General features: G+C 37.9%; 1 protein-coding gene across 1 annotated transcript; it reads left to right on the top strand.

The window, feature by feature from the left end:
* Nucleotides 1-37933: 37933 nt before the first annotated feature.
* Nucleotides 37934-135669, top strand: met.S (MET proto-oncogene, receptor tyrosine kinase S homeolog). The gene is made up of 21 exons (XM_041588539.1): nt 37934-38185; nt 69228-70421; nt 83136-83327; nt 86727-86861; nt 88016-88186; nt 97085-97245; nt 98517-98619; nt 98704-98840; nt 99576-99740; nt 103813-103912; nt 107649-107867; nt 112971-113117; nt 116436-116592; nt 116672-116812; nt 118641-118871; nt 119838-119918; nt 120655-120836; nt 121066-121175; nt 132389-132554; nt 133351-133487; nt 133892-135669. Exons 1-21 carry the CDS (start codon nt 38183-38185, stop codon nt 134100-134102), a joined length of 4143 nt encoding a protein of 1380 aa, XP_041444473.1. The 5' UTR covers nt 37934-38182; the 3' UTR covers nt 134103-135669.
* The last annotated feature ends 6770 nt before the right edge of the window (nt 135670-142439 follow it).

The raw sequence follows: 142439 nt of genomic DNA, 5'->3' as shown, positions 1-142439 counted from the left end.
GTATAATTAACTGTGAACAAGAACAATCTATACAGTCAGGGATAGGAAGGAGTCACCGTCACATAGCATTTAAAAATGGTAGAATCATAGAGTATAGAGCAATATGTGATTGATGTAGAGAGATTAGAAGATGAAACAATGAACAAGAGATTCGTTACGCATCAGTAATAAGGACCTTTAACTCCATGCAACAGCCTAAGACAATCAATAAAGGTTGCAGAAATTCCACTTACAGCTATATATCTACTTGCTAAGCAATATCTGAATGCCAAAAGCCTGGCTTTACTTAATAAAAGCTATTTAGGTACACCCGACATAAGGTTCAAAATGTCTAAATTTATTGTTAATAAGTGTATCACCCAATGGCTGCCATTTTTTTTTAGAAAGGAATGGCAGATAAATAGGTGAAAAGGACTAATATATTGTGTTCCTCATTCACCACTGGCTACAGAGGTTAATGTAAACCAAGTATCATTATGTGGGCATTGTGATAAATCTTCTGTGTGCAAAGGGTCACTATACCTAAAGATAAATTAGTAACACTTACATTAAAAAAAGAAATGAATCATTTCATGAGGGGACTTTAATTCTTTGGAGATTGCACTATACATCTGAGATGTAGTCTAAAATTACATTACATTACTTACTCATTTTACATTTAATCAGAAGCTACAGTATATTTTAATTGTACAGAGATTCATAGAAGAAAAAGTCATCAATATAAATTTAAAGGGGCCCTTTACACCATCACATGAAAATATCTTTTATGTATTTACAATTAAACTCACTTAATCTGCACTTTCCGAAGTTGGTCAAGAACATGGATTACGTAAGGCTTTGCAGAACACAGTTGGCTGAGAGGGGCATTGTTTACACTGATATATATTAGCTGTCTGCAAATCTATTGCAACTAATTCAGGACTTCTGCCACAAAGAAAATATTTTTACTTGTACTGTACACAGTAAAAAACTGGTCAGTCAGTTCAAATAAATTGTTTTCAGCTTTTGCTGTTACTGGTACCTCCAAAGCATTTATGTTGATGTGAATGACGCGACTGTCAGTTTAGTAAATGCACACAGATTGTGAATGGTGCTCTACAACATCCAACAGTTACTTACCTTTCTATAAACCCCAAGGCTAATGTCATACCCGATCTCATAAAAAAAATCAAACCCTTAGAATAAGCTGAACTCAAAATATAATTTTTGTACATGCAGCCAAATGTAACAGGAAGAACAACAGCAGATATCTAGAACATGCTACTGAATATACTCACAAGCTGCTTTGTCTTGTGAAGAAGATTAAAAAGGTTACACAGCAAAGTCAAAGAAAACATCCAAGATCATAAAAGCCTAAAGACGTATCTGTATTATTATACTCCATTAGTCATGAGTTTAAACATGATAGCATTGATAGGGAGAATATTAATCATCTGGAAGAGAATGTTACATATGTACTACAATGACAACAATGCTCAGTACTAATTAGTTCAGTGTCATAATTACTTGCCATCACTGGAGTGACATTATCCATTTAATTAGACTCATTCACTTAAGACAAATCTCATATGAGAAATATATTATGTGCTGTATTGCATAATGAAATGACTGGAACAGGTATTTGCTTTTACCCTAACCACCAGGCAGTGGTTTAAACGAGGGACTGGAATATGAAAAGAAGAAGGTATGAATAGAAAAATACATTTTTAAAAAAAGTAACAGTAACAACAAAATTGTAGCCTCACAGAGCAATAGATTTTTGCTGGGGTCAGTGACCCCGACCCCTCCGCCCATCCAACAGCTGGAAATCGGTAGAAGAAGACACTAACACAGGGGAAGGCACATTTATCAAGGGTGACATTTAGAATTTGTGTGAGTTTTTTAAAACTTCCATAAGCTCCCATGAACTCTAAATGTATTATTAAAATCACATTTTTTCAACTCGGGTGGATTAAATCAACGCAAAAACTCAAATTCGATTTGAGGTTTTTTTCTCCGAAAAAAATGTGAATGTCATTGAGGCTGCAAAGAACTCCAAATTTATCCCTGGACGTCTCCCTTTGATTTAAACAGCAATTTGGCAGGTTTAAGGTTGTAGATAGTCGAATTAGAGTTCTTAAAGGGCCAGAGTATGATAAATCAAGAAAATCGAATTCAATTTTTTTTGAACAACTTGAATGGCATTTGAATGTCGAATTTAACAGTTTTGATTATAATAAAAAAAATCAAAAATTTGAAATGATAAATCTGCGCCTAGTGTATGTGTGTGTATATATATATATATATAGTATATATATATATATATATATATATATATATATATACAGTATATATATATATATATATATATATAGTTTATGTGAGTGTATGGAGAAGTCTGTGTGTATGTATGGATGCTGGGTTTCATTTGGAGGGGTTAAACTTCATGGACTTTGGTCTTTTTTTAACTTGATCTAACTATGTAAGACTACTAACATAAACTATTTAAAAAAATTAACATTTTAACATTCTATAACATGCTCAAATTAGCAGGTGATCAACCCCTTTAAAAAAGATCTAAATTTATTGTGAGACGGTTGCATTAACTGCCACCCTATCCCTAAACATGGCATCTCCCAGGTTTTCATATTCATCTGATTCTGTCCTCTGTCTTTACTGATATGTTCATTAGAGGCACTCTTACCTGTTGTGCCAGCATAATTTATACTTATTTTTGAAATAAAGTTTGAGTTGCAACCTCATGAAACTAAAGCTGTTTTGGCTGCTAGAAAAATTATAAAACTAATAAGATAACTAAAGTTGGGGAATACAATAATCCCTTCACGTATTCAGAGAATGACAACATAAAAAGCGACTTTACACAGCCTTAGGGCAGACACATGGTCAGATTCGGGGAGATTAGTCACCTGGCAACAAACGTCCTCATTTTCGGGGCGACTAATCTCCCCGAACTGCCTTCCCCTGCCTTCCCGCCGGCTAGAATGAAAATCACCAGTGGGATGGCACACTAAGCAATCCGAGTGCCATCCCGCCGGCGCTTTTTCATTCTATCCGGTGGGAAGGCAGGGGAAGGCAGTTCGGGAGTTTAGTCATCCTGAATAGGTAGTCAAAGTACTGTCTCTTTAAGAAAAAACTTCGAGGAAGGTCCCCATAGGCTTAACTAGCTTTTTTTGGTCATAGAAAAATCGTTGATCGATGGATTAAAATCCTTTGAATCGAATGATTGAAGGATTTAATTGTTGGATCGAAAGTTTTTTCGTTCGATCGAACGAATAGCGCTAAATCCTTCGACTTCGATATTCGAAGTCGAAGGATTTAACTTCGACAGTCGAATATCAAGGGTTAATTAACCCTCGATATTCGACCTTAGGTAAATTTGCCCCTTAATGTTCCTTTGAATTTACCTTAAAGAAAATATGAGGCTACAGCTTAATATAAATTTTTCTGCACATGTTTGAGTCACCTATAGCATTTTATTTTCTGAAAGATTTTACGTTGAATATACATTAATGTTTATAATCATTATACAAGCAGCCAAACATAAGTGCAAATTGATTATCCTCACTCTTCAGCTAAACTTGTCTTGTGACCTGTAAAGGACATGTCCATTCTTGCTTTACATCTATAATAATTAAAGTACAAATAAAACCATGCACAGCAAAATGAAAACATTTATAACATGACTGGAAAAGAGATCTTTAAGCCATTCCCACATGTAATTCAGTATACTTTAAGTAATGTACGGCTGCTCTTATGTGTTAACTTTAATGCCACTGATTAAAAGAAATGAAACTGAATCATGGATTTTCCTTCAGGAATTAAGCGGATGCTAACAAAACTGCTAAAATGGCACAGGCAATTATAGGAACAATCATTTGTAGATGTCACCATGAGAATTTAGCCATTTAGAATTTCATTTAAATTTAGAAAGGTCTGATGGTAATATCTTCTTCTTAATGAGTGTAGAACGGCCAAGCTGCTAGAAAAAAGCAAAGAAAGTAACAGGCTTGAAGAATTATGATGTAGTGTTCCATATAAAGCAGTGTTCATTATTTTAATTTAATATGGTAATGATATCATTAAAGGGGTTGTTCACCTTCCAAAGACTTTTTTCAGTTAATTTGTTTTCAGATTGTTCGCCAGAAATAAATACTTTTTTCAATTGCTTTCTATTTTAAATTTTTTATCATGTTCTCAAAATGTAAGTTTGAAATTAAATGTTTGTGTCTCTGGTGTCAGCCTGGCAGGTCAAGTAATCCAGGTGCGGTTTCTGAACAGCTAGGTCCTGTAATTGTCTTTCTAGGAAAGAAAGTCAGATAGGGGCTACCTATATTGAGCAGCTTTTGGCTCCATCAAGGAATGATAGAAGGGATTAGATCCCAAGGGCATTGTTGCCTAGACATGGAACCAGAGACATGGCAATAGGGACTGAGATAGATACCTGTGGTTTTCCCAAATGAAGAAGAAAACAGAACCACTGGCGCCCATTCTTTATTATACCACTGAACCCTATGGGTTCTACCCTGCCTCCACAACTTTGCAAGTACGTACTCCCTGAGAATTAAGGTATCAGTTAAATTATCATTAAGGTGGTCCAATTCGCAGGTTGGAGTTCACTTTCCATGGGAATGCTGTCTGTGGAATAGTATTTAATCATATTTAAGTGTTAGGAAGGTCTCTCAGAGCAGGGCACAGAACATGAAGGTTACCTGTCTGTGTTAGAAACTCCCAAATGGGCTACCTGCCACTGCAAGGAACAGAGTTAACCAGGTAATTGAGATTAGGGTTGGCACCTCACCCCTGCATGGCTAATTAGCAATTCATTTAGATGCATGCTGCAGAATGAACTGATTTATGTGCAGCCATGCATCCTGCATCTAAATGAATTGTTAATTAGCCATGCAGGCTGTGGATTCCCTATGTAATCTGTTTTAAAGGGGTGAGGTAATTGAGATTGAGCCTAAAGTGATCGAGGTGCTGCCAGTAGGTGAGACAGGCCAGAAGCTGTGAATTTGTGTCCCATGAGAGTCAGCAGGGCTTAGTGATAAGCCTGTATATTCCAGATTGTGGAAGACACCCTGTATGATGAGAACCCCAGAATGGGGTAAAACGTTAAAAACTGTTAAAACACTAAGGAACTGTTTGCCCGAATAAACCAGTTTTTTTGCCTGAAGATGTTGTTTCCCTGTGTTTATGCTCCTGATTCTCTGCCTACTATAGTTAATTTCCCCCAAAATGATGTGTACAGGCAGCCAGCTTTCCACTCATCCTACATGAATAGATGTAAGTAAGGTTGAAAGCCTGATTTTTTTCTAACTGAGCCAGTGAACACACTAAAATGCATAATACTCGGTTATTTCAATTCTAAGTTCATAACTGAAGCCATGAAGCAAACCAGTATCAATATCATATTTTGTTATTCATTGGCTCTAGTTACACAACAAGAGCTCTTGTTAATAGCTTTTCCAGTGTTCTTGCTAAATCTGAAATTCAAACAGCATTATGTTCTTTTGAAAAATATATTGACTTATGGGGACCTCTGGGAAAGATACAATACAATTTCTCTTTTGGATTCTTCTTATTTGCCACGTCTTTTGCGCGACTATCTCCCCGAACTGCCTTAGCGTTTTTCCCCCATAGGCTACAGCGCAAAATCACCTACGCTAATGCGCACGGGGCGATGCGTTTTGAGGCAACTTTGGGCGACTATTGAAAACGCATCGCCACGTGTGCATTAGCGCAGGCGATTTTGCGCTGTAGCCTATGGGGAAAAAACGCTGAGGCAGTTCGGGGAGATAGTCGCGAAAAAGGCGTGGCGATTAGTCGCCAGGCGACAAAACCTCCCAGAATCTCCTCGTCTGGCCTTACCCTAACTGGTAACTGCAAAGCGTGTGTGCAGTCAATCAGCAGAAAAGAAGATGAGGAGCTACTGGGGCATCTTTGGAGACATTTACTGCTAAATGGCTATGGTTGCCTTGGGTTGGTACAGAAGCACAAAACATATTGTACAACATTTCTAGCCTACTTCTTTAGTTAAGCTTGGCTTCTCCTTTAAAGGTGTACTAAACCCTCAAAATTAACATGGCTAAAAATGCCATATTTTATATGCTAAACTTATTAGCCTGGGCTGGGCCACCAGACACTGTGGTCTGCACATCACACCTGATTTTTTTTTTATGGAAGTTGCAGAGCACAGCCAGACAGGGGAAGGGGGTAAGTTGCTGAATGAGCACAAAAGGGTGTGCTCTTGTGATCCTTAAAGGAACAGTGTTTTGAAGTAATGAAAATGTATGTGTGGGCAAACAGCACATTATAACTTTGTCCCCATGGATATACAACAGCTTGTTCATATAAAGAATAGTTGAGTTTGTGAAGCAAAGACACCAGTTTTACCAGTGCAGGGTAACACTATATTATATTGTCATTCCTTTAAAATGTTTTCATTTTTTTGGTGTTACTGTTCCTTTAGGGCTCCTGTATTTCAACCCACAGTCATTGTAAGCAACCCTACATTCTTTAATTTTATATTTAATTACAGAAACAATTCTAATTCTAAGATGGGGGTCCGATGAAGATACCTTTAGTGAGCGACAAGCCAATCATAAACATAATGGACCCGCACATCTCCATAGAAACTGACAGGATTCCACATCAACCAATTTATGTAGTCACATGACCAAAGCCCCCAGCAATTCCTAAACATTAGTTATGTGAGTCATAAGTTCCTTTGCTGGGTACTTACAGGTTTGTATAATCAAAGTTCATTGTTTCTACAGGGTAACTTCTTGTCCGTCCAAATATATTGTGCAATACATCATCTTATCTTAAGCTTGGGTCTACTTGCTGCATTTGTCAGAACACATATACATTGTATCACTGAACAGCATCATGCATAGATAGATCAATTTATCTATACATAGATGCCCTGGCCCCTAAGCATTACAGGGGCACCATGGGAAATCGGGAATATATATATATATATTTATTATACATATACAACGGGGATATCAAGCTTGTGAATTTCCAGCAGAGGCGCTGCAATTTCTCCCCCCAAGTTGACATTTTGGAGGCCAAATTGTACTTCATTAAGGGGGTTATTTGTTAAAGTCCGAATGCAAAAAACTCGAAGAATTCAAGTTTATTTTACTATAAAATCCGAATTTAAAAAATAGAATTTTTCGAGAATTTATTATACCCGAGGATGGAAAAAGTCTAAATCCGAAAGTCCATCTTAGACCTGCCAAAGTTGTATAAAAGTCGATGGGAGAGGTCCCTATCCTATTTGGATGTTTGTAGTCCAAATGTGATTGGATGAATCCCCATAGCCAATTATTGGGTTAATTATTACTGTGGAATCATTTACCATGGAGCTGTTGGCAATATGGTGTGCACCAAATGAAACCAGTGCTATGTCCATATAATGCCCATAACATGCAACTTGTAAAGAAATAAAAGGTTAAAAGAAAAAGTTTCCCACCCAATAATTGGCTATGGGGATTCATCCAATCACATTTGGACTACAAACATGGACCAATAAGCAGCATCTCAGGCAAGACTATGATACAATTCCCCCTAAGATGCAAGAATTCATGAATACCTATAAACATAAATGGAAAACAGCCACACTTGTATTAAACCATGTTAGCTACACTCACACTGTTTAAGCACTCTGATTGCTTTACAGCAACTAAGTAACACCGATTAGTATTTATAATATTAAATGGGATCAGTCTGCAAAAAGTTCACTAATTGATAAATACAATCACATGTATGAATAGAAGAGTGGCTGATTTATTCTGTTGTGGAATCTAACTTCAATGCAGTGGACGACATCAGGTCTTGGCCTTACATGTTTATCATTGTCAATGCTCAGGCTGAACCCATCTGAAACATCACTACCAATACCCATAATTTTCTATCAGTCATATTTAGTGCATTGTCTCCAATACAATACAATGTATAATGTAGTGGTTTGACATAGGCCAAAAACAAATACATCTCTCTATGAACCCCTATTTTAGTATAAAATGTTTATTTAAAGGCCATTTAAATGCAGAAAATAGAGAAGACATTTTTTAAAGGCTGGTACCAACTTCTGCAAGAAGGGATCCCAGAGTTAACTTTAACTGGCTTTGCAGTTTGAGAGACCCTGACGTGAAAAATTGCACTGTTAGATAGTGATACTAAAGCTCTACATTAACAATCATTTAATTTAACAACTCTCAAAGGTCTATATCGTCGAAACATATCCTCAAAAAGTCTTTTAATATCCCTTTCTCTCCAACGTTAATTAATTGAGCAAATAAGCACTATAAGGAGCCAGTAAGATTTATACACTTGTGGAAATGAATGCCAAGTACTACATTACAATAATTACATCTGAGAACGTGAAACTATTGACAAAAATGTGACAGGTGTTATTTACTTTTAGATTACCAGGAGATCAAGTTGTAGAAATGTATAAACAAGCCACCATTCCCAAGTATTGTGCAGTCGATGATGTGCCATAGAGTATTGTCGTCTGCACTTCACTTACAACATTTATTAATGACTGTCTTGTCACCTCAGTTCTGTTATTTTTATCAGTAGCATTAGGCTTACAAATAGCTAATTCCAAGGACCACAAGGTCATGTGTTGCTCTATTGATCCTTACTTAGGGGTCATTACAAGAGATAATAAATCTTGGTTTAGCACAGAAACATTCCAGACATTGGTATAAAATTAAGTAGATAATATACTGGAAATGTGATGCCTAATTTCTCAGGTTGCACTTTAAGGAGTGCAATGAGTCCCAAAGCAACTGTACCCTATACAGGAACTAACAAACTATAATTATATCATTCTCTTTACACCCCAGTGCATTTCCTCCTAAGGAAGCATCCATCGTATTCCAGACTAGCTTAGCTGTACTAGGGACACTATTGTGCTAACATTTCCTATTCTATAGCTACATGATACTTTGGCATCCATTTACTACAGTGCATTTAACATATCTATAAAAGTTCACATATTATCGCTTTGTTGCCAAAATATTCACTGTACTGTTGTTTACGCAATGGTGATATTTGGACAATGTTCTGACAATAATTACACTGAAGTACCTGTTGTCGTTCATGTTATTTCTAGAGAATGGCAATTTTTTCGTAGACAATTTAGGTTGATAAATATTTCTGCGATAAAATTGTCCTTTTAAATGGCATATGTAATGACAGTGATCAGCAGAAAAGAAGATGGAGCTGCTTGGGCATCTTTGAAGATAAAGATCTTCCCTGACAAAGGGCTGTGGTTGCTGGAACAGAAGCCCACAGCATAATGTATAACATTTCTAGCCTAATTCTTTAGTTAAGCTTTAGTTCTCCTTTAAGCTGAAACAAGGATTTGTATTTTAAATACAGAGAACTAAACTTAACTAAAGAAGTAGGTAAAGAACTAAAGCTTAACTAAAAAAGTAGGCTAGAAATTTTGTACATTATGTTTTGGGTTTCTGTACCAGTCCAAGGCAACCACAGCCCTTTATTAGTAAAGATATGTGTCTCTGAATATACCCCCAGTAGCTCCCATCTTCTTTTCTGCTGATTCACTGCACATGCTCTGTGCTGCTGTCACTTACTGATTTTAGGGACCAACTCAAAATATGCAGTACATAGAATATAAATGTCACAATATAAGGATGATAGTAATTAATAAAGATAATTACTACATGACAGCATAAAACTCTAGCATCAGAATTGAATAATCAGGTCTGTAACATCAGTTTATATTACAGGACAACTTAATTTTCTACTTGATAGTTTGTGATGACCTCTAAGCTTAGCTTCTCAACAGCTGCTCAGAGCCCACTGAGCATGTGAGTTTCGCAGACACTTTCCAAGATGGTGACCCCATGTAACAAGTTTGAAGTCCTGTATTATTGCTGCTACTAACAAGCTGAAACTTTAGGCTGGTGCATTGAGTTCAGTATATAAAATATGGCATTTTTAGCCACATTAATTTTTAGCGTTTAGTTCTCCTTTAAACATTGGTTCATTGAATAGGGCGTTTGCTGAGCATATGTTTTGAATATTCTTTTAATTTTGAGATATCTATGTTTTTTATTTCTTGCCCTAAACTCTATTGCAGTCATCCATGATTATAAACCAGGAGTTTTTCTCACTGAACTGAAACTGGCCCAATAAACTGTATACGTGGACATATACTCCATATGTTTATAAGGGTCCATGCAAGTCCTGAAATGTTGCAATTTGTGTCCAATAACGGATAGTGTTGTCCGTGAATACACTATGTGATAGGTGGAGAGGGACCTTTGACACCTGCATCAAACAATATTATTATTTATGGGAAAGGTGACTTCAGGTGCTAATTAATCTAATGATATAAATACAGTTTGTGAGTTAATATGGACAATTTACCTACTTTCTTCTACATTGTACTCAGAGTTCATTCTGAGAGACCAGGAGATAATTACTATTCCACCTCTTCAGCATCTGCATCTGATTTTAATTCATCAGCTTCACTTACGTCACACTGTCCTTCTTATAACCTCTCCATCATCACTACAGTTTAATTTAAATTTCATATTTAGCAGCTCTAGGATCTATCTGTCCCAACAGTGGAATTACTGTTTGATATCTTGTCCAATATAAATGTTTGGCTACCCCTTAAAACAAATATTACAAAATTAATGGAATGTAGAAAACTTGTATATTTCTTATTTGTGCCTCTGAACTAATACCTCAAGCACAATTTAATTATGAATTTGAATGTCACTCTATAATCCCCACAGTTGCCAATTCCCTTCCCATATATACAGTTCTACAGTTCTTCCTTCAATGATTTATGTAAAATAGGAAGCAATAAAAATGAACATTACAAGTGCACTGTTTCACCAGATCTTAGATCTTTATTACAATAAAAACATCCTTTAAAAACTCCGGGTAACAAAATAAATGATTTATTTTGATTTTGGCTGGCACATATTCTGGGGAAAAAATACTTTTCCTATCAATGTTAATTGTGGTAACATTATTATTAGTGGAGCTCGTAAAGTGGTAACTGTTGTTTCAAACACAAAAGTAACCATTTCCAAACACAAAAGTAAACATGCTAAATACACACACAGTTCATCTGCAGAAATTATTAAAGGTTAGCTTTACCCAAAAACACATTTTTGCATAATTAAATAAAATGTCATTGTAAGGAACTTTCAAATATACATTCATTATAAAATGTCTATCCTGATTGTTGGTTGTGCATTCTGGTCTTGACATGTTTTACAGATTGTGCTTTAATCTGTGACCAACCATGACAGTTTATCCACAGGCTTAATTATCATGAGATGCCGTAACAATTTTTAAACTCTATACCAGTGGTCCCCAACCAGTGGCTTGTGAGCAAAATGCTGCCCACCAACCCATTGGCCTCAAAGCAGGTGCTTATTTTTGAATTCCTGGCTTGAAAACAAGATTTAGCTGCATATAAACCATGTGTACGCCCAAAACACGCGTACTGTAGGCTGCCAGTGCAAATAGAGGCTACCAATAGCCAATCACAGTTCATATTTGGCACCCCTATGAACTTTTAATATGTTTTTGTTGTTCTCCAACTTATTTTACCTTTAAATGTGGCTCACAGGTAATAAAAGGTTGAAACCCCCTTTCTCTACACCATGGTCAATGGATGAGAATAGGAGTAACCTGTCGTCACAGACATTCTAACATACGCATGCTCATATTCCCCTATGCTCCAACCAAATTTTCCTTTCTGATATTCAGGCTGTGCCCTCTTGCCTTAAAGGAACAGTTCAGTGTGAAAATAAAAACTGGGTAAATAGATAGGCTGTGCAAAATAAAAAATGTTTCTAATATAGTTAGTTAGCCAAAAGTGTAATATATAAAGGCTGGAGTGACTGGATGTGTAATAAAACAGCCAGAATCCAACTTCCTGCTTTTCAGCTCTATAACTCTGAGTTAGTCAGCGACTTGAAGGGGGGCCACATGGTACATTTCTGTTCAGTGAGTTTGTAATTGATCCTCAGCATTCAGCTCAGATTCAAAAGCAACAGAAATGACCCATGTGGCCCCCCCTCAAGTCTCTGATTGGTTACTACCTGGTAGCCGGGGCAACCAGTCAGTGTAAACCAAGAGAGTTGAAAAGCAGGAAGTAGTGATCTGACTGACTTGTTATACATGAAATCACTCCAGCCTTTATACATTACATTTTTGGCTAACTAACTATATTAGAAACATTTTTTATATTGCACAGCCTATCTATTTACCCAGTTTTTATTTTTACACTGAACAATTCCTTTAATATGGTCAAATAGCGACTTTTACTACCCTATTGAACCAAGAAAGCTATAATAATTTTAAATACAAGTATGGGCCCTGTTATCTGGAATGCTTGGTACCTTGGGTTTTCTAGTAAGGGATCTTTCCCTCATTTGGATCTCCATACCATAACAATAAACATGGATTTAAACATTACATAACCCCAGTTGAATTGCTTTGGATTAATTAGATCAAGTACAAGGTACCGATTTATTATTACAGAGAAAAAGGAAACCATTTTTTTTTTGCATTACTTAATTAAATGAAAGTCTATGGGAGATGGTCTTTCAGTGATTTGGAGATTTCTGGATAATGGGTTTCTAGATAACAGGTCCTATAATTGTAAATTTTTATAACAGTGCTCAGGTATCGTTGGTATGAAGTATGCCATATTGCTCATGTGTATTAGAAATAAAGTACTTTCCAGATACAAGATCTCAGCCTGTAGTACTATGCTTTTATATGGTCCTATATTTTAAAAAATTGTGGCAGTTTCTTATAATTAATTGTATGAGTTACATATAAAACACATATTAATATAAAAACACCATGACACCGTGTCATTTATAAACAGTGGGCAAATTTGCACCTGGGCAGTAACCCATATCAACCAATCAGTAATTAGCTTTTTTTCAACCCGCTGCAGGTTGAACACTTTAAGCAATCATCTGATTGGTTGCCATGGGTTACTGCCCAGGTGCAAATTTGCCCACTGTTTATAAATGAGCCCCACTGTGTCTGTTACTTCCTAGCTTTGCAGGACTTCTGTGCCACTGCATCATATGAAACTCAAACATTATCCTAGAACAAGTTGAGCTTCACATATCTTATGTTATGTTAGGGTACACAGACTTAAATATTTAAAACTATATACATGCCATGCCCCTGTCCACAAGAGTAACATACACTAGTTAATTGCCAATCTGACAATAACCAAGATTTTATAAGAAAATGAGAATTGAATTAACAGCTCCACAGAGTAAGAAATTTGCAGAGAAACTGACCCAGAATACCTGCCATTTATATGAAAATGCATCATGGGTTTAACTTTTTTATAAATAACACAAAGGGCTTAATATGCATCCAGCACTCGTTTGCAAAATGTTACATTTGCACACACAGCACTCAGGTTTTTATGTTGGAATAGCTGTTTGGAAATATAAATCATACTGTTCAGCACATAAAATAGCGTTGAATCATCTCATGTGCAATACTTGTAAAATTATAAATCACAAATCTATTGAAGGCCAAATAAAATTAATTGAAATATTCTTGAAGCCAACTGCCATTTCAAGGATGTCTAAGTAGCCCTGGTTCATTACTGTTAGACAATACTAGGCAGCACAATAATAATCGATATTTGAAGCACACCAATAAAAGCAGATATAATATGTCTAAGGCCAACAGCTAGACAGGGTCACTGCCAAAATAACAACCAACCATACTCTAAAGGGGGTTATTTTCAGAAAGGCATTTTAAGTATTGTTTTCTGTTAGCTGTTAATATACAACACGGTAAATGTGTTAATACAGCTATTCTGTTTATCAGGATATATTGTTATAACAGTAGTTTTTGGTAATCCACAGCACTAGGGGCTAAAGTAATAACAATGAAAAGTAAACTAGTCTATGGGTATAATCACACCAGATATTTGTAAGACATCTGTAAAAACACTAGTTAAGACAATGCCTTTCAATGCCTTTATCTTGTCTTCATAGTATGGCAGTTCTGAGTGAGGACAGTAGTGGTGCAGAGGTTAGAGAATATAGCAGATGACAAAAATAATAAAAACACAGTTGATAACTGAGGTATTTCGACAGCCTTATGTGCATTAATAAATAGGTTCTTGTTATGTGTCAGTATCTGTGTCTGCTCCTTTTGTCCCCAAGTATTTGTCTTGATATTGCAGAATGAGCTAATGTTCAATTAATGCTAGCCACTTACAAAATCAAAAGTCCAGTCCTCAGATAGATGCCATACCTGAGAGTCAGAGACTTTTCTGATATATTTGTGAGACTGTAGGTTTGGGTCTTTGTAGCAAAACCCAACATGATTGTATCAGATGTTTGTGGTTCATGTAGTGCTCATTAACCATCTTTATAACAGTATTTTATCACAGTATTAGTATAGAAGGAGCGGATGTAGTTAACAGGCGCTGGCGTAACTTTGCTACTTTGTGACTAATAGTGACAGCAATTTTTCCCAGAATTATGCACATATTTATGAAAAACATCACACATAGGTAACTTATGATTGTGCAAAGAAACACTTACTATTGACTTCTATGGCATGAAAACAACAGGTGGTAACATATTGATTTTTGATTGTTTTTCTCTTATTACATTACAAGTTGTGACTTTCCACTATTTTTAGCAAAGCCATGAATGTTATCTTAAGGATTAGGGGTAAAGTTGCTGTGATTTTTTAATAAATGTTCCCCAACCAAGGTGTCAATAAGGCTTATAAGTCTGTACAAGCTGAACTCTGGAGCTGGCAACCTATTAGTAAACGCTACCATTGTTTGTGCTACAGCTCAGTCATGAACAGAGGTCAGAGGTCTGATTCACTGTACATTCAAATATAAACTGGATATTTCAAAAGGGGTATAATGGGATGATATTATGCCTTTGAATGTCCATCATATATATCTACTATCATTTCCCTCAACAGTTTAATATGGGTTAGATATTCTATATAGCTGATATTGGTAATTCATTTTTCAAGAAATAACTTTTACAGCTCCACCGGTACAAGATTAAACATTATAACATACTAATGCTTAATTTGGCTGCTGCTTTTAAATATATGAAACAGATTACTGAAAATCCAATCAGCAAAGCATGTATCTTTTACATGGGGCAATAAAGTAAACATACTGTAAATGAGTATGTAGTAATGACATTAAATATGTATTTAATCTCACATTTTTGTTAAGCTGTTTTAGTTCAGAACTGCTGTCTGTGCAGCTGGACCAGAGCCTGAACTATCAACAAACTGCCAAGGCCAAATACGACTTGTTTTTTTATCCATGTGGGCAGCCTTGTGTGAGTATCTGCAGGTGGCATGGGCCCCCCAGAGCACATGAGCAAATGGCCAGTTTACATCACCCCCTGCCCCTTCCCACATACAACAAACACAGCCCAATTACAGCCCTTGTAGCATCTACATGATACCCTTTCCCCTTCAATGTATATGCAAAGCCATCAATTCTTTGAGTGTCTCCTTTGATTTTTTATAATGAAATCTTCAGTATTGACACAAAGCTTTCAGTCACAAAATATATTTCATAATTAAGCAGAAGAATAAAAAATCAATTTTAAATCTATTGAAGGTTAGTGTTAGATGGCCAGCCCACTAAAATGAGAACTCTAATCTTGTTTTTGAAATGTAAACCCACTAGAGGCAGCCAAGATTTTTTTTTTTGTATCCTAGACAACGGTAGAGCAATCACTGCACATAAAATCTACCGTTAGGCATTGATTTAAAAAAACAATGTCATCTGAAGCTTTAGTTAATACCTAGGGTTATTTTTTTTCTAAACAACTGTATTCCAAAAAATGAGGAAAAAGCAATAAGAAATATATGATGTTCAATTCCAAAGCAGACACTACTTTTGCTTTCTTAGTATAAAATAACCTTATGTTTTGTTTCCTATATATTAGATTTTAATCTTGAAAATAATATAGTCCTATATTACAAAAACATCTGTGTCAAGAGTTCTGCCCCCCTACAGTGCTCAGGTACTAGAAATGGATTTTCTTGCTAAAAACAGGATACTCGATTTTTTTCTGGATTTTTCCTGTACAAACTGAAGTTTTCGGATTTTTGCCCAAAAAGTACAAAATGGTCAAATTTTTAGGCTAATTCATGCGCAGACCACAGAAAAGTCTAAATGGGATAGGGACCTCTCTCATCTGACTTATATACAACCTTGGCAGGTATGATATGCCGGATTTTTGGATTTTAGTCTTGAAAACAATATAGTCCTATATTACAAATACATCTATGTCAAGAGTTCTGCACAAGAGCTCTGCCTGGATTTTCTTGCTGAAAACAGGATACTCCCAAAGCGGCCTCAGAATAAGATTTAATGCAAACTTGAATTTTTTTGCAACATTATTTGAGATTTTTTTCTGTATTTTTCTCATACAACCTGAATTTTTCGGATTTTTGCCCAAAATAGTCAAATTTTTAAGATAATCCAAGCACAGACCACAGAAACTTCCAAATAGGTTAGGGACCTCTCCCACCTGACTTATATACAACCTTGGCAGGTCTGATATGCCGGATTTTCAGATTCAGACTTTTTCCATCCTCGGGGTATAATAAATCTCAATTGGAGAGAACTTTAATAAATTACCCCCTTAGAGTTGGAAATAGAGTGGAGCACAATATTACTTTCTGATGTCTTAATGTCCTTTACAGTATTAAGCCCAACACACTAATAGCTGTATAATACAAATATTTAGAATACATTATAAGCAAACTGTGCAAAGCAACAGGAGCATCACAACATGTGCAAACACACTTGCAACAGCCACAATTAAAGGTCAGTTAGTGCCAGTTTTACTAAAGCCCAGTCTTCATCTGAACTAAAGTGCTGTAGTTATTTTTAATGAATTGCAGATTACATACTGAGACACAAATGGCACCAGATTGTAGAAAAAGCAGGTGGGTGTGACACAGATAAGTCGGCATGCATCCAATTAATCATTTGGGTTTTATACTGTCTCAGAGATCTCTTTCTCATGTAGTGTGACTATTGTGACAACTATAATGATAGGTGCAAGGAGAAAATGTTATAATGGGTGAGCATAAGCCTAATATTCTGCCTCAGGTAGCCAGACCAGAGTGTTTACCCATGCATTCTAGCCATTCTGTTTACATCTGCAGCTTCAGTTCTAACTAGACCTCATTAGGAGCTCATTGACCATAAAATTGCATGTTTTCAATATACAATGTATATTCCTTTGTTAAATGTACCCAAGTGGGGGAAACTTAGTTACTAACCAGAAGGAATTTAACACGAATACGATGAGGGGGCTCCATTGTACCATAAATTAAGGGAGTCAGTTCAGCACATAAGGTGGCTCATTGTTTATGTCTCTTGAGAGCAGCCTCTTTAGTACTTAGCATAGCTCTGCCAAGTTCTTTCTATCTGCTATCTCTTACTCTAACTTCTGAGAAATGTTCCCTCTGTGTATTTAGCTCAGAACTCTTCAACATTAAACTGCCCTCCTTTTAAACATTCATGCACCAGTTCTACTTCACCAGTTCCCTTCAAGCACAGCATCAATACGTGAAGCACACTTGCAGCTAAAGAATCAGTCGCAGATGTCACTTGTGCGCCAAACACCAGAAATGATGCCAGACACACTTCTGCACAATTGGGTCCCATTTGAGACAAAATGTGCATACAATTTTGATAACTTTTCTGAATTTGCCATGATTGTGGTAGGTGGAGCACAATTGTGCCAATGCAATGTGGAATTCTAGGGAAAAAATTCTGCATTGTGGGAAAAAAAACATAGTGATTGTGCTCAAATTGCACTTTGCTCACTGCACTTGCAGACATAAATAAGTCCTATTATCATAAATGAGGCCTGTTATCATTCACAGTACACCATTTTACAAGTAGACTTTATTGCGGCTTAGTGCCACAAATGATAGAAATCTGTTATGTGTAATGGAACAACAGCAGTTTGAATGGTTTGCTGAAATGTAAGGGGGTTACTTATCAAAATTTTAAAAGTTCTCACTATTTTTTGAAAACTACTCCGACCAGACTTTCCCCCCTATTTATCAATACATGTCTCCGAAAATTTCTTGTGCGGGACATAAACTCGATAAACTCGTGAAAAACTGTACAATTTTTCAGATTTGTCGCTGAAAACTTTGATGAGATTTGATGCCTGAAAATGACAAAATCTTCAGATTATCAAACAAAACCCAGCGCAGATCAGAGAATCAACGGGACATATGCCATTGACTTCTACATGAACTCTGCAAATCTGAGTTGGAGTATTTTTTTATTTGGACTTTTAACACCATCAGACTTTAATAAATCCTAGAGTAGTCTAGTAGCCAGCTTAGCAGCCAAATTTAATGGCAATTTCTATCCCCAACCCAAAGAGTGGTATTCTTTGAAATAACACCACAATATAGAGGGTAAGAGGTGTATCAGTTGCTAACATAACCAGTGTGCAATATTGAACCTAAAAGAGGGAAGAATGATGTATGGTATGGGACCTGTTATTCAGAATGCTCGTGGCTTTCTAGATAATGGATCTTTTTGTAATATGGATCATCATACTATAAGTCTACTAAAAAATCATGTAAACATTTAGGGGCACATTTACTAAGGGTCAAATATCGAGGGTTAATTAACCCTCGATATTCGACCAGGAACTAAAATTGTTCGACTTCGAATATCGAAGTCGAACGATTTAGTGCAAATCCTGCGATCGAACGATCGAAGGATTATTCGTTCGATCGAACGATTAAATCCTTCGAATCAAACGATTCGAAGGATTTTAATCCAACGATCGAAGGAATATCCTTCGATCAAAAAAACGCAGGCAAGCCTATGGGGACCTTCCCCATAGGCTAACATTGAGTTCGGTAGCTTTTAGCTGCCGAACTAGGGGGTCGAAGTTTTTCTTAAAGAGACAGTACTTCGATTATCGAATGGTCGAATAGTCGAACGATTTTTAGTTCGAATCGTTCGAATCGTAGTCGAAGTCGTAGTCGAAGGTCGAAGTAGCCCATTCGATGGTCGAAGTAGCCAAAAAAACACTTCGAAATTCGAAGTTTTTTTAATTCGAATCCTTCACTCGAGCTTTGTAAATGTGCCCCTTAATAAAGCCAATAGGCTGGTTGTACCTACAATAATATTTTTTTTGGATCAAGTACAAGGTACTATTTTATTATTACAGAGAAAAAGGAAATGATTTTAAAAACTGGATTATTTGTCTAAAATGGAGTCTAAGGGAGGCTGCCTTTCCTTAATTCTGAGTTTTCTGGATAACATGTTTTCGGATAACCTATCCCATACCTGTATAAATGTATTTTTATTGAATTAACTAATAATATATAATTAAAGTAAGGGATACCTAATATTAATTAACCCAAATACATTGATATATTGCTAATCACTTTTCTAAGTATTTTGCAATAGTTTTATTTTGACACAATTTATAGCAAAAACTGTCATTTATGTGTAGGGACCGATAGGGTTAACGTGTCCCCTATTGCTTTAATTCCTTACACTTCCTCATTTCCATGTTGCTGGGCAGATGCCCATGTAACTAGATGTGATTTGCATAGTTGTGCTATTGGCCAGGAGGCGCTGTGACCACACCCTGTCACACTTGGTATAATGAGAGATAAGGGGTGGGTCATGGTTCTTTGGCTGCTGGATGCTAATCCAGCTGAGTGTACCCAGGGGGAACTGGGTACAGCAAGGCCCAGAAAAAAGCCATGTGCCCTAGAGGGACCAGTACCTATAGAAGGATAAGTCAGGGAGCAGGGACCCCTCTGCCAATGCCTCTGTACCATTGTAAGTAAACCAGTGGATCGTTTGTCTAAGGGTAAGGCCAGACGAGGAGATTCGGGGAGATTTTGTCGCCTGGCGACTTATCGCCACGTCTTTTGCGCGACTATCTCCCCGAACTGCCTCAGCGTCTTTTCCCCATAGGCTACAGCGCAAAATCGCCTGCGCTAATGCACACGCGGCGATGCGTTTTCAATAGTCGCCCAAAGTTGCCTCACTTTGATGAAGACGCTGAGGCAGTTCGGGGAGATAGTCGCGCAAAATACGTGGCGATAAGTCGCCAGGCGACAAAATCTCCCCGAATCTCCTCGTCTGGCCTTACCCTAAAGGTTATTTTATTTGACTGCAAGAATCTCCTGGAGCTCATTTGTGCTTGTGGGAGTTGTAGTTACACTATACCACAAAAAACATATAGCTAGCTACTACAAGACAAATTAGGCTCATGGCACTTTAGTAAACAAGGGCACTGCACAACATAAAGAAAACTGAAGGAAATTACAGCTTGTGATTTAAATAACTTCTTTGTCATGAAGGCAGGTAAAGGTAGTAGTGAAATCATTTTCTGATCCTATTAATCCAAAGTCCTTTGTATCCTTATCAGAGATGGGATTGTGTCCAGATAATCACTTAAATGTGTTTGTTTTTTCTCATTGAAGATTACAATTTCCAGAGACTTTTAACAAGACATATAAAATATAATTTTAAAAAGTGCTTTCGGATGTAATTTTTAAATGGAATCTGTTAGTAACCTAAGAAAATACTTCATCAATACCCCCAATTGTGATTTTACAGGGTAATGGGTAACATTCTATAAATACAAAAACCTTATATAAATTGTTTATACAATATAAAGTAATTTAAAGTAATAAAATGAAAAGTGTCAGCTCACTATTGGCCCTGCTGCAATGTAGCCTAAACCTTACACTCTCCTAAAATCCATTGCAATTTCAGCAGTGGTGTAACTACCGGGGGAGCAGGGGGTGCGAGCGGGCCAGGGCCCGCACCCCCTCAGGGCCCCCCGGCAGCTGAAATCCCCACTAAAATTCGGCCGTACGTAGGGGGCGGGGGTGCGTCATGCACCAGGGCCCACCCCCCTCTAGGAACGCTACTGAATTTCAGTGTCTAAACAGGCATGTTTATATTATAATAATCGTCTAACATAGGTGCAGTTGACCTAAGCTATATACTTAAAGGAGGACCTGCAATTGAATATAGTCAAGATGCATACAGCAAAGACTAAGCAGCAGAAGGTGAATTTAAAACATCACCTTCATTTTCCCTCCACTGAAAACCATATGGCCTGACTATTTTTGTGCAAAGATTGTTTTAGGACTTCTCTTTGCAAAGTTAAAGGAAACTCATCTGTATTTCACTACCTGCCAATCTTCAGTAGGTCAATGAAGTACAGTACCGTGGTGGTAATACAATTTTAACTATAAATTATGACAGCACTTTTTTTCTACCCTAGAACAGGGTCGGACTGGCTGGCAGGGCACCAGGCTCAATCCCCAGCAGGAACTGTCTGCAAGCGACCACAACCCCCAGTCGTGGCCACAAGGAGGGTACACACGGGATGGGGAGGTTGTTGGCAGTGAAAAAATTCACAAATGTATAGGGGGCCTGGTGTGGCAGCCCTGGTGGGTAAATTGGACACTCCAGTCTGACACTGCCTACTACACACACAAAAATGTATCACATCCTATACAGGATTTTGCACTTTGTACTGTAGTGGAGATGCTTGATGTATTTTAATTTATTTTTAGACTAAATATGTCCCTGACATTGATTCCCTTGGAAAATTTCTGCCTATCAAAACCCAGTATCAGCCCCAAAGACACCACTTCAACTTGATGCCTTTCCTACCATTTTATTCATTCTGATTTAATTGAAGAAATGGTTTGAGATCACTACAAAACGTTCTGTTAAAGAATATTGGGAGATAATTACATTTTCATAGATAAGATATATGAGATAGCGCTTTACTTGTGGCAAATTTGAAACAAGTTGAGAAGAATTACTGAAATGCAATACAGCTATATTGAACATGCTGAAACGCCATACACAGCCATTGCTAAAGGCTTCATAGAACAGTCCTTCTATTTATTTAATGTTTGACTGCAGCTATAATGTTTAATCACATGTACATGACCATCCTCTGCACGGTCCTGCTGAAAGAAATAAACAAGCGCAGGAGCCCTCAAGGCAACCTGTCAACTGAATAAATGTGACCTGGATTTCTGAAAACCTAAGGTAAATACTGTATTGTTACATTATTCAAAGTTAACAATGCTGTGGCGTAAGCCCTGTGTACACAGTTAGAAAGTCCCACTTTATAATAAAAAAAAGGCTACATGGTTCCTCTTGTCACTCATTTCTTTCCGCAGACCCCAGCTGGGATGTAGTATTTCAATAATCTATGCCCAAAACATCATTCATCTATAAATCTTTGGCTTTCTGCAAAGTTATTATTTCCCTAGTGGACCTGGCTGTATGTTGTATAGACACATGCAGCATCTGCACTAGAGTTAACACGGCAGGTTTTTACTTTTTTTGTGTTTCTAAACATTTTTATGGTGGCAGGGGCAGCGCTAGTACCGACAGAAGCACTAGCAGGACTCTATGTTCACTATATAGCCATAGCATTTACGTACTGGGCTTAACAGAAAATTGTATAGTTGGTAAAAAAAAAAATTAAATCTAACTCAAGAAAGGCTCAAGAAAAGAACATGAACCTCCTACACATTGCCTGCTTTTAGAAGATGTTTTTAGCATATAATCAATAAAAAATATCTTTTTATGAAAGTGATTAGGTGCTCAGCATTATTATATATATATATACAGTTAGGCCCATAAATATTTGGACAGACAACTTTTTTTTCTAATTTTGGTTCTGTACATTACCACAATGATTTTTAAATGAAACAACTCAGATGCAGCTTTAATTCAGTGGGTTGAACAAAAAGATTGCATAAAAATGTGAGGAACTAAAACCTTTTTTTAACACAATCACTTCATTTCAGGGGGTCAAAAGTAATTGGACAAATTAAAAAACTGAAAATAAAATGTTCATTTCTAATACTTGGTTGAAAACCCTTTGCTGGCAATGACAGCCTGACGTCTTAACTCATGGACATCACCCGATTCAGGGTTCGCTCCTTTTTAATGCTCTGCCAGGCCTTTACTGCAGCGGCTTTCAGTTGCTGTTTGTTTGTGGGCCTTTCTGTCCATAGTTTAGTCTTCAACAAGTGAAATACATGCTCAATTGGGTTCAGATCAGGTGACTGACTTGGCCATTCAAGAATATTCCACTTCTTTGCTTTAATAAACTCCTGGGTTGCTTTGGCTGTATGTTTTGGGTCATTGTCCATCTGTATTATGAAACGCCTCCCAACCAGTGGTATGCTTTGGATCTTGAGCTGTTCCATGCCTTCTCCATACTTTTTTCTTGCCAACATTCTGGTAGAGGTTGATCTTGGTTTCATCTGTCCAAAGAATGTTTTTCCAGAACTGTGCTGGCTTTTTCAGATATTTTTTTAGCAAAGTCCAATCTAGCCTTTCTATTCTTGATGCTTATGAGTGGCTTGCACCTTGCAGTGCACCCTCTGTATTTACTTTCATGCAGTCTTCTCTTTATGGTAGACTTGGAGAGTGTTGTTCACTTGTTTGGCTGTTGTGTTTCTCTTCACCATAGAAATTATTCTGCGATCGTTGACCACTGTTGTCTTCCGTGGACGTCCAGGTCTTTTTACGTTGCTGAGTTCACCAGTGCTTTCTTTCTTTCTTTCTTTCTAAGGATTTACCAAACTGTAGATTGTGCCACTCCTAATATTGTAGCAATTTCTCTGATGTTTTTTTTCTGTTTTTTCAGCTTAAGTTTCACCTGCATGGAGAGCACCTTTGACCGCATGTTGTCTGTTCACAGTAAAATCTTCCACATACAAGCCCCCCCCCCAAATCAACGGCAGGGCTTTTATCTGCTTCACATAGGAATTGTGCACAACTGCCCATGAAATAGCCTTTGAGTCAATTGTCCAATTACTTTTGAACCCCTGGTCCAATTACTTTTGAGCCCCTGAAATGAAGTGATTGTTTTAAAAAAAAAGGCTTTAATTCCTCACATTTTTATTCAATCTTTTTGTTCAACCCACTGAATTAAAGCTGAAAATCTGCAGTTCTACTGCATCTGAGTTGTTTAATTTAAAATTCATTGTGATTGTGAATGTACATATATATATATATATATATATATATATATATATATATATATATATATATATATATATATATATATATATATATATATATATATACACACACACATATATTTAATAAATTAAATAGATACTATACTATTGAACTTTTTACATTAAAAGATTTTTCTTGCTTAGAGTAAGAGATGATATGTAATTGATGATATATGCTTCCCTTCCTAGTGTACAATGAAGCTGCTGCAAGAATATAATGGCAACATTTACCAGGAATGCACTACTCTATAATCTTAAACCTACACCAAAGCCAAAAGCTATTTCTCAAAAACCATCATTAACATAATGACTGTGAGTATCAGTATGGAAGATTGAATTGGATAATACAGCCATTTAATTGTATCCAAGAAAGATGAAAAAAAACTAATCTACACCATAAAAGCAATTGATATTGATTGATTGCATAAAATTCACGAATACATCACTATAACCTAAAAATTCTACCATGTCCGTCTTATGAGATCAGAGTAACTTGCTGGACCAGAAAGGTATCTGTGTTTGGGTGTTGGCTGTATGAGGCTGCATAAGGCTTAACTATCATCAAAATTCATCAGCGGACAGGACGGATTTACTTCTCAGTGCCCTCCCAACACACGTAAATGGTTATGGTCATTCACCTTTACATTTCTAAGCTACCTATGGAATTAAGTGACACACTGAGTTCTCAAAGCCAACAAAACAAAAGAACAGCTATCGGATGACTTTAAATTGACATCACTTTAGTGAATTATCTACTAAAAGACTCAAGTATTACATCCCAATAAAGTAAGAGCACCGTTGTCTGGCTGTAACTCTATATTTGGACAGGTAAAGCCTGTAGGCATAGTTAAATTCTTTGCTGGATGATGGAAATATTCTAAGGCGTTTATAGTTGAAAGACCACCAGATTATGATCCCTGCTTACAAGTGTGAAAGATGGGTAGTTGGAACTTATCATTGGCCATTTACTTAAAAATTAACATGGTCCCCAAAGGAGAATTCAATCCCTAGGTGCAAAATCCCTCCCCCCTCAGCTGCGTAGGCCCCCCTCCCTCCTCCCCCAAGCCTACCTCCCCCCAGGCAAATGCCCCTAACTTGTTACTTACCCCTCCTTCTAGGTCCTCTCCAGTGGAGTTCACGGCAGCCGTCTTCTCCCGAGCGCTCTTCTTCCTGTATTCCCCGGTGTTTGGTGGCGCATGCATCCAAAAAAAGAAATCTGAAACTTCGTGACTTTCGGGCACATGCGCAGTAGCTCCGTTCCAGCAAATGCCTCCAACCGCGCATGTTCCTGAAATTCACTAAGTTTCTGATGCCTCCTACTGCGCATGCGCCACCAAACGCCGGGGAATACAGGAGAAGAGCGCTCGGGAGAAGATGGCTGCCATGAAATCCGCTGGAGAGGACCTAGAAGGAGGGGGTAAGTAACAAGTAAGGGGCATTTTCCCAGTGGGGGAGGTAGGCTGGGTGGGAGGAGGGAGGGGGCCTACGCAGGGGAGTGGGGAGGGATTTTTGAGCCTAGGGGGTTGAATTCTCCATTAAAAGGCCAGTAACACCAAATAATGAAAATGCTTTAAAGTAATGAAAATATCACTGGTAAAACTGATTTGTTTGCTTCAGGAACACTACTATAGTTCATATAAACAATCTTCTGAGTAGCAATGGTGGAAATTTAAAAAAGGCTATATGGCACAGGTTAAATAGTGGATAACAGATAACATTATGTTCTACAGATCTTATCTGCTGTGTAACTTGAGCCTTTTCTCCTTTGAATGGCTGCCCCCATTGCTACACAGCAGCTTATTTATATAAACAATAGTAGTGTTTCTGAAGAATACACAACAGTTTTACCAGTGCAGTATAACACTGCATTATATTTTTATTACTTTAAAACAATTTAATTTTTTGATGTTACTGGTCATTTAAGCTAAAAACAGCTAGGGGCAGATTTATCAAGGGTCGGATTGAAAAATCTAATTTTTAAATTAGAATTTCGAGCTAATTTTAGTGTACTTCGACAAGAGAATAGTCCAAATTCGATTTGAGTTTGAAAAAAATTGGAAAATTTGAATATCGAAACTGTCTGTTTAAAAATTCAACTTCGACTATTCTACATCTAAAAACTGCCAAATTGCTGTTTTCGTCTATAGGGGACCTCCTAGAACCTGTTTGGAGTCATTTGGTGGACTTGAAAAATCAAAGGTTTTTTTTGAAAATACTTCGAATCGAATTCAATCGAATGTGATCCGAATTCAATTCGAACGATCACATACAGCCTATTCACTCGAATTTAAAAAATAGATTTTTTAAATAAATTTCAGTTGGTCTTTTTTTATTCGAATTGCGAATTGATTGGAGTTTAAAGGAGAATGAAACCTGCGGGTGTGATAACTCACACCTTCCCTATTTATAGGCGCATGCATGCTGGCGTGTTGACGCCAGTGTGCAATGGTGTGAAATTCAAATGGATTTAAAGGGACATTTTGTATTTTATAGGGTAATTTTTAGTGATTTCCTGGTGCTTCTGAGCCTGAATTCTGTATGATATCTGATAACTGTTGTGACCCCTGCCTGTTTTGACGATCCTAACTTCTGCAATCCTGACCCTGGCTGGTAACTGACTCTTCTATATCCGCATCCCTTCTGATTGATCTCCTGGTTTGACTCTTGTCTGATTCTGCTTGTACTCTGCCTCAGCCTGATTTGACTACGCCTTCTGTTTATTCCTTGCACTGAGACCTTCTGCCCAAAAGACTTTGCTTACCGTTGTGCCCCTTTGCTCGTCCAGAACCTTTAGCTTGGCACCTCTCTTATTAAGACCTGGCACCATCCAATTAGCCAAGGGCTCCTCCCGAGGTGAAAGGCGGCTGTTAAAGGCAGAAGCAAGAGCCGTGAACATTGGATCTGGATTTAGGGTGCCGACCGTGACAGTGGGTAAAAAAACCCGTACCCCCCACCCAGGTACACCTCCCTACCTCCTCCCCCGAGGCTAACTGCACCCCAGGGGAAATTCCCCATACTTTATACTTACCCCTCGGCTCAGATTCTTCCAGCAGAGTTCCACGCATCCATCTTCTGGCTCCTCGTAAGCTGACTGGGAGATCGGCAATTTTCGTGTAATTCCGCGCATGCGCAGTTGCCGCAAACCGGTAAACTCCTCCAACTGCGCATGCGCAGAAATACCGATCTCCCAGTCATCTTACAGAAGAGCCTGAAGATGGATGCATGGAACTCCGCTGGAACAATCTGCACCGAGGGGTAATTATGAAGTATGGGGTATTTCTCTGGGGGGGACAGGTAGCCTGGGGGGAGGAGGGAGGGAGGTCTACCTGGTGTGGGGGGTACGGGTTTTTTTTCCCACAGTTTGAATTCTCCTTTAAAAAAACTCCCATCACTTCAAAATTCGACCCTTAATAAATCTGCATCAGGTGTCAAAATGTGTACAAGCAGCTAACTATTGTCTCTATTGCAGCAGCTCTAAATCAGGGGTGTTAAAATGTAAGCAATAGAAATAATTTGTAGCTGTATTATATGTCTTCACATATTAATTAATGTGTTAATTAACCCTCGATATTCGACTGTCGAAGTTAAATCCTTCGACTTCGAATATTGAAGTCGAATGATTTACCGCAATTAGTTTGATCGAACGATCGAAGGAAAATTCGTTAAATTCGTTAGATCGAACGATTTTAATCCATCGATCGAACGATTTTCCTTCGACCAAAAATTTGTTAGGAAGCCTATGGGGACCTTCCCCATAGACTAACATTGCACCTCGGTAGGTTTTACTTGGCGAAGTAGGGGGTCAAAGTTTTTTTTTTAAAGAGACAGTACTTCGACTATCGAATGGTTGAATAGTCGAACGTTTTTTAGTTCGAATCATTCGATTCTAAGTCGAAGGTCGAAGTAGCCAATTCGATGGTCGAAGTAACCCAAAAAACGTTCGAAATTCGAAGTATTTTTTTCTTCTATTCCTTCACTCGAGCTAAGTAAATGTGCCCCCAAAATTCTCTAAACCTGAGGGATAAGCTACTATTAATATCAGACAGGTAGTTTCAGCTTCCTGTATATACCCATGTACCTGACTACTTCTCTTTCCTTGTATGACCCAAAACAACCAAGTTGACTTATTTTTATAACAAATCTCAACAAGTCATCCTGGGGATCCATGGATCAATGCAACCATCCTTGGGGCATAGCAGATTAGAAAGTCCACTTATAACAAACTGGATAACAACAATATTAGAGCAATTATAGAGAGAAATTTGGTTAAAGGCTAAAATGGTGTGATAGCCTTTTATTTTGTATTGTAAGCCTGCATGTTTTATGAGAGACGTGAATTCAAACCTGTATCTGATTTCTGGAAATACATATCTTTATGGAAACCACCTGCATCCCACACAATTGTTTGTCTTTTAACACAGAGTAAAAAGAAAAATACATTATTGATTATCTTTGATTAGCCTTCCTTACCTCTTCCACATTTGACACATATACTGGTGAGTCTTCACCTTATTGCCTCTTTCTACCTTCTTTTTCAGGCCCTATAACAAGCAATTAAATAACTAAAGATGAAATGCATTTTGATTCTTTGTTATATTTCACAAGGTCATTATTGGTTCTATTTCTAATTTCATTTATCCAAAATATTTTCGGGTATTTTCGGAACAGAATTGATTTCTTGTATCCTTTTCACAATTATGTTAAGAATGGCTTGCTTTGTGCTATCCCAAGTTCTTTGTTTCCGAATTTAAAACCATATCTTTTGTTATAAATGTGTGGACTTACTGTATTATGAAAAGAAAGAACTGAGTCCGACAATTTACTGTATCTGTAAAGAGCATAGCATTTCCTTCTCCAAAAATGTAGAGTAGAATGACAGTCTACTAAGCTGGCTATTACATTTTGTGTTCTGGTATATCTAAAAAAAATGAGAATCATTTCAGATTATAAAATACCAGTATGAAAAAATATCTGTAGGAAAAGATAGAAATATACAAGGGAACAATACAGACCAGTACAAGTTTCACCATTCCATTCATGCACATGTACAGCAACAAAGCAAATTAGGTACCAAACTCACCTTTACCAATGAACATATATGGTCTTGTTTTCCCATAAAATAAGATATGACAAGAAAAACCTTTCAGTGGGTGAAAAACTCACCTCTCCCACCCACTGAAACATAAATGATAGAGGTGGGGCAGACAATTACTTTCACTTTCCATTCAGCACTTCCACAGCTCTCCACACATTCCCCCACTCTCTTCACCATTTAATTGTGAAGCCAGGGCATGGGGATGGACATCAGGTCCCCCATTCTGGTGCACAAACAAGATTCTGAGATGATGCAAGGCTTATCTTAATAACAGTGTCCACAAAATGGCTCCTGCCTGCTTGCTGTAATTATGAATTCCCAGACTGATGGAAACAAGATTCAAATAATTTATATAGTGTAATTGAAGTTCATTTTGCTTGACTAATGTGATAATATAGGATTTGGAATCATTTTTTTGGGTGACGCGTCCCCTTTAATGACATTTGTCTCACATCTAAAGGAATGAAAACAGCATGACTATAATTGCATGTAATTATTGAGATACAGCCATGGACTTTGCTGTAATAAGTACACCCTTTCCACACATGGGCATTTTCAGAAAAGCTATCATCATTTGTTAAGGGCTATTATAACTTTCATTAAATAGCATGCACACAAGTGATTTGACACTCCCTCGTGTAACCGTTCAAGAAGGTGCCCATTGTAGTAATATGAGACAACAATTAAACACCAGAGGAAAATTGCTCAACTGTGTCAAGTCTGAAGCTTGGTACACCTGTCATACCCGCCCATTGGATAAATGGATTGGCCACTGCAATCCCAGATCAGATTTTGACCAGTTGTTCAATAGGATTTCTCTCCTGATCAGAAATCTGCTATTCTTCACAGAAACCACACAAAGCCATGGTCCAAAATTGGCAAGATTTACCTAGACTTCTGTTTCCTACTACATAATACTCAATATCTTCTTTTATAGCAGTTAAAACTGCCTCATGGAAGTGTACAGAACTCACAGCTAATAACTGGTAAGTTACAATACACTAGTTCTTCCCCAGCCCTTTTTCTTTTATTAACTGAAGGTCCAGTCAGCTGAAATTAATTTTGAAAAAAAGATTCATCTCCAGATATCCAGCTGATCACAGTTCTGCTTTTTAATCTGCCTTTCAATATATCTTATAATTCCAGCAAACACTATGTCTCCTATAATGAATTACATTTAAACTGAATTCTTATTCCCAAATGTGTCAGATGTAATAATGCAAAAATGTAATAAACTTACAAACTTACTTGATAAATAAATATAAAGATTGGTAAAGGCAACCTTTACAAGGTAAACATGCCTGTATGAATTGCATTTTATTTCATTTGAACAGAAACATTCCTTTATTCATATTTTACTCACAATGTGGTGTAATGATAGAGAGAAGACTGATCCTGTGGCTGCAGGAAGGCCAGGAAAGGGGCTATTTTAGAGACCTAAAAAAACCAATGTTTTAAGCATTGGGTATGTTATGTGAGCTCATACCATATTTTTGGTGTATGAATTTTTTTTTCCAACAAAGCACATGACAGGAAAGTGTGGTCACTGGACAATTCCCAGCTCGCAGAGCAGTATAAATTTTCAAGTATACTATGCATTCCTGAGTCTAATAAAAACACAACAAGCAATGACCAACAATCATAAAAAAACAAATGTAAGAAAAAAGATTCTGGGATGCAGTCAAAATAAAGTCTATTGGATTTTTACATTTGCATTATGGTGGAAAAAATGGGGAAGCAAGAGATATGTATGGAGTTGTGGGAGTAAAAAATAATAATATTTAAGTGACTTAATGATGTATATTTCTATATACCATCCATCAGTTCCAGACCTTATTATACTGTTTCTGTGTCCATGTGCACCAGCTTGTGAGTTTCTCAGTATTAAAACCAATCTGGTTTTAACTAGTTGCATGTCCAACGTAGGGATTTTCCAAGCTTTTGCAATTGTTTGCTTCGCTGCCGAAAAGATGTGGTTGATTCATTTTCTGAGATATTTATTCCCTACAGTTATGTGCTTATTGAATGAGTTTCCTCTGGGTCCTTTTTAAATCATAGACCAGTAACATTAAAATATTAAAGCATATATTCATATACAGAAATTGGTAGCCTTTGGGCACTCCCAACACATGTGCAAAAAAAGATCCAAACTGACCACAGTTTCTCAAGCAAAGAGATGAAGAGGATGAATACCATGCTGCCAATGTCAATGGGACTAAGTACCATTGATGAAGAACTTTCTGTGAAATTTCCTGTATGGAAATGTTTAAAGAGCAATGGATTGAGTCTCTAATAATATCTGTCCAGGTATCAAGATCAAAGCAGACCAGCAGGTCTTGAACTTGAACAATTTCAGATGCTTTATTGGAAATAAATGAGCCATGTGGTCATAAAGGATCGATACTGAATGTCTCTGGAAGAAGACACAGCCATTTTTTCTTATTTGTAAAAATCTAAATATTTCCTGTTGATGGATATTGTACTAGTCATGTAATTTTTGCTAAGAAAGCAAGGATGTCTGTTTTGTGAGGGAATAAACAATGATTAAATTATTTTGCTCCCACCATTGAAATGTGCCAGGAGAAGACCCTGGGACAAAGTCTGCATTATTCAGCAAACTAGCAGCTGTTTGGATGGGGAGACCAACTTGAAAGCAAGTCCAGATTTATGCCATATCGAAGTCAATGTGTCAATATTGGGTTAGGCCATAATATATTTCATACATGCCCTCTATCCAAAGAATCCTGATCAATATTTACCCAGAGTGTGGCTTCATTGCCTCTATGCCATGCTATAAGTTGACTAATAATAATAATAATTGAGATTTGGTATGCCTAAACCCCCTTATGTCTGCTCCTAGAAGTAATAGGAAAGTTAAGGCAGGCTCTTTTGCTATTCCACACAAGACTTTTTGTAAATGTTCAAGCAAAACTTCTGGTGGAGTATCAGGAAGGGTTCTAGCTAATGCAAGATTTTTATGCAAGGAATATGGAAGGGGGGAACTGTGGGTCACAACCTGGGGGAACCCAGAACTTCAGGTAAAGCCCTCTCTTTCACTGCACTTTACTAAAATTATTTGTATTAGAGCTTCACTTTCTCTATACAATAAGATTTTTTGTAAAAAATATATTTGCATTAAAATATATTAATTATTATCATATGCTGTTCCCTACAATAGAGCTGATCTGGCCAGTATCATGAAGTCTGAAATTGTCAATTGTCTTAAACAGCTAATATTTTTTTTTTTTTTTACCAGACTGGGAGACAATTACTCTGTGTATGCAACAAAAATAGTACTCTTTTCCCCACCTGAATCTAACAGCCATGTTTAGTTATAAAAAGGGTAAGGAGAAAAAAATCTATTTGACCATTAAGAGAACTAAAGTACCAAAACAAAATTAGGCTAAAAATTATGTTGCAATCATTTGCATCAGTTCCTGCCCCTGTGTGTCTTTTAGTCTCACAATGCACTCACACTATGGTTAGTTTTATCAGGAGACAAGTCAACCTATATTACTAGTCCTGCAGCGCTGCAGTCCTATGACACTAACCACAATCTATGCATCTTTCTTTTCTTGGTAGGCCTCCTCCCAATTGTCATAGCACAAGCTCAGTGTGCTCTGGAGACCTGTACCTAAGCTTAGCTTAGGGTAACATTAGGGTAGCTTTATAGTAACATATTCAAACATTAGCAGAAACGAAGAATTCTGTGACATATAAACCGTTAAAGCTTAATAAGTCAAGGTAGAATGATTAGATTCTGTTTCTGTGTTACCATGAGCTGCCAGAAGATGTTCACACCACAACCAAAATAAAACAGTTACATTTTTCATACTAGGGCTAGTTTAACTTTTGTTTTACATGTTCAATACATGGCAGCATAAAAACCACTTTAGCCAGAAGTATAGATCAGCCCTGCAGCATATGGTATTATTATTGTTTGCTTGTAAATTGTTGGGCTACAAAAACAGGATTTTTCTGTTTGATCTGACTTTCAGATTAGACTAAGAGTGTCTGAACCTTTACTTATTTGACTAAATTAGATACAATTGATAGAGTTAACTGTCCAGCACGTTGTATCTTGTTGTGTCAATTGAGATATTGCATATATATATATACGCAATATACCAGAGTAGAGTGGGCATGAGTAGTGCTTAACACAAAACTAGATACCTATTGGAGATGTTATGGGTCTTTATTTCTGAATAGACATAAACCAGAAATAAAGATTTTTTTTTCAAACATTTTCTACTTGTGATCCTTTTCCTAATATTGAAGTTAAAGTTTCATTTTTCACCTTACAGTATAATGTCTTTCAAAAACAGCTCTGGGAGGGGGCCACAAACTCTTGGGACACAAATTCTGTAAACTGTACTACAATGATACATTTAGTTGATACATTTGTTATCCGTGTCCCTGCTGAGCAAAATTCCTGAGTTTCATTAAAGGCAATTGTTAGAACTGATAAAATATTTGCTAATGTCCCACAGATGGTGCTGAGAAATGTATCAACGAATGTATGAATTCAGAATCTGCACCCGGATTACTGAGCTGCCAGACTGAAACACCAGAGGGGGGGGGGCAATTGAACTTTAAACTTCAATTCAAAAGTAAAACATTGAAACGTTTTTATTTCTGATGAACAATGTGAAAGCTACTGAACTGAAAAAGTGTTTGTAAGGTGAACAGCCCCTTTAATAGTGACACTACATGAAACTATAAGGGTAAAATTAAAATATATCTTAATTCAGCAGTAATGGAAGGAGTAATATCAAAAACTACAACTGTTATTCTTTTAGTATGCAAAAGGAACCCTATACATATTTTCTTTCAAAGATTCATAGCAGACCGCCAGGACCAATAGTGTCCGTTTCACTTTAGCATCTTTTAGCCATTTATATTGTTATGAACTTACAAGAGGTCTTACCATCTTTGAAACTTTAACTGATACTGCCGCATTTTTACTAGGTTGGTTCATACCATACCAGTCTCCTTGGATGTCAAGGACCTCTTTATATCAAGGTGAGGGAATAGACTGTGTATGCACATAATTGCCCCATAAATGCCTGCCAAATTATAAGGCTTGTTAGAAAATGGTTCTAACCAAAATTTAAAAAATGAATTGCAGCAAGTTTGCACCATGGGTGTTAATATGACATCTGTATACACCAACATTTGTTTTCTCCAGTACAGAATTTTTTCCATTGATTCAAATGCATTTGTTGCTAATGGCAAGGCTTGTAAGACTATTGTATGGATGAAATATAAAGGAAATATTAAGGTTGACTCCAAGTTTAATCAATTTTGAACTTATCTCCATTGTGTTCTTATAGAAGAGGTAAAAGTGTAGAGGAACAGTATTCAGAGTCCTCAAACTCTAAGGCAGGGATCCCCAACCTTTACAACCCGTGAGCAACATTCTTAAGTAAAAGGAGTAGGGGAGCAACACTAGCATGAAAAATGTTCCCGGAGTTCCAAATAAGGGCTGTGATTGGTCATTTAGCAGCCCTTATGTGGATTGTCAACCTACATTGAGGCTCTGTTTGGCAGTACACCTGGTTTTAATGCAATAAAACTTGCCTCCAAGCCAGGAATTCAAAAATAAGCACCTGCTTTGAGGCCACTGGGAGCAACATCCAAGAGGTTGGAGAGCAACATGTTGCTCGCGAGCTACTGGTTGGGGATCACTGCTCTAAGGGTACCTATCCACGTAGGGACTGTGGCCAGTGCAGTGGTATAATTACTGGCAATGTAGTTGCACTAAACATGCAATCAACTTAATTAACTTAATTAATGGCACAAGCCAGTGACAAAATTATAGTGAAACAATACATAATGAAAGCTAAATAGGAAACTATGCTTGCCAAACATTTTTATGAGTTTTGCAGATCAGATGGCATGTACTAGTAAAAATTGTCACCTAAACATGGTAAAGGAAACAAAAACACACAGTGAGTGTTACCAACCAGATGTGGCTTTCCCAGTCTAAATACCCCAGAGGGCTAAACCTAAAAAAATAAGTGAATATAAAATGAATGAGTGTGCTAATCTAAGCACTTTTGCACATTCATCTTTTTTTTTTTTTTTAGATTCCAAGAAATTAAAGGATACATGTATTGTTAATATGAATGGATTTTGTTACAACAGCTCCACCTGCTGGTCATTTTCCGACCAGTAGTCAAGGAAGTTGAAAGAGGCTGATGTTCTTCTGCTTAGGAAAAACATTAGAAACCTTTCTCAAATCTTTCCTAAGCAGAAGAACATCAGAGCAGCCTCTTTCTTTTTCCTGACAACTTCCTTGACTACTTGAGTCACACTGGTCTGAAAATGACCAGCTGATGGTGCTGTTGTAACGAAATTCATTCATATTAACAGTATATATATCCCTTAATATCTTGGAATCTAAAAAAAAATAAATGTACATTGCAAAAGTGTTTAGTATAGCACCCTCCTTAACTTAATATTCACTTATTTTTAAGGTTTACTTATACTTTAATGAAGAGTTTAATATGTTGTGTTTTCTTTATATATTATTTAAGTGGCCAGCTAATTTGTTTTTTTCATTACAGATACAAAAAAACATGAAAATAAATAATAAATACACATCAGGGATAGGTATGTTCACCTTCCCTTTCATGTGGAGCAAGATCTTTAATATGTTTCTACCTATTGTTACTTTACACCGTAACATTATGTTTGTAACATTTTGCTTGTATCTTAGGCTGCTGTAAATTTGTAACCATTATATTACTTTTACACTGTTTGAATCATGATTTTAGGTATATACATGTGAATCATGTACATTTACCTTTTTTTTATTCAGTACATAGATTATGTGCATATTAGAAATTTGTATGGACTACTTTTAATTATATGTAATTCTACGGGGGTGTTGATTCCTTATTTTTTGTAATTATTAATTGTGCTAATTTTCGGTTTATTAATTATGCTAATTTCTGTTAATTTACCCTTATCCCTGATCGTGTGGTTGACAAAGGGGCATATCCCATGAAACACTGTGGGGGTTATTTATAAAAGTCCGAAAGCTAAAAACTTGAAAAATGTGACAGGGACAGATGAAAGGAAGAGACAATTTTAAAAAAAGACAAGGGGTAAAGGTAATAACAGGTACAAAGTATAGGCAGGTACAGTGTTGGACGGGGACGCCAGGGACCCACCAATGAATCTTAGACCAGGGGCCCACTCTCAGTATTATTGTTATTCCTTTCCTCACTCAACCTCTATTCTCTTAGTCTCTTTTATATATTATATAGTGGATAATGTACCCCCCTACTGTAATTTATAAAGATATTATGTCACCGAGGAGTTATGTGACCATATAAAAGCACGAGGCCGAAGGCCGAGTGCTTTTATACAGGTCACATAACTCTGAGGTGACTTCTGATATCTTTATAAATTTCAGTAGGGGCTACATTATGCATTAAAATCTACATTTTGTGTCAAATGTTGGGAGGGGGGGCGGCATCCAATTCTAGTTGCCGGTGTCCAAATTGGGTGCACCGGCGTCCACTTCTGGCGTGCCGGTGTTCAATTTGAATGCGGTGGCGTCAAATTCGTATACACGTCATGGTACTCCGAGGTGACTTCTAATATCCTCATATTTTGCAACTGGGGGTACTTTATTTATAATAATACACAAGTTTCAGTTAGTCATGTGACAGAAACGACATCAGAACTCACCGTTTATAACTGATGACATCAGAACTTACTGTTTATAAGGATATAATTTACAGGATATTCATGGCTCTTGTGTATTATAATACTATAATCTATTATTCCACTTTGTTCTCATAGAAATCAGACTAGAGGAAAAGAATGTAGGAGGTTCTTCACAGTGAGGACAGTGAGGTTGTGGAATGCACTGCCGGGTGATGTTGTGATGGCTGATTCAGTTAATGCCTTTAAGAATGGCTTGGATGATTTTTTGGACAGACATAATATCAAAGGCTATTGTGATACTAAGCTCTATAGTTAGTATAGGTATGGGTATATAGAATTTAATTAAAATAGAGAGGGGTGTGTTTATGGATGCTGGGTTTTCATTTGGAGGGGTTGAACTTGAAGGACACTGTCTCTTTTCAACCCAATTTAACTATGTAACTAGGGAATGGCCATTAAATAGGCCAAATGTGTAGCAGCATGTGGAACCACTGACACCTGGGCACACTGGGCAGGTATAAGAACCAGTCACCTCAACCTGTAGACACGCCCTCGCCATCCACGTGACCTTCACAGTAGCGTCAGTAGCACGCATGCTCCGTGGGTACAAACAGTATGTGCTTCATTTCTACCCTACTTTTTTTTAAAAAAAAAATCGTTCCCTAAGACATATTCGCCACAATAATTCCTTTTAATGGTTTCAAACCATGTCTTTAGCCCCAGTTTGCGCTAAAGTGCCCTTATTGCACGTCATGCACTCTCCTCTCATGATGTCATTAGCGCCACAGAGAGCTGCTCTAAGCATAGCTGGAATGAATCGGATGATAATTGCGAATAATGTTTTGCACAAGATAAGGCAGCTGTTGTCCCTCTCCAGCTTATCCTTGCCTCTCTGCTATCATACATGCTGTGCTGCCAACACTAATTTAAAATGGATTATGAGTTGAGCGAAACTTGTCAAAACTCCGCTACCGCTGCTGCTGCTGCTTACAGTGTGTCCATAGCAACCCTGTTGGCTCTCTTACGGTCAGTCCCGGATAAGGGGAGGAGCCACATGGCTAAATTGCTTTTTCTATTGGCTACACTGTATTCTCGCTCCTCCCTTTCTTTCTCCCAGTGTGAGTCAATGATCAGAATCCCATGTGGGCAGGAGGCACAGATATCGCTAGTTTTCCGACAGTGGGATTACCTGACGCTGCTTTGTAGCTGTGTGTCCTGGATTAAATGAGCATGCGAAGCCTTTTACTGTGAGCCCTTCCCTGCCAGTGATCCGCATTTCGGGCCATGGTGAGTCATTCATATATATCTATCTATTTATATATATATATATATATATATATATATATATATATATATATATATAGATATATAGATATAGATATATAGATATATAGATATATAGATATATAGATAGATATAGATATATAGATAGATATAGATATATAGATAGATAGATATATACTTTTATATATATATATACATATATATATATATATATAGATATATATATATATATATACATATATATATATATATATATATATATATAGATATATATAGATATAGATATATAGATATATATACTGCTGCTGCTAATAAAGTGCATATTCCTTATTACTATTGGGTAGAGCTGGCAAACCTTAACCCTCCAGTACTTGTTGGAGTAATTTCTCCCACTCGACTGACGAATGCTGAAAGTATTAGTTGCACTATAGTTTTATGGGCACGGCTTGGGCAGCTCTGGCAGAGAGATCAGTGGAGGATCAGTGGAGTTGTCTCGCACAGGAGGCTTCTTGTCTGTTAATGGGCAGCCCTGCCACACACCGGTTTATCAATCTCCAAAGGAATATTCCAAAATTGCATTATTCATCTAATTACAGCGATTTCCTTGCTTTGAGTAATGCCTCCAGGATTGGTGCCAAGGATACAGAGAAAGGGGCTCCCCTGCCGAGTGACTTGCTATTTATTAGGTTTAGCTCTTTTCCTAATACAATGAATACCGGTAACCCCACAGTTGGTGCTTTATTATTAATTGTGCTAGTATTAGAGTTCTTATTATTGTATTTTTTTTTGTTGTTGTTTATTCAACACCTTGTTATTTTTGTATTTGTCAAACACATCAGTCTTTTAGAACTGGTGCTTGATAATTGACATACACATGAAAATGTTATTACACACACACATATACAACATATAGGGGCACTAATGATCTTCCCCTATGATGCAGGCATGACTTTGAGTAAAACAGGAGAAGATAATCCATTAGGTGATGCCCGGACACCTTTGGCTAATTTGCAAATTCAGGGACAGTATGCAAATATATTTTAGGGCTTTCTGGCTGTGGTGTTGCCAACTGTAAACAATTCATTTTCTTATTCATTATTTATCTAATCAAAGATCTGAAAGGAAAGCATCTGAAATGTGAAAAATGTGCTGTTTAGAACAGAAAGCATATAAATGTGAAGATGATATATAGATGACAGATATGTTATATATTTATATAATTTCAATGATTTACCTATTCAATATAATTAGCCCTGTGATGCAGCAGCAAGTGTAGCACATATTCCCCATTTACATGTTAAGCCGACAGACTGGCACAAGGTGCTAATAAAGCCTGCCATATTAACACTTATTAACATTGTGCCTTGCTAAGCTTGTGGGACACAACGTCTCATCTAAATGGAAATTATGATAACAAAAAAAAACTTGCCTTTTTCAATCTGTCATGAGGAGGATGACGGGTAGCTGAAAAGCCACTTGCTTTACACTTTCTTTAACAACTAACAACTTCACAGATTTTTAAACCGCTGTGAATTATAAATATCTGCATGGGATTATTTTCATACTTGTAAATTATTTCTTTTTAGAGTGTTCCCTTTCTAGTCAGTAAGGCCACTGCTGTGTCTGAGTGCTGTGCCTTAGGCGTGCCATGCAAATTAGTGAAACCATAGGTGGCTAATTATGGGGGTGTTGGGCAGGCATGCACCTGATTTACACCTTGCAGGAAATGGGAATTGAAAACAGTAAATGCCCTGTCAAAAAAATACAGGGCTTAAAATAGAAAGGGACAACAAGATACTGAAAGAGACTAGCAGGTATAATAAATAACATTTAAACCAATGAACATTTGTAATTATTGTATCTTGGAAAGCTGATTACAATTACAGTTTTTTTTATTACACAAAATTCAAATTTGCCACAATGGGCAGATTTTATTTCTGAGGCCCCATTTAGCTCTTACAATTCTTTTTGGTGCCCTTAGAATATAAACTTGAACAGTTCAAAAATCCTGTTGTATGGTGTCTGTCCCTGTCTCAGATGAGCTACTGAGTTATTCACTGTGATATTCCATGGAGACATTTTATTGGATTCCCCTCATGTTGGCCTGTGGTGCAATGTGCACAAGTGCTTGATGTCATGTTTTCCTTTAATTTCTTATTGCCTTTACTTCATTTCCATGCACGTATAATTTTGCAAAAGTTCAACGCATTGCTACTTATGGGGCTGTGTCCACTCTTTACACCTAATTGGGCATTTCCACAGGGATTAAATGCCAATGTCAAGATATATTAAATTGCACCTGTGTAAGAAGTGCAGAAAGAATCTTCTTAGTGACACTTATTCATAGTGTTAAAGAGACTGCCTGCCAGTACAATGTGGTTTGGCGTTTATGGGCTAAGATGTCTTATTGTATCATTATGCAGTATGCTTCTCTCCTGCTTTGTTCAGCAACCAATAACAATGAACCTACTAAAGTTTGGCTGCTGGCCTGCCCAGTAGTTCACAGTATGTTTGAATTAAAATTTAAATGATGATATAATAAAAAAACATAAAAATAAAAACTAGAGCCAGGCCAATCACTGGAGCAGGAACATAGTCACAGTATAACATCCTCTGCTTCAGTTGTTCTGTTGTTCCGCTTATCCCAACCTAGTGGCAGCTCCATGTTTTTAGACTGGTTGTAGTCAGCCTTCAGAGCCATGTCCATGTGGTTTGTGTATGTCTATTTATTTAGTTGTTATAGTAGATATATGAGTCTAGCATCAGGTGTATTTCAATTGTATCTTAGTTTATCACTGCTTTACTGGCACATATGGGTTCAAGGTTTTGATTGATTCTGCTAGACAATTGTAAATTAGATCAGCTGTCACACAATATGTATCACCTGCACATTACATGTGACAAAGTGAATATCTTATTGGAATGTAGGGGTTTCATGTCCCATTTTAAATAATGTAGAATAAACATAGAACCAAGTTAACAAGAATGCCTCTGCAGATGTATCTGCTGTAAATAAAATGGAATAGTGTTGCAAACGTATGAAGACAGTAGTTCGAATTCTTGAAAATAGGAAACAAAAACGGTTCAGTTTCATAGCATTGTATATTTTCTTCATATATATCCACTACGCCTACCTGGGGCCCACCCTTTATTGGAGAATAAATGAATCATTGTGTTTTGTTACTCTGGCTTTATTCGCTTTGCTAATTGAATTTGAAAAATGTTTTTTTTGGATAACAATTTCCATACCTGTACTGTACACAAATAATACCACTGACAAAAAATGTAATTGGGTTAAGGAAATTATGTGATTTTGATGTCTGGCTTCTCATCAGAGTCAGAGTTAGTACCATTAGGCCACACAGGGGACTGGCCAGTAAACAGATTTAATTTATGCACAGCAACATTCCTAGCTGCAGCTCTTTAGTTAAACCAGCTGGTAATGGTTGAGAAAGGAGTCTTATTTAATAAAAAAAATGAGGTCAGACTAGCCTGCCAAAGACCCATGTAACACCTGTAAAATGTATCACTATCGATGTTTTATTGCTATGAAATTGGACACGTATTATCAGATTATCTGGAAGGCCCCAGGAGGCCCAGTCTTGCAATGAAAATTATATCATGTAATTATAACATGGACAATATGCAATTATAACAGGAACAGTAAATGTGCATATGCATTATAACATATGCTAGCAAATTAAACATTTACCTTCTCTCCCACAATCTGCAGAGACAATTAAACCCATGTTTGTGATTAGTAAGGGTTTAACAGGGCATGGCAGTCATTGCTTCAGTTAGTGTGCCTTCAGGATGTGGTGGCAAGATAGAGCACAGCTAGGAATGTTAAATAAATGGCAGTACATTTGAGTACAAAATATTCCAAAACTTGACATATCTTGGAATGTGAGTACGGGTAAGTATATTTTTGAGTGGCTGATCATACAGTTTAAGACAGTCTTCACCCTGGTGAGAAGATATTGTTGTGGTGATTGATGGCACCAAATATATATATATATATATATATATATATATATATATATATATATATATATATATATATATATATATATATATATATATCTATAATACACAAAAGCCATGAATATCTTGTAAAATATATCCTTATAAACGGTGAGTAGTGATGTCATCAGTTATAAACGGTGAGTAGTGATGTAATTTCTGTCACATGACTCACTAAAATTTGTGTATTATAATTAATAAAGTACCCCCAGTTGTAAAATATGAGGATATTATAAGTTACCTTGGAGTTCCATGACCTGTATAAAAACACTCGGCCTTCGGCCTCGTGTTTTTATATGGTCATGAAACTCCTCGGTAACTTATAATATCCTTATATTTTACAAGAGGGGGTACTTTATTCACTATATATATATAGCTGACCTTGATGATGCCTGACATTGCAAGCAAAATAAAAACAATTAGTAAGCCCTGAAATGAACAACACTTAAATGATTTATTTGCATTGGTTGTTCTCCTGTTTTTGAGAAGTGTTTTGAAAAATACCATATTATATTATTGTTGGATCAATGTGAAGGCACTGACAGGCTTCTCGTGTATGTATTTATGTGTACAGGTATGGGACCTGTTATCCAGAATGCTCGGCACCTGGGGTCTTTCCGTAGTTTGGATCAATCCACCTTAAGTCTACTAATTAATCATTTAGCCATTAAACGAGAACTAAAGTTTACATAAAGAAGTAGGCTAGAAATGTTGTTCATTATACCATTCCAAGGCAACCACAGCCCTTTAGTAGTAAAGATCTGTGCCTCCTGATTCACTGCACATGGTCTGTGCTGCTGTCACTTAATGGAGCTTAGGGACCGATACACAATATACTGAATGTAAATGTTACAATATTAGGATGATTCGAAAATAATTCAGATTATTGGTACATGGTAGCTCAAAAACCAGCACCCTTAATAATCAGCCCTGTAGCATCAGCTTACATGATTTTCTGCTTGATGATTTGTGACAACCCCTAAGCTTAGTTTCTCATCAGCTGCTCAGAGCCCACCGAGCATGTGCGTGTCACAGACACTCCAAACAAAATCCAAGATGGGAACCTCCTGTGACAACTTTGAAGGCCTGGATCATTACTACTATAGAGATGCTGATCCTTAAGGCTGGATCAATAAATTCAAAATATGCAATATGGCATTTCTATCCATATAAATTTTTAGGGGTTAGTATTCCTTTAAATAAACCCTTGTTTTTGCCTTCAGTATGAATTAATTGTATTTTAGCTGGGATCAAGTACAAAGTACATTTATATTATTACAGAAAAAAGGAAATCATTTATTTTTTTAAATGTGAAGTATTTGATTAAAATGGAGTCTGTAGGAGATGGCCTTCTAGTCGTTTGGAGCTTTCTGAATCCAGATAACAGATTCAATACCTGTATCTGAACACAAAATCCTCCTGAAAAAATTCCAAAAAAGTACCAAATCAAATCTTATTTGTATTCAAATGAAATATCAAAATATTGTGTGACGTGAACAAAACATGGTGGCATTTAGTTCTGCAGAGCTTTAAAGTAACATAACTTTATGGGTTTGGATTCAGGTTGGCTAAAAACTTGGAGTTAGATTTGTCAGTTTTTAACTTGATGGGGAAAAATGCCACCATGGGAAAAAAAGTTATATAACAAATGCAACGTTTAGTTGCTTCAAAGTCTTCAGATATATTTCCATTGTATTTTTTAAGCAGGACTATTTGATTTACACAAAATAGTCTCATGCATTCATATACAAATGGTGCTGGGATTTGGCCTAAACTAGATTAAGTGAGTGCCTTTTTTTTCTTTTCTTTTTTTTAAATATAGCCGTAATTGTATATAAAGTACTGTGCAAACTAGGTAGGTATAGAATCTATTATCCAGAAGACTTGGGACCTGGGGTTGTACAGATAAGGGAAGTAATTTGGATCGCCATACCTTAAGTCTGCTAAAAAAAATATTTTAACATTAAATAAACCCACAAGAATTGTTTTTCCACCAATATGGATTTATGCAGATGGAAAAAACATTTTTAAAAATAAGAAGTATTTGCTTAAAATTGACCCTATGGAAGAAGGCATTCCTGTTATTTGGAGCTTTGTGGATAACAGGTTTCTAGATACTAAAAACCATATGCAGTTATATCACAACCAGGAACAAACAATACCGTAAATAATAAATAATATCCCTCAGTTCCCCATCTTATATTTCAATCCCCTTCAATCCTCAAAGCTTAAATTGAGTAAAGCAATAAAATGAATGCAATTTAGTAAACTACACTCTAATTGAATAAAACTGTAGATGTAATGTAATCCAGAGAACAGTAAATTGTTTGCATGAGAGAGGCTGCAAAACCTTTCAGCAGCGACGGCTGTGTTATGAAAATAATTTTGCATATTCTATACCAATGCATATGACCTAAACTGCACTCATGTTCTCTACCTACAGATGTTGTCTCACTAATTAAAAACTGTAGCAATATTCTTTCTTAAACTAGAAATATCATATATCCCTATCTTAAAACATAAAGATATTAAAAGTCACTTAGTAGTACAGGTAAAGGATAAGGATGTTCCCCTAATTTTATTAATTATAAATAAACCGATTATGGTTCTTTTGTCCTTAATACAGATTCATGCAGCTTAGTTAAGGTCTAGTACAATGTACTGTTTTGTTATTATAAAGAAAAAGGAAATTAATTATTTGCTTATAATGGACACTATGCGAGATAGCCTTTCCGATATTCAGAATATTCTGGGTAATGAGTTTCCAAATAAGTTTCTTGTATTGGCCTGTGGTTGTTTTGTATGGAGATCTGTATGTACACTGTATATACTATGTATTTATTGTAAAGCTCTGCAGAATATTGGGGGGAATTTAATAAAAGTCGCAAAGAGGAAAACATTTTGCACAATTAAGAATAAAAATTTGCATTTCTCAATATAATACTCTTCCTTAAACTGTTATGGCACTGCAAATTTTAATTGTGCATTGCCCACTTTTAAGAAGTGCTTGAAGATGTCGTAATCTTTTGGAGCAAACATAACTACTTTTTCAGTAAGAAGTTTTATTACATTCACTGCACATTGGCGCAAACTGTAAAATTCACAAACCTTCATCCCCTGTCAGAAGTGGTTGCTAAACAGTTTCCGGGTTCACACAAGCTACATTAAATTCGCTCAAAGGCAAACATTTTGAATTGCGAATATTTTTCCATTACCGACTTTTATTACATTCCCCCGTGTGTTTTATAAATATGTGTTAATGATAAGGTCCAATACCTGTATTTATATTATTATTGTTATTATATTTATTACAATACTAAACAGTTGTACCTCCAATTGAAGAATATAGGAGTTCCATGTGTTTGTACAGGTCATAGAACTCCCTGATGCCTTCTCATATTTCCATGTTTTAAAAGTACTGATAGATTATTTCTTCTCATACAAAGTGTTAATGAGCCAGGCAAGAATAGTCCCATGCCTAATTATTGTTTATTAATGGTGTTGTTTCTTGTGTATTTTAAGATTATTAGAAGTCTTTAAAACTCTAAAAGAGCAGTTATCCTTGAGAATATATCATGCAAGATCGTGAAAGATATTAGAAGTCATCTGAGGTGGTTTCCAAAATTCGTATGTAGGGGCTACATGGTTTCTAAGAATACTCAGATTTTTTGAGCCATGTGGCACAAGTGCCAACACTGAGCATCAAATATAGCTGATATTGCAAAATGCTGTTTAAAAGCATAGATTTTACAGGTCATTCATGGCTTTTGTGTATTAAGCCTATGGTGCTCAGGGATTTTTGACTGCCACTGTGCTAAAATAGAAAACAATAGTCCCGGGTAGCCCATCTCCCATGTAGGGGAAATCCTCTGCCTATGGCAAAACTGACAGATTTACCATAGACTGATACACCTCTCTAGGGTTTTCAGAGCAATGATATTTTGAAACCCTTAACTGTTGTTATGTCTCATCTCTTATGTTATACTGTTGCTTCACTGATATGCTCTCTCACTCCACCTGTAATATACCCACCAACTATACTGGTCTTCTTTCTAATGACATCTGCACTCATTTTATATTTTTGTAAAGATATACTCTCAGAAATGTAATGTTCTTCCTTATACTGAAACAGTACAGATGTTCTGTCTGACACACTAAAGGGTTTAATGTTATGAGTAATGAGCCACTCTGGATTGTTTGTTTTCACTTGACATTGAAAAGCAACGCCCTTTAGGTTTACTTTTGGTTATTTAGTTAATTAATACATAACCTAGCCAAGTTGAACATGTCCATGCTTCACCAGTCTTCAGTCCTCAGTCATTTTCACAGCAGACGAGCTGTAACAGCAAGAACAGCACAAGCCAGTTCCAAACACCACTAATTAAACTGTGCAGTGCAGCAGAATTATTTTTATTTAGAAGTTCAGACTATGTCTACATAGAGCATATCAGCCACATTGCTAATGGCTGCACAAATGCTGCCAGTTACTATAGAATATATGCAGAAATCTTTAGTAGTAAATCCTTTACAACCACACATGTCATATAGTTGTATTTTTTCCAGTATCTAGTTACTCTTTTTTTTGTGTATGTGATTATAAGTTGTGTAACATTTGAAGGTCTGGTATTGAATTTAATGTCTTTTTTTTTCCATTGTACCATGGAAACTATATATTCTCTCCCTGTAATCAATTCTTATACACTTTTATTTAAAACAGCAGACAAATATATTACATATTTAAACATATTTATTTTAATATAATTGAAAAACTCAGTAGTAAAATAATTTACACATTTATCTGTTGGAACATGCCCTTTGATAATGAAGCAACATTTTTGCACTTTCAATTTTTCTCTATCTTACAGTACTGATAACCAAGTAAGTGAAAACAATATTATTTTGCTTTGGGCAAAAGAAATGGTGAACTTCCCCTAAGCAAACACTTCCATTAAAACCATTTAAACTTTACCTTGATATGAGGCCTAGTGTTTGGTTTTATTTGAGAGTTTGTGTTTGTAGGATACAGTAATTGCCATTTATGAAACAGCCCAGTGGATATCCAAATGCTAATGTCTGGTTTGAAGTACAGGTATGGAATCTATTATTTGGAAACCCATTACCCAGAAAACTTCAAAATATGGAATGCCTTCCATTTTAAGCAAGCAATTCTTAAATTTCTTTTAAATAATTTCTTTTTTCTCAATTATCATAAAATAACATCGTAACATAGTAAATTAGGTTGAAAAAAGACACAAATCCATCAAGTTCAACCTTTTTTAATTAATAGGTAGTAATTAAGAAAACATAAATCTATGTCGATGGCATAAAAATCCTGTTGTTTTTTTAATGTACACTGAGCCAAATTATGGAAAATACCACTTATCGAGAAATCCCCATATCCCATGTATTTGATAGATCTGATCCCTGTACTAATATGTAGTGCCTCTATTGTGCTACATACTGGTAAATTCTTACTGATATGAACTCCAAATACTGGCATATTCATGAGTCTGTCACTGCTGTGTCATGGGTACTCAATCATAACTTATCTCCTTCCTCTTAAATGAGAACTAAACTCTAAAAATGAATATGGCTAAAAATGCCATATTTTATATACTGAACTTATTGCACCAGCCTAAAGTTTCAGCTTCTCAATAGCAGCAATGATCCAGGACTTCAAGCTTGTCACAGGAGGTCACCAACTTGGAAAGTGTCTGCGACACTCACATGCTCAGTGGGCTCTGAGCAGCTGTTGAGAAGCTAAGCTTAGGGGTCGTGGAAAATTATCAAGCAGAAAATGAGGTTGTCCTGTAATAAAAAGCTGATGCTACAGGGTTGATTATTAAATGCTGGTGCTAATTGTGCTTGTTTCTGTGCTGCTATGTAGTAATTATCTGTATTAATTACTAATTAGCCTTATATTGTGACATTTATATTCTATGTGTACTGTATATTTGTACTGTATATTCGGTCCCTAAGCTCAGTAGTGACAGCAGCACAGAGCATGTGCAGTGAATCAGCAGAAAAGAAAATGGGGAGCTACTAGGGCATCTTCAGTGGCACTGATCTTTACTGCTAAAGGGCTGTGGTTGATTTGGTCTGGTACAGAAGCCCAAAACATAATGTACAACATTTCTAGCCTAATACTTTAGTTAAGCTTTAGTTCTTCTTTACAGGCCCCATTAGTAAATAACAGTGTTAGGCAGGGCTGGAATAACTGGCATAGCTTAGACTTGCATTTATATATTTTGCCTGAGAAACCCCTCCAATGATATCTACCCCTTACTGGGCTAATTATTTAGGATTTTGGTATTTATATGCTTGAATTGCTGTTCATATGCAGACCCCATTCTTCTTGTTACAGAGTGCCAGAATAAGGATTTTGGGAATGGAACTTAAAAACATATTTAGGGAAATCCGACTTTCACACTTACAGTATTTGTATGCATATTGTGGCTGTAATAAGCTAATTGACCTGCTCTACTTAGCTGCCATTGGATCATTAATACTCGGGGTCCATTTTATGCTTTTGTGTGAACGTATACCCTAACCATTAGTCACAGAATAATCAAAGATGATCACAGAAGAAAAATAGCTTCGGGCTCCTATAGCTGTATTTAATATCTCTCAGTAAGTTTATGATGCCCAATGTCTAATTTAGATTTAATACTGTTCTGCCTTTGTGTACAAAGTAAATATGTGTGTGTGTACAGGAAATACCACAGTATGGTGACCCTCTAAACTATGCGCTGGGGGCATGCACGCACAAGTTTTGACATCAGTACAGAGCAGTAGTTGGGTTCACTACTGTCCACTGCTGCTTTGTGTGTGCAAACAATTTCTTTGTGCCTACAAATCATAATTTTACAACATATCACAGCCTGCAAAGGTACAAGGTGACCCATTCTTGAGTGAGGACCTTTCGGTTAAGAACTTCTGATTTCCACATTGACAGTCAGAGAGCTCTTCCACATATCACTTATTGTAAAAGAAGAGCAGTGCTAGATTAGGTAAATATTCTGAGATACAATTCTGTATGTTCTTTATCAAAGGCTGCCTTGACCCTCCTGCTTCAGTGCCCTTAGTAGCGGAGGTATTTCAGTCCTGTTAACATGAGTCTGGTCTGAACTGGCAGCAGAAGTGCAGTGTATCCTTTTGTCAGAATATATTTGCTCACCTGTCTAAAGTGGGTTTTTAAAATAAAGTGACTAAGTGAGTTTCACATGTATTTTATAAATGCGGAGGAGCAGTATGACAGCACCACAAAAACAAAAAGCTAATTCAAGTTGCAGTGTAATTTTTATAGTTCAGAAATTCTATATGTTTAAATGAGATGCTGGAACACAATTAACTGTATTCTACTGTTTCATAGGATAAATGTTAAGGAGAGGTTGAATTGAGAACTATGGTAGAATCCAGCTGTTCATGATGTTGCATTCTGGTTATATATAATAATAAGTATACCAATTGATCTTCTACAAACAACAAAGTGCCCCGAATAGGGAAAACAGAATACCCATCTACTGAGCTATACATTTTGAATAGATACAGCAGGGAAAATAAGTATTGAACGGGTCAACGTTTTTCTCAGTAAATATATTTCTAATGGAGCTATTGACATGAAATTTACACCAGAGGGCAGATTTATCAAGGGTCGAATTTTGAAGTAGAAAAAGCTTCGAAATCCGACCATCGAATTGGAATACTTTGACTTCGAATATCTAAGTCGAAGTTTTTTTACATCGAATTTGGCCATTTGCGGTCGAAGATTTCATCCATCGGTCGAACGATTTTTCTTTGACTTCAAAAAACGTAGAAAATGTGCTAGAAGATCCCCATAGGCTAACATAGCACTTCGGCAGGTATAATTTGGCGAAGTATTGAAGAACTTCAATTATCAAATGGTCGAATAATCAAAGTATTTTTACTTCGGATCGAATTAGAAGTCAAAGTCGTAGTAGCCTATTCGATGGTTGAGGTATCCAAAAAATTACTTCAAATTTTGAATATTTTTACTTCGAAAATTCCCTCAAATTCACTGCGACCCTTGATAAATCTGCCCCCAGATGTATGTACATACAAATAACTCAAAACAAATACGTCCATAATTTAAGTTATATGTAGTAAAGTGGAATGACACAATGAATAAGTATTGAACATGCTTTCTCTGAAAGAAACTGAGCATTTCCTTGGCTGTGTGTTTGGAATCATCGTCTTGTTGAATTGTCCACCCTCATTTCATCTTCAGCATTCTGATAGATGGCAGCAGATTCTTATCAAGAATGTCCTGGTACATTTCACTATTTATCCTTCCTTCAATGCCATTACCATATGCTGTAAAATAGCCCCACACCATGATGTTCTCACCTCCAAACTTCACTGTCGGTATGGTGATTTGGGGTGATGTGCAGTGTCATTTCCAAAGAGTTCAATTTTCCTCTCCCATAATTTCATTGGCTTGTCCAAATGTTGTGCAGCAAACTTAAAGTGAGCTTCAACATAAAGGCCATGTTGGTTGAGTGCATTACTTATTATTTTCTTTGAAACAACTTATCTGCTAATTCACGGTCTTTCTGAAGCTCTCCGCAAGTGATCCTTGGCTCTTGGACAACTCTTCTGATTATTCTTTTGGTTCCTGTGTCAGAAATCTTGTAAGGAGCGCCTGGTCATGGCTGGTTTAGGGTGAAATGAAGTTCTTCCCACTGCTGGATTATGACTCCAATGGTGCTTACTGGATCATCGTATGTCCGACCAAAGCTAGTGACAGTCTCCCTCTGAAAATCGTACGATCGGCAATACATGCAGAGATATTATCGGCAGCCGTCAGAAATCTTTTAACCTGTCCAATCGACCAAAAAATGTTGGGACTCTCCACACACGGTCCGAAAATCTTACGAATCCTTGATTCGTCTGATCAGATCTTTGCGTCTACGGCCAGCTTTACAGTACATTACAGTACTTGTGGATTCAATATGTATCCAGATTTAAAGGGGGAAGTGGAAACCCTGACAAATATTGGTGACTTTTCTATGCTTTTTTGGAGAATTTTGCCTTTATGCACTATACATTTTTAGTATGTGTGTGTGTAACATTCAGGTGATTAGGATTCAGACAGATCAAAGTTTTCCAGGTTCCAAGAGCCAATCCCCAGCTGACTCACTTGATGTTAATGTTTAACTAATCTAAGTACATTTCACTGGAATGCCAAGAGGAGATAACTTCCACAGTTAAATGGTTCATGCCTATTTCCATTCACTTAGTGACACATTACCTGCTCTCTGTAATCTTCAACACTGACAATATTTGCTACACATTGTGAGGGTTCTTTTAAGCTATAAAGTCTATGAAAATATTGGCAGACGTAGTTTAAAATCCACCTGCTGCCTTCAGTAGAACCAACTGGAGGTGAAGCACGAGGCTCAGTACCTGAAGGAGGTGCCTTTGCAGTGTAGTTTAGTTTCATGTGTTTGCATAGTATTTCATTTCATGTGTAAACTGTCCAGACAACAAGCTGCAGGTTTTTATTTCTGCATTTAGCATTTCTACTGTTCCTATGGGTACAGACCTACATAGGAGACTTAAAGAAGAAACCAAATTATTTTGCCATAAGATCCACTGTTCAGGCAACAGAGGTGGGGAGATAAGGAAGGGAATAGATGCCAGCCTGTGCTACAGAAGAAAGTACAATTTGTCACAAACTCATTGCAGCCTCTAGCAAACATCAAAGTAGGTGTATTTGTTTTAAAGAACAACGAAAGCAAAACACAGTGAAGGACCAGTCAACGAAGTCATAACCATTTTCCCTTTTCTTAAAAAAAAATGCAGCAGAAAATTGTGGTACAATTCTTCCGCTGCTCCCAATCAGATAACATTTTCAGTTGCAGTTTGGACATAGGCTGAAAAAGAATGTTAATAATTTAAAGACATAAAAAATAAAGAATGGAGGTTAACTGAATAGTTGCTTAGAATAGGTTCATCTTGCTAGTTTTTGTGTGGGTTTTTATCAGATATTCTAGTTCCCCCCCCCCACACTCCAAAAACCTACAGGTTAGCTCTTGAGTCATTTTTTATGATTATTTTGGCCCTCAGTTTCCCAGTCTGTGGTTATCATCATTTTCATATAATCTGACCCTCGGACATGCATTATGAAAAAGAATCATCCTAATAAATGTAGAAAGTTTAATAGCACTCCCTTTGATTATAAGCACCGATAAGGAAGGGATATACATGAATTATGTATCATCTCTATAAAATGTGGAAGCATATATTGGTGCTATATAAACAAAGGAAAACTAAAATACAATAATACATGCATAATATTAAAATAAATAAATAATAATAAATGTTAGCTTAGTTAAAAAGTATAAGGCATTTCCTTTTTATTTTACAGAAAGAGCAGATCAGTCAGAAATAAAGGATGCTGTGGGAAATCGCAAAACTATATTTTGAAGAAAATAGATTATATCTTGAGGTGTCAATCTGCCTACAAGTGATTTGATTTACTAAACCGGCCTGGCCGGTAAAAATTATGGTTGATCCCAATGATATTAATAGGAAAAAAGATAAATGTTTAGGAAGGCCGGTATTTTTTTCCAGAAAAGGTGGTGACCCTAATTACAGTAAATGAATCACATCCGTGCTCTTTCCAAAGATGTGTGGAGGCCAGCTCAGATTTACGAGCTACATTCTTGGGACGCAGTACCTTACAAATTTTGCTGGTTAATACATTCCAGGGACGCAATAACATTGTCCTTTTCTGAATGAGAACAGAATTGTCCAACAAGTACACAGCAGGGAGGCACATCTTAAGGGTGGGACTTAATAAAGCTCTTTACTATACACGTTTGCAGTATTATCTGCTGGCACAAAGTGGTAATGTGTAATTTTACAGCCAGATGATCTCCGTCAGCACTCAGCATGAATTGCGCTATGGTAGTTTGGCCACTGTAAATGAGAGGTTCAGATCAGTAAAAGGATTGTGACAAGCATAGGATGTCTTTTCTTTCCCACTGCAGGAAAAACAAGAAATTATTCTTACTATAAAGCCTTCTAATCCTGCTGTCCCAGTAGCCTAAATGCCACATTAGCTAATAATAATAATAACAATGATAATCTTCTATCTAAAGTGATAAACTCCTTATTACAGAGAGGGGTTTTTATATGTTAAACCTCATCCATTTATTGTAAAGGAGAACACATTAGAGTGTATTTGCCATTGCAGTGACACCGAGGAACTCTAGCAAATACTGTACCCATTGCCTCTGTTGGGCTCTAATACAGCAATTTAATACAGGAATTTGCTAGTCACACTCAGCTCTTACATTTATACATTTATATAGAGAGTTGTCAAACTTTTATATCATGTTAAAGTGATAAATGTTTTGCAGAGAATACAGTATAGAGCTAAAACCTCTGCAGTCCTACTTACTTCTGGTTCAAGGCATTCCTTTCATAAACACCTTTAGATGCTCTTGCTGATAAGTTTTCCATGGAACGTTACATCAGCTTTGTGTTAGGGCAGAGAAAGCAGTCTCATTGTTCTGTGTGTTTTTTAAGGTCTTTTAAAGGGGCACCTTTACAAAATGGTTAAATATTACATGACAAAATGACTATGAAGATTTTCATTCATCCAGGTCATAGTATATCTAGTATAGGTCAATCTAAAAACAACTGGACTTGCTGAGTAATCAATGAAGACGTTTCACTACTCATCCGAGCAGCTTCTTCAGTTCAACTGACTGGTGTGGGAAGTTCTCGGCATATAAACTCTTCCACTAATCCATTTACAATGGCACATTGTAACTCTTCAAAGAGGTGACATCTGAAGAAATTCACAGAGGTGTTGATTCTGTGTAGTTGTGATAGGATTATCCAATGTGTCATGCAACTCCTAGATACAGGTGTTACTTGTGAGAGTTGCATGAATGGATGTGTGAAGTGTTCTGAATCCGCTGGGGTACAGATGTTAGAACAGCATTGTATGTAGCAGACAGGTGAACTCATCACAGCCACAGAGTCTGCTATCAAAAATAATAACTTGAAAAATGAAGAAGCAGAACAACTCCGGCTAAAAGTGTCAGCTGCTTTGTCAAGTGCCAGAACACCTCCCTCTATCCTTACTACAGAAGAGAGGAGAGCACTCAGCTCTCTGAGTAAGGACCCGAACATCACTATCCTGCCAGCAGATAAAGGGCGATGCACAGTTGTGCTCAACACAACTGACTATGACTGCAAGATAACCACTCTGCTCAGTGATAGCAATACATATGAACCCTTAGGGAAAGACCCAACCAGTGGTTACAAGAAAAAGGTGATAGGTTGCCTACAACAACTTGAAAAGGAGAAAGACATTGATCGAATTTTATACCACCGTCTGTATCCCAGGGAAGCCACACCATGCTTATACGGACTCCCCAAGATACACAAAGAAGGAGCCCCACTAAGACCCATTGTCAGCAGCATAAATTCAGTGACATACAGCATTGCAAAATTCTTGGCTAACATCTTAGCCCCGTTGGTAGGCAATACAGTGCATCATATCCAGAATTCCAAAGAGTTTGTAACTAAGATTCACGGTGTTACACTAGAGGCAAAAGAAACAATGGTGTCATATGATGTCACCAGAGGCAATTGAGACTGTACATGATAACACCCTCAGCAGCAGAACGAAGCTCAGTCCTAACCAAGTTTGTGTGTTGCTAGATTTGTGCCTTAACACCACATACTTCAAGTACAAGAACCTTTTTTATAGACAGAAACATGGCTGTGCAATGGGTTCTCCAGTCTCTCCCATTGTAGCAAACTTGTACATGGAGAAAGTGGAAAGGAGGGCCTTACTTAGATTCCAGGGAACTACACCGACTCACTGGTTCAGGTATGTGGATGATACTTGGGTTAAAATCAGATCCAATGAAGTGGCGGCCTTTACAGAACACATTAACTTAGTGGACAATAACATCAAGTTCACAAGGGAAGATGTCCACGAGAACAAACTTGCTTTTTTGGACTGTTTGATATGTATCCAAGAGGGGGGTAACTTGAAGACGGAAGTATACAGGAAACCCACTCATACGGATCAATATCTGTTGTTTGATTCCCACAATCCACTGGAACATAAACTGGGTGTCATTCGAACCCTGCACCACCGGGCGGAATGTGTGGCAATTGATACAGAGTCCAAAGACAAAGAGCAAAAACATCTCAGAGGAGCTTTGAAAGCGTGTGGCTACCCAGACTGGGCCTTTGTCAAAACAGCAGCAACCAAGCCCAACAGGAACACCAATAGAAATAACCGCCCGGAGACACATAGTAGGCGAAACATAGTCATCCCATATGTAGCTGGAGTGTCAGAGAAACTCAGGAGGATTTTCAACAAACACCATGTCCCTGTGTTTTTCAAACCTAGCAACACACTGAGACAAAACGGGTACACCCAAAGGATCCAACACCAAAAGAAAAACAAAGCAATGTGGTATACGGAGTCCAGTGTAGCGAGGAATGCACAGATCTATACATTGGGGAGACAAAACAACTGCTCACCAAGCGAATGGCTCAGCACAGGAGGGAGAACTCTACAGGGCAAAACTCAGCTGTCTTTCTACACTTAAAAGACAAGGGACACTCTTTTGAAGACAGCAAGGTCCAAATCTTGGATAAAGAAGACCGCTGGTTTGAACGAGGCGTGAAAGAGGCGATTCATGTCAAGGTGGAGAGACCATCTCTGAACAGAGGCGGGGGCCTTCAACACCACCTGTCTGCTACATACAATGCTGTTCTAACATCTGTACCCCGGCGGATTCAGAACACTTCACACATCCATTCATGCAACTCTCACAAGTAACACCTGTATCTAGGAGTTGCATGACACATTGGATAATCCTATCACAACTACACAGAATCAACTGTAGTTTCTGTAAAGGTTGTGGACAAAACAGGCTCAAAACCGCAGAATCTTTGCTGCAAGGTTTATTCAACACAACATGTTTCGAGCATTGTGGCTCTTTGTCAAGTGTTCACAGGTGCACATCATACAAAAGACTTTAAATACATTTGACTCCTCCCCTCCACCGTGATTGGTAGATAAATTAGCTTAAAAAATAGTTTAAAAACCAAGGTCATCAAAGGTTACTGCAACGGGGGTTTTTATTCGCCTAACCTCCATTTCGATCCAATCTTATATGTATCCATTAGTGTTCCCTCCATAAGTGCCAAGTGTCCATTATTAAAAGTCCATATTAAAGTGTCCATTAAAATCCATTTGTTACACTTTACCCCCTTGTACTGCGATAAAGCCTACAAGAAAGAGTCCAGAAATGCTTCTAGTATTCACATACATGTGATCAATCATTTTGTATACTGTAAATTGAGCAAACAAAATTGCACGGAGACATAATATTTAATATTTAGTTTACCTGCCTCTATAGCGATACTGCCCAATTTCTCTTACCACTTTGTAGTGCTGTAACTGTAGATTCTTGTTTCTATTCTAATCTGTATCTAAGGGCAGCCGCATTTTCTTGTAGGCTTTATCGCAGTACAAGGGGGTAAAGTGTAACAAATGGATTTTAATGGACACTTTAATATGGACTTTTAATAATGGACACTTGGCACTTATGGAGGGAACACTAATGGATACATATAAGATTGGATCGAAATGGAGGTTAGGCGAACAAAAACCCCCGTTGCAGTAACCTTTGATGACCTTGGTTTTTAAACTATTTTTTAAGCTAATTTATCTACCAATCACGGTGGAGGGGAGGAGTCAAATGTATTTAAAGTCTTTTGTATGATGTGCACCTGTGAACACTTGACAAAGAGCCACAATGCTCGAAACATGTTGTGTTGAATAAACCTTGCAGCAAAGATTCTGCGGTTTTGAGCCTGTTTTGTCCACAACCTTTACAGAAACTACAGTCTATTGGCTTCTAAGTGGGACAGAAGCAGTGGCGCAGGCAAGTAATGGTGTAATTGGTATCAACTTATATTATTTCTACACAGAATCAACACCTCTGTGAATTTCTTCAGATGTCACCTCTTTGAAGAGTTACAATGTGCCATTGTAAATGGATTAGTGGAAGAGTTTATATGCCGAGAACTTCCCACACCAGTCAGTTGAACTGAAGAAGCTGCTCGGATGAGTAGTGAAACGTCTTCATTGATTACTCAGCAAGTCCAGTTGTTTTTAGATTGACCTATACTAGATATTACATGACAAAGAATTTTCTCAGTGGCATTATATTTTTTATGTTAGTTTTAAAAACAGATCAGTTTCATTTTCCCCAGTAGCTCAGTAGGCCAGAACACTGACTATCTAGACCAGGGGTCCCCAACCTTTATTTAACCGTGAGTCACATTCTAATGTAAAAGGAGTTGAGGAGCAACACAAGAATGAAAAATGCCCTAGGAATGCCAAATAAAGGCTGTGATTGGCTATTTGGTAGGCCCTATGTGGACTAGCAACCTATAGGAGATTCTATTTGATAGTGCACCTGTTTTTTATGCAACCAAAACTTGCATCCAAGCCTGAAATTCAAAAATAAACATCTGCTTTGAGGCCACTGAGAGCAACATCCAAGTGGTTGGTGAGCAATATATTGCTCACAAGCCACTAGTTGGGGACCACTGATCTAGACTGTTACAATTTGATACAGTAGTTGATGTGTTTCTGTTACGGAACAACTGTTACAATTGATACATTAGTTGCTGGAATTTCAGTGGTGCTGCTGATAAATGTATCTACTAATAAATCCTATTTTAACAGTTGAGAAGGTTGGCAACTTACTGTATATTAGAGTTTATATGATACGGTGGGTATTTACTTTTTTTAGAACGAAAATGTCACAAATACAGTAAAAAATTGATAATAGCTAGTAAAATATTTATACTATTAGAAAATGGGTTTGGTGACCTGCCCCCTTAAACGGCAGTGTTAATGACTATTGTGAGAGTAGCGCAGTCTGTGGCATGCAACTATTTAAACTACTAGCTACTTTTTAAAACTTTATTGCTGGTTATTCTTTATACCTACCTCTATTTCAAATTGTTTGTGTTACCCTTCTGATTAGACATACTAGTTCTAGTCTACCCTGTGTAAAACACTTCCAGCATGAACTCTGTTGACTCTCTGGATTTATTTAAAAATTAGCTTCTCTGTCCTTTTTCTTGTCTCTGGAATGCTTGTTATCTTTGCTGATACATTAAGGTGAGGGTCAGGTGGGCAACTTACTGTGCCATCAATGAACCAGAGGGCTTCTGACATTAAATTGGGTACTACAGAACTTATTTGACTGCTAGTTCAGCATTATTAGAATTCCTTTGCCAGAGTTAAAGAACTGCAATGCAGAATAATTGAGGTTCTATTCCATCTCACGTAACTATGCAATTTTTGCAGCAGTAGCAATACACAAAAGGGTTTATTTATAAATTCAAAGACATAAATACATGCAAAATTGTGTCCATTTATTTCTATTGATACATTACTTACATATTCTACTTATACTGTACTTTCTCAAAACCCCAGTTAAAAGTGCTTTGCTGGATAAGGTGCAACGTACAGAGTACATGGACACAAGGTAGCCTGCTCCATTTACATGTTGTACCCCTAATAAACTTTAGCTGATAGCATGGGCCACTTTTGTTGTATATAAAAACATCAAATATATTATATTAGAACTTATTCATAAGAAAAAATGTCTTGAAAGTGTCGTAGCGACAGCCGACAAATTCACAGAGCATTTCTCCGCCAATTCTTCGACATATACGACACTTTTGAATTAGTGTCATTAAAAGTGGGCGTGGTTTTTTCAGCGCCACTTTTCCCGACATTTTTATGAATTACTTGTAAACTCATTTTTTTTACCGACAATTTTTCAGACACTTTAGGATCTCCAAAATTAAAATGTCGGTCAAATTGTCTTTTGAAAAGTCTTGGTAAATGTCGTTTGTACGATGAAAAGATATTCGACATTTTAGAAAATTGTCGAACTTACGAGACATTCAGAGATGGTAACATCTGCCTTTGTGAATTTGCCGTTCGTACGCCATTTTACAAAATTGTCGACCGCCACTTATTTTACTGACACTTTTGTGAATTCCCTCCTTTAAGTTGTGAGCAACTGGCAATTTAATATTTAGTAGTCATGTGACTTTGTAGCACTGTGTATTGCTGTGAGCACAAAGCACTTTCAGAATTCTGTTGTGCATGTTTTTTGCTATTAATTGATTGATTTAATGGTTCAATGCACCAAAGTGATCACAATATTCCCATGATTAGAGCAAATCACAGTAAAACATTACACCACCTGCTGAAATGTTATTGAAGTCAATAATAAATGTATCATAGCATTCAAGCAAGTTTAAAGGATTTAGAAAGAGGCAGGAAAGGTTTAATCACTGAGGCAGTGCCAATTGTGTAGGCACCCCCCCAGTGATTATAATTGCTTACCTCAGTCCTGGTCCTGCGCTGCTAAAAAACATAACATATTGAGTACAGCTCTGTTATGTTTTTGACTTTCCCAGGGTTTATGCACACAGCCCAAGTGCAGAGCAAGGACCCTGAGACAGGAGAGAAGATGGCTTACTAGAAGAAACACTTGCACCTGTGCTATATCTGCATTCTGTAACAGAGTGCAGCACCTGCAGGCCCAAGGCCGCCCTGTCCTTAAAGTGGACCCGTCACCCAGACATAAAAATCTGTATTATAAAAGTCCTTCTTAAATTAAATATGAAATCCAATTTCTTTTTTTTATTAAAGCATTCATAGCTGTTGTAAACTCATTTAAAAATATCAGCTGTCAGTCAATTATTGCCTACCCCGCCTCTATGCCTAGGCATAGAGGCGGGGCAAGCAATTACTTTCACTTTCCATTCAGCACTTCCTAGATGTCACCGCTCTCCCTACATTCCCCCAGCTTTCTTAACGATTTAATTGAGTAACCAGTGCATAAGGATGGACATTGGGTCCCTGTCCCCTGATGCACAAACAAGATTCTGAGATGATACAAGGCTTGCCTTAATGACAGTGTCCACAAAATGGCTCCTTCCTGGTTGCTATAATTATGAGTTCCCAGACTGATGGAAACAAGATTCAAATAATTTATACAGTGTAATTAAAGTTCATTTTGCTTGACTAACATAATAAAATAGGATTTATATCATTTTGTTTGGGTGACGGGTCCCCTTTAACACCTGCCATAGGGTGTTTTTCATGCCTAGCAAAGTCAACTTTAATTTGAGAAATAGAATATATCTCGTTTGCAACTAATAACAAAAGTCCTAATAACATGCCTGGCTGCTGGCACATCAAATAAGATATGTGGTAAATTGCAGAGTCAGTGAAGTTTATTCTATGAAGTGTTTACCAACGCCAGGTGTAAAACGCTGCTGCTATAGTTATAAAACATATTTTCTTCCGTTTGCCCCAAGTCAAATCATATTTCTTATGCAGAATGTGTGTAGTCAGGGTTGGATGAGTCACTGCCACTACTTAGCTCATGAATACATCCCAGGAATTTTATGTGGCATTGCCTTCCAGTTCCTTCCTTATAGCAGAGGTTTGTGGTGCATTCTGAATTCTGCACCTTACCCTTCCCGCTGCTAAAGTCAGAATTAAACAGAGGCATAACAATACAGCCCTTAAAATATGTTTAATATATTGTTTCATCAGCTCATAATATCAGCATAAATGTTTCTCCTTCAGCAGCTTTTTCTTTGTCTTGCTCTCGGTGTCATATTAATGTCAACTTCATCTTGCTTTGAAGCTTGGTAATTCTGCAGATATGTCCTTCTCATCAATTTTGCCTCAGGCCTATGACCTGTACTGTACATTTTGGAGTCTGCTCACATCACATAATAGACAAGATTTATTAAAATTCATTGTATGCAGTCGAGCTGCTTGTGATCGTATTGATAAAAACAACAGGGGATTTTCTCTTGCACATGTGTTTTTGTGCTTTCTTGTCTGAGACATTGTGGCTACCAGCTCGACATGTCATTTTGAATATTATTCCACTATAAAGAGTGTTTGACATTGAATGTATTTTAATCTACCAAAAAAACAGTGCAGAAGTAAACTGTGCTTCTAGCCCTGTTTCCATTGCTTATAATCCAAGGGGTATATTTTAGTGTTGTATGTCGCCTTTGCTAAACCATGGCACTACACAGTCATGACTGAGTTCTATTTTAATGATTCACATCTTTAAAGGTCATAAAAAAAGAATAGCAGACCCAAGTCACAAGAGCTTGCAGTCTAGGTGATATGGGATACAAGCACTTCAATTTCCAGCACAAGACAGTTAAGTAACCTGTTCAGAGCACATGTGGACACAAGGGAAGGGTACCTAAAGGTGGTACAGTAACTTTAAGCAGTATAAATGACAGCAGTGAAAGGTTAGTACCTGTACAGTTATGGAATCTGTTATCCAGAAGCTTATTATGCAGAAAGCTCCAAATTATGGGAAGTCCATCTTAAGCAGAAAGTTTAGTACAGATATGGTATCTGTTATCCAGAAAGCTCTAAATCATGGGAAGGCCATCTCACATATGGGCAAATTTACTAAAGAGCGAAGTGACTAATGTTAGCAAAAAATTCGCCAGCATGACGTCATTTTGGAACTTCGCCGATTTACTAATGGGTGATGGCGTAACTTCGCTAGCGAAGTAGATAGACTCTAGCGCTACTTCACACTCTTATGCCAGGCAAAGTTTTGCTCTGGCGAAAGAGCGTTAAATCGCAAATTCACTAAGATGCATGTTTTACTTAATGTGACCTGTTTCGCCAGACTTGCCTTCGCCAGCTCAAACCAAGCGAAGTGCAATGGAATGTATAGGGCTTCTTCAATTTTTAGTTGAAAAACTTTCTAAGTCCCAAAAAACGCTGGAGTCTTTTAGTTTTTTCAGGGTGATAGGCTGCAAAAGTCCGTAAATGTTTTTTGGGTACCCGGGCTCCCCCATACATTTCCTAACATATGGCACATAAACTATACACTGGGCACATGTGTAGGGCATTATAACAACTTTATTTTATAAAGTTTCCCTGGGCTTGTGTAGTGTAATGTATTTGCTGCAACATATACGTCCATTGAACTTTAACTTTGCGTTGTATGCAAATTAGCCAACGCTAGCGCAACTTCGCCAGAGTTCAACGCCCTGGACTAAACTTTGGATTTTAGTGAATTAGCGTTGTCCTGGTGATTCTACGCCTGGCGAAGTGTTGCGATTTGAACGAAGCAGTCGCTGGTGAATTTTCGGAGGTTAGTGAATTTGCCCCCTAGATTCCAATTTAATCAGTTAATTCAGAATTTTAAAACATATTTCCTTTTTCTTTGTAATAATAAAGCAGTACCTTGTATTTGTATAAAGATACAAATTACAGAAAGATCCCTTACCTGGAAAACCTTAGGTCCCAAGCATTCTGGATAATGGGTCCCATAGCTGTTGTTAGGTGAAGAGAGGAAAGGCAAGAGAGGTTTAAACGTATGTTTGCAGGGAAAAAAGAACAAGAGTATATCATATGTACAGGGCAGATTTGCCTGAATGGTTGGATTTCCAGGGAACTTGTTTCATGGGTGTGAAGTAGGGAATTCCAGAACATCTTTATAGCACAAAAGATCCCTGTAGACATAAATGAAAAAAAATGATTCATGAGGACATCAAGTAGGAAACTCTGTGCAGCTGGGGGAAGATTACTTGAAGAATAATGTAATAATCCAGGAGGAAAAAGCATCAATCTCAAGTGCCAATGTCGGTTCTTTTTTATTACCTGCTTAATGCAATACAAAGATGATGTTGCCCGTGAATTTCCTAATGTACCCTTGCCTTTTGCAAATAACAGTATTTTATATTTTTTATATATATATTAATATATTTTTTGTATAATAAATAAATTGGTTTGGTTCTGAAACTCCACCACTAGAATGAAATGTTACTGGCAAGGTTCAGAAAGAAATATGCAGCCTGGAGCATTTCAACACACAAGCCACATTGTCAGATGAGTTTTATAAGCTTTTAATCAGAATCAGCCAATCACATGGAGCCTGTATAGGGAACCTTTGTTCTAGCTGCTGGCCTCAAGCTGTCTCATTCATTTGTCCTGATGACAGCAGCAAGCCACATATTTTTTATTTTTAATAATTAAAATATGCAAAATGCATTTAAAGCATAAGCATGAAATATTCGCTATGTATTAATTTTTTATTATTTGCATCCATGTTGTGTCTAACACAGCTAAACTTGGTGACGCCAAGGCAATCTCTAGAGTAAGATTATGTTTTTTTTCCAGGGATAGGCAACTGATGTTTGTTAAGGTTTTACTATTCAGTAATTTGGAGCCATAGTGTACCTGCAGCAGGTGATTGTATGAACCTTTTGTTCAGTTTTAAGAAGGGTTATTATAGCAGAAGGGGACCTATACCAAATGGAATGGAACCCTTTCACAAGTTAGATAAAGATATTCTCCTTAGTGGAGACAATGGCACAAAGTGTTAATAATACATACAGTAGCTGTAGCTAAATGAGAAAATATTTTGACTGGTTCCTGCTGATTTGTATATGAATAACAGTGTACAATGTTTGCTTCTTTTGTTCTTGATTTCACTTTTGTTGCAGAGCAATTGGAAAGTCAGACAGCAGCATTAAATACAATGCACAGTGTATAAATGTGAATGAGTGTCTTTGGATGATTAATCACTATCCCTCTTCTCATAATATTGAAGATGTTAATTATCTGTCACAGTTTTAAAGCAGCCCAGCATTTGAATAATAGAAAGTAACATTATATGATTTTATTCCTCCAGTGAAACAGACATATGAATGATGGGTTTAATTTAATATTGATACATGCACATTTTATACACAGTACACACCATTTTTGCCCACTACAGAAGGAGGAATATATAATGCATACTCCATGAATAACGTATAAAATACATGATATATTTATTTACAGTTAGTATGTATGCACAGTATGTATAATTTTATTTGTAAAGCAGTGTTAAGCAGGGGCGATCCTGGCCCCTCCACCGCTTGAGGCAGTTTGCTGTTGCTGCCGTCCCCCTCCCCCGTGCGCTCACCTGGCGCCTTCGTCAGGTGACTAAACGTTGTGAATTGCTTGACACAATAAACACTTAGGAGTGAACCCCCTGTTGTAATTGCTACTGTGGGCGGTACCTCATATGCTCATTCCTCTATAGTCAAGCCAGTGCTAGCAACATTCTGACAGTTTATCTTGAAATTAAATCATAGTTTACTAAGCAGGAAGGCTGATTAATCTTCTGCTGTGGCTCCCTTGTTGCTCCTCTTGTAGCTCTCCTTGTTAGGGCGTTAGCACATGGGCAGATTCGGGGAGATTAAGTTGCCTGGCGACTAATCTCACCGAACTGCCTTCCGCCTGCTATAATGAGAAAACTCCAGCGGCGATTCGATTTCTGAAGTCGCCCTGAAGTTGCCTCACGAGGAAACCTCGGGCAACTTCGGAAAGCAAAGAAAAACGAGTGCATTGGCGCTGGCATTTTCTCATTATAGTAGGCGGAAGGCAGTTCGGGGAGATTGTCGTCCCGAAGAAGAGGCGGTTAGTCACCAGGGGACTAAATCTCCCTGAACCTGCCCTGTGTGCTAGCTCCCTTAGCACTTCACTTGTGAATAGGGTTGCCACCTCACCTGCACATAAATCAGATCAGTCTGCAGCATGTATCTAAATGAATTGCTAATGGAGGAACACGTATCTGCACTACAAATGCCTAGAAAACCTTCAAATCTGCCAATAAAAATTTTATTTTGCCCTACACATGTGCCCACTGTCTAGGTAAGTTGCCATGAGTCAGGAAAAGTAGGGGGGAGGAAGGGGAGCCCCAAAAAAAATTAGATCTTTTTCAGCCTATCAGCCATCATGTAGAAAACACGCCAGCGTTTTTTGGGACTTAGAGAAAATTTTCACTTTTTTTTTAAACAATCCCTATCTACTCTATTGCGCTTCGCCAGGTCTGAGGTGGCGAAGGAAGTCTAGCGTAAAAGGTAGCGTTCGCTACACTGCGCAAGTTAGTGAATTTGCGTAGTTTCGTCGCTAGCGAAAATTCGCCTGGCGTAAGGTTGCGAAGTAACACTAGCGAAACTACACCAGCGTTCGTTAGTGAATTTGCGCAGTAGCGAAAATGCCGAACGCTAGCGAAAAAACGCTAGCGTTCGGCGCTTCGCGCCTTAGTGAATTTGCCCCTTAGTGTTTACCTGCCATACAAAAAATGCAGAATACGCCCAATTTTCACAGAGCTAGTCAGTGTGAAACAGAAGAAACCAAGATGTTACTAGTAGAAGCAGATACCATCTTAATCATAGGACAGGCACCACGTTTGATGGTAAGAAGTGTTGTATGTCTCCTTTTCAGTATGAGGGCATGGGTTTTTCACATGTCTCAATGGTACCCTAAACCTTTAGTTTGTAAAGTAGGGCCCTATAAATGACTGATGATAATGTGGAAACCTGTGGATTAAGGCTGTTTAAAACAGTAGGATTGTTTTGCCATCAGCATGGATTTATACTCCTTGGTTAATGTCAAGATGTCTGTCTCATTATTACAGGGCAAAGCAAATTGAATTCTGTGGTAACTGGCCTTATTTTGGAGCTTTCTGGATAATGAATTTCTAGATAATAAATCTGATGCCTGTAATTTTTTCTTAGTCTTAGGACAAACACTAAGGATACTGGTGAAAATTGAAATTATAATAGCTACTAGTAGCTTCCACAGTTTGTTCCTATCTTCAGAAATATAGAATGTGTCTCTATCTGCATTTTCTGCAAATAAGTAGCTGCTGTAGTTGGCTTGGGAATATATTGCCTGTGTTTTTTTTTCTCTTATCCTGATGTACTGAAATCCATCTGCCTCTGCTCCTCCAGTCATAGGGAGAAATGCCGTGTGTCCTTTTCATGTCCTTGTGCCCTTTACCCTCTCTGCGCTTTGTCTTAATACTCCTCTTCCCAAATTGTTGGTTAGCATGAAAGATACAGAGGGACAAAGTATCCTGATTTACTAATACACCTGTTAAAAATAGATCAGCTTCACAATGAAATGGATCCAGTGCAACCTTTAGTGAGGTCCTGGGAAATTGCTGGAGGGTGGATGCAAAAATAGTTATTTTAACATATAAGATCAAAATATCTTTGTTTTTTGACCCTTTGGTGCATTTAACTGTTTTATTTTGACTCTTTGTCCAGGGTTGCTTATCAAAGGATGGGCATCATGAAAATAGTGTAGAAAAATAGGTTTTTAATAATGTCTCAAAGTACCAGCTTTACAGACCTAACAAACAATAATAATAAAACTTAATTTTTAGGAAAATGTATAAAACAAAATGAGTAAATATGACAGAACTCTGTTTTTAATACTAATGTAATAAGGGATCAAAAAGCTTAGGCTTTTTAAAATAAGTTGCCAAACCCTTTTTAGTTGGCTGCCAGATCAATACTTGTTAGACTAACTAAACAATCTGCTTAGCATAATACAATACAGTTACAATATTTTTACCAACTCCACTCTCAGTGTCATTTTGTTGGGTGCATGCCCAACTGTTGCTGCATAATTATATAGTAATATTTATATTTACATATTAATTCACAGAAACTTTCAAGAACCAGAAAGCACAAAGGTGCCCAATTCAGAGAAAACATTAGAATAAATAAGACGACACTATGGCCCTTTGTACATTACACAAAATGCATTGCATTGCAAGTCACCACACCACACTAAAATATGGAAATAAGCTAGATTTATACAAACTAAAACAATGTTATTGGGAAGATGCACCTGCAAAGCTATGTCTTTGTAATTTTGCTTGCAAAGATAATGCTTCTTCTTTGGTTCTCCTTCACTCTCAGTGCAGAAGTTAATCAAATAACCCCTGAGGGCTGTTTAACAAAGGATGAGCTGTTATGCAAATGCCACTCTTCCAAGAAAAACATGTTATAATGCCCTAGGTTACAGATTAAGAAAAAGGGCTTGTAGTATGCATATGTTTAGCTGCAACATTTGCCTTGTTCATCAGTAAGTTTATAGTTACTGTATGTGTGCAGCTTTTCATTAATTTCTACACAACACATGCTCATTCTCTGAACAGCCAGGCCAAGGCACCCATTAATTTACATTGTTTGAGTTGCCATTCATACTGCTTTCAATAGCCATTTTTTAAGAATCACTTTAAGGCCCGAACTCCACGGCACAATGTCTTCGTGCTGAGAGGAAATGCAAGAGAACAGTCAGAGGCGCCAAATAAAATGTAAATTATAAAAACATTGCCCTTACAAACTACATGCATCTGACACGACTGTACGATGCGAACGTTGCACTCGGGCCTTAAACCACTGAACATTTTTAATTAATTTATATTGGAAATGTAATATCTCCATATGCTTCAACAGAAAAAGCCAGCATTCAGCTTGAAATGCAGGTTTTGAGGCTGAAAATCGGATAGGAAGTAAAGATAATTTTTCACTTCTGTAACCTTGCACTCAAACTGTAGTGCAAGCGTAAAATACATTTTCATAAAATATTTTTAACGGTGTTTTTGCAATATGAATGATTTAATGTACTTCTTCAATCTATTTTCTTCATACTACAAACCACTCAGCCATGCTGTATATAAGTGGTGTTTTGAAAGTCACTGACTTGTGCTGGAATCAGCCAGTTAGAGCAAGTGAAATCCGTCAGTGATTCACAGCCTGTAATAATTGGATGCAGCCATAAAAAACGGATTAAGAACTTGCAAATTAATTGTTAAATATACAAGCAATTGTGTCTTGTTAAACATTCACTGCATTGTATTTTTTTTTATTAAAGCAGTAGTTTCCCTTTACCAAATTGATGGTGAGAAGAAGCATGTTTGTTTTTTTGAGACATTCACTGGTACATCCTTGAACCCTACAAAAACCAAGTACCGTCATTGTACCCTAGAAAAACCAAATGCACCCTCCAATGCAAACATTTAAAATAGTTAGATTTGAGAACTTTTGTGTTTCGCTTCTCTGTGTAGATTGTACTACACTCTCACTGTTCATGATTCTGTATTCCTGGTTTCTCTTACCTTATTATATAAAAATATATAAAGAAAATTAGCACATGCAGTATTTTCTTCTGGCTGTGTAGCCATAGCAATGACATCAGTCTGCTTCTCTCTTTAGATCATTAGATCCCCAATCCCGCTACCAGATTTGCAGTGACTCCTGAAAGCATTCAGGAAATATAAGATGTGAGGCTAGTTATAACATATATAGACATTTGTCATTATATATGAAAACACTTCTTTAATAGCAACTGTTTGTTGAAAATATATACTTTGAGTTATAGTATTTATAATGAATAGCAATTATAAAACGTTATTTCTAAACATTATAGCTCATTTCTATCTGTAACGTCACGTGCCTATAAGCCAGTGTGGATAAGAGCAATATTATGTGAATTACAAGGGTTTGCAAAAATCTTTCATCAGTTATAGTTTTTTTTGTAAACATCATATGGCTCATTACAGACTTTTTACTGCATTTATACTGTAATTGTTGACTTTTTTTGAGAAGTTATATTTAGCTCAATAACAGAAGAGCACAATTAGCAGGACGGTATAATATGTGACTCAGTATATATTTGTGGCAATTAGGCTTGAGTAGCCACAAGTCATTTACCCGATCCATCACAAGGTCTAATTGTCATGCTACTCGTCATTCTGTACCACATCAAACTACTCCATTGTTATCCGTTAGAAAGGAAATGTGCTATTTTGTAAAGTTGGTAAAGGCACAAAGAAAATTGAATTTTTTCTATCTTACATTGGAACCCTATTGTTTCACTCTCAATTGAAGCTAAATATACTTAATTTTTTTGTGGAGGCTAAAAAAAAATTGGAGTGGAAGTATATAGTGGAAGTGGAGTATCTTTTGTTAGTTATTATTGTATTAATACAAAGTCAGCCTCATGACTCTGCTGTCTAGACATGAGATAGGGCTGAGTTTAACTGTTCTAATCCTTCTTCCTTTTTGTCTTTTTCAGGTACATGACAAGATGCTTGTGGCTGTTCCTGTTGCTTTTGTGTTCTTAAGCTTGCTGCCGAAATGTATGGGACAATGCGAGGAAGCAGCCAAAATGGCAGAAATTGATTTGAATGTAAAGCACAACCTCCAGAATTTTACTACCAATACACCAATACAAAATATTATCATGTTTAAGGGCTACGTATATGTGGGAGTGGTGAATAAGATTTATGTCTTGAATGAAAATCTTACAAAAATTTCTGAGTATAAAACAGGCCCGTTGTTGGAGCACTCTGACTGTTTGCCATGTAAAAACCGCACGGATAATGTTCTTTCACCAAATGGCACCTGGAAAGACAATGTTAACATGGCTCTGTTTGTGGAGGATTTCTATGATGACCAGCTCATTAGCTGTGGAAATATATGTAGAGGTGAATGTCAGCGCCATACTTTGCACTCGGAAAAACCCTGGGATATTGCCAGTAATGTTCATTGCTTATATTCATCACAAATGTTAAAAGATAAAGACAGTTGTCCTGACTGCATTGTTAGCACAGCAGGAAGTAAGATCCTGGTAACAGTGAGAGACAGGTTTGTAAAGTTTTTTGTAGGTAGCACTCTAACGGGCCAACCATCGACCATTCATTCTGTGTCAGTTCGTAGACTGAAGGAGACCCAAGATGGCTTTGAGTACCTCACAGATCAGTCGTACATAGATGTACTTCCCCATCTCAGAGATATATATCCGATTAAGTATATTTATACATTTGAAAGCAACAATTTTGTTTACTTCTTAACTGTGCAGCGCGAGTCCCTTGACTCTCAAGCCTATCACACTCGAATTGTGAGGATCTGTTCTTCAGACTCTGAGCTGCGCTCCTACATTGAGATGCCCCTGGAATGTATTTTTACTGAAAAACGAAGAAAAAGGTCTACCGCCAGTGCACTTTTCAATATTTTGCAAGTGGCATACTTGGGCAGAGCAGGTGAAGATTTGGCAGAGGAAATGGGTGTCAAACCAGATGATGATATCCTTTATGGTGTCTTTGCCCAAAGTAAACCAGATTCTCCTGAGGCAAACAACAGGTCAGCTGTCTGTGCTGTCTCTGTAAAAACCATCAATGAGTTCTTTAACAGTGCTGCAGACAAGCAAAACACAAAGTGCCTTGAGCACTTCTATGGAAAAGACAACAGATTATGCCTTAACAACAAGGTGAGTTCCAAAACTTGTCCATTTTATTGCCAGTACGTGATAGAATTACAATATATCAATGTATATTGTGACCCATCAGTTTATCCCTAGACTCAGGTTAATAACATATCTTTGTTATTACAGAAGTGAGGGTTAAATTGATCAATATATTTAAATGTTTAATATGGCTTAGACTGGCTATGTCCATATACAGTGCCACTGGGACTTTCCCATGGATATCAGGACCAGTGGGAGATATGTAAGTCTCATAAGTAATTTAATGCTTGCCAATTTAATATGTGTCAAGCAATACATTTTTGCCTATAAAGTGCATCTGGAAGGGTGCTATAGTTCACTACTTCAGTATTAAAAACAACTCATTAAACAAAAATCCTTTTTTGATCAGAAATAGTAGTGTGCATATAAAGGGAAAACAAGAAGTGAGGGACTATGCAAAAGGAAAATGCTTCCCTCCTCCACCTGGGTAACACAGCAAAGGTATGATAGGTGATAAAATGCTGCCTTTTTAGTGTTGTAACCTTAGAGTCTTTACAGTTTGCTGTAAAGTTGCAGATTTCCATGTTGTAATATTTATACCATGATGTCACCGCTAACAAGAAAAAGATTTCAGAGCCAAAACAAAATCAGGCGCTGAAAAAAACAGCATCTTTATGGTCAGCAGCTGCTGACTTTGGGGATAATAATTTATTTACTGACAGATAATGTCTCCAGGGAACACAAGGACAGAACATTTATAATAAGGATTAACCCTTTCATTAGAGACTTTTCCCTTTCAGAGCACTCCAGCTGTCACATTAATTGTGGTATTGAAGTTACAGGTGACATTTCAAGAGTTGACAGACCATTTGATTAAAGCTACATGATATGAATAGTGTGTCAATTGTGTATCTCTCATCAGTAGCAAATTTAATAAGCACATTTTCAGCCCTCTCTGTGTGTGGAAATTCCATATATACTGTACACAGGCTAAATGTTGACTGCAATCAGATGCAGGTTTTCATGGCCAGAGTAGGCATCCATTGTCTGAAGGTGCTGAAAGACTTCCTTGCTGGCACCCATTTGACACTTGTTTCCTATTCTTTCCATAAAACAGTATTACAGTTATTAGTTTTATTGAGCACAATACTTTGGCAGGGTTCCTTGTACTTAAAGAGAATAATTTGTGTTTCACAAGCAAGGCTTGCTTGTTATTTGAGGCTGAGCATATAAGTGTGAAGAACAAATTCCTAGATGCACAAGTCAGCAAGGTTGGTACATTCCAGATGGATGATGGTCAAAACCAAATGTTTTTTATCTCAGTCATAATAGACAATCCAGAGATGAATATGAAGCCATATGAACCTGGTGTTTTTGTTGTTCTGCATATTCTTTTTAACTATAGAAAAAAAGATTTGTTTTTAAAAAATTTTCAAAAATTGAATTACCCTAATATATTCACTGAATAAAACCTATTCAAGGCAGATTGAGACAGTTATTAAAGATATTGTAGATCCAGTATATATATATATATATTGTCAGTCTCTAAAAGAATCTCAGTCACTGTACTAGCTGTACATAGCAAATGAATGGATTATTTCTCCTGGAACATAAATGTTATCACATCATATAAAAAAAGATCAAAGAAACCAGAAAGTGGAAATACGTTGTAATGGGCATTAATATTACATAGTATTCAGTGATAGCTATCTGATTATACAGTGTTCCTGAAGAGAGGACCATTGTGAAATGTTAGACAACTATGTGCCTTTGATTTCTACACTTACTGCACAGACAGTTGTTCTATATAATACATATACATATATAGTATATGTATTTGACATTGTTATATATAAACAACCTCCCTCTCAGTGTCAGAGCCATAGTTCTCAGCCAAGCATAATGTAGTTTCATATTCATGATCTGGACCTGGTAGCTGTACATGTAAGTTATTGTATTTTTCAATACAATATTTTAAAAAAAGTTATTGTGTTTTCTTCAGACATTTTAGCTAAGGCTAAATCTACTACATTGCTGGCTAAGGCTGAATCTAAATGTGCATGGATAACTTCTGTATTAAAGTATAAAATCATCAAACACCATTTTTTTAAATTATGAGGCTTATAAGCTAGCAGAACCCTTGTGCTATTATGAAATGCTTTGTTCCAGTAGTACATCATCAGTATTGATAGTTTTTTTTTTCAGTTTTAAAATAAATAAATATGTTTGGAGCAGGTCTCCAAATAAACCTTTTTTTAAAGTTGAATGTACAAGTCATGCACAGACACAGGCCATTAAATCTGTATCTGTTCCAGTTCTGTCAGAGATACAGCAGGTGGGATCATTATTTCTGCCCCTCTCTGATTAACTGATCCCTGGCTTTGCAGTTATTTTGTTGAGCTTTTTAAGATGATAAACATCTTTTTTTGAATTAGACTGTAATTGTGTGGAACAGCTGCAAACCTTTGAATGTCAGTTTCTTGGATTCCAAAGAAGAAATATTCAATAATTGTATGATGCCTGCCATTCTTTAATTGTGAAATTCTAGATATTTTCAGCATGGTTTTTTTTTTCAAACAAATATCTCTGTCAGTATTTGTGTAGCACAACAAATCTGAATGTGGAATTCTTGGACAAACAGGATACACTGCAATTCTGTAGTAAGTCACTGGCATCTTTAATGTGCCTAGCTAGCTTGTAAGACAGTAGCCCACAAGCCACACCAAGTTTTCTTTGATGCCAAAAGTGGCTACTGAACACATTTGGTTTGATATTTCCTTCTAATTGGCTGATTTTATTTGAGCTCTGTTAGGAAGAATTTTGAATTTTGAACTAGTTGCTTATTAGTGATATGTAGGCTGACTTGAAACCCGCAGTTGACCTGTAGGTTAACCACCGGTTGGGTGGGTTTAGGTTGAAATTTGGGTGACCATTGTGGATTAGGGTTTGGGTGTAAGTCAAACTGGGGAAGTACACTACTTTACTGCTACTAAAGATTCCTTGTCTTGGAATGTGATGTTTTAATAAATCCACTGGTTTTTCTATGCCCATGAGTGCTTTAAATTTCTGTTATTTTGTATATATATATCTTCATATAATCATTTATAGTGCAATTTTATCCTATTATCATTTATATAATAATTATGCAATATTATCCTGGTTCACAAAAGAATGAATGTAAGTTTAAAAAATGGGAAGTTATTCTGGAACATTTGTCATATTTGGACAGAAATTATTATAGATGCTAGAGGTCATTGTATGGTTATGTCTAATAAGATGCTTGGAAATGTGTGTTGTACAGCTGGCTAAAATGAGTAAATCAAAATATAGCATGTTCCCCATATACTCATCTAGCTGATCTATCTTGTACATTTCACTCACTGGCCAGGGTCACCATCTGATTTTTGTTATGTAATCTTGCCATGGCTATGGATGTCATTTTTGTAAAGTGTCCATACCCATCTTTCAAAGCCACCAGATCCCTCCTGCTAAGGCAGCTATCTGGGAAGCCTTTTTGATGACGGGACAGTGCTTATTGGCTTCCTGAGTCATTAGAGCTGACACTGTAATTCATAACATGCTTTCAGATTAAAATACTCTGTAATACTGATGTAAATAAGGTACTGTCCGTCCACTGCAAAATAGATTGGTTTTCTTTAGTCTGAGGCCAACTTGACCCAAAACATCTGCCATCACAGTACAAAGTTACGTCTGCAGCTTTAATTTTTTTCCAGGAAGGCAAATTGTTGCTGTGTGTAACATTGTTGAAATAAGATACTTTATGTGATACTGTTGCCAGTTAGTTTGTAAATATATTATGCAAACGCAAACCAAACTTACTCATAAGACAAAGCAAATATTTTCTGCAGCAGGAGTTTCAGCCTGTGACCTTCGGGGCTCTTGTGTAATTTGTACTGTTTGTCATGTTGCTCTTGTGCTTTAGTTTAACAATTGGGCTGAACACTGCCCATCCAACCTTACCAAATACCAGATGAATAGTATGGTATAAGAGTACTGAATTGTGCACTGAGACCAAGAATAATTTCATTTTTCTTCACTTTCCAGCATTACCATACTAAAAACCATCAGAGCTAAATGTTAAACTAGTTGCATTGCATTTGTAGTTAGTTCCCACACCCAGTATGTTTGTTGATTGAGAATATTGGGTGTTATAGTATAGCTAGGGTTGTGTGGGTATGCATATTTTATGGCATTGCATTCCAAGATGGAAAACAACGGTTAACATGCATGAACAATTAGGCAATAAGTAAGTGCCCTTCCTTGCATTCGAACATTTAGTTTGATTTGGACAAGGCAGCAGGCTAATTCTAATTAGCTTTTTTACAAATGGAGCACAAATCAATTGTTTGTGTCCCAAAGTACATTATAAGTTCAGTGAACTTGCTGGAACTTTTAAAGAGAGTGTGTATCTCTGCTGTGGGATGTGCATATTTTGAGGAAGAATTTTCATGGAGGAAAATGTTTCTGAAAATTATAGTAATTTCTCTGTGGTTCCAGATGTCCCCATCTAGAATATGCCGTACAGTTTTGGTCTCCATCACTCAAACAGAACATTATTGTATTAGAGAGGGTACAGAGAAGGGCAACTAAGCTGGTGAAAGGTATTGAAAATCTTAGCTATGAGGAAAGACTGGCCAAATTGGGGATGTTCACGCTGGAGAAGAGGCGCTTAAGGGGTGATATGATGACTATGTATAAATATATAAGGGGATCATATAACAATCTCTCTAATGCTTTATTTACCAGTAGGTCTTTCCAGCTGACACAAGGTCACCCATTCCGATTAGAAGAAAGGAGGTTCCGCCTAAATATTCGGAAGGGGTTTTTTACAGTGAGAGCTGTGAAGATGTGGAATTCTCTCCCTGAATCAGTGGTACAGGCTGATACATTAGATAGCTTTAAGAAGGGGTTGGATGGCTTTTTAGCAAGTGAGGGAATACAGGGTTATGGGAAATAGCTCATAGTCCAAGTTGATCCAGGGACTAGTCCGATTGCCATTTTGGAGTCAGGAAGGAATTTTTCCCCCTCTAAGGCAAATTGGAGAGGCTTCAGATGGGTTTTTTTGCCTTCCTCTGGATCAACTGGCAGATAGGTAGTTAATAAAAAAAAAAAAGGTTGAACTCGATGGACATGTGTCTTTTTTCAACCTTACTTACTATGTTACTATGTTACTCCCCTCTCCCACAACCCCAAGCTTACATGGTTGGCAATGGAGCAGGTCAAGGAGGGCGCAATAACCTATGGGCTGCTGTCCTAGGCATGTGTGGCAGGTGCCTATATAGAAAGAATGGCCCTGAATTAGTGAATATCTTTTTACAGTATTGTCACTGCTTTTAGAACTGCCATGCTATTATACATAGCTCCATAACAGGCAGACTAAAACTGCTCGCTTATTTCTATATAATCAAAGGGAGACTGACAGCCATGGAATAGTTGTCATCTTTATGTTTGAAGCATGTCCATGTATTAGTATACAAATGGATTTGGTTGCACAGTATGGGACCTATCAACCTGTTATCCAGTAAGCTATGAAATATAATAGTGGCATTTGCTATAAATGTATAATTCACTTTTGTTATTTTTTGAAAATGTCTTTTTCAAGTGAACCTGTAAATTGCAGAGCTTTATTTCCCTCTTATCTTCCCCTCACGTAAATATATCCAGGCCCATTTGCTGTAACTCTGTGGGGTCCAGTTTAGTTTAAATCAAATTTCAGTGGGAAAGAAACAGCCAGATACTTGAAATGATTTCCCTTTCTGTCTCTGTGGTAGGGCTAGATTTGTTCACATTACACAGTTTAGTTGACAAGAGAGGCCCCTGAGAAAAGAAGTGTTTATATTCCTGTAGTGTTATTGTACTAACTAGAGGGCACAGGTTAAAGAGGTGGGTGAAAACAAGCTGCCCTAAACATATTACAGTCTCATGTTCTACTGACAAAAATACGAAAAACTATCTCAGGATAAAATTAATACAAAATCCACAGAAATGGTTTCAGATAAAATGCTATGACATTGATTTACCCAGATTCAAAAGGCCATACACAAACCACTTTATTTTTATTTTTTTTAGTAAAAAAGATGATACATGGTTACAATTGCTGTGTGCAGGCTAATGGAAGGATACAATTACGGCGTTCCATCAAAAAGCCACAAGAGCTTATATTGATTCATCATCCTCTGGGAATGGCCAGTAAGATAAAATAAAATAAACTAAGACAAATGGCTCTTTAGGGACCTTATAACTGGAGTCTCACACATCATTTGCTCTAGTAATTTTGGCTAAATTAAAAGTAATAACACAACTGCATATGAATAGGCTTCCGACTGATTCAAATAATTCAACACCAGTAAAAGAAGCCGTGGTGAATATATTGTTCTCAAGGAGATAGAGAGAAAATATCAGCTAAATAAGATTTAACTTTTCTGAATGATATATTAGCAGTGATTTTTCAGCGTCTACCTGACAACATAATAATGGGATGGTATTAATAACGAGACAGATGGAATACATTACATGCTTTTGATTGATTCCTCCCACACAGCACAATCATTTGGGCTTTACCTAGTATATTAACACAGTGCAAAGCCCTTGGGAGAGGACTGGCAAAAAAATAAAATAACAAATCCCGAACATGACAAGCTATTTATCTAACAGGGAGCAATAGAAATATCCCAACATAACAGCTTGGTGTATCATTCATGAAGGTGTGGAAACTACAAAAAAATTAAAATCCCTTTATAGCCATGTTCTTGTGTGAAACCAAATATGACTGAGAATGTGGGGGACTGTTAAACTTGTTAATTACCAGTTAAAATAATATTTATAAAAGTATAGTCAAAATAAATGTATGTATTCATTCTGACCAATTCAGTGGTCAAAAAAATGTTCATCTCATTTCTATTTTTTTAATCGAGAAGGAAAGCTAAAATCACTGGGTGCCAAGTTGTTAGGCATCCAGTCACTTGCCTCCGCCCCTAAACTAATGTTCCTCTTCTTCAAACAACCCACCAGCTCAAGGTACTGTTTGCTTTCCTTTAAAGGAGAAACAAACCCTTAATAAAAAAAAAACCCTATCCTACATAGATGCCCTCCCACCTTCTTCTCCCCCAGCCTAGCTGCCCCCCTGGGCAAATGCCCCTAACTCTTTACTTACCCCTCCATGCAGATTCTGTCCAGTGGAGTTCACGGGCACAATCTTCAGCCGCTTCGGTAATTTTCGGAATGAGACCGGCAATTTTCTTGAGTTTCGGGGCATGCACAGTTGTAGCGAAACAGGAAAATTGCTCCAACTGCACATGCGCCGATTCACCGGTCTCATTCTGAAGATTTAAGAGAAGAAGATGGCACCCGTGAACGCTGGACAGAATCTGCACGGAGGTGTAAGTAGTTAGGGGAATTTGCCCGGGGCGTATCTAGGCTGGGGGGAGGGGGGTCTATGTAGGGTAGGGTTTTTCTTTTTATTAATGGTTTGTTGTTCCTTTAAGCTGAGATAAGAAAATTTGTGGTTGAGTGTCTAGGCCTTAATTAAGTGCTTAAGAGATTGATAAGTCAGCTACATATCAGAATACCTTGTGTCAAGCCTAGTAGCAGTAGATATGAAGACCCACAAGCACCTCACACAGCTGGAGGATTACCTGGAGATGGGTACAGGCAGCACAGCAGTGGAGCGCAGCTAGGAAGCTTGATAGAGAGGTACCATGGAGTCAAACAAAGACAAGGTCAACAGGTCTGGGTGAGGGTCAGGCAGTGAGTCAGTATTCAGGAGGTCAAGATCAGGAGTCAATAACATCAGAGAAACAACGCCAGAAGATCAAGGGAACTTGATTACCAATGAAAGGCTGTGGGAGGATAGTGCATGTGTCTGAATTGGTGCCTTGGCGTCTTGATGCAACGTGAGCAGGACCACGTAGACACACTGGTGTCAGGACGCTCTGTTGTATGTGTCAATGTTGGTGCATGCCAGTTCATTGAGCAGCATACCTGCTCACTATTGGACGCCGTCAGGCACACGTGCATCCAAGGACGATTATCGGCATGGTGAGTTTTTATACACCTTGGCAAGGCTGAGTAACCCATCTGAGTAACCCATCTGAGTAACCCAATATCCCAAGCATGATTCTGTTGAACTTATGAGCGTCTAAAGTTTCTTTTGCCTTTGAATTTGTACTTTGTACTTTAAATATTACTTTAACCCTGTGTTGTGTTCTTACTCACATTTCAATTTATTCCTAGTTTTTGGGACTTTTACCCTTTAATTTAAACAGGCCTGTGTTAAGCTTGTTCTTCCATGACTACATTGGATCAATCCTGCTTCTGTAACTATAACCCTGTGCCCCTTCTAAAGCTAGTTACTAATCTCTTGGAACATGTTATTTTGTCTCTTTTCACACCCATGCTGGAAATCTAGTTTTCACCTGCATTTACTACTGAGACAAACTTATGTACAGTTACAAACTATTCCCAGATTTCAAAGACAAAATAAGACTTTCTTTCTTCTGGATAGAATCTCTACTTTTGATAAAGTCAGCTGTATGGTTTTAGAGGCATATTTATCAAGGGTCGAATTTCAAATTGAAAAAACTTCGAAATTTTAATTTTAAAAGACCAACCGAAATTAAGTTGGTTTTTATTGGTCCAATAGGTCCATTTTCGTTCGAATAGGTCCATATTCGGCCAAATTCGAATCATACGAATCAAAGAAATAGCGCAAAAAAAACTTTTTTTTTTTTCTTTCAAAGTCCACCAATTGACTCCAAATAGGTTCTAGGAGGTCCCCCATAGGCTAAAACAGCACTTCGGCAGGATTTAGATGGCGAATGGTCGAAGTCAAATTTTTAAAGAGACAGTACATGATAAATTTCGATATTCAAATTTTTATCAAATTCAAATCGAATTTGGATTATTCCCTAGTCGAAGTACACAAAAATAGCTCGAAATTCAAATTTTTTTCATTCGAAAATTCACCACGACCATTGATAAATCTGCCCCTTAATGCCTTCTCTGGGTTTTATGCTACCAGAACTTTTTGGGGGGACCTTTAAGGTTCTGTACTTGGCTCTACATTCTCTCAGTGGAAAACCTCATACATTCATATTGGTTTAAATAAAATTTATATATTTTACATTTTACTGTAAATAAATGTTAAACCGGATGTCATTTTTATATTTGAATGAGCATAAAAAATGCAATCAACTAATGCCTTTAAAATATAATGTTGCAGAATAATTAGCTAACATCAGACGTAAAGATACTGCATGGATCCAAGATAAACTGAAATGCATCTGCTTGCCTGTATGTTGCTGAAAAACCAGTGTTGTCTGCACTATTGATATTGTACTTTACACTTGTTTATAAACAAGCCTTACTTTGTGTAAATTCCATGGTACAAGGAGCTGTAGCAAGCATTTACCCATAATGCTTTCTGTGCTGTAAAGGAATTGTTCAGTATAAAAATGAAAATGGGTAAATAAATAGGCTGTGTAAAAATAAAACATTTTTTCCAGTCACTCCAGCCGTTAGTTATCCAAAAACGTAATCTATAATGGCTGAAGTGACTATATTACAAACATTTTTTATTTTGCACAGTTCACCCAGAGTTTGTTTTTACACTGTTCCTTTAAAAATGCAGCATCAAAATGCCATACCTCCCAACATTTTGGAAACAGAAAGAGGGACAAAAAGATTTGCCACACGGAACTTGGCAAACATTAATTTTATAAACTTTGGCAGGTTATGAGAGTTTGAACATGTTTCTGTGGTTTTTATGCGTTATTACAGTTTTTCTAATTAAGGTGAATTGCCCTTTAAGCTGCAAGTCACAGTTTCCCCAAGAGACCTGCTTATCTTAAATTGTTACAATTGTTTCTTTGCTTATCTTAAATTGTTACAAAAGTATTGAAGTGCCCCTGCCACGTAAAAGCCAATTACGTTTTTGAAACAATGTATTTTTTTTCTGGCTGTTCAGTGCAGGAGAAAGTAGGGTCATTTCAGTAACAATCTCGAACTGCGGGCTGAGCTGTCAAAATCGGGACTGTCCCGGGAAAAACGGGAGAGTTGGGAGGTATGAAATGCCCTTGCTGCTCTCTGAATCATATGCAGCTGCTTTTCATTAACATCTTCTGGGCATCTTGATAACTGAAGTTTGGTTAGACGCACAGATATTTTTGTACGATATTTGGTGTTTATGGTGGGAGACGAGCCGACCAATATTGGCAGAAGACTTGGATATCGGTGGGCTAGTCTGTCGGCCTGAAAATTTTGGTGCAACTGAAGATTGGCCAGGGTTTACTGCTGAATCAGATAGAAGTAGAATTCTATTGTTTCTACCTGTATATCTGATGAAAGTGTCTGTACTACAAACAAACAATCTTTTCTGCAACCAAGGGAAAAATTGTAATTGTTATGTCCATGGCCACCTTTAATCTAATTGAGAATCTGTGGCTTTGTTTGAAAATGGAGGTGAGAAAGTATTATCCAACTATCATGAACAAATGTGCCTGGAAGGATAGGCCATAATCAGCCCAAATAGCATACAAATCTGGTAAACACTTTCCCCACAAGATTAAAACAATTATTGCTGCAAAAGATAAAAGTACACAATATTATAAGTGTGATGGCTGATTATATTTTGCAAACAAAATATATGAGTTTTTTTTATTTTTCTCATGTTTTCTAAAAAAATTATGTCAAATTACAAAAAAAACAAATTTTATATTTCACAGGTTGTGCTAATAATCTCATGCAAAACATGACTGCAGGTCAGATTATATTAAATCATGCAAAAAAACAATTATGTAGCCTGTGCTTAAGGCATATACCAATGGTGACAGCCAGCTGAAATGTGCATTTCAGACAGAAGCGATCTGTCACCACCAGCATTTGTCATAAGCAGAGGTTTAGAGATGCTCTGCAATTTGGCAAGAGATGACAGTTTTGAGTGTTATAGCCGGCCCTGTTTTCCACTTGAGCACTGCAGCAGACACAACTTCCCATATGTCATAGGTTATAGACTGCCAGATGCAGAGTAATATAATTCACCATGAAATGGCTATACATTGTCTCAGTGGGAACTGATTATAATGTTAGGGGGAAAAGTTCAAAGAAATAGGACCGGCACACAAGGGGACTAGCCCCTTGTGCATTTATTGCGTCAAACGTTTCGGGGGCATTCCCCCTTCGTCAGGTGATGAAGGGAACGCCACCAAAATGTTGTGACGCAATAAACGCACAAGGTGCTAGTCCCCTATTTCCTTGTTACTTGTAATTGGAGGTGCCGTCTCCCTTAAGTTCTGAGCATCAGGCAGAATCTAATCCGAAGGGCCCGAGTGTGCACTTGATTTCCTTCTACAGTTGGGGGAAAAGTTCAGGCTTATCCTTCCATTTCATATTTTGATGCATTATGACTGTCAGTGGCATTTTTATTAAGGTTCGAATGGATTTTTTTTTGTGTGTCAAAACTCGACAAATTCGAATGTAAATTGGAATGTGTGATTTATCACAGCTCAACCATGGAAACAGTTCTAATTCGAATATTTGCCACCTTAAACCTGCCAAATTAGTTTACAAGTAAATGACAGAGGTCCGTTGACCCATTTAAAGATGTTAATAGCCGTCCTAACATTCAAGTTTTTTTCGGAGGAAAATTCGATTCGATTTTGGTTCCTATTCAATTCGAATATGAAACGAGTTTTCGGGTCGTTCCCATTCAATCAAATTTTAGATGTTCAAATTTTTCATACATAACCTCCGTTTTGAGTTGTGAGTACATTCTAATTTATTAGAATAAAAAATTCATATCAGTTCCCTCAGTGTCTGTCTGTATTTATACCAGTGGACATGTATATTTAGTATTTATCACTCAAACCACTACACTTGGGAGCATATGTGTACAAAGTAAAGTGCTATGTTATATTATCACATGTATAACATTTGCTTCATGCCATTAGACAGCAGATGTTCTATTTCAGTATTGTGATTATTAGTAGCACAGGGGCCTGGAAATAAAAATGCAGATGTCTTTGTCTACTAAAAGAGCTGACGCTTTCATTTTTGATTTGTTAAATAAGAAAAGTAAGAACCAGAGTTAAGTATAAAATATACATGGCATGGAGACTGGAGACAGGAAATGTATTACAATGTGAAACTGTTGCTTTCTTCCTTTTGATTTGTATTCTCCAAGGGCCTCCATTTATAGCAAGCATCATCTCTGTGCATATAGAGAAAAACATCAATATAGAGCACATTACCAATTAATACATTTCTATTGAATTGTCAAGGCAGTTAACGTCTGCACTGAAAAACTCTGAAGTACGATACACCGCTGAAGAATTTCAATGAGCTGTCTAGACTTCACTAGTACAAAGCATGAAAGAATAAAATAAAGGACAGTTTATTAAAGGTACATAAATGCAATTGCATTGCATCTGAAAAGGAAAGCGCCAGCAGCAGGTTCCAAAGGAAAATCCCCTCATTGTTAACAACACACAAAGAAATTGTAGAATTGATTTAAGCATTATTATAAATTGTGCAAAATCCTCCTATAGTTAGGGAACCCTGGGTATGCCAAATGCTACAAAGCTGCCTCCCTGACAGACAGGGAGTTGTAGTTGCATAAATGAAGCACTCAGCTTCTGTGATGGTGTTTCTGACCCAGCTTGCAGATTTATTAGCTTTCAGTATTTACCTCAATATTATTTTTCCTTGCTATATTTTTTCCAGAGATCTTTAAGAAATGCTTCCCATTGCTCGACACCGATTGATGAATATCGAGTAGAAGTCACCACTGTATTACGACGCCTTGATTTGTTTATGGATCAGTTTCGCAATGTCTTGCTAACATCAATCTCAGTCTTTACCCAAGGACGTCTCACCATTGCCAATTTGGGAACATCTGAGGGGCGCCTCATGCAGGTAAATGTGAAAATTGATTCAATTAGCATGCAATGTTAAAATGAATCATCTATATATTTTGATTCATGATTACCTTTTTTAATAAATGATGCTAATGACAAGATGGATATTGGGAGACATTCAGATCTGGTATTACCTGCAGTCTGGTTAAATGTGGAATGTAATGACTATGGGGGTTATGCAATAAAAGGCAAAAGTTTGTCCAGGAGTAGTAACCCACAGCAACCAATCAGCAGGTAGCATTTACTGGTCATCTATTTAAAAGTAAACCTCTTATGGGTTACAGCTCCAAACTTTGTGCCTGTTATTACATAAGTGGACATGGCTTAGAAATCTGACATAATTAAGAAGTACAGTATAAATAGAATGTGGTTTATTAACGCTGGTTACAAATGTGCATGAAAAAAGAAATAAAAAAACATTTTGTTTGGCGTACATTTTATATTATAAATACATATTATATTGTTAAATATTTAGCATACAATAGTTACCTGTTGACACATAAAAATGCAATAAAGTGTCGAATGCAGACTGGAATCTGGATATGACTTGATACTTCTGTTTATTGGGCCATTGTTTAAGTATAATATGTGACAAAATGATCTCTCTGCCATAATTAATGAGACTGTAGGATGGATTGTCACTGCTGATTAAATTCTAGTGGAGTCAGCTTCCTGGAGTCACCATTTTATCTACACAAAGTGAGACAGTGGGCTATGGCTGCTTGGAAGAATATTATATTTGTCCTTGACAGACTATAACCCCACTATGTAATAAGGCTGTATTGTAAAGTGCATTGAGAACAATTTCTCGAATAGAAAAAAGATTGCATATATTTTCATTTGTGTTAGTCAACATTGAAGGTACAATGCTCAATTAAAATTTGCAATACAATGAACTGCATATTTCCCAGTAGCATTAAAGGTGTAGTTCACCTTTCAGGTTATCTTTTAGTATTAGAATAATTTGCCTTCCTCTACTGACTCTTTCCAGCTTGAGGGTCACTGACCCCAGCAGCCAACATACTATTGCTCTCTAAGGCTGCAATTCTATTGTTATTGTTATTTTAATTACTTAGCTTTCTATACAGACCCTTGCTTACCCATATTCCAGTCTCTTGTTAAATCCATTGCCTGGTTGCTAGTGTTGCCTGGTTGCTAGGGTTGTTTAGACCCTGACAACAGTTAGCTGTTTAAATTGCTAACTGTTGAGCTGCTGAATACAAGTTAAATAATTTCAAAAAATACAAATAATAAAAAATTAAGACCACTTGCAAATTGTCTCAGAATATCACTCTCTACATTATACTTGAGTTCATTTTAAGGTGAACCACTCCTTTAATGAGAAGTGACAGACGTCTGTGCATTTTGATCGCTGCGTTTCCACAATTACATTGTAAAATACCTCCATATATAATACTGTATATAAATAACCTTTTGTCATTGCAACTTCAAGCTGATAACGATAACGTGTGCATGACACATATGTACATGTTGTGACAAGGAATAACATAAACTATCAATTATTGATTGCAGCCTATTAAAGTGAGATGTTATGACTGAACAGGAGATTAAACTTGAATTATGCTCATATGTTCTCATTATTTGAGAGTGTGAATATGACAAAACAGGAGTGTAATACAGTTTTTAATGCAGCTGCCAAGTATGAAGAGGAAAAGAGAAACAATTTTACTTCCTTCCTATGTTTCAACTTGTTGAAAACCTTTGCATTCTCATTTTTTATGAAAGTTTACAGCTGTCTTAGGCTCGTTCATTGTTTCCAGTTTGGGGCTGGGAAAAGGGTGCTGAGAGCCCAGCTGCTGGGTGCAAAGTGAATTGTGTATTTTGCTGTGGGCATCCGCTCACTGCCAGGTCCTAACACTTCTGGGCTTAACACCGTTTGCAAAGTAATTAGATATTTCAGGGTAAATGTCTCAGGCATGTCAGTGTTTATTTCACTGTGAACTTGCAAAGCTCTAAATAGAGAGGGTTCTTTTTGTGATGACTGTTGCCATCGTTATGTGTGAGAATTAGAGCATGAAGCATACTCAAGGTAGTGAGAAATTACAAGCACAACAAAAGCTTTTCATTAGGCCATGCCCTTTGTGTAAATACTCAAACATAAAACTAAATATGTGCCAGAACCACAAATCAATCTCGTCAATGTCTTTACCATAGGTAAATGATAAATTGTTTCTGTGTTACATGGGAAAGTTAAATAGTTCCCTACGGAGTAAGAGTGAAGCTGGGCATCAGTAAGACTGTTTATGGAGTCTAGGGCTGTCTAATCCATTTGCCAGTTGCAAATACAGGTATGAACCTGTTATCCAGAATGCTTAGAACCTGGGGTTTTCTGGTTAATGGATCTTTCCATAATTTAGATCTTCATACCTTGTCTACTAGAAAATCATATAAACATTACATAAACCAAACAGACTGGTTTTGCCCTCAATAAGGAATAATTATATCTTAGTTTTGATCAAGTACAAGGTACAGTTGTATTATTACAGAGAAAAAGGTAATAATTTTTAAACATTTGGATTATTGGGATAAAATGGAGTCTATGAAAGACAGCCATTCCTTAATTCTGAGCTTTCTGCATAACAAGTTTCTGGATAAAGGATTCCATACCCAAAAAATTGTTTCCCCAAAGGGTTCCCTGATATAGGCCATTACAAAAGGACATTAATTTATTATCATTAAATATAATGACTAATAACTGCTAGAGGGGAAAATCATACTGCCCATTAGGGGGTCAGATACAATTGCCATTGTGACTTTATCTTGTCCAAGTAATCTCCTGGCCAATATCAGTACTTATTGTTATTAATATACTAATTAGTAATGTGAATACCCAGGGATTGGGTAGGATTGATCTATGTGGACTAGAAGGATGTTAATGTGTGGAATAGTTGCTATTATGTTGAACAAATAGTATAAACAGGTTATCCAGGAACCTGTTATTCAGAAAGTTCAGTATTACAAGAAGAACATCTCCCATAGACTCAAATTTTATATAATAATTTAAATGTAAAAAAAATAATTAGATATAAAATAAAAGTGCAAAAAGTCTGCAGTCGGCTCAGGATAAGAGACACAATAAAAATAATGTAGAAAACAATTGGGTTATAGCAAAAGGTACATAGGAAAAGTTGAAGGTATATTGGGAAATAGTTAATGGATGCAACTATAATGAAAAACACACACATTGACTTATCTGCCCATCTATTTAGAGCTTTTTACAGAAATATTCTGTATACTTTCAAAACACAGTAAGCCGTAAGAGATATTTCTGTTTGATATAATGAAAAATGCACTGTTACCAATCGTCTCTACCTATATTTTAATTGGTAAGACGAAAGAAGACACACCATAACTGACTTTTCATATATTTTTCCAGGTTGTTATCTCACGGACTGGTCAGCCAAAGCCCCATGTTAATTTTCTCCTTGATGCAAGACCAGTTTCTCCAGAAATTGTCATTAATACAGCATCAGAGGAAGGTGGATACACTTTGGTTAACACAGGAATGCAAGTTAGTCCTTCTGCTGATAATATAAATACTTGTAAATTATTATGCTTTCTTTTTTTTTATGTTTTAATGAGATTTACTGAAACCCAAACCTTATAAATGTAGTGTGTGTTGTGTACAGAGCTCTATTTACCATATAGGCGCTTGAGGACCTGTGCCTAGGGCAGGTGTAGGTGGCCCTCGAGTGCCTTTATGGTAAATCAAAATGTGCAGCCACTGGATAATTCTTGGCTAAATTCAGCAGTGGAGCTAAAGGGGTGGGGTACCTGAAATTCAGCAATAGATGGTTGAGGGAGTGGGCTGAGGTCTGGTATCTAGGGAAGCACCGGACAACAATCTATTTATGAGAATAAATTATCTAGAATGTAAGAAAGTTGTGTTATAAAGTCAAATAGGGGAATGTAATATTTATCGCCAACGCAAACAATGTTCATAATTCGTTCATAATGAGAATAAACTTTCACAAATAGAACAGTTTTGCCTTTGCGAAAACTTTGCTGCTTATGTGACAATAGGATAGCAATTGCAAATTTTATAGTTTGTGATAGTGTGCAGTGTATGGAATAAAACCTTGTTGTTACATTTGCTCCAAAATTTTACGCCACCTTCAGGCAGGTATGAAAGGTTCTTGATGGGCAATTAAAATTCGCAATGCAAAAAAAGCCTAATGAAGAAAATTGCATTGCACCATGAGAATTTTTATTTGAATAGTTTTTCGAATTTTATAACATTTCCCCCAAAGTCTTTACATTTGAAATTTTATACAAGTTGGATATGAACTTCCATTTAGAGTTTATTTAAGCACATTTGTCATCGTTCTTATTAGAGCTGCAGTACTTCCAGTGCTTTTATGGGCTCCTTTCTACTTTTCTAATGCTATGAGCAGTTTCAGGTGTGCTCAAGCCTTGGCACAGGTGAAAAATATGGGGAGCTTTTTATTGCAGAATTTCTTATTATCTGCCCAAGGGCAAGTAGCATCTCAGTAACTGCAAGTACAAATAAAAATGTGTTCTTATGAAATAAGGGAAAACTTTATGATGTATTATATTTACATAAATATACAACTATATGCAAAGGTATTAACCCTGTAAATATGTATGAATTGCTAAGGTCATTGTTAGAAAGAAGATATTCTAAACTGCTTTCCTGTGCTATAGATAATAAAAGTACCACTGGTGGTTCTTACTTGTGGACATCTAAAATCATGCAGCCATTGCCTTTCATCTCCCTCCGTGAATTGTGGTTGGTGCAAGAATCGCTGTACCAGAAAGCAGGAGTGTATAAATGAAGAATGGATTCAAGAAACCTGTCCTCCTGCAGTTTATGAGGTGACAGTAAAATTCCATCGCTGTTTTAATGCAGAGGGCTTCAGCTTCAGTCTGCAGACCGCTATTACATTTCCACTCCTATCAATAGATCTAATATAATGGGAGCAGTAGTTTTCATACCTGTGAACTTGCAAGGTCCACAGTTGCTTGAGCAAATACTCAAGTATAGAAGTTATAGGATCGCCCTGCCCAGACATCGTCCTTAGATGTGTTTTAATCCTACCTTTCCCACTTCTTCCACTATTTTCCTACTACAGGTATAGGATCCCTTATCCGGAAACTCGATATCCTGAAAGCTCCAAATTACGGAATGGCTGTCTCCCATAGACTCCAAATAATCCAAAATTTTAAAAATTATTTCCTTTTTCTCTGTAATAATAAAACAGTAGCTTGTATTTGATCCAAACTAAGATATAATTAATCCTTATTGGAAGCAAAACCAGCCTATTGGGTTTATTTAATGTTTAAATTAATTTCTAGCAGACTTAAGGCATGAAGACCCAAATTAGGGAAAGATCCATTATCCGGAAAACCCCAGGTCCCGAGCATTCTGGATAACAGGTCCCATACCTGTATTTGCCACTAGTGATGGGCAAATAAATTCGGCAGGCGTGAATTCGCTGCGATCTTCCACATTCCGCTGCCAGCTAATAAATTTGGGCGCGTGTCAGAATAGTCTCGCTCATAAAATTTGTCACGCGTCAAAATTATTCAGATGCCCATTGACTTTAATACATTTGGACAAAATAGGCGAGCGTATAAAAATTGATGCGGGCGATTAAATTGATGCGCATCAAATTATTTGACTTCATCGACTTCAATGCATTTCGCCAATTTTTTGCCGTTTCATGAATTTCACGGGAAATTCACAAATTTTTCGGTGAAGCGGGACAAATTCGCCCATCACTATTTTCCACTATTCTCTTGGACTTTTATTAGTTCACCACCGGTAGGTGTAATGAAAGGTCTCATGTTTCCCTACATATAGCAACTCTTAACCAATCAGATTTGTGTTTTCAAGCTGTCGTCCAGTATAATGGATTACTAAAATAGTAGCAAACTTTAGACCATTCATTACATTACCCCCATAGTTCCTATGTACAAATGAGAGTACATTTTTGGTCATCTGGTCCTTATACAGCTGAACACGTCTGATGATAAACCCTATGGAGCTAGGGTCTGTGGGCATTCTTGTAGATAAAAATAAGAAAGGTTTGTAGTAGGCATACCAAAGCTGTTAGATCTATTTGTTTTAGTGCTTGGAACACTGTTGCCTTGTGTCCTTAAGAAAAAAAAGGTTTGGAATTGCCTACACATGCAATGATTTATCACTCTTGCAACACACGGGAAAATAAAAAGTGCAAAATTCAGTTACTCATACTTCTGCTAAAGAAGGAATTCATATAAAATTATTATTATGCAAATGTATTATTATGCAAATTATTTTAATTATATATATATATGTATTTCCATGGTGCATGTTAAAGCATGTCATTTATTTTTTCTGTTATTTCTCAATATTGCTAAGTTAGATTGCAGTTGTATTTTATTGTTTCTGTAAGTATTGTTTTTATGTTCTTTAAAATATCATGTCATGTTGCCCTGCACTGGTGAATCTGATCTGTTTGCTTCAGAAACACTACCATTGTTCATATAAACAAGCTGCTGTGTAGCAATGGAATAAATTGAAAACAGACTATATGGCACAGGTTAAATAATGGATAACAGATAACACCATTATGTTCTACAGAGCTTATCTGCTATCTGCTGTGTAACCTGAGCCTTTTCTCCTTTGAATGGCTGCCCCCATTGCTACACAGCAGCTTATTTATATAAACAATAGTAGTGTTTCTGAAGCAAATATGGCCGTTTTACCAGTTCAGGGCAACATTGCATTATATTTTTATTACTTATATAGAAATAAGTATAAATAGTAAATAGTTATAAGAAATAGCTCACTGTGTGTTATCAAACTTAAAGCTTTGCATATGGTCTAGAGGCACAAAGATTAGCCCATGAATGGCGCACCATATGAGTGTGTCAAAGTGCTTGCTCACCTGCCTCTGGAATATCCCTTCCCACAGCACTTGTGCCTTTTTTTTTTTTTAAACTGACAAGTTTTATTGAGTTCAGTTAAGCCAAGAGCAGGGTATCCGTGGCACACGGAATCCCGTCAGTAATCGTCATACACAATACAACTGATAATAACCATTATTCAAGACAGAGAGAAGAAAGGAGGAGAGAAAAGAAAAGAAGAAGGAGAGGAGAAGGAAAAAAAAAAAAAAAAAAAAAAAAAAAAAAGGGGGGAAGGAAGATCAGAGATACGGGGGGAAAGACATATCATTTGCAGAAAAAATGAGAAACAATATAGTTGTAAGGCGGTGGGGTATCTGTACTGGCACAATTGGGGGGGAACTAAACGTGAGAGTCAACTAAAGCCAGTCAGTGTGGTTCGTATCATGAGTGCAGGGCTTGAAAAAGCTGAGGGTCGTTTTCATGGGCCAGCCAAGGAAGCCATATTTTGTCGAAGGCCGCCATATCATTCATCAAGGTATAAGTAAGTTTCTCATTAGTGGCTATGCAAATTATCTTAGCCTTAAGAGAACCCAAAGGTAGTCCTGGTTTTTTCCAGTTAGCTGCTATGATAAGTCTTGCTGCCATCAAAATATGTTGACTCAGCCTGTGGGCCGAATTGGTATGATTGTGCGGCTTCCTGCCCAGTAAAAGTACCATAGGATCCTTTGGAAAAGTAGTATGGAGGACTCTGGACAAGAGATGAAGAACAGCTTCCCAGAATTGCGAAACAACTGGGCAAGACCACCATATATGCAATAACGTTCCTGGGTCCGGACAGCCTCGAAAGCATTGTGGATTGCACGAGGGATAGAGCTTATGCAATCGTGCGGGGACTAGATAGGTCCTGTGGAGTAATTTAATAGAGGTCTCCCTTATAGCCACACAGGTACTCCCTTTGTGCGTTGTAAGACTACAATGGGCCCATTGTTGGGTCGACAGTGTGGTATTCAGGTCTGCCTCCCATTTCAGCATATATCCCAGTTTCTGAGAATTCTGCGGGGGTTGGTTTAAGAGTTTGTACAGCGTGCTGAGGACGCCAGGTTGGAGCGGATGCTGCTTGCAAATGGTCTCCAAGGCTGTAGACTTTAAGCAGCCGTCAGCAGCAAGTCGGATCTGTTGTTGCGCAAAGTGGGCTAATTGCGTCGTCCGAATGGCCTCCTGCATGGGAGGGTCGTGAAGGTCCCGTAGTTGTTGGGACGATAGAGGCTTCCCATATCTGGTCAGCGATTGAAGCGTGGAAAGTCCCTTCGCGGTCCACCAAGCCATCGCTCGCCTCGAAAGCCCTATAGGAAAATCTGGGTTATTTGCCAAGGGCGTTAAAGGAGAAGGGGAAGACATCAAGCCAAATCTCTTCCTCGAGGCCGTCCATAAACGTAGCATGTCTATAGATAGTGGAGAAGCATTGGAAATAATATGGTACGGAATCTTTGGTAACCAGATCAGTTGTTGCAAGAGATATGGGTAGAGTAAATCGTCCTCCATCTGAACCCAAAGTGGTGCAAGGGGTCCCGCATGAGGTGGAGCTAACTGTGCGAGACGGGCTGCCCAGTAATACTTAACAAGATGCGGTACCGATAGGCCTCCATTGGCTTTGTGTAGGCACATAGTGTGTTTGGATATCCTTGGATGCTTATTCTGCCATATAAAAGCATTCACCCTAGATTGCAGCATGTATAAATCCTGTAAAGGTACTTTAATTGGTAACGTTCTAAACAAATAGAGAATTTTGGGGAGAAGTACCATCTTAATGCAGTGAATCCTGCCAACCCAGGAAATCTTGTGTTTGTCCCATTTTTGTAAGTCCTGTGCCAAAGTCTTGAGCATAGGCTGGAAGTTGGCTTTATAAAGGCTAAGGAGGGATTTAGTAATTTTAACTCCCAAGTATTGCAAACATTCTGGTTGTATTTTAAAACCAAAATTCAATTCCAATAATTTAACCGTATGGTTCGGCAGATTGCAGGGCAGCATCTCAGACTTATCAGGGTTTATATTCAATCCAGAAACTTTAGCAAAATGCGAGAGAGAGTTTAGCAGGTTGGGTAGGGAAGTTAGGGGGTTCACCACGTGTATCAGTAGGTCATCAGCAAACATCGAAATCTTATATTCACGGTCCCCAATTTTGAGGCCTTGAATAGTCATCTGTTGTCTAATGTCTCTTGCTAGCGGCTCCATTGCCAAGGCAAACAATGCTGGGGAAAGTGGGCACCCCTGTCTGGTACCTCGTTTAATTGTGATGGGACTTTGCAGTGAAGTGGTGGGGAGATTCAGATGCGCTTTTGGGTCATGGTAGTAAGTCCTAAGAGTGTTCAAAAAGTTGCGGCCGATTCCCATGTTTTCTAATAGCGTAAAGAGATATTGCCAATTTAAAGTATCAAATGCCTTTTCTATATCGAGAGCCAGCAGGCAAAGGGGAGTTTTAAATTTGTTGGCATGAGCTATGAGATTAAGGATCTTCCGTATGTTATCTGGGGCTTGACGGGAGGGGATAAAGCCTATCTGATCTTTATGAATGATGGAGTTCAAAATTTTGTTCAAGCGTTGTGCAAGTATGGTCGCCAGTATCTTAATATCCAAATTCAAGAGTGAAATCGGCCTATAATTTTTCGGGGAGAGATGGTCCTTATTCGGTTTTGGGATCACTGTTACCCTAGCTTCATTCATTTCAGGGGGTAAGGGTTGGCCCTGGGTAATGTGCTGGAAAAGTTTATGCAAGTGAGGGATTAATTGGGTCTGGAATTTTTTATAGTAGAGGGACGAGAAACCATCAGGGCCTGGAGCTTTATTCGATTTAAGGTGTTTAACCGTGTATTCTATTTCCTGATAACTAATATCCTCCTCCAGTGCAGATGTCATCTCTCTTGTCAGAGGTGATGGGGCATGTTTCTCTAGATACATTTGCAAAGTCTTACTATCTAATTGGCGTGGAGAGTCATATAAGCGTTGGTAATAGTTCTGAAAGACGGAGGCAATCGCATCTGGGTCAGAAGTGATGCGACCCTCGGGATGTTTAATTTTATGGATAGAGTTTCGTTTATTATGGGCCTTTAATAGATTAGCCAGCATTCTATCGGGTTTGTTAGCATAAAGATAAAATTTATGGTTAGTCTTGCGAATGGAGTGTTCAGCCGAATAAATTTGGCAAGCTTTAATCTTCTGCTTAGTTTCTTCTATAAGCCTTCTGGTTGCGGGGCGTGGGCGGGACCTATTCGAATTTTCTAGGACCTCTAGGTCCTTTTCAAGGAGGGTCAGTGTTTGGAGGCGCTCACGTTTTTTCTTAGCTGCATACCGGATCAGACAACCTCTGATATACGCCTTATGCGCGACCCACACCCAAGCTGGAGATGATTCGGGGATCGAGTTCTCTGTCATAAAATGCTTCAATTCCTGTGTTATGAAATCAATGCAATCAGGATCAGCTAATAAGCTCTCATTCAATCTCCAGCTTGGACGTATAGGAGAGGAGGTCTGTAGGTCCAGCATCGTCATCATAAGGTCATGATCTGACCAGGCACAATGAATTATCTTGGAGTGCAGAATCCTAGAGGCATCTTGGCTTTTAATTAAAATATAGTCTATCCTGGAGTAGCTATGGTGTACATGCGAATAGTGCGTATACCCTCTGTTGGTATCATTGGCCTCTCTCCAAGAGTCCGTCAAGCCATGTGTGTGCAAGAGACTCTCAATCTGTTTAGTAATCCTTTTGTGTTTCATAGAGGCGTTCTGAGAGGTCCTATCCAAGGAGTGGTTAAAAGAGAGATTAAAGTCTCCTGCCCACACAATTCTCGCTTTCGGGAGATTGGACAATTTAGTCAAAATGCGTTCAAAGAAGGAAAGGGGAGAGTCATTGGGAGCATAAGTGGAAACAATGGTGTAGGGGACATCGTACAGCGTTCCCAGGAGTATGATATACTGACCCTGATCATCATGAATTGTTTTGCACTTGTGCCTTTTTATATTCATTTTAAATGTCTGGTCAGGAGAAGTAGAAACTGAGGTGGAGAACATAAGGCCTTGGACACATACCTTTGCGGTACCAGGTGCTGTACTGAAGGACCCACGCCTGTTACAGGGCCAAATTATCCAGTCAGAGCAGATATCAGCAGCACACCGTAGATATGAACAAACGTGTATTTTATTGCATCAAATTATTTTAAACAGTTCAACATTTCGGGTCAGGAGAAGTAAACGGAAGATAATGACTATGGTATATTTTTGCTTTAAATAAAAGCACTACACAAGGCATCTCATTTTCAAAATGAATTAAGCATATCACTCTAGGCCACTATTCATTTAGCAGAATAGAAATGTGACAAGTCTGCCTTAGTATTTACACATTAGAAGTGTGTCACACTCATTTAACTGGCCCAGGGTACTACAGTTATGTTAAAACGGCAGATGTCTGCATAGAAATCCCTTTAAATGATGCTATTTGCCATTATAGCAGTTTAAGGGAGACTGTAACAGGGACCCTCAGAGGCGGCGGAGCATCAGCTTTATAACCATATCAACCAATTAGGGATGAGTGATCTAAAACTCACTTAGAAATGGATTAAAGCAAGGAGTTCCAGGTCTTCTCCTGACATTACTGAACTATAACCTTTACACCACTAAATCTTCTTTCTAGCTGCTGTGCACCAATTCCTCCTCTCATAAATCATGTCATGACTCACAGAAAAGAAGAACATTTCAGGGCTTGTGTGATGCACATCAGCAAGAGTATTCTATAAAAATCTTGTGTGGTTTGTGGGAAGATTTACAATTAACACACTTCATTCCTATATTCGGAAACCTGTCTATTAGCCATAGGCAACTGCTCCAGATGTTATTCACAAAACAAAAACTGTGTTACCGTGTTAGTCAGTAGCAAAAAATAACGAAGGGGCCTTAGTGCTCCGAAAGCTTGCAATATATTTTTATTGTTAGTCAATATAGTTATCACTTCTACAATACAGACAAAAAGAAGAGTCCTGCTATTATTGAGCAACCTGTCCATGTCATTGTGGCTTAAAATTTAAAATCATAATGTATATTTCTTCCAACATTCATAAATGTTTTAACCCATTACCTTAGGGGTAGGGAAAACTGGGAGGGGTGACTATTGATCATCTTACTTTATAAGCAGTGCTGGACCTTTACTCACTATCCAGTACACAGCAGTCTGATTGATATCAGAGGGGGCATCTTTAGTTGATGCTTTCTGACTGTGAGCCAAAGTCAGTGCTGTATTGTGCATTAAATACCTTAGGGATATTTCCGTCTGCAAGACTGTATTGTGAGCACAAGCTAGTTAGTTCCTTTCAACTATGGTTTCAAATAATAATACATCATTAACAAACATGAGTAGCTCTCTTGAAGGTGTTATTGAGGTTTTTTTCTTTGTGCTTCTTGTTTATTTGACTTAAATTCAATTGTTTAAGAGCAACAAAAATGTCCCCTCTTTGCAATGTAATGGTTTCTATTGGCACTGCTTTACAAGATTCATATTCCCACCATTGTTATAATTTTAGCACAATTTGCATTATATAGAAATTCCTTCCTTTCATAATTATCATATAACTGTTTGGGGGTATTTATGTACTTGTATTAAAGAAAGAACAGGAGGTAAACAATAGTTCATCATAAAAAGCAAAAGTAATTTCATTGTATGATATTGGTTACAGCTGGGCTACTTTAATGCCGCAGCCAATTAAATAGATGCTATAAACAAATACTCTTACTGTTTTCATCTTCTCATTTTTATCTCATTACATGGGCTAATTAAGGTATCCATTAAATTAAATATTTCAAAACTACCATTAGTATTATGTGGGTTCTGTAGTCTTTGATTAGCTTTAAAAGGGCCCTCCACCCAAATTTTTTTTGTTCTTAATAAAAGAAAATTCTGAGCAACTTTTCAATATAATCTTTCTTTCAGTAGGGCAGCACACCGCTTCTTTGTGTGTATCCCCGGGTGCAAGGTAAAGTCATTCCATATGCAATGAATCAGACCAGCAACAACGGGTTTTCTTATTCAAGACAACTGTATTAAAAGGTGCATGTACAGCCAACGTGACATTTCGGTCCCATCAGGGACCTTTCTCTCAGAAAGGTCCCTGATGGGACCGAAACGTCACGTTGTGTATATATATATATATATATATATATTATATATATATATATATATATTTATTTATTTTTTTGTCTTTATACAGGAGTCAGTTCTCCTCCGGGAGTGTTAATCAGCTTTAATGAGCTGGCTTGCTGCATTTTTTCAGGATTAGGAGCCTGCAGGGCACTAAACAGACAGACAAATATCACTTTCAATTGCCATTACAGTTACAAATAACTTTAAAATGGCTGGAAATATATAATGAACGTGTACTGGAAAGTTTCAGTCTAGGACTCTGTCTTCCCTCTGCCCGTGCTGCTCTGCCAACCCTTTACCTCTTTCCAATGGCTTAACAAGTGGCTCGCAGCCAGAGAGTGGAGTCCAAGAAAGCTGGGGCCCACCAGGGTTTTTTCCCAGTGTCTCACGAGCCCAGTCCGACCCTATTTGGGGGGTCTTGTAATGATGGTTTTAAATTAGTTACTTGCCTGTTAACCCATAGCAACCGGTATGTAGCATTTGCTTGTCCGCTGTTTGAAAATATACATCTCATTGGTTATGGGTTACTTGTGGACAAACATAAAGCTTTTTAATACCTTACCTGTTTTTTAAAATAAATTATTTTCATTACCTTGTCACATCCGTTCTTTAAGGCAGGTAACCAACAATATTACAGCAATTAATGTATACTTAATGATATATAAAAATATAATAACTGTTATTTTGCTTTATTTTAGGTTTTCCCCTCCTCAGCTCCATTAGAGGGTGGCACACAGTTAACCATATGTGGATCGGATTTCGTCCTGAGCAAAAATAATAATTTTGATTTGAAAAACACTGTGGTAGTAATTGGCAAAAAGCGTTGCAAGATAGAAGGGAAATTCAGTAACCAAAACAAGTAAGATTTATTGACTTTCATAGTTTCATTTCTGTGTTTTTTTTTATAGAGGGGGAAAAAGAATAAATTATAATCAGTCATGTTAAAACACAATTTAATGTCCAAAACAGACTCCACAGCCCATGCCCTAAGGTGCAGTGTAGAACCACAGAGATACTGGAAGGATTACTACTAAATTCCTTCAGTCCAGTAAAGGAATGTTGGCAGTTTCATAATATTCACATGAGCAGGTTACAGACCTCAGCTTTGTGTGATGTGTTATTTAAACTTTTATCATGTTATTCGGCACATTACAATGTTAGTTTGGAAATGATCATTTATTCATAAGGAAATAACATTGCCATGTGGATTTGCAATGGGAGTAAACGATACAGACAATAGATGAATGAACAAGCAGTAAATGCACATGACATTTAGGGGCAGATTTATTAAGGTTCGAATGGTAAATTAGAATTTTTTAAGGGTCAAAAATCACAATTTCGAATTTAAAACCACCAACTTCCACCAACTTGAATGTGAATTTGAGGTTTATCATCCCTCGACCATGGAAACAGTTCTAATTCAATACTGTGCCACCTAAAACCTGCCAAACTCATGTAGAAGTCAATAGCCTTCCTGACATTCAAGTTTTTTTCAGCGTAAAACGAGATTAAAATTGCGTTCGTATTCAATTCGAAAATGAAAAAAAAAATTTGTGCCATTCCCATTCAAAAGAATTTTAGACATTTGCGTTTTTTTCATAAATAACCTCCCATTCGAGTTGTGAGTGCATTCAGATTTATTAGAGTTAAAGATTCACATAACTTCGAAATTCGACCTTTGATAAATAACCCCCTTAATGAGAGAAAGTAGGAAGTCCCTGCTTATCAAAGCACTGGCATGAGCACGATTTTTCCTTAGCTAAATTAGGCCACCTCTTTTTAGCTTATATACCATAAGCTGTATACTCTGTACCAGTTACCCATGTATTATCTCACATACTTACATCTACCTATACTGTCCTTTATGCATTTATTTAATGAACAAGCTAAAACAAATGTTAACGTTGGCCCTGGAGAGTTATTTGTCTTAAAGAGTAGTTCATTTTAAATTAAGCTTTAGTATGATGCAGACAGTGGTGTTTTAATAAGGTTTTCATGATTGGTTACTTTTTGTGTTTTTTTATGAATTATTTTGCTTTCAATAATTTTAAAACAAGCTATAAAGAAACAAATAACAGCAACTCTCCCCCCCTGTCCCTCAGATAACCATGCTTTGCTCCATCTCTAAAGGTTGGTGTGTAGAACTGACTCCTCAGCCAGCAGTGTGTTTAACATAAGCAGCAGTGTCTCCAATGGAAAGCAGGTGGTTAACTTCACAACTTTCTCCTATGTGGTAAGTTTCAAAGGTATATTGAAAATCTGCCTCTACACTTAATTCTTATGCAAAAATCACTATGTGCTTTTTTTTTCTCCTTAGAATCCCATCATAACAAGCATCATGCCATCTTATGGCCCAAGAGCAGGAAGAACATTGCTTACCATAAAGGGGCACTATTTGGACACTGGGAAAGATCGTAAAGTTTATATTGGCAAAGAAATGTGTAAAATTAAGAGGTAAAAATGAATTTATTTATTTTGAAAATGTTTTATTTGATTTTCATATTAAAAAAATGAATTTGAAGACTTTCAAACTGTATATATATATATGGGTATAGGACCTATTATCCATGACGCTTATGTGGTTATCTGGAATATCATATGTTAAGTATACTACTTAACTACTATACTATACAGATATATTTCAAAGTATGTTTATTCGTGCATGGTGCGTCAACGCGTTTCGGCTCACATAGAGCCGACGTCAGCCTGACGACGGATCTATGTGAGCCAAAACGCGTTGATGCACCATGCACGAATAAACATACTTTGAAATATATCTGATGGTCAATGCCGTGAGTGCTTTCTCTGGACTTATATATATATATATATATATATATATATATATATATATATAGTCCTCCATGAAGCCAGCACTCTCGATACATAGTTTCAAACGCCTGGGTGCAGTATCAACAGTTCCGATCTGTAAATGCACAAAAAAGATCCGCACTCACAGGTCTTATGAAAATTTTAGAACATTTATTACACGAGTCTAACGTTTCGGCCTCCTCCGAGGCCTTTTTCAAAGTGAAAAAGGCCTCGGAGGAGGCCGAAACGTTAGACTCGTGTAATAAATGTTCTAAAATTTTCATAAGACCTGTGAGTGTGGATCTTTTTTGTGCATTTATATATATATATATATATATATATATATATATAAAAATAACATATACAATGTGCTTGTTTCAGTTTCTCCAGTGCAGCTATAGAGTGTTATACACCTGGGCAAAGTACCACAGGAACCTATCCGGTTACACTGAAGATTGACAATGCTGATCGGGAATCAAGCAACAGGTTTACTTACATGGAGGATCCTAGTGTTTCTACAATCAAGCCAGTGAAATCTTTTCTTAGGTAAGCTCCAGCATGCTCAGTACATGGTACAAATATTTCACACTGGTATATTTCTATATCAGGGGAACTCTCCGAGGTATAGCAGCGCTGCACAGCCAACAGTGGCCCCTTATTTAGTGCAAGGGCTTTAACTAGAGTAAAAATTACTTTTGGGAAATTTAGAAGAGGGCAATGGGTGGGCTGCAGACAAGCGGTTGTAAATGATTACAGATAATCAGAAGGCTAATGCATTGGTTGTTTGCTAAGTTACTAATTGCTTGTCTTGTGGCTGGTATTTTGATGGGGCATGGCTTCATTCATAGGGAACCATTGTCCCTTTACGGGGGAATGTAATAAAAATCGCTAATGGAAAAACTATTCGCAATGCGAAAAGTTATGCCTTTGCGCGAACAAATTTTGCTTTGTGCGAATTTAATATAGCTTTTGCGAGCCCGGAAACTGTTTAGCGACCACTTCCGACAGTGAAAGACCGTTTGCGAATTTTATAGTTTGCGCCAATGCGCAGTCAATGTAATACACCTTCAAGCACTTCTTATGAGTGCGCACTTAAAATTCGCAATGCGCAATTGAAATTCGCAATGCAATAACAGTTTAAGGAACAATATTACATTGCGAGATGTGGATTTTTAGTCTTATTGGTGCGAATTGTTTTGCTCTTTGCGACTTTTATTACATTCCCCTGTTAGTGTTTTATGTCCTCTGGAAGTCACCCACTGTGTTAAACAGATGAAACATTGCCCTGACACATACTTTATTTTCTATGATGTCAGAACCTAATCATTTACCCTTAATATACATCTTTGCCTGTACATTCCACTACATACTTTATTTAACAGTTTACCTTATTGATGTTATTGTAAGCATATATACTTTGTATAAAATAAAATTCTTTAGAAAATATTGAATGCTGACAGCAAGTAGGAACAGGTAGAAAACACAGACACTCAAGGCAAAGAAATAGCAGGGTGCCCCGAAACATTGCACATTCGCATTAATAAACAGCAAGGGGGTACCCTGCTATTTCTTTGCCTTGATTGCCTGTGTTTTCTACTTGTACCTCAATATTGGAGGCTGCCGTATCCTCCTACACAAGGCACCAGGCTACGCAGTGGAGGAAGGGCTAAGGGTGTGCGCGACTTCATCTACACACAACAAGTAGGAACAAGAAATGGGAATGATTTATCAAGGGTCGAATTTCGAGGGTTAAAAACCCCTCGAATTCGACCCTCAAAGTAAAATCCTTCGAATTCGAATAGCGCAAAAGCTTCGATCGAACGATCAAATAAAAATCGTTAAATCGAACGATTTTAAGCGACCGATCGAAGGATTTAAAAACTTAGAAAAGTGCTGTGGAAGGTCCCCATATGCTAACATTGGACTTCAGTAGCTTTAATTTGGTGAAGTATGAAGTCGAAGTTTTTTTTAAAGATTAATTATCGAATGGTAATTAATTATCGATTTTTACTTCGAATCGTTCGAATCATTCGATTCGATCGAATTTGACCAATTCGATGGTCGAAATTAGAATATTTTTTGATTCGAACTATTCACTCGAGCTTAGTAAATCTGCCCCGTATTGAAATACATTCTGACTAGTGTAATATTAAATACATAAGGGCCTTTGGCAAAATTATAATTATTGCAATAAAAGTATTCAATTCACAGGTTAAGGTTTCTCACAATTTTATTACTTCATTGCTTTTCATTAGAATTGAAATTGCAATAACAGTACGTTTCTGTAATTTTAATTCATTCTTCTGCAGATACCATAGCAATTCATCATGCTGCCAGAAAACAGTGAAGCTATCATTGAAACTAGACATAATAATAATTATTCCTAGAGTGATTTCACTTTGGCAACAACAGTTCAGTTAACTTTTCTGAGATTGCTGGGAGAATTGGGAGAGTTAAGACAACCGTTACAGAAATTGACATGTCTAACAGCCAGATCCCTTGCTTGGGCTAAGAAAGCAGACTGATGGTAGTCTTGGGTATGAAAATAAACTATCTAGAAAACTTAAGACTGAAGAAATTGTCAGGAAGAACTAAGTAATATTTTGCTAACATATCTTGCACAGATGTAGACATGAGCATTTCAGAACATTATTGCTTATTGATTGGCTTTGAACAAAGATATTGTTTGGCTTTGTTTGTGATTTCCTTTAAAAAGTAACCCAATAAACAATATCCAAGGTGCAAAATACTTTTCTAGTGCAAACAATTTAAATAAAAAATGCATGTTATATGCTGAATGAAGCACAGTGTTTTTGAGCCTTCCTCAACCACATATTGAACCATATAGTGTTATCAATCAAATATTATATCCCCAACCAGCGCCCGCCTGCAAGACTCAGAGGTAGAGCTAAACATGGCAAATAGGGAAATTGAAGCTACTACAGCTTTGGACCTTGGGAAAATAATACAATTACAAGTGTACAACCACCATCCATTCCCCTTTGTTGTGACTGTTTTGCAAGGAACCATTATGCAGGGGGGTCTAATTATCTACCGTGCCAGGACCAAATATGGAAATGCATACGTTTCCCTGCTTGCCCTGTTTAGCTTAAGATAAAAACTTTAATTAGTCATGGTTCAAATAATAGGCAAAATTATGTTTAGCACAAACCCTGGTTAATGTATGTTGAATAAGGGGTTTGCTGCCCCTTTAATAATTAAGGCTTACTGCACTCCCTTATAGAACGCCCTCCCTCATTTCTATTTGTGGCATGTGCAAGAAAGGCATTACGCTGCTGCGCATGCTTCATGTGTTCCATGCTTCAGCCACATTTATAGGCACTTTGGTGTTGGAGAGGTGGAGTAGTTTATGAATATTCTTATCTGCAATTTGATGCATGTATCTTATAATGTAAACTCTGTTTAAGGCTTAATTTGCCTTTAAAATCAAATGTTATATCAGTTTATTTTCCATTTATCTTCTCTTCTCCTCAAAAAGTTAATTGTGCGCTCAGTACTTGCCTCAGCTGAGGTCATCTTCAATAATGTTAATAGTAGCAGTATTTATTTTTTGCTAGGGTGTAGTTCATATTGCATTTCAAGACCGTTCCTACTGGCATGCGTAGTTTTAAAAATAAAGAGAATAGAATAATAGCGGAAATTCACTAGCGACGGCTTCACTTACATCGCCACACTTCGCCAGGCAAAAATTCGCCAGGACAATGGTAATGCACTAAAATGCAAAGTTGCGTCCAGGGCGCCGAACGCTGGCGAAGTTTCACTAGTGTTAATTTGGCAAGCAAAGTGAAGTTGCGCTAGCGCTGGCTAATTTGCATACGGCGGGAAGTTAAATTTCAATGGACTTATATGTTGCAGCAAATACATTACACTACACAAGCCCAGGGAACCTTAATAAAAGAAAATAGAGTTGTTATATTGCCCTACACATGAGCCCAGTGTATAGTTTATGTGCCATATGTTAAGAAATGTAGGGGAGGAAGCCGGGTACCCTAAAAAAAATTACGATCTTTTGCAGCCTATCACCCTGAAAAACTGAAAAGTCGCCACCGTTTTTTTTGGGATATTTAAATTTTTTTTGAGGAACTCCTATCTATTGCACTTCGCCTGGTCTGAGGTGGCGAAGGCAAGTCTGGTGCAAGAGGTAACATTCATTAAAATCCACATCTTAGTTTGCGTAGTTACGTCCATTCGCCAGAGCGAAAATTCGTCTGCCATTAGAGTGCAAAGGTCTCCTTTGCTAGAGAATTTACGAAAGCGCCCGTTAGTAAATCGGTGAAGTCCCGAAATGACGTCATGCTGGCGAATTTTCACCAGCATTAGCCACTGTGTTTATGTAGGCAAATCCTTGCAGTCTGCAACCCTTTTAGAAGTCGCCCTGCTCCACATAGCATGTTAAGCATTAAATGATGTCTCTGGCAGGTTCCCCTCAATCATTGTTAGCTAAGGATATGAAAAGGTTCTCTAAAGGAAGACAAAAACATACAATATTTAACAATGTGTGCTATTTGTGTGTAATTATATTGTATAACTATTTTTAAATGTTATTTAGGATGAATATTAATATGAAAATGTGTCACATGATTTATGTATTACACAGTGGAGGAAGTTCCATTACTGCCTACGGAAAAAACCTAAATGCAGTTGCTTCACCTCGAATGGTAATTCGTTTGTCTAAACCTGAAGTAAGCTACAACATGGTGAGTTTTTTATATAATTATAAAGAATGCACAATTTGTAAATCAATGTAGTAAAATATCTGCTAAACCAGTTAGTATGGAACATTTTGAAGATTTAGGAGCATATCTGAAAATACTATTCCCAGCACAAGCCTAAAAACTAGTACAGGCTCTTCCAGGTACAAGTTACATGAGAATAATAATTAACCTTATTTTTTTATAAATATGCCCACAACTAATGCCTCCTATTATTTTTGGTTCAAAACTAATTTTCTCCAACCAAGCTTCTTCTGCTTTGATAATACATTATCCAACACGTTTGTGGTAGTCCACACCCCCTTTACTTTACAGGCCCCCCTTATTTATATTAACACCTATAACCAATGGTATTATGTTAATGGTTCATCACACTGATGTATGGTGCAGTAGTTAATTAGCTTTTTTGGGGAGGGGCAATAATTTGTAGTTGTCATACTGGACTCTGCTTTCTGCATTTGCCAAGTGGTCTATGTCTGTGCCAGTGATTACAGCTTTACTGGTGGGTTGGTTGGAAAGTTGTGTCAACCCATGAATCACAGAAAAGGTTAATTTCAAAGCTCTGCTTTGCCATTTGTAAAGTAGTAAAGAGCAAGTAGTAACAATAAGTTTTCATATTTTTGCTATACCGCAGCACTATAACAAGGTATCTGTTTAGCCACAAGGACGTTTAATAGTACCGCCCAGTTTAAAATGTCAGGATTTTCTAAAAAGGGCAATCTGGAAAATCTATTATTGATTGGAAGCAAGAGGGCAACTGGCATGTAAATAAAATCAAACTTTTATATTCTGTAGGGTTATAGCTAAAACAACAACTTATTCAATAATAAGGCGATAGCAATATAAACATGATATTAACATTATCCATTACAATACAAATAATACAATCAAAACTCAAGGCGCTACTTTGTGAGCAGTATTCTAATTGAGTAGCCAGATTAAATTACAGCATTTCCTCATTGTTCTGCAATCCAATATTTCTTGAAAACTAAAACCTTCATATTCTTCAATTGCTAAAACCAATTTGGAGCTTAAAATGTCATGTCAAATCACATAACAATAAGGTCACCACAAATGAGATTTCCCTGCCCTCACCGATCAGTCATATTGCATCACTTCTAAAGAGCATTATTAGATTTTTATCGTTTCATGAGAGGCTCTTCCTCACTGACCTGCCTGGAAAAATGTGTGGTCTGTAATTGTGAGCCAGTTCTGCGGAGTAGTCTCACAGAGACTTGCATCTACCACCATGATTCATTTAAAGGGCATCACTACTCTTCGGCAGCTAACAAGAGCAACAAGTTTAGCAATAATACTATTAGAGAAGATAACAAAATAAACCGTCAGTAAGAGTGTAACTTTCTCTGTAGTAGTAGCAGTAGCACAATGGGTCAGCTCAACTAAATTGCCAAACATTGAATCATTTTAACTGGTCTTAACAGTTAATGACAATGTTTTTGTTTTTTAGGTTTGTGAAATATGATTCCCTCATTTAAGTGGCAAATAAGCAATGCACAAAAGTAGGGAAGGAGAGATTTAATATTATTTTGTTATAGAACAGTTATAGAACACAAACATTTACTGCAGCACTGCAATAAAGGGGGTTGAATTTGTCAATGAAAACACTGACAAGTCTTAAAAATGGTTTCATATCCAGTTACTGACATAGTTAGTATTCATTGCCAGTATTGGGTATATTGAACTGGGGGACAAGCCATTCCACTAGAACCGTAGTTTATGATCCCACAACCCCTTTTTCACTAAAAACACAAACTCACATACACATGCACGCTACCATAAACACCACAAATAAGATGTAACGGACAACTAAAGCGTAAAAAAGGAAATACTTTATTTTGTATGTGGATCTTACTATAACAATCTAGAGGTTCATTAGTTCTATCAAAGTATCCAGGCCTACAGCAGCTTGCTATCTTTTGTGTGCCAGTGGCACTGCATATTCTCAATGTTCTCTATGCTGTCAATGATAATCCAAATTTAGGGGTCACACACAAATAACCAAAACATTCAAAGAAAGTAGCGATAACTAATCTATTTATCTATTAATAATTAGCTTTTTTAAAATGTTATATGTAGAATTGCACATACTGTATGTATACCTCCCAACTGTCCCGTTTTCAGTCCTGCTTTTGACAGCTCAACCCGCAGTCACAGGTTTGTACTGAAAAAGTCCCAATTTTTTCTGCACTGAACAGCTAAAAAAAAGATACAATGTTTCTAACTTAATTGGCTTTTTGGCAGAAAGCCCAGAACAGCCACAAGGTGCAGATACGATACTTTTTAACAATTTTGAGATAAGCAAATTAGTAGTTGTAACAATTTAGATAACAGGTCCCTTGGGAGAAGTTAGACTCACAGCTTAAAGGGCAATTCACCTTCCTTAGAAAAACTATAATAACTGAAAAAAAACACAGAAATATGTTCTAACTTTCATAACTTACCAAATTTTGTAAAATGACCATGGTAATTAAGGGGAGTGGACAAAAATAGGCATGGTAAAAAAACATTCGCCACGCTGCACACGGCAAATTTTTGTCCCTCTTTTTATTTTCAAAATGCTGGAAGGTATGCGTATGTCATGCATCAGTCAATAACCTCAGTTACCCAATAGTAGACCAATATATGCAGAAAATCAGAACAATATGGGAAGCTACCGAAAGGCATATGCAAAAACTGAGCTATTCACACTGCTAAAGAACTGTGGTGGTTCGGGCTGCTACAGAGGCCAAACATGTAGGTAGTAGCATGGCAGGACTATTTATTTGTTGAGCCTTATTTACATTTAGAGGTATAAAGTATCTTTGCAAACTAGTATTCTGTTTGTTTCCAAGAAAGAAAATATTCATATAACAATTTGTAATTCTGCCTGACTCTTCATATCTGAAATGAAGAAGTAACATTTGTGAATTGTGCGATAGCTGAAGACAAACATGAACTTGTAGCAGGTCAAAGTGTATATCTTCTGTAAGACAATTGTTTCCTCCTAAGAAACATCACATTTACAGCATAGCACCTGGAACAGCACCGACTGTCGATCAGTAAGCATACTTTGGGGGTGCTTAGCTATTGCTAACATATGTTGCTAATTGACTAAAATCAAAGCAAGTTTTGACTTTGCACTTGTTCCATTTTGTACATGGACTTTATGAACGTATCTAGTGGAATTAAACTGAGGCTCTCTGTGAATCATTTTCAGTATTTTATAAATATACTGTATCAGCCACGCTATTGCAATAAAATATCTCCATTTATCAAGGACCCTAGGTGATGGCAGACTAGTTATAAACAAGGCAGTCAAATTTAAGATGGAAGCTTCCCAGAAGAAATCTGGTTGCACATATTGCTGCTTTGGAGGCCCAGTCACAGGAGCAGCTAACTCATATGATTATGAATTCATTCCACTATGAATCACAGTCCATATATTAAACTTATTTTCTTTTTGAATTGCTAAATGTATATCTGTTAATGATATTACTCTTATTTACATACTCTTATTTATAATCAGACTGCCAGTTGTGGCATTAGAAGAAAGTTTGTAATTGTTAGCTTTCCTATGGAAAAATGTGCAGTAATAACTTAATATTCCACGACAAAGATCTAAGTAATGTGACTTGGACTGTTGTGAGTTATATACTGTATAAGTCATTTGGAAAGTCCTTTTGCATAATCCTTACAATATGTTTTCTTTCTCTTTTGGCAGTCCTGTATCCACAGATCTACTTCGGAGTTAATTTGCTGTTCAACTCCCTCCCTTAAAGAGTTGAATCTGGAGCCACCAATTACCACTCAAGTTTTTTTTATTCTAGATGGCGTCATATCTAATAACTTTGAATTAAGTTATGTGAATAATCCCGTTTTTGAGACTTTTGAAAAACCTGTTGTTTTTCCAATGGGAAATAAGAATATCCTCGAAATTAAGGTTAGTATTGATATAGTGAGTGTATTATCATTATAGTTTAATCAATTAATAAAGAGTTACAATGAAGGTTTTTTTTTTGTAAAAATCTAAATTTACTTTACACATTAAAAATGAATACATGCAGAGATGCTGCTCATGAGTGCAAATAGAACAGAGAAATTCTCAGGCACTGGCAAGATAATGGGCGAGGGCCTTCTGACAGATGTGTCTTAAAGGAATGCTGAAATTAAGAGACAAATTCCACATATAGGGTGTGATTGTAAAATTTTGATTTTAAATTGTGAATGTGATGATATAATAAAAGATGAGAAGTAGGTGAGGAGCACAAGGGGTGAGGTGAATATTTCGAGGTGAGGTGAAAGATGTAAGGCGGGGCAGAGATATATGGGTATATTTATCAAAGAGTGAAGTTAGAAATCACCACAATACCGCCTCTCTTCATTCATTTCTATGGGATTTTTAAAGGCGTATTTATCAAAGGGTGAAAGTGAAAGTTCATCCTTTGATAAATACTTAAGGTTTTTTTTTTATGCACAATAACTCACAAATTCAAGTTATAATTTCAAAAACTCAAATGTAAAACTTCAGCATCTAAAAGCTTGCGAGTTCATGTAGAAGCCAGCGGGAGTTGTCCGAGGCATAACTCAAGCCATTTTTTTAATTCAAGATTTTCAAGGTTTTTTTTGAGCTTGTAAATTAATGAATTCAATCAAGTTTTTTCTATTTTTTTTTTAAATAAGCAGACATTCCTGTTTTTTTTAATTGTGAGTTTATTCAAAGTAGAAAAAATCTCTTAAAGGAGAAGGAAACCCTGTAGGAAAAACCCCTGTACCCTCCACCCCATGTTTTTCTACAGGGTTTCCTTTCCTTTATTCTAGATGGCGTCATATCTAATAACTTTGAATTAAGTTATGTGAATAATCCCGTTTTTGAGACTTTTGAAAAACCTGTTGTTTTTCCAATGGGAAATAAGAATATCCTCGAAATTAAGGTTAGTATTGATATAGTGAGTGTATTATCATTATAGTTTAATCAATTAATAAAGAGTTACAATGAAGGTTTTTTTTTTGTAAAAATCTAAATTTACTTTACACATTAAAAATGAATACATGCAGAGATGCTGCTCATGAGTGCAAATAGAACAGAGAAATTCTCAGGCACTGGCAAGATAATGGGCGAGGGCCTTCTGACAGATGTGTCTTAAAGGAATGCTGAAATTAAGAGACAAATTCCACATATAGGGTGTGATTGTAAAATTTTGATTTTAAATTGTGAATGTGATGATATAATAAAAGATGAGAAGTAGGTGAGGAGCACAAGGGGTGAGGTGAATATTTCGAGGTGAGGTGAAAGATGTAAGGCGGGGCAGAGATATATGGGTATATTTATCAAAGAGTGAAGTTAGAAATCACCACAATACCGCCTCTCTTCATTCATTTCTATGGGATTTTTAAAGGCGTATTTATCAAAGGGTGAAAGTGAAAGTTCATCCTTTGATAAATACTTAAGGTTTTTTTTTTATGCACAATAACTCACAAATTCAAGTTATAATTTCAAAAACTCAAATGTAAAACTTCAGCATCTAAAAGCTTGCGAGTTCATGTAGAAGCCAGCGGGAGTTGTCCGAGGCATAACTCAAGCCATTTTTTTAATTCAAGATTTTCAAGGTTTTTTTTGAGCTTGTAAATTAATGAATTCAATCAAGTTTTTTCTATTTTTTTTTTAAATAAGCAGACATTCCTGTTTTTTTTAATTGTGAGTTTATTCAAAGTAGAAAAAATCTCTTAAAGGAGAAGGAAACCCTGTAGGAAAAACCCCTGTACCCTCCACCCCATGTTTTTCTACAGGGTTTCCTTTCCTTTATTCTAGATGGCGTCATATCTAATAACTTTGAATTAAGTTATGTGAATAATCCCGTTTTTGAGACTTTTGAAAAACCTGTTGTTTTTCCAATGGGAAATAAGAATATCCTCGAAATTAAGGTTAGTATTGATATAGTGAGTGTATTATCATTATAGTTTAATCAATTAATAAAGAGTTACAATGAAGGTTTTTTTTTTGTAAAAATCTAAATTTACTTTACACATTAAAAATGAATACATGCAGAGATGCTGCTCATGAGTGCAAATAGAACAGAGAAATTCTCAGGCACTGGCAAGATAATGGGCGAGGGCCTTCTGACAGATGTGTCTTAAAGGAATGCTGAAATTAAGAGACAAATTCCACATATAGGGTGTGATTGTAAAATTTTGATTTTAAATTGTGAATGTGATGATATAATAAAAGATGAGAAGTAGGTGAGGAGCACAAGGGGTGAGGTGAATATTTCGAGGTGAGGTGAAAGATGTAAGGCGGGGCAGAGATATATGGGTATATTTATCAAAGAGTGAAGTTAGAAATCACCACAATACCGCCTCTCTTCATTCATTTCTATGGGATTTTTAAAGGCGTATTTATCAAAGGGTGAAAGTGAAAGTTCATCCTTTGATAAATACTTAAGGTTTTTTTTTATGCACAATAACTCACAAATTCAAGTTATAATTTCAAAAACTCAAATGTAAAACTTCAGCATCTAAAAGCTTGCGAGTTCATGTAGAAGCCAGCGGGAGTTGTCCGAGGCATAACTCAAGCCATTTTTTTAATTCAAGATTTTCAAGGTTTTTTTTGAGCTTGTAAATTAATGAATTCAATCAAGTTTTTTCTATTTTTTTTTTAAATAAGCAGACATTCCTGTTTTTTTTAATTGTGAGTTTATTCAAAGTAGAAAAAATCTCTTAAAGGAGAAGGAAACCCTGTAGGAAAAACCCCTGTACCCTCCACCCCATGTTTTTCTACAGGGTTTCCTTTCCTTTATTCTAGATGGCGTCATATCTAATAACTTTGAATTAAGTTATGTGAATAATCCCGTTTTTGAGACTTTTGAAAAACCTGTTGTTTTTCCAATGGGAAATAAGAATATCCTCGAAATTAAGGTTAGTATTGATATAGTGAGTGTATTATCATTATAGTTTTAATCAATTAATAAAGAGTTACAATGAAGGTTTTTTTTTTGTAAAAATCTAAATTTACTTTACACATTAAAAATGAATACATGCAGAGATGCTGCTCATGAGTGCAAATAGAACAGAGAAATTCTCAGGCACTGGCAAGATAATGGGCGAGGGCCTTCTGACAGATGTGTCTTAAAGGAATGCTGAAATTAAGAGACAAATTCCACATATAGGGTGTGATTGTAAAATTTTGATTTTAAATTGTGAATGTGATGATATAATAAAAGATGAGAAGTAGGTGAGGAGCACAAGGGGTGAGGTGAATATTTCGAGGTGAGGTGAAAGATGTAAGGCGGGGCAGAGATATATGGGTATATTTATCAAAGAGTGAAGTTAGAAATCACCACAATACCGCCTCTCTTCATTCATTTCTATGGGATTTTTAAAGGCGTATTTATCAAAGGGTGAAAGTGAAAGTTCATCCTTTGATAAATACTTAAGGTTTTTTTTTTATGCACAATAACTCACAAATTCAAGTTATAATTTCAAAAACTCAAATGTAAAACTTCAGCATCTAAAAGCTTGCGAGTTCATGTAGAAGCCAGCGGGAGTTGTCCGAGGCATAACTCAAGCCATTTTTTTAATTCAAGATTTTCAAGGTTTTTTTTGAGCTTGTAAATTAATGAATTCAATCAAGTTTTTTCTATTTTTTTTTTAAATAAGCAGACATTCCTGTTTTTTTTAATTGTGAGTTTATTCAAAGTAGAAAAAATCTCTTAAAGGAGAAGGAAACCCTGTAGGAAAAACCCCTGTACCCTCCACCCCATGTTTTTCTACAGGGTTTCCTTTCCTTTAAACCTCACAAATTAGATTTTTGATAAATAAGGCCATTAAAGTTCAAGTAAATATTAACATCAGTGTGAAAGTATGACAGAGGGGATGCCTGTAGAAAATGTCATGTACATTTATGGGCCTATTTATTATGCTATGTAAAATGAAATTAGCCAAAAAAAGAAAAACGGTGTAAAAGCTGTGTAAAATAAATAGTGAATTCATAAAGGTGTGTTTTATTTTACGCCGTGCCATTGCCAGATTTTACATCATTATTCTACACTGCTCCAGACCTTTGTAAGGAAGTTCCACCTGAAGTTGCTCAAAGAAATGCCATGATTTTTTTGCAGTGCAAATTCACAGAGAAACCAGACTAAAGAAAAGACTTTTAATGTGAACTTAGTTGCACCAGACTTTAAGTTTGATCCCCCACACATAAGATGATAAAGCCTAGTCAGTATCATAATGTAAAACTGTTTAGGGAATTACTTGTGTATGTGTATATTATTGAACATTTCCCTTTTTAAATTAAAAACTGGGAAATTATATTTTGTTTTTTTTATCTAAATTCTATTCTGGGAATATACAGTACTTTGAAGAAAATTATATGTGCACAAAAAGTAAAGGATTAGCCAGTAGCAAAGTCCTACAAGCTCTTATTTATGTTTGAAATACATCAATAAACAGTGTCATTATTACAATGCAGGTGTTGTTAAGTCCACAGAACAAGCCATGTGTTAGAGGATCACACAAAGAGAACTCAGCTCTGTGGCCTACACATCGTGTGTTGTCATTATTTCAGCTGGAGCTGAGTGACACCCAATATCTAAGATTTCGTTTTTTCAGCTATAACCAAGATTACTATCCAGATGTGTATTTACAGTACTGAGGGACAAGAACATTGGGCTTAGTTATCATCCTAACAAGAAATGCTTTTGTGACTCTCAGAGGGATGTACATCCACTGTGTCTTGAACTTATTTTACTAAAGTATCTGAAAACTCTCCAATTTGAAAATGAGTCTCCATGGAATAAGATATTAATTTGGAACTGATAAGCCTTTCACACCTTTGTGCATATTCCCCCTATTTTATTAAGATAATAAAATGCAGCTTTCTTCAGCAGTAAAAAGAAATGAAACCGGCAAGAGAGACTTACAACCTAGAAAAGATTGTTTTATTTAAAACATTTAGGATTACCAAGTAGTTATTGCTAAATAAAGCATTTTTTGTGTAGGTTACCATCACCTTTTTATGTGTATTTGTTTTGTTCTTTTCATCCAGGGAGATCACATTGATTCTGAAGCAGTTAGAGGTGAAGTTCTGAAAGTTGGCAATAAGAGCTGTGAAATTATTCAATCTAAATCAGATTCTGTTTCCTGTTCAGTTCCCACAGACCTGTTTAAATCCAACAGCGAGTTAAAGATAGAGGTAAGATGCATGCTTTGAATCTTAGAGCAGCTTCATCAGATGACTTTTGTGCATACAACCATTTCAGTTGTCTTTGAAAGTTATTTTGCTTCTGTAAACAATAATTTGCATGCATCTTGTTAGCGTATTGGCAGCCAAGGCTCGGCATGCACTTATATAATAATTATTTTGCATTTCCTTGTTTGTTGAACAATCAGCTTGTAGGAGTTGATTGGATTTTTTAATAACATCTTCTCAAGACACTTCATGAATAATGAAGCTACACACCTGCTCTGCATTAGGAACGTTGACAATTTGCAATCCATTTAAAACAACAATTCTAATGACTTTGAGGAGCAGTACAAATCTGGAGCAATTATATATGACATTTTACCCTTGCTTTCAACAATCAGCGTGTGGCTCTACAGCTGTTTCTGAATTGCCAGTTCCAGTATCCTGACGGTAGACTGTAGGATCTGTCCAGTAGCTCTCTAGCAGTTAGAGAGGCATAGGTATAAAAACTAGAAAGTAAACAAAGTTCCGAGATAGTGATATGGATGCAGAACTCTGGCCCATGTCGCCAACAACAATTTCAATTTTCCAGATCCATCTGGGTTAGTTGTTTAGTAGATCATAATTTTGTTTTTGGGTGCTTAAGATATGATCATCACAAGGCTCTGTACAAGCAGGAATCTATGTGTCTGTCCACTGCTGAGTGTACTACTATCAGCTGAAAAAAAAGTGAATTGAGGCATAAATGTATCACATATGACAATACAAATCCTGGCAGAGCATAGTTATCCTAGATTCACCTGCTTTTCTGCCTGTGGCTTTGGGTCTGACCCTCAGCTACTCTTTTACCTTCAGGATTCAATATGCAATATGCCTGTCACATATGGCAAATCCCACCTCCAGGGGAGTAGCTGAATTTCTGTCTAGAAATGCTTTTCTTCCTATAACAACCACCTTGGGATTGGGCCTGGTCCTCATCTACTTGGGTGCCACCAGGACTTAATACACAAGAGTGCAGTGACTCCCACAGGGGCAGTCAAAGGATCCAAACTTACACTGCAGTGAAGGAGCCAGTAAGGACAGAGCTGGATAAAAAATAACCACAGTATCAAAATCAGGAACAAGTCAGGATCAAAACCAGGAAGTGAGCACAAGGGCAAGGACCAGTGAACAGCAGTACAAGGAAACAGAGCACCAATGAACAAGCAAGTTTGACCTATAATGGGCATTGCATGCAAAGCAGGGGGTTTTATAGCCAGACTGATGTTTAACACTAAGCACTTGTCGTCAGATTAACAGCAGCTGAAACAAGCTATGTTTACTTGAAAATGCAAGAATACAAAAGGGAATGGGCCTAGTTGTCACAGACTGGTTCGAATCCAGACAGTATGTTACAATATCCATATTCTCTGAAACAGGAAAGTAAGGTTGCAAACAAGGTAGTTAGAGTAAAGCTGGCCATAGACGCAAAGATCCGATCGTACGAATCAACGTACGATCGGACTTCCCCATCTCCCGACCCTCCACTAACCATTCAGATCAAAGTCTTTACCATTCCGATCAAATAAGAACAGATCACCCAATGTTCTGCCCCTGACAGCAATTGTACGATACTTATGTCTGACAACACTAGTGACAGTCTCCCACTGAAAATCGTACGATCGGCAATACACGCAGAGATATTATCGGCAGGCGACAGAAATTTTCTAACCTGTCCGATCGACCAAACGACCGATCTCCGACAGACGAGAAATGTCGGGACTCTCCACACATGGTCCGAAAATCGTACGAATCCACGATTCGTACGATCGGATCTTTGCGTCTATGGCCAGCTTTAGAGTGAAGAGACAGTCTCAGACTAACTGGACTGAAACAGACCAGTAGATGAGGCGCAGCATCATCAAAAATACACCTAGATACTCTGGAAGTGATAGGTCTTTACTGTAAAGAAGGAATCTTGCACTTGGATATATGCAATGAAGATCTCCTAAAAATGTGATTCTCCTGACATGTAATCCATTACAACAGCAGCAGAAACAAGAACAGATAAAGACCTTTTAGAATGACTGTAAATGACAGCATCACAACCATAGTTCAAAATATCCAGGAGCGACATATGCATCAATATGCTTGTATCAGGTTTACTTTACAAACAACTACAACAAAAAGTTTAGCTTTAGCCGATCTGATGGGGAGAAACCTGCACCTCCCACAATATGTCTGCTCCCTACTCCACCTAAGCAAGTGAAGGATTGGCAGAGGTGCTGGACAAAGTAATCAGGCATTTTGAAGTTTGCCATACAGACAAATTCAGCAAATGTGAAGTCAAAATTCCAGCTAAAGTTGGGTACCAGCAGGAACCAGGAGATAGAAGACAAATTATAAGTCAAGCCACAGGACAGTGACAGGAGACCAGTTGAATGTAAGGCTATGTAAGGTCATGCAGGAATACAAACAATCACAGAGAGGAATAAATCCTGGCATCCATTATAACCCTGAGTGTGTTTGCCTAGATGCAATGACATGTACACATGTGAAAGGAGGTGAATGCAGGACTATTAGTACCTGCTGCCTCTGTCCGTGCACAGCAGCAACCATGTTGGAGCAAGTGTGCAAGACAGCATGAGAACGGAGAAGCCAAGAGAAGCATGTTTCTGACAGCTTGAGCATAGATGATGGGGTGGCTGAAACCTTATGATCTATATGATAATAATATTATAATAATATTCCTCATTTCAGCTAAATTCAGTCTACTCACACACGTTAGTTGATGCAACACTAGGCAAAACAGCACAGGAAGACTCGGAAGCACTTGGATGTAAAGAGCCTAAGGCTAATTTAATGTTATGTGCTATTCAAAGCATGTACTTTATCACAAACTAACTGATATTGATGTATTTCAGGTATATGATCTACTGCTTGGGACCTGGGGTTTTCCAGATAAGGGATTGTTAATTTGGATCTCCATATCTTAAAGCTAAAAATCATTTAAACATTAAAGAAACCCAAAAGGGTTGTTTTGCCACCAATATGGATTCACACAGCTTAGTTACAATCAAGTACAAGTTACTGTTTTATTATTACAGAGAAAATGGAAATTGTTATTTGCTAAAAATGCCGTAAAGATTTCTGGATAACTTTCTGGATAACAGGTCTCCTGGATAAGGGATACCATACCTGTATTAATGAGTGCAATGCAGAACATTGCTTTAAGATAAGGTTAAGTGTAGGATTTTAGGAAATGGGCAGGTTCAGGCAAGTAAATGAATAAATTCAGAAGGAAGAAATAATTTTATTTGTTGCTAACTTTTGTTTTTTATTCCAAAGTTTGTCCAAGAAGTCTCCTCCATAATTATCGGAAAAGTGATGTTTACACAGGATCAGAATTTCACGGGAATAATCACCGGGGTGGTTTCTTGTGTGGTTTTGCTTTTAATAATGTTTGGAATTCTAATATGGATGAAAAAGCGAAAGCAACTAAAAGGTAAAAGGTTGAAATTGTATATTAACTGAGCTGTTTGGCCAATATTGAATGCTAAATGTTTTGCTCTCTGTATTTCAAGATCTAGGTGGAGATATGGTTCTGTATGATGGGAGAGTGCACACCCCTCACTTGGATAGACTTGTGAGTGCAAGAAGCATTAGTCCTACCACAGAAATGGTGTCAAATGAATCTGTTGACTACAGATCAACAGTACAAGAAGGTAGGAAATGATCTACAAATGCTAGCTAGTAGCTATCACCCTTTAGAATGGTGGCAATATATCTTACACAAGTGATCTTTCTTTAGAGAAATGTTCTCTTAGAAACATTCATAGGCTATAGGCACACAGGCTGTTGTCACATTGGTTGATGCCAAGGAGCCAGAAATGAATTTGTGGAATTTGTGACTTCGGCGTGAATCATCATGCTCTTCCTCAGGCACTGAATGATGTGCATTTTCATGCCTACTAGATTTGGCCCAGCCATGTGGAAACTGAGCTGTATTTAAAATTGGTACAAACAACATCCCATTAAAAAAACTGCAACTCTTGGAAAAAAAACTGCCTTGTATCCAAATGAAATGAAGCTTGTTTGTTAGTAATATAGTGAGTTTGAATTTGAAACCAATAAAAATTGTGAGGTGAAGTTCATTGTGAGACTGATGTCCGCATCGGATAGATGATGAGGTCCTATGATCCGTCAGTGACAATTTCCTTTGTATAATCCAATAGTTTTGCCCTAAGGTGGGCATATTGGGGTAAGATCTGCTTGTCTGGTGAGCGGATCTTATCGTGAATATTTACTTGCCACCAACTGAGCAGATAATAAGCCTTATACCCAAGAATTCAGGGCTGTCATTTTCTCTTCTGAACTATAATTCTTAAACTCCAGGATATGAATCACCTACTGGCATTTCCTTGGTTTCATATTTACTGTACCATGATATAAAATTAACTCAAACGCTTCCAAAAATGGGATTTCTCATTCTAAAAGAGCCCTGTGATTTGTAGTGGTTAACTTTCTGTAGACCAGCAGGTTAACTCCCTCATATTAGTACTACACTGGTATTCTCAAGGTAATACTGCTGAGTTGTCACCCTATTAACCTTAACATTGGCAGGCTATAATTGTCTAGGTATCACCCAGAACCATGTGATACTGAATTTTAGGACAAACAGGGTAATATGACTCATTGAACTAATGACCCTGTACTGTAAACATTTATGAAATATTCAGATATACTGTATTTTTAGAATATTATTAAATTGATGGCAAGTACAGTACAGGTATATCCAGAAATAATCAGATTAGGCTGGTTCTTCCAGTAAGGATTAATTATATCTTAGTTTTGATCAAGGAACAATGTGCTGTTTTATTAAGACAAAGAAAAAGGAAATCATTTTTTAAATTTTGTTTATTTAGAGAAAATAGAGTCTGTGGGAGACCCATTTACACACTAAGGGGTATATTTACGAAAGATTGAAGTTAGAGATAACCACAGCCGGCTAGAGTGAAATACCGCTGTCTCTGTGGTTATCTTTAATTTCACCCTGATAAATATACTCCATAGCCTTTTTGTCAAGCATTATTAAATAATCTATTAATCTTTACTTTTTTTAATAATGCTTTTTAAATGGCAGGAAAAGTAATAAATAGGAAAAAATACATAATAAAAGAAAAATAATAATTTGTAGTATTATTTTCTTCCTTTGACGGTTATTACTTTTGTTATTGGAGCAGAATGCTTGGGACCTGGGGTTTTCTGGAAAAGTGATATTTCTGTAATTTTGGATCTCCATACCTTATATAAACCCAATAGGACTGTTTTGCCTCAGATAACAATTAATTATATCTTCATTAGGATCAAGTTTAAGATACTGTTCTGTTACAGGTATAGGATCTGTTATTCCGAAACTCAATATCCAGAAAGCTCCAAATTATTGAAAGGCCATCTGCCATAAACTCCATTTTATGCAAATAATCCAGGTTTTTAAAAATGATTTCCTTTATTCTGAATTTTTAAGCTTTCATCCTGTCATTATTTGTACAGATCCATTTCCAAATTCATCTCAGAATGGGTCATGCCGTCCAGCACAATATGCTCATCGGGACCTCTCCCCCATTTTGTCAAGCGGAGATTCGGATATTGCCAGCCCACTCTTACATTCATATGTCCATATTGATATAAGTGCCTTGAGCACAGATCTTATGATGGAAATAGAACACATGGTTATTCGGGTGGACAGATTAATAGTGCACTTTAACAAAGTCATTGGAAGAGGTATGTATTTCGCTCATAATCTGTTGTAAATATTACATTAGAGTATTCTCACAAGGGTGCCATATTTTGCCAAATATGCTTATTTTCTCTCTAGGAAATTTTGCACTAAAAGGGATATAATATGCCCTTTTCTAATAAACAAAACAAATGATGTTTTATCTTTATTATTGCAATTGCACTAGACCAGTCAAAGCTAACGGCTGATTGGATGCTTTGTGTAACTGGACCAGTGCAAATTTGCGCATGCGCAGGAGTGCAGAAAGAAGAAAAGGGCAGAGAGAGTCAGGCAGAGATGGGAACGGACTGGGGTTAGGCGACAGAGGAGGTACGTGCCTGGTGCCCCCCCCAGCTTTGCGCCCTAGGCACGTGCCTACTCTGCCTACCCCTTGGCCCGGCTCTGCAGATCAGTAGGAAAGCAGGGGGCTAGGCATAGGGAACTGTCAGAGACCGTTAAAAATCATGAAAAGTCTGCATATTTTTTAAATGATGTATATTGCAAAGTTGCTTTTAATTATGTTTACTTTTCAAAAAGCTTAAGTTGTGTTTTTGTCGAGTTTTCATTTAATAAAAAAAAAATGGAGCATTTGTGATTTTCACTACCTCAATTTTCCTCAAATCAGACCAAAGAAATGATAATTTTCCAGCTTTTTTTTAAATAAAATACCAGTATTCCACAGAATCTACATTTGAAAAAAAACCTTGAATATCCACAACCTATTGATTTCAGTGGCATCTCAGTACATAAAAGAGAAGAAACTTTTATTTGATTCCATTTTGATATATTGTAAACTCAATTGTAAATTTGTCATTAGGAAAACTCAAATTGCACTGCGTTGATCAGCAAATCATTCATAAATTAACTGAAACTCAATTAGCTTGGATTGGCCTTATTAAACACACATTGCTAACCTCACTATGGTGCAGATGGTAAGCTAATTGTCATGTAATGCTATTTGTTCTTTACAGGGCATTTTGGCTGTGTCTATCATGGTACTCTTCTTGATACTGATGGGAAGAACATTCACTGTGCTGTTAAATCTCTAAACAGTAAGTACAGTATAACATGACATTGCTCTACAGAAAGGTACATTTAGAAAGAAATGGATGTTGCATAACGATATGAGAATACGCTGCCCCACTGCTCCTATTCTTTTCTTCGGGAACTGCAGATTTTATCACAAAATGCAAAATGTTGCATTTCATCGCCAAAATCAGCCACATCTGCCTGCAACCAAGTGGTGGTAATAATTCTGGGTGCAGGCAGGGCTGCAAAAGCCAGGCCTAGTTTAGGCCCCAACCTAAACAACACATGATCTATATCAATAAATGGAAGAGCACATATGCATCCATACAAGTCAGTTATGTCAATCTTTAGCAGATCATACTCAGTTTCTTTGGAGGGGGTGGTAATGAGCATGTCACACAGATGCTAGCATTGCTAACTTGTACTTTTGGAGTCCTGTGTTCAATCTCAACCAGTACACTTAGTGCAATAAATGTGTATGATATGCCTTTGTTTATGTGGATTTTCCCTAGGTGCAATATCATTCTAACTGAATGGTTAATTCTGCTAAATTATAATTTAGTGCATTGGCATGAGTGTGTGTGTGAGTATATATGTTTATACCTGTGGTAGGAAAATGAGTTTAATTATGGCAGGGACTGAATATCTTCTGTACAACACTGCACACTGTGTCAGTGCTATATAAACAGAGGATGCAGGTAGCAGCATGTGTGTCTCACATTTAGATGTATTCACTTATTTTTTTTTTGACATTTCCAGGAATTACAGATATTGAGGAAGTGTCACAGTTTCTGAAAGAAGGCATCATAATGAAAGATTTCAGCCATCTCAATGTGCTCTCTCTGCTGGGCATCTGTCTACCTACTGAGGGCTCTCCTTTGGTAGTGCTGCCTTTTATGAAACATGGAGATCTAAGGAACTTCATCCGAAATGAAACTCATGTATGTACATTGTTTAAACTTTCTCCTGGCATGTATTGCAACTAGGTAATTCATCAGGTTTTCTGCCATACAGTGATAAATGACTCAATATGTGATCAACCAACCTATCAATATGATATCAAGTAGATTTTTGCTGCTATACTTTACTGTATGTTCCTTCTACATGAACACTATTTTATGCTGCTATTAATGGAAGTGCATTATTCCAGAACTACATTGTTTATTTCAGAACCCAACTGTAAAAGATCTCATAGGATTTGGACTACAAGTTGCTAAAGGTATGGAGTATCTTGCAAGCAAGAAGTTTGTCCATAGAGATCTGGCTGCAAGAAACTGTATGTAAGTAATACGCAATACTCATTACTGATATTTAAAGTATAATAGTGCTAAAATATGTGTACACTGACTGCTGCTCACCATGACCATGGCTGATAATCAGTCAATGGAATCACAGCAGGGCTTGTATTGTCATTATGGGCAGCTGCATCAGAGATCAAAACACAGCGGGGCTCATTTATTAATGCAGCGCAGCGCTAAAAAGAGCGCAGTGGCCTGACATTTGCCCAGCGCATGCGAGTATTTAATAATGTAGCGCACGATACCTTAACAGTGCGATTTGTGCGCTAATGTAGACACAGACAGGTGCGACGTGTGAAACTGCGTATCAGCTGTCGCAGTGCTTATAATAAATTGTGCGCACAGGAAGATACCGCAAAGGTAAGGATTAGTTGTGCTCATGTATGAATGCGCTGCTTTAATTAGTTGCGTCACATATTGCGCATATTGCGTTCACTTAGACGCATCTGCATTTGTTTCTGTGCTAATATTTGTCTGGTTGCAAAGGTGTTTAGCCTACCTGATACCCTTAAAGGAACCTTGGTCAATATAAACATGTTGGGTGGAAGGCGTGGTTAATATGCACTTTACAGGGGTTGTTCATCTTTGAGTAAACTTTGAGTTAACAAACATCCCCACCAACAGCAGCACCATTGTATTTGCCAGAACCCAGTTTAGCAGTGTGGCTCTGCACACATATATAAAATTCTCTTTTAAGCAACATGAAACGCAAAAATGTGAATATACTAGCGCAGCTGGGCAGGAATGCGCATTTTGAAGAGCGTTACTATTACGCCACGAAGAGGCAGTCGTAAAAATTGTGGTGCTGTTGCCCGGGTGCAGTTTTGCACATATACAGACGCAAATCTGCGACGGCCGCAGTGCAAGCGCATTGTAGCCACGCCCACAGCCACGCCCCTAACAACCACGGCATCGTTTGCGACATAAATGCCCAATCTTTTGCGCAATGCGCATAAACAAAACCATCGCAAAAGCTCTCTGTTATGCGCAATATCACGCAAATATATTAGCGATCACGCTCGTGATGGCGCAGACAATCTTTTGCGTCCACTTATGCGCTGCGCTGCTTTAATAAATGAGCCCCAGCATATTTCTAAACATTTTACTGGCCCAATGTATTTGGATGTTGTAATTACAGCATGGTGTGTTCCTAATGAGGAGGGGACAATGGGCTACATTTATAGGGGGAAGGGGTAATACCAATATATTCAACTGCATTGAGAGCAGTCCATTGTATATACAGTAATTCCAGGGAATGGCAATTTTAACAAGTTAGTGAAGTAGACACTAAAATATATGACAAAATATATATAGGTTTTATAGTATTTTCTGTGCATGTTGTACAACTAGTAATGAAAACATCCTGGGATGGGGTAGGCATTGATAACACTTGACCTGCCATTCTTGCACCATGAGGTAAGCACTTATTGATAATATCAACACCTATTGTTTCAATAATTGAACCAATATTCAGCAATTTATGTGATACTCTTAAGTTGACCCTTTTTCAATAGGAATATGTCAGTATGATTAAGTAAGAATGGTCACCAATTTCTTTTTTACAGAATTGTCCCCAAGCTGCCAACTGCCTACCTGGCTTTGTTGCTAAGGAGCACAGGGTTGGTAGTATCACTCACTCTGGCCTAGAGGCAGTACCATCTTTGAATAGGCTGGAGTACTGTTTATATTTGCACTGCTGGTTTAGGGAATGTTTTAAGGTTTCAAGAAAGGAGACAATCTGGCTGTATATGGCAGGGAAATCCAGAAGCACGCAGAAGCTTCAGAGATCTTGCAGTTGATAAAACATTGAAGCTATATGAAAAAGAGAGAGACAGAAATGGGGACCATTTGAATAAATAAGAGAGGAGATAGGTAATGTGTAGCAGGTATGGAAAGAAACTGGTTCTAGCATTTCAAGCAGATAGATGTGTAACTTACAGTAGTCTAGACAGGAAGTATCCAGGAAGTGAATTCATGTTTCGGCTGTTTCTTAGCTGTGGAATGGTTGAATTTGCAGCAAGATTAGTTTGAAAATATACAGTAAGTAAAGCATATTAAAGTAAAATATTCATGATTTTTCCTGCAGAAGCTGTACAGAACACAAGCTATTTACAGCCTAAGCACAGATAACATGAATATTGATACTGATGTTGAAGCTTATATTTAAGTTCTGCTCATAGTCCAAAGTACATTTAGTATTACATTAGCGTGTAGTATACATACTACTCTTTACATGGAAATATGATTGCTGTGGTTATAGCACAGTTCCTAGTGTAATCAGTGGAAGCTGAGATACATTATTTGCCAGCTGAGCACTTACGAACAATAGGCATACAGTTTGGCACTTCTCTAAAAATACAATGGCAATAAAATAATAGTGAACTGAGAATGGATTCTCAAAGGGGATGTACATATTCAAAGGAAAAAGGAAGTTAGAGCTACAATTATAGAATATGAAATGAATTGATTTAATACTTCCTGATCATCCAATAAACGTATTGTTGTAGCTAAAACAGAAATCAGTAAGATCATTGACTTAAGTATAATTTTGTATCTGCAAATATGATGGCCGCAGATCAAGCGGCTTCAATAAAAAGAAAACCAGTGGGGTCTTTTATAAATGCATCCACAAATGAGGCAAGCCAACATTAACAGCATTCAGGTACTTGCACCCATACATGCTCCTTGCAATTGTAAGTACTTGTGGGCAGTGCCTCCTCTGATGAATAGTGAGCAATAGTATACATTCATGCTAGGGCACCATGGAATTACTGCTATCCTGGACACAGCAGTAGTTCCAGGGTTTCATTATTGTGTTGCAAGAGCCACTAATGACTTGCATCAAGTAAGTTGTTTGGGGTGTCAGATCAAGAGGTGATTAAGATTTTTTTTTATTTAAAGATTTTATTTTTATGAGAAAACAGTAATTACAAGCATAATATTAGGTGATTAAGATTTTAAACAAATCTTTAGAGATCAGTAGATGTGAACCAATCAAAAGCATGCTTAGTTAATATCAAATCACAATGCTAAGTATTCCCTTAGCACAATTAACTGCTGTATCTGTAAGTGTGAGGTGCAGGCAATAACTAAAGAAAGATAGGTTCTCATGTATACTGAGCAGTTATTTTAAAAATTAGGAACTGAGCCCTACTGTCTTTCTTTTGAGTATAAGCAGGGCTGATACAAATGTATTGGTTCATATGATTACATGTGCATCTAGATAAGAATTAGTGGCTAAAAAGCAAAAGATTATGTGGAATATATTCTGTGTTTTTTAAAGTGGTAGTGATATGTTCCTATCAATGTAAGGAGTCATACCTAGAAAATCAGAATGAAGCAAGCAGGAAGAGCCCTGAGTAAATCACCACTACCATCTCTGCACGTGCAACTGAATTCTTTCTATTTAAATCAACCATGTAACTGCTTAGTGTAGAAGTGTGACACATCATTTTATATCTTACCTGAGAACAGCTAGAATCTGGCATTTGTGGAAAAGCCACAAAGGCCAGGGCCTAGGGCGGCAGAATTTTACTGGGGCAGCATGGTACCCAACCATACCTGCATTGGTTCGGAAGCTCTGGTGATTCGCACTAGATACAATAGTTTTTTAACTTTCCATTGCACCAGTCCCCAGTACTCCGGACCCGATACTGAAAAGTTGAGCATGTGCACAAACGAAGAAGAGGGGACTGGGGTGATGAATGGCAGCGGGCCTAGGGGTGCCTGCTATGTAAATCCAGCCCTGGCTAGAATCTTTTCGGCCACAAGTGGGTTTTACAAATGGAAGCAAATGAGTTCTGAAGCTAACACTAACTTATAGGGTAGCGTAGGCCCAAAGAGGGTTTGGAGTCCCATTTTCTGCACCTGTTCTATTAAAATAACCACCATTGGGAAAAACTGTTTTTCCTTAGCCTAGAGTGTGCCTCTAGTTATATAAGGAGTCGCAAGCTTAACTGCACTGATTTGTAAATTCCACAGCACCCTTATAATAAACATCCTGTCAAATTAGCATCATTCAAAAGTAACAAAGCGTTACTGGGAAATTTGTGGCCAGTAGTTAAGTGATGGTGGGAGGACTTCACTTCTGTACTAAATCTGTAGTGCTCTAAAAATATTAGCAAATAGACAGCTTCCAGAAGTCCGTACTAATTATATTATAGTCAAATCTGAAGATGAACAGTAGCCTGCAATGTAATTTGTGCACACAACACTTATATAAAGGAATCAAATGTATAAATGCCTTAGTAAAACAATAAATCTTGTAAATGATATGCAGTTATCCCTTTGAATCTTACTTTCCAAGATGTAAAATGTGCGTGTGTATATATATATATATATATATATATATATATATATATATGTTTGAAATTCCTTGGAGTGCTGTCATACTGCAGGACTATATATTGATTTTTTCGACCAGCACCCAGGTTAAGTTTTTGGCTGAAGGTGTGCGTCCTTACGAACTGTATATATATATATATATCCTACTGACAGTCCCGTGTGGACTGAAACGCATAGATATGAAGTTGGAATAAAGTTGGAACTTTTTATCACCACTGTGTGCCGTGAGTGCTTTCTGTAATTGGACTACATGATTTTTGGCTTATGGTTGTGCAATCCATACGGACTGATATATATATATAGTCAATAAAGAAAGAAAAGGTCCGCACTCATGGGTCTTGTGTTGAAAAGCAAAAACTTGTTAGTGTTTATTCGACGTTCCCGGCTCCTAAACACGAGCCGTCCTCAGGAAAACAAACACACATATTTATACACCTAAAACAGGACAAAAGAGCGCCAAAGAGATCAAATGACATGGAAAGTGGGTGTGCAAAAGATGACATCATCAGTGCTGATCTCACTGTGAAAAAAACTAATCCCACAATCGTCCCAAAAAATTAAAATATCAAATACATTGTGAAAGTGATGATAGAATTAACAGGGACCCATAGTGATCACTTAAAAAAATTAAAAACAAATACCCGTAGCCTCACACTGTGAGTACAGTGTGAATGTGATCTCCAGACGCCGCCAGGAGAGTCCATCAGCAGGTAGATCGCGTAAAGTATCGCCACCAATCCAGGTACGGAGTATACGTATCAATGAGCAGATCCCACTAAGCTATTGACGGCATTAGCTTAGTGGGATCTGCTCATTGATACGTATACTCCGTACCTGGAGTATACGTATTGTCAAGGATTAGGTAGGGGGCGCTGTAGAGTCAGAAGGGAAAGGGCGAGTCCTTGAGGCAGGGGCTGTATGTGCCAAGGGGAAACTTGAAGGGAAGCAGGAACAGGTAGATGAGGGCGAAGAGTCAGACTGGAACAGGACGGATAGGACGACGATTAGGACTGGACAAGACAGGAAGAAGAGGGCGACGACTCAACAGGAAAGGACTGGACGTGGCAGGAGTGGAACGGCTTGGATGGGACAGGACGGTGCGGGCGTAGATCAAACTGGGGGATAGAGTGCAGAGGGAGACAGGAGCGGATAGCAAGACAGGACTGGAGCAAGATAGCAAGAGAGGGAGACTGGAGCAAGATAGCAAGAGAGGGCTGGAGCAAGATAGCAAGAGAGGGAGACTGGAGCAGGATAGCAAGAGAGGGAGACTGGAGCAGGATAGCAAGAGAGGGAGACTGGAGCAGGATAGCAAGAGAGGGAGACTGGAGCAGGATAGCAAGAGAGGGAGACTGGAGCAGGATAGCAAGAGAGGGAGACTGGAGCAGGATAGCAAGAGAGGGAGACTGGAGCAGGATAGCAAGAGAGGGAGACTGGAGCAGGATAGCAAGAGAGGGACTGGAAGCAGGATAGCAAGAGAGGGACTGGAAGCAGGATAGCTAGAGAGCTGGAAGCTGGATAGCAAGAGAGGAGTACAAGGGTTGGAACAAGGTCGAGGCTAGAAAGGTACAAGATAGGAAAGGTAAGCAGGACAAGACAAGGCAGACTAACAAGGGAGAAGGGGCAAGAGCTAGAAACCTAGTTAGGGGCGATGCCGCAGTACTAGAAAACCATGCAATGCTCTGGCAAGGAGTGGTCTGAGAGCTGCCCTTAAATAGGGAAGAGGCAGCCCTGATTGGTTGATTAAGATAGGCAGCAGCTGAGCTGGGGCTGGAGAGGCCAATCAGGCGGCAGCTGGGCTGGGACTGCAGAGGCCAGGTTACACACAGTGAGTAACCCTACAGGCTGCTCACCTGGCCAAATGGTTAGGGTATCGAGCCAGAAACCCAAAGGTCCCCGGCTCGACTCCCAGCAATACCTGACAGTATTCCCCCCCTCACAAGGCGACTCCCAGGCGCCACAGTGACCAACATTTTCGTGCACCTGGGGAACTGGCAATGCTATGGGCAGAACTAACCACATGGGTGCCCAACTAGAAGGTAATGCTATTGTATTAGCCACCCTGGAACTTGGCAGAGCCACCCTGGCGGGTGCCCTGATGCTCGGCAGAGCCACCCTGGCGGGTGCCCTGGGACTCGGAAGAGCCACCCTGGCGGGTGCCCTGGGACTCGGAAGAGCCACCCTGGCGGGTGCCCTGGGACTCGGAAGAGCCACCCTGGCGGGTGCCCTGGGACCTGGAAGAGCCACCCTCACGGGTGCTCTGATACTTGGTAGAGCCACCCTGGTGGGTGCTCTGGGACTCGGAAGAGCCACCCTGGCGGGTGCTCTGGGACTCGGAAGAGCCACCCTGGCGGGTGCTCTGGGACTCGGTAGAGCCACCCTGGCGGGTGCTCTGATACTCAGAAGAGCCACCCTGGCGGGTGCTCTGGGACTCAGAAGAGCCACCCTGGCGGGTGCTCTGGGACTCAGAAGAGCCACCCTGGCGGGTGCCCAGGTGTTTGGCAGAGCCACCCATGCGGGTGCCCTGGGACTTGGCAACAGTATAGGCAACTCCACCCTCGCGGGTGCCCTCCACATGAGTGCCTGGGTTTTGAATGTTATTTTAAGGGTTGGTACAGTCACTGTGTTAAGACACTGCAGAAGCCCCACCTCTGAGGGCACAGGACAAGGCAGAAGCCCCCCATCTCGGGGCACAGGATCAGGCAGAAGCCCCACTTCTGGGAGCACAGGAACAGGCAGAAGCCCCACTTCTGGGAGCACAGGAACAGGCAGAAGCCCCACTTCTGGGAGCACAGGAACAGGCAGAAGCCCCACTTCTGGGAGCACAGGAACAGGCAGAAGCCCCACTTCTGGGAGCACAGGAACAGGCAGAAGCCCCACTTCTGGGAGCACAGGAACAGGCAGAAGCCCCACTTCTGGGGGCACAGGATCAGGCAGAAGCCCCACTTCTGGGGGCACAGGATCAGGCAGAAGCCCCACTTCTGGGGGCACAGGATCAGGCAGAAGCCCCACTTCTGGGGGCACAGGACAAGGCATGGGTACAGGAGGCAGCTGCTGTTGAGCCGGCACAAGTGCAGGAGGCAGCCAGTGGGGAGCCAGTCGCCGGGGAAGCCTAGCTGAAGCCATGGGCAGCGGAGGCTGCTGGGGAACCGGCTCTGGAGCTGAAGGCAATGGCGGTTGCAGGGAAGGCCCCACTGGAACTGTAGGCAGCCGATGCTGCTGGGTAGGCCCCTTTGGAGCTGTGGCCAGCCGATGCTGCTGGGTAGGCCCCTCTGGAGCTGTGGCCAGCCGATGCTGCTGGGTAGGCCCCTCTGGAGCTGTGGGCAGCCGATGCTGCTGGGTAGGCCCCTCTGGAGCTGTGGGCAGCCGATGCTGCTGGGTAGGCCCCTCTGGAGCTGTGGGCAGCCGATGCTGCTGGGTAGGCCCCTCTGGAGCTGTGGGCAGCCGATGCTGCTGGGTAGGCCCCTCTGGAGCTGTGGGCAGCCGATGCTGCTGGGTAGGCCCCTCTGGAGCTGTGGGCAGCCGATGCTGCTGGGTAGGCCCCTCTGGAGCTGTGGGCAGCCGATGCTGCTGGGTAGGCCCCTCTGGAGCTGTGGGCAGCCAATGCTGCTGGGTAGGCCCCTCTGGAGCTGTGGGCAGCCGATGCTGCTGGGTAGGCCCCTCTGGAGCTGTGGGCAGCCGATGCTGCTGGGTAGGCCCCTCTGGAGCTGTGGGCAGCCGATGCTGCTGGGTAGGCCCCTCTGGAGCTGTGGGCAGCCGATGCTGCTGGGTAGGCCCCTCTGGAGCTGTGGGCAGCCGATGCTGCTGGGTAGGCCCCTCTGGAGCTGTGGGCAGCCGAGGCTGCAGGGGAAGCAGTTGCTGAGGGGTGGCAGGCCCGGGAACCGAAGCAGACTGCAGAGGGATAGCCGGCCCTGGAACTGGAGCAGACTGCGGAGGGATAGCCGGCCCTGGAAACTGGAGCAGACTGCGGAGGGATAGCCGGCCCTGGAACAGGAGCAGACTGCGGAGGATAGCCGGCCCTGGAACTGGAGCAGACTGCGGAGGGATAGCCGGCCCTGGAACTGGAGCAGACTGCGGAGGGATAGCCGGCCCTGGAACTGAGGCAAATTTATCTAGGAATGCCAACAGAAACTGAGCAGTATCGTAGATTATAGGGGGATTTACTGCACAGTAAGTTCTCGGCCCAGTAACGAGCTTCACCTTCTAGCAGGAAGAAAATGATTTCCGAAACTTGCTCGACTGGAGGAGCACTTAGAAAGTGTTTTTTCTCTGAAAGGAGCAGGACTTCCTCTAGAAAGATAGGAATTTTACTTGGGGAGCCATCACAGTATCTGCGGGTCAAAATAGAATATTCAGTCTTTTTGGGAATCCGGTCAGAAGGCACAGGAACAGCCCTTGCAGACTCTTTTGGCCAGAGCATTCTGTCAAGGATTAGGTAGGGGGCGCTGTAGAGTCAGAAGGGAAAGGGCGAGTCCTTGAGGCAGGGGCTGTATGTGCCATGGGGAAAACTTGAAGGGAAGCAGGAACAGGTAGATGAGGGCGAAGAGTCAGACTGGAACAGGACGGATAGGACGACGATCAGGACTGGACAAGACAGGAAGAAGAGGGCAACGACTCAACAGGAAAGGACTGGACGTGGCAGGAGTGGAACGGCTTGGATGGGACAGGACGGTGCGGGCGTAGATCAAACTGGGGGATAGAGTGCAGAGGGAGACAGGAGCGGATAGCAGGACTGGAGCAAGATAGGACTGGAGCAAGAGAGGGAGACTGGAGCAAGAGAGGGAGACTGGAGCAAGATAGCAAGAGAGGACTGGAGCAAGAGAGGGAGACTGGAGCAGGATCGCAAGAGAGGGAGACTGGAGCAGGATCGCAAGAGAGGGAGACTGGAGCAGGATCGCAAGAGAGGGAGACTGGAGCAGGATCGCAAGAGAGGGAGACTGGAGCAGGATCGCAAGAGAGGGAGACTGGAGCAGGATCGCAAGAGAGGGAGACTGGAGCAGGATCGCAAGAGAGGGAGACTGGAGCAGGATCGCAAGAGAGGGAGACTGGAGCAGGATCGCAAGAGAGGGAGACTGGAGCAGGATCGCAAGAGAGGGAGACTGGAGCAGGATCGCAAGAGAGGGAGACTGGAGCAGGATCGCAAGAGAGGGAGACTGGAGCAGGATAGCAAGAGAGGGAGACTGGAGCAGGATAGCAGAGAGGGAGACTGGAGCAGGATAGCAAGAGAGGGAGACTGGAGCAGGATAGCAAGAGAGGGAGACTGGAGCAGGATAGCAAGAGAGGGAGACTGGAGCAGGATAGCAAGAGAGGGAGACTGGAGCAGGATAGCAAGAAGGGACTGGAAGCAGGATAGCTAGAGAGCTGGAAGCTGGATAGCAAGAGAGGAGTACAAGGTAGGGTTGGAACAAGGTCGAGGCTAGAAAGGTACAAGATAGGAAAGGTAAGCAGGACAAGACAAGGCAGACTAACAAGGGAGAAGGGGCAAGCGCTAGAAACCTAGTTAGGGGCGATGCCGCAGTACTAGAAAACCATGCAATGCTCTGGCAAGGAGTGGTCTGAGAGCTGCCCTTAAATAGGGAAGAGGCAGCCCTGATTGGTTGATTAAGATAGGCAGCAGCTGAGCTGGGGCTGGAGAGGCCAATCAGGCGGCAGCTGAGCTGGGGCTGGAGAGGCCAATCAGGCGGCAGCTGGGCTGGGACTGCAGAGGCCAGGTTACACACAGTGAGGAACCCTACAGGCTGCTCACCTGGCCAAATGGTTAGGGTATCGAGCCAGAAACCCAAAGGTCCCCGGCTCGACTCCCAGCAATACCTGACACGTATCAAGTATCTTTTGCACACCCACTTTCCATATCATTTGATCTCTTTGGCGCTCTTTTGCCTGTTTTAGGTGTATAAATATGTGTGTTTGTTTTCCTGAGGACGGCTCGTGTTTAGGAGCCGGAACGTCGAATAAACACTAACAAGTTTTTGCTTTTCAACACAAGACCCATGAGTGCGGACTTTTTCTTTCTTTATTGACTGTATAATTTCTTGTTCCAGCACCTGGACAGTGACTAGTGTTCTGTGTGCACCAGGCCCACTTTTCTTTGAATATATATGTATATGTGTGTGTGTATATATATATATATATATATATATGTATATATATATATAGGCAATGTATGTCTGGTGCACACGGTAAAAGGAATCCCATGCCTGTGTGCTGGTTTTCAAAACTAACTATTAATATTATATATATATATATATATATAAAAATATATATATATATATTACTAAATCTGAAAATGTCAGCTGAAAAAATGACAAAAGAAAAAATTAAATATAGTGCAGAATTCTGCTCTAGCTGACTAAAATTTTCTTTTACCCTTTAACCTCCAGTCAAACATATTATAAGGAGTAGAAAGGAAGCTGTTAAGACAGCAAAATCAACACTTCAAATTCAAAATAGAGATCCATCATTAAAAAATGTTGCCAAGCTAATGTTATTAGCCCTAAATACCTTTCTGTGTCCTGTACGATTCCTCTGGTGTCTGCATCGTTTTATTCTACTATCTTTGGTTATCATTTTTGTAATTCCCAATTAATTGATGCCAGTTCTGAGTCATTCTTCTCTTTGACCTGTAGTAGTAACAGCCACATTTAATTAAAAGCAGGTCAGTGTAGTTAAAAAGTCTTTAAATTTACTCTGACATGATTGTAATGTTCTAATGCCATAAATTAAAGCTAGAATAGATGGGATAAAATGCTAGTAGAAAAGACTATATTACAGAAACATAATGTATAATCTTGCATACAATACACTGTAAGCGTAAGATTCTAACTGAATAATATTTGTTTGCCTTAATGTTTCAGGCTTGATGAGAACTTTACAGTGAAGGTGGCTGATTTTGGTCTTGCTAGAGATATTTATGACAAGGAGTATTATAGTGTCCACAACAAAACAGGAGCAAAACTGCCAGTAAAATGGATGGCACTTGAAAGTCTGCAAACTCAAAAATTTACTACAAAATCTGATGTGGTAATTATACCTTATCTTTTTTCCAGTGATTTTAAGTAGACTGTTGTTGAACACTGTGGTGGTTAATTTAAATAGTCATTAAAGGAGAAATCAACCTGTGGGAAAAAAAAAACATACCCCCACCCCAGGTAGACCTCCCTCCCTCCTCCCCCCAGGCTAACTACCCCCCCCCCCGGGGAAATGCACCATACTCCTTACTTACCCCTTGGCGCAGATTCTTCCAGCGAAGTTCCACGCGTCCATCTTCTGCGTTCTCTGTAAGCTGACTGCGAGATCGGTAATTCTGCGCATGCGCAGTTGGAGCAATTTGCCGGATTGCGCAACTGCGAATGCGCAAAATTACACAGAAATTGCCAATCTCCCAGTCAGCTTACCGAAGACGCAGAAGTTGGACGCGTGGAACTTCGCTGGAAGAATCTGCGCCAAGGGGTAAGTAAGGAGTATGGTGCATTTCCCCGGGGGGGGTAGTTAGCCTGGGGGGAGGAGGGAGGGAGGTCTACCTGGGGTGGGGGGTAGGGGTTTTATTCCCCACAGGTTGATTTCTCCTTTAAGAGTAACTGGATGCCTTTTCAAAATTAAACAAGTAATGTTTCTTTTGTATCAATTTATATCAATAATAATTCTTTCTTGACCAGTTCATAACTCACCTTGTTTCTAAAATTGCCTAAGATATTAGAGACAAAAGGAGTGCCAACAACTTTACACAAGACAGAAATGTTATAAATGATCTCTTTGTTATATGAATATTTTAATGGTAATTTTCACATTAAGTGATTGTTTTTGAAATTCATTTTAGTGGTCATTTGGAATCCTGCTGTGGGAACTAATGACAAGAGGAGCACCTCCTTACCCTGATGTCAATTCTTTTGATATAACCATTTATTTGCTTCAAGGACGACGACTATTACAGCCTGAATACTGCCCAGATCCACTGTAAGTATCAGCTCCAAGTATCAAACTAAAACACTGTGGGCAGCATTTTGCCCATGACATTGGTATGTGCAACAGCAATATGAAGAAAGTTTTAAGAGTATTCCTGCTTTGTTTTTATCTATATGTGCCAGTGACAATAGGAATCCAGTAAACTAGAATGGGAAGTGATTGCCAGTGGCTGCATTTTTGTGGCTAAGAAATGATAAGTTTATCTTAGAACATGAACACAAGCTGAATCTGAGCAAAGCTTCTGAAATGTATTAACAGAAATAATAGAATTGTGGAACCCTGTATAAACCGTTAAATGTGATTATGTATAATACAAAAAATGAGTTGGGGGGAACTTGAAGACATTTTAATGCTTGTATTTATAAATACTACTATATGCCCCCTTCTTTTAACAGATTTGAAGTCATGTTGAAATGCTGGCATCCAAGAGCAGAACTCCGTCCAACTTTTTCTGAACTGGTCTCAAGAATTTCTTCGATATTTTCAACATTCATAGGGGAGCACTATGTACTTTTTAATGCAACGTATGTGAACATAAAATGCGCTGCTCCCTACCCTTCTCTTCTGTCTCCCGAAGACAACACTGAATGCAGTATAGATACGTGACAACCCGCAAGATAACAGTGACTGAACCTGAAATTTTAGTCTTTTATCCATGTAGGAGAAAATGTATTGCTACGTAACTCTTCGGTGTTTTATGGCAGTTCTGTTGGACATTTCTGTTTTTCTTCATTGCACTATAAGATTTTGGTTGGCTGAGTCAAAGCATACAGGTTGCTCTAATGAAGATGATACACAGTGATTATTTACAGGTTTTATTTAGGATGAAGATAGCAGGAAATTTTGCTCTGGATTTCCGCTTGTCTTATGTTTAACCTATTGAATAATTTGGTGGAAGAGATGGCAGCCTCTTTAATCTCACTTCAAGCGATATTATGCCTATATTTCTCCCCCAGTTAATGTGAGGTCTTAACCTGCTGAGTTCAATTTTCTATTGCACTTTTAAGTCAAATGATGGTTTATGTTCTAAATCTGTACATTATTTAATATAACATCTAACTTGCAAATCTTCAGATTAAATATCAAGGTTAGTTCTGGGTTAGCCAGTAGGCTCTTATACATTGGTAGAGTGTCCTTGTATTATTATGGATGCACAAATCCATATTTTTACTATCCTTACCTTAGAATATTCAGCAACATACAAAGCTGCACTTGCTATCAAGTTCAGTCAGTTTTAAAGCAAGTTGTGTACATAGATTGAATTTCATTTTGGACTATATTTTTTATCATTCTCATTGGACTGATGAAAGTAATGGGACTAGTTGGTCCTATTGTTGCAGCTGCTGGGTTACACATGTTGTATAGCACAGCATAAGGTTGTAGTGGCTGGGAATAAAATGGCTCAATAAGATGTTTGCCATGCATAAAGATATAAAGACATTTTATAGTCTGCAGCCATGTAAAAACAAGCACTTTCTTTACATACAGATATGATTTGAAAAAGCTTAATTTAAATCAGGTTTTACAATATTGCTAACACTGCTTTCTTCCAGTCTATACTCGTCTGAATAAATATAGGTGACATTTTAGGCAAGATCATCCTTTCTGCATTCTGATTAGAATAAAGCGGGTCACACACAGCTAGACCAACTTGACTGCGTGACAATGTCTGTTTGGCCATACAGATGGAAGGCTGAATCTGAAGTTTACAAAGAACTGGATTTCCAACAAATCCAGGATTAAACGCAGATGTCAATGCAAGCACTGTTGTGATTTCCAGAATATAAATGTTCTGATCTGATTTAAAATGGGGTTTGGCCAGCTGTATACCATAAAGTAACTACCTCATAGCGAGTTAATGCTGTTTTGTGAGCTGCTGCCAGCTAAATGCTTGTGTGGCTTATATGTCTTAAGGATGGTGGTAACTTCCCATCAACTGCACAGTGTAACAGGGATGGGACATTGAGCTGTGGTTTATTTAGTAATATACTGTTCTCCTTGACCAGTAGGAGCAGATTATTACATTTAATTTGTCACATTAGTTTTATAGCTTTCTTATATAATATTTACCTTTGCTCAGATACATAGGGGCAAATTCACTAAGCCGCGAAGCGCCGAACGCTAGCGTTAATTCGCTAGCGTTTGGCATTTTCGCTACTGCGCAAATTCACTAACGAACGCTGGCGTAGTTTCGCTAGTGTTACTTCGCAACCTTACGCCAGGCGAAGTTTCGCTAGCGACGAAACTACGCAAATTCACTAACTTGCGCAGTGTACTGAACGCTACCTTTTACGCTAGACTTCCTTCGCCACCTCAGACCTGGCGAAGCGCAATAGAGTAGATAGGGATTGTTTAAAAAAAAGTCAATTTTTTTTCTAAGTCCCAAAAAACGCTGGTGTGTTTTCTACATGATGGCTGATAGGCTGAAAAAGATCGAAATTTTTTTGGGGCTCCCCTTCCTCCCCCCTACATTTCCTGACTCATGGCAACTTACCTAGACAGTGGGCACATGTGTAGGGCAAAATAAGATTTTTATTTGCTGATTTGAAGCTTTTCTAGGCATTTGTAGTGCTGATACGTGTTCTTCCATTGAAATTTGAATTTCGCGCCGTATGCAAATTAGCCTTCGCTAGCGTAACTTCGCTTTATATAGCGAATCAACGCTAGCGCAACTCCGCAACCTTACGCTACCCCTGTGCGCAACTTCGGATTTTAGTGAAGTTGCGGAGCCCTGGCGAAACTACGCCTGGCGAAGTGCGGCGAAGTTGCGCCTGGCGCAACTTCGCATCTTAGTGAATTTGCCCCATATTGTTAATGTCTAATCATCCCTAGGTTGGGTTTATTTGTACTTTTAAATCATCCATTGTCTTTAATGGGATACTGTCATGGGAAAAAAAATCTTAAAATGCATCAGTTAATAGTGCTGCTCGTGCAGAATTCTGCACTGAAATCCATTTCTCAAAAGGGCAAACAGATTTTTTTTATATTTAATTTTGAAATCTGACATGGGGCTAGACATACTGTCAGTTTCCCAGCTGACCCCAGCCATGTAACCAGATAGCAGCTCCCTAACAGAAGATAACAGCTCCCTGGTAGATCTGAGAACAGCACTGTAAAAATCAGGTCCCACTGCGACACATTCAGTTACATTGAGTAGGAGAAACAACAGCCTGCCAGAAAGCAGTTCCATTCTAAAGTTCTGGCTCTTTCTGAAAGCACGTGACCAGGCAAAATGACCTGAGAATCCTTTTAAGACCACTTACAAGAGGTTATACTTCTTTAGAACTACCCTGTTGCACATTATTGTTAGTAATGCAGTCTTGTCATGCTTGCTGTAAGAAAAGTTAACTTGCTCACATTCCATTTCTTTCCTAAGGCTGGTAAGAGATCTTCCATACTTGTCTTATTTCACGTTCACTCATTAAATGCATGCAACTGGGATATGCCCTATCGGCCCTAATTGCAGTACTAATTGCAAATTAGCCATGAGAAAAGCTTGAGCGTGTATGTACTCACTCAAGCATCACTCAAACCATGCAAAAAGCAACAGTAGCCTAAGCAGAGTGGGGACTGATGTAGCTAACAGAGCGAGACTGCTACTGAAGATTGTACATGGTAACAAGCATTACATTCATTGCTTCTCTATGTGACCAAGCTTATTTGACTATATTCATGAGAAAATGTCCAGCTAGATTCAGATTTATTCAATTGTAGTTAGGATTCTGGTCCTATAGATCCATTGAGTTTGCTATAAAAAAAATAACAAAATATGTAAGTCTTCTTTACAAGCTGTTCAATGGGAGGTACCTGAATTGAGGAGCTGGAAAGCACGGCCCATTCTAGCATCAATGTAAATATAGGTATGGGACCTGTTATCCAGAATACAAGGGACCTGGGCTTTTCCGTATAATGGATCTTTCTGTAATTTGGATCTTCATTCCTTAAGTCTACTAGAAAATCATGCAAACATAAGGCTGGTTTTGCTTCCAATAAGGATTAATTATATCTTAGTTTGTATCAAGTACAAGCTAATGTTTTTTTATTACAGAGAAAAAGGAAATCATTTTTAAAAATTTGGATTATTTTGATAAAACTGAGTCAATGGGAGAAAGCCTTTCCACAATTCGGAGCTGTCTGGATAACGGGTTTCCGGATAATGGATCCTGTACCTGTACTAGAAAATCTAATATGTTTGCTGTGTGAGTAAAACCAGTGACTAGAGTTATAATGTTCGTTCCTGTGGAATCTTTTGCTTAAAGCTGTACAGTTTATCGGTGTCGGATGTGACTGGATTTGTTCATTTCTTGTATGTATCACTTTTAAAGTTTTATATTTTTATAAATAAATGTTTATTTTTAATGCTGTATGCAAGGTTACTCCAATAATCTGGAACTGTTCAAAGATGGAAAAATGTGTCGTTTTGATTTCACAAGTATGATTAAAGTTTTAAGAAATATGTTAAAAATTTGTTTTATTTGAATCAAATCAGTGATAAGCATAGTGAGGAGCAAAACATACCTATTTTAATTTATCTTGGGATGGGATCTGGGTGGACAACTGAGAAAATCATGAAGATTTATTATTAAAGGAGAAGGAAAGGTTAACACTAAATAAGCTTTATCAAAAAGGTCTATATAAATATACCAGTAAACACTTCAATTAATGCTGCTCTGAGTCCTCAAAAGAAACATAGCATTTATTTCCTTCTATAGTGTACACGTGGCTTTTGTGTCTTATTCCTGTATTCAGCTTAAACCTCCAGGGCAGGGCTTGAGCATGCTCAGTTTGCTCCTCTCTCCCATTCCCTCCTCCCCTCCTTGCTGTAATCTGAGCCCAGAGTTGTGAGGGAGCAGGGAGAGACTCTGACAGGAAGTGATGTCACAATAAGCTAATATGGCAGTTGCTATCTTAAACAAAGAGAGAGCTTCTAGAGCTGTTTACTCAGGTATGGTAAAGCATTCTGCAGAATAAATATAGTCTTATAGCTTGCTCTATTGTGGCTACTCTATTGGAAATAAACTGCTTTTGTAGCTTTCCTTCTCCTTTAATTCAGGTTAGTGGTAGAGAAGTTTGCATTTATACATTTAAAAAATAGCCATCTTAATTTTCTTTTACACCAAAACCCCACTTTATCTATGATTTAGTTTACACTTCAAAGTTCAATCTTGCGCTTTAAAAACAAAAAAGAAAACTAAAAACAGTAATAATAATGCTAATAAGTTACATGGGACTGTACAACACTACATTTTTATATGGCTGCCTAAATTACAATTTGGGAGATTTTATTGTCTGCTGCCATCTTAGATATTTTAGTAGGCATCCTAAATGCTTTGGGCTTTAACATGGCTACATGTACCCTGTAACTACGTTATTCTGTCTTAACAGTACCACTCAGCCAAAATATAATTTGATTTACAACGTTTTGTACGTTGTACATTTTGTTTATGGACATTCCATTTCCTCAATAGGCTTACAGCAATGTAGATCATTAACTACTATTTGATGTTATGATTTTTAATACTGTAATATAACCATTGTAATTTACAAGGTCACTTCCAGTATGCCTGATACATTATCCTTTGGGAAATTTAGTGACAGGTTTTAACATGCAGTGGCACAGTCTTTGTATTACTTACACCATTAGATATGATTAAGTATTTCTTGTATCCAATATAAGTGTGAAGGAGAGTGCATCTTTAGCACTGCAATAAATACAACAAATTATGCCTGAGAAAACTGCTAATAAAAGTGTTTTTATTGAAACTCTACAATTAGTTCTGTGAAAGATCTTCTAAAAGGATTATTACATTTAATCCAGTTGTCAGAAACACTTCATTCTTGATGCATTCTTCTAATGATGCCTTCTTATATTTCATGCTGCTGGCTTTTCCAGCTGTAAAAAAAATACTAGAACTCTTACCAATTACCAAGCAGTGAAAAGCTTTCCTACAAAAGGGACCATAATTTGTGTGCTAAATATACAAATAGCCCTTTCATATGAAGCTCTGAATATCTGATCCATTTTTACACTCATTTGATGGGGCACCCCATAGTCCAATCAATTGAATCAAGTTTGGTTTTTTAGAACTTTTGTAGGTCTACAGATAACACAATACACTCGTTAAATATGATCTCTGATCAGTTCGGTTACCCAAGACTGTATGAGGGTTGAGAGTGCCCAAGTCTAGCAGAACTTGCAGTAAAAAATTACTTCTACAGTTTACAGGAGAAAACATAGGCAAAGCCTTGCTGCCTGGTTCCCTTGGATGCAGCCATATGAAAAAGGATGAGACAGACTGCACCGGATGGTAAGTTGGGTAGAAGCAGCTAAAAGTGGCTTGACAGATTTATATCTAGTATAGGTCAATCTAAAAACAACTGGAGTTGCTGAGTAATCAATGAAGACGTTTCACTACTCATCTGAGCAGCTTCTTCAGTTCAACTGACTGGCGTGGGAAGTTTATCGGTGTCGATAAACCACACCAGTCAGTTGAACTGAAGAAGCTGCTCAGATGAGTAGTGAAACGTCTTCATTGATTACTCAGCAAGTCCAGTTGTTTTTAGATTGACCTATACTAGATAAACCATGACCTGGATGAATGAAAATCTTCATAGTCATATTGACAGATTTATGTTTTATTACTAATAAAGCCAATTACTACATTCTTTAAAAGGAACCTGATGAACCTGTCACCCGAAGAAATAATTTTTCATGTTAGTTGAGCAAAATAAATTTTACTAACACTATATAAATTATTTAAATTTTGTTCCTTTTAGTCTTGGAATTCACAATCACAGCAAGCAGCTAGGTGCTGTACACTGTTAGTAAGGCACGTTTTGTATCATCCTAAAATCTTGTGTATGCACAAGGGTGGGGGACCTAATGCCCATGCCCAGGCTAAACAATAATGGACTGTGAGGAGAGAGGGGGAATGTGAGGACGGCAGTGACATCTAGGAATTGCTGAACGGAAACTGAAAATAAATGACTGCTCCGGGGCAGACAATACATGATTGACAGCTCAGATTTTTAAATACATTAATAACAGGTATGGCTGTTTTATGTTTTAATTGAAAAATAAAGAATTTGTTTTAATGTCTAATTTGCAAAGGACTTTTGTTATACATCTTTTTATCTGGGTGGAATATAGTTTACTACTGATGGTCATCCTTGAGAAAACAGAACATCTGCACTGATTTTGTCAATAAAGGTGCTATTTCACAGGACTTTTTTTACGCCCATCAGGGCAATGATATAAGCAGAAGTGATGCCAGGAAGCAATGCACATGCATGTGACGTCACTATTGCTCTCCTCTGCACCAGGGCCCATACCCACCCACACCATGTCTGCAGTCAAATTTCAAGTATCTGGTGGCAGGGGAAACTTTTTTTTATAAATAAAAGTTAATTTACCATTTAGGCATTCGGGGCCGCACCCTAAAGCGGACCTGTCACCTACTCATAAAAAACTGTATAATGAAAGTCCTTTGCAAATTAAACATGGAACACAATTTATTTTTATTATTATTATTATAAAGGTGTTTAAATATCTGAGCTGCCAATCAAATATTATCTGCCCCGCCTCTGTGCCTGAGGCATAGAGGTGGGGCAGTCAATTACTTTCACTTTCCATTCAGCAATTCACTGCACTCCTCTCATTTCCCCTTCCCTACTCAGGCTCTATAATTGTATCCGGCACTGCACATGGGCATTAGGTCCCTCATTCTGGTGCATACACAGGATTTTGAGGTGATACACAATTTATCTTAATAACAGTGTCAAAATGGCTGCTGTCTGCTTGCTGTGATTGTATACTTCCAAGACTAAAGAAAACAAAATTTAAATAAGAAATATAGTGTACATAAAGTCTATTTTGCTCAAGTAACATAATAGTAAAGAATTTGGAATTATTTCTTAGGGTGACAGGTCCCCTTTCAAGCTGGGGCCCTAGGCGATGGTTCTCAAGGGCCTCTAAGGTAAATACTAATATGGTACTACCTATAAAGAAGCTTTTGGTCTATTTCCAATGTTGTACTGACAGATTGACTTTAAAAATATTTTGCTAAGATTTGGAAATCCTGGCCTTAGGGAGGGATAAGTCACTGTCTTATCTTATGGAAGAGGACAGAGATTTCCTTTATAAAAAAAAAGCAAGGAGGATGGATTGTGGTACTTATCCCATAGGATTATCCTACTATAAGAAGAATATAATTTGCACAATAAGACTAATTGCATGAAGCAATGATTTTAAATATGTGCTGTTTTAGGAAATTGTTACATGCAGAAATTTAATGTACAAATGTTTTAAATGAGATGATCCCAATACTTGCAAATGTACAGGTAGGATAAGCAATCTGCTGCTGGTGACAAATCGCTATGTGTGTCCTTGCCCTTTTGTGCTATATATTAAAGGGATACTGTCATGGGAAAACATGTTTTTTCAAAACGCATCAGTTAATAGTGCTGCTCCAACAGAATTCTGCACTGAAATCCAATTCTCTAAAGAGCAAACAGATTTTTTTATATTCAATTTTGAAATCTGAAATGGGGCTAGACCTATTGTCAGTTTCCCAGCTGCCCACAGTCATGTAACTTGTGCCTGCACTTTCGGATGGAAATACTTTCTGGCAGACTGTTATCTCTCCTACTTAATGTAACTGAATCAGTCTCAGTGGGACTTGGATTTTACTATTGAGTGTTGTTTTTAGATCTACCAGAAAGCTGTTATCTTGTGTTAGGGAGCTGCTATCTGGTTACCTTCCCATTGTTCTGTTGTTAGGCTGCTGGGGTGGGGGGGAAGGGAGGGGGGTTGATATCACTCCAACTTGCAGTACAGCAGTAAAGAGTGACTAAAGTTTATAAGAGCACAAGTCACATGACAGGGGGCAGCTGGTAAACTAACTATGTCTAGCCCCATGTCAGATTTTAAAATTGAATATAAAA

Source organism: Xenopus laevis, chromosome 3S (assembly GCF_017654675.1).
Source record: "Xenopus laevis strain J_2021 chromosome 3S, Xenopus_laevis_v10.1, whole genome shotgun sequence".
In the NCBI taxonomy this organism is placed as follows: domain Eukaryota; kingdom Metazoa; phylum Chordata; class Amphibia; order Anura; family Pipidae; genus Xenopus; species Xenopus laevis.
Note: the sequence above shows the minus strand (reverse complement) of the source record. Positions and strands in the feature narration are given on the sequence as shown.

Excerpts from the sequence above, each read along its gene's own strand:
- met.S (XM_041588539.1), top strand. Across the intron at positions 113,118-116,435 it reads ACAGCGAGTTAAAGATAGAG|TTTGTCCAAGAAGTCTCCTC; the intron begins GTAAGATGCATG and ends TTTATTCCAAAG. Across the intron at positions 116,813-118,640 it reads CAGATCAACAGTACAAGAAG|ATCCATTTCCAAATTCATCT; the intron begins GTAGGAAATGAT and ends TTATTTGTACAG.